The sequence below is a fragment of the Juglans microcarpa x Juglans regia genome, chromosome 1D (assembly GCF_004785595.1).
Source record: "Juglans microcarpa x Juglans regia isolate MS1-56 chromosome 1D, Jm3101_v1.0, whole genome shotgun sequence".
In the NCBI taxonomy this organism is placed as follows: Eukaryota; Viridiplantae; Streptophyta; class Magnoliopsida; order Fagales; family Juglandaceae; genus Juglans; species Juglans microcarpa x Juglans regia.
The window spans coordinates 46023392-46165219 of NC_054594.1; the positions used below are offsets into that span (position 1 = coordinate 46023392).

Consider the following 141828-nt stretch of genomic DNA (forward strand, 5'->3'; position numbering starts at 1 on the left):
TTTTTTTATTCACTTTTTATGAAGACCTGCACAATACTTGTATATTTAAAATTTGTAAAAATTATTAATCTTTACCAAACTATGCACCGCATGAGCAGCTTACGAGTCATCCATCAAATTCATGGTTCTTACAAATTAAACTTAACGTTGGCAGAAATTAAAAACACGAATGCAGAACATGCATACAACACACGGCCGGGAGCTGGTAACGAAACTAGCTAATTGATATTTGAATTTTTGATCATGTAGCATGTATGTATCAGCTGAAATCTGAATTATCTAAATTTAAAACAGAATTGTATATCAAAAATGAGGCAATATAGAAAGTACTTCATTTAGATTAATTAGCTACAACTTAAAATTTTTTAAGTTTAAAAGAATATTGTCCATAAAAAAATAAAATAAAAGCAGATTGTACAGAGTGATAATGATTATTCTGAATTTTATAACAGTATCCAAGTACAGTGGAAGCGCAACAAATTTTAAAAGATTTAGACACAAAAATCATCTCATCTCATCTCATTTTATTATTATAATTTTTTTAAATTTTTATATAAAATATAATAAACAATTCAATTTTTTTAAATCTCAAAATAATAATAATATTTTAAAAATATTTTATTTAATTTATCTAAAATCATTTCATTTTAATATCCTTACCAGCCGATATCAACAGACATTTATGTCGTTTTGTTTTGCATCTCATGGGTTACATTGAATAATGTGGCCGGGCCATTTAGCAATGACAACAGTACGTCTCATGATCAGGACGTTATCGGGCTTTGATTACCTAATCATAGGGTTACACTACGGGGATCCAAATCGATCTCTTGCAGTTTTTCCCCCATAACCTTTCCGTTCTCTATGGCAATGATGACAAAAACATGGCAGCAAGTTCTTGGCCTTTGGAATCAACAGCCAACAGGTATTCCATTTGTGTAAAAACCGATATATGCATATCGTTGTAAGTCAAGAACTAGAATATATATTTCGGCTGACATATAAAATATGAGTAATGTTAGCTAAAAATTTTAAATAGATAAACTTCATATAAATTTTTTATAAAAAAGTGAGTCGACACACTAATAAAAAATACTTTTTTGCACTTTTTTTATGATAGTCTAGTTTTTTACAAGAATTTATTTATTTAAAACTTGTATAAATAATTGAAATATTTGATAAGAACGTTATTTTTTTTTATAAGCAACCATCATGCATCATCATTAATCGTAAAATCGAGTACTATCAGACAGAACCCTGAAATCTTCTTATAAACGTATAAAACAAGTACACAAGATCTAATTTTACAGGATAAAAGGGCATAAAAAAAAAGAAAAAAAGAAAAAAAAAAAGAGAGAGAGACTAAATTACAACATCGCAAGAAGTATAAATAAAGTGATCCAAATCTGTCGCTTATGGACATAAATTAGATCGATGGGTCATAAATGGCTCCCAAATTGGTTCCTTGTCCCTATCCGGACTTCATTATTGTTAGTTACGCTGTGCCAATTCTGTCTGTCGAACATGACCATTTGCAGCCATCGTGGTTTCAGTCTCGACAACATGATTCGCGTCCTCTCGGAACTTCTTGTAAATGTCGCTCTTGTAGAACTTCATGGTCCTAATCACCAAGATGAGCGAAACAAGTGTGCCAAAGAAGGTTACGGCGGCTATGATAATGAAAGACAATTTGAAGCAGTCAACCCCAGTGCAGTTCAAGTCCTCCCCGGGCTTCCTTTTGAGCCCCAACGCTGCCATATGCTTCTCTGCCTCCCTATCGTATAGATGCCCAGCAACCCTCACATTGAGCAAGTATGACCCAATTGGGCTAGCCACCGCTGCAAAATTGAACAGCGTAGAGTAGTACTTAAGCCCAAAAAGTTCAGAGATTATTGAGAAGAGCAGTGGCCATTGTGCACCAAAACAAAACCCAATAATCACTGATGCCACATAGATGCCGTTCGGGACGTTAAAGGCGATTAGGAGGTGACCCACGCAGGATAAAAGGAGGACCAGTGTGAGGATGAGAGGGCGAGGAAACTTGTACTTTGTTATGAACATTTCCGAGGCAATACCTGCGACCACACGTCCGAGATAGTTCCAAATGCTTACCAGAGACACAAAAGTACTTATGCTTCTCTTCTGGTATCCTAAGGAACTTCCTATCTGATTCAAGTTGTCTATCACCGTTAACGAGCCCCCAAGACCACAAATTGTTGCAATGAATATCACTAACATGTCGATGCTGAAAAGTGCTTGGAGTATGGTATAGTCCTCCCTCTATTCGGTGGCTGAAACATGGTCTTCCAACAAGAAACTTGTTCTTTTTCAGCTCCTGGTTCCGCAAGCGAAATTGTGGAAGTGCCAGTTTGTGGTGGATGGACAGGGCTCTTCGTCGGGGTTGCCTCTTCGGTAGTTATTTTCAATGATCCGGGATCGTTCAGAGCTTCTTTCTTGCTCTTCCAAACCTTATACTCGTCCATAATAACGACGGCAAGTGGGAGGAACAGCAAGAAAAGCACCACGGCTGCGCTTCCTCCATACTCGCTTTGTGTGAAGTCGACTCTTTTCTCTACTATAATCACGACCATCAAAAACCCCGCAAGACAAAGCGAGATATAGAGGAAATTATAGAAAAGTCTGATCTCGTTTGGCTGCCGAGTAGCCTTGATGACCCGAATGGTTCGAAGGAAAACCAGACATATAGCAGAAGGAAGCCACGCTATGAGCAAAATCAAAGACTTGGCGTCATCGACGTAGAGAGCATGGTAAACCTGAGTGATAACTGCGCCACTAAGACCCGTGTAACCCTTCAAAACACCAATGACGATTCCACGGCTTTCAGGGATGCTCTTTATGGCGGTGACAAGCGCTCCAGTGTTGACGAAAGGTTGTGAATTGGAGCCAATGCATATATACAAACACATTTGCCAGACATGGGGCTTGGCGATTCTTCCGGTGACGCTGAGCCAGATCATGAAGTAGCCAAAAAAGCTGAAAGACGCGCCCATAGCTAAGACCACCCACGGGGGTGTGATCTCATTGATAAGGCCGGAGATGACGCCGATGTTTGCGCCCAAGTCCTTGTAGAAGCTGATCAAATTGAGAGTGGTTTGGTCATAACCGAGCTTGGACTTGATCTCGCCGGAGTAGAGGCCGAAGATGTAGCTCAAGCCAGCAGTGTTCATGATTAGAAGAGACGCGAACATCATGAATCTCCGCCCCAGGAGCACTTGGAGGGTGAGGCCCTTCATCTCCGCAAACCGGCCTCCACCACCACCCCCACTACCACAGCATCCGGGAATCACCATATTTATTTCCCTTTCTCTTTCTTTCTTTCTCACTCACTACTTGATTATTGCCAAGTCTTTTGCTCACTTCTCTGGAGATTATACTGCCATTTTAACTACAAAGTCACGAGTCACTTCGAGCAGCGTTTTTGCCTCTTGCGGAGAAATACGGGTAAATAATCAATTAAAAAGACATTATCCAGTTGATACATTGATATTGATGCATCGAACGCAATATTAATATAACGAAACTCTGGCATTAGCATGCAGTACTAAAAGTACTGATATTTTATAATATAACGTCACGCAGTACGTAATATGTAGCAGTACTAGTGCTGATTTTACACATGGTGATGAAACAAAATTTATCAAACAAATTATACCCGTCTAGTCAACGTTCGGATTATATATTTGTTGTGTGTGAAAGGAAGAAAATTAAACATATCCTTTCAAGTTGGACTTTGGACGGGCAGGCAGTACCACTTGAAACTTTGTAATCTTGGAAAAATCCAGTTTCGTGTATTCTCTAATTGTTCTTATTTAATAGTGAATGATTTTCGTGGATGCCCATCAATTTTGACCGACAACAACTAGAGCCATCTGAATTATATGGATACTACTCGGTACCTCTTCGGTACCGAATTTTCGGTGGGCGTAGCAGCTGATCTCTTCATCACGAATATATATACACACTAGCAGAAGTGTAACGTGCAAGACACGTTTTCCTAGTTAGAAGAAAAAAAATATTATGGAAATAAATTGTCATTGGATGTTAGCCGTGAGCTTTCCTTGAGAGAAACATAGAAACAATATTTAAACACTATTTTCTATGTTTGGTTGGGAAAATAGCGCGATTCATCAAATGTATAAACCCAAACACTGATCGATCGAAGTACTAATTGATTATCTAGCAAAGTCAATGGAACTGCAATGTTTTTCTTTAATCATATCTACCAGTACGCAAGATTGTTATTTTCATTTGAAGCCTTCGATCATTGTTTAAAGTCATCATGAGTTGTCACAAAATAGTCATGCATGAAATTGGTTGAAAGCTCTTTAAGGACTCATGTAAGAATTCAGGAACGGTGTAAACAAACGACTTTAAAAAAAAAAAAACAGAGATTTTCAAAACTTCATTGTTTAAGCCTTGCGTTCCTTCTGATTCTCTTCTAAATCTGCCCAATTATTTCTTCAGCAACTGATTATATATTCAATATATTCACCTTTAATAATAAACATAAGCATAGCATAGAAAAGTACCATTTTCTATGTTTGGTTGGGAAAATAGCGTGATTCAAGTATTCAAGTACCAAACGCGCGTTATCAAGTGACAGAATTGACAGTTTCTCACATTGCTTAATCAACCAATAGCTTCCATTGGGAAGCCATTTAACAGTAAAAGAAGTTACACAAATAGAATAGAAATGATGCTCTTTTTTCCATGCCTAGAAATTTATTTTAAGAGACTATGAAACTAAAGTCCTATTTGGTTACGCAATTATGAGATGAGATATTTTGAATAATAGTAAAATTTTTGAGTTAAGATGAGATGAAATAATTTATTTTTAGGTGTGTTTGGATAATGAAATAAGATGAGATAGTTTTTAATTTTTTAGATTTGAAAAAGGTGTGGGTCTCACTGTTGATTAGAAAGCCGTAAAGTGTACTGTTCATTGTCAATATTCACTATTTATTACTGTTCATTTAAGTGGATGTTTTTAAAATTTAGAGATGAATATAGTGTGTGTAGATAGGAAAAATTACTTACAGGACAGATGAGATGAATCTGAATTGTGTAACCAAACCGGAGCTAAATGTTGATTTCTCTTCTCTACACTTTAGAGATAGTCATATTTTTCATGCCATAAATTTTCTTTTAGTAAAGTAACAAACTCATTAGGCACCATTATGAAAGACACAAGTAATATTATATGGAGCAAAACTCATTAACAACCAATAGCAATAAATAAACTCATACTTATTCCTCTCGCTTGTGTTTTGTTGAGATCATAATGTGTGTACATTGACTTTAGATTGATAGGTATCTTGCACCTTTGACTTTTTAATTTGGCATAAGAAGTGGAATATATTTACATAAGGATGAAGTTGTTTTTTTGGATGTTATGAAATATAATTTGATCATGACATGAGGTCGGTATGTTGGGGTTCTGAAAATAAAATTAAAAATGTTTGCTTAGGATACACTAAACATTACAAATTAATGTACACTAGATTTTTTGGACTGAAGCACACAACTGAAACTGAATTGTATATCATGAGTTTGGTTAGCTAAAAGGGCTTATATATACCTTCATCAAGCTAATAGAGACCCCAAACAAACTCCTCCATCTTTGTAAAGACGACCTTATTTTCTTGTGACTCTCCAGTAGTGGGGTTTTGATCTTCAGCAATTTCGCTGCTGGTCATGTTAGTGGTGACAAGAAGTGCAATTGCTTGAGGACCAAATGCCACCTCCTCCTCTTGCTTTTTAAGCATCACTTTCCTTGCTCTTTCTAAAGATTTATAAAGATCCTCATCGTCATCTGTAAAAACTAGATTTTCATCTTCCTCTACTTTAATAGGAAGAGTTTGTTCCAACCGCAGCGATTCTAATGCCTAGAGGTTCCCTATATTCCCTAAATCTCTAAATTCTAGGGAGTCAACTTAACTTTTTGACAAAATAAGCACTTCATCCGATTCCCTATTTTAAGGTATATGTTTAAGATTTGAACATTGACTCCCTATATTTGGGGAGTCACTATTCATTCCCTAAATAAATTTTTATATATATTTTATAGGGAATAGTTAAAGATGTAGAAATAAAATAGTAGAAAGAATAATAAAGAAATAATAAAAAATATTATTTTAATAGAATAGAGAAAAGATAGGAAATGAGATGTAGAGTTTTTTTAAAGATGAGTAAAATTTAAGAGAAAATTATAAGAAGTTTGATTTCTAACTAAAATTTAAGAAAAATTATAAGAAATCGAATGTGAATACTCTAATCCTTTTGTATATATAGGTTGACTGGAATGCATTGTTTCTCAATTCAGCCTCAGCTCTTTCTTCCTCCTCACTTGTGGCTTGCCTCAAGCTTTCATCCTTCTGGCAACAAGGAAATATATTCTTTATAAGAAAGGAAAATTTTGATTAAGATATAAATGATTCAAGCATGAAAAAAAGCTTAAAATAATCTTTTAGCGAATTACCTTTATGTTCAAATCAATCAATATATTGCTTGATTTGATATCTCAATGGACAACTTTAGGCTCAATAGCCTCATGTAAATAAGCCAGCTTGCAAATGTAATCATAAGTTTCAAGGAGTTGAAACTCGAGAAAAGGTTAAGTTATCAAATTAAGGTATGTATTTTTACGCCTTTAGCAGTACAGAGGAGAATTTTTATACGAGCTTCCAGAGTTAGATATCTATGTTGACGCATGGCTCCATGGTGCCACTGCTCTAAGTTGCCAATAACCCGACAAGGAAATAAACTCAATATATGTAAACTTAGCGCCAAAAGCTATCTTGCTTTCACTTGTGCGCACACACTCATAACCAAAGATTAAAATAAACAACATTCTGGATGTTCATTCACAATAAATGCACACGATCCGTTTCTTCTTGCCCTAAATAGGTGTTATCTCTTGTATATCATCTTATGTAATTTGGTTATGCCTATTATTATTAATACAATTGTTTACTTAAAAAAAATTGCACACAATACATATATGAATATAAAATATGTGATTTTCCTTTGTTTTCCTGTCAGCGATTAGTGGCAGAACTTGAAATTTGTTTGGGAGAAGCAAAGTTAAAACTATAATAAAATATTTTTTATTCTATTTCTAGGTCAAAATAATCTATAAGATCAAAATAATTTTGTAGAGGGGGCAAGATGATTTTTTAGAGAGGGGACCAACACAAGATGAGATTAATATAATCCTATTAAATTATAAAAAAATAATATATATATTTTTTTTTTCAAACTTTGGGGTGGCTATGACCCCCTGCCCCTTCATAGGTCCATCGCTGTCAACCATATTCTTGAGGAAAATATCCTTCATGCAATTTTATTTTTAAATGAAGAGAACATTGATAAATAGTTAGCTATACTAAATGAACATTGAGAGAAGACATAAAATTCACTATGACAATTCATTCATGAAGATTTGTTACAAAACAAAGTTGTGAACCTATAAGATTATTATTTGTGCCTAGAAACCAAGATGGAGTATAATGATCAGATATCACACACACACACATATATATATACATACACATACACATATGTATTTCTTTCCCATGGGAAACAAAACAAAAGTTAAAAAGAAATGCTAAATATATCACATGTTGTGCAAGTGATATGTATTTCTTTTGAAAAAAAGTGAGATCTATTATTAAAAAATTAAAATGATTCATGTGTTTTATATTTATTTATTTTTTAAAAATAAGTGAGCGTTGCTTACACATATTATAACTATAAATAATATCACTTCTTGAAATCAAAACGGGTCAATCGGTGATCATGTAGTTTGAAGGGGTAATTTATTTAATTGAAGATTAAATTCCTCCAGCTTTAGATGGCAAAAGTAGGTAGAAGAGGTTATACAAGTTGTGAAATTAGCTAGGCAATTAGCTAGAATATTATTAATTTTATTTCCCTCGAGGAGCTAGCTAGCTATAGATATATAAATATATAATTGCCCCCGGCCTTGCTGTATCGATATATGACCATACTTCATGCCGATTTCAGTGGATCCAAATCCAGCGATTCCACATGGTCGAGAGCGTTGAGCAATTGACAATTAACTACGTACCCTTGATCTCTACCGACCACTCATATTTTATATCTCAGAACTCGGAATATATGCATGTATGCTGCAATAATTTGCGTGTGATCTCTAGCTAGCTCGTCCACACCAAATCAATACTAAAATAAGTATACTTACTATATATTTAAAATGATCTAGCTAGCTAGATATACATATATACATATACATATATATATATATATATAGTTTTTATGGACACATAATCGATGTGTCTAATTGTCAAGTTCGCCCGTAAACTTTGTAGAACTTTCGCAATCTCATCATGCATATATATATATATATATATTGAACTTAATTTATATGAATTTCAATGCGTGATCAAAACCATTATTTCAAAGGAATGAAATTAAATTATATATATATATATAGAGAGAGAGAGAGAGAGAGAGAGAGAGAGAGAGAGAGAGAGAGATATAGATGAACAAGCTGATCGAGACAGCGAAAGTCCCACCATTCACCCCAGAGACAATCAACAATATTATTGTCCCGCTTTCCTAGCTAATACCTTTAAGTTGAGAAGACTCTGACTTCAGATTAATTGCTTTGAATTTATGTTTCTCGTTTGGTCCGACCGACAATAATAGATATGTGGTATTAAAAATAAAAAAATAAAAAAATAATTCTAATCCAAATCCTTCTGCATTATCAAAGCAGACTCGTGAATCAACAAAAATGGCCAGCCCAAGTTGTTACCGATCGAATGGCCTAGTAGCCTAGCTCATTACGTATTAAAAAGTAATTTTATATATAATTGTGAAGTATATAAATATCGCGTAATCGTTTTAAAAAAGAATAAAATTTATTATTAAAAAATTAATTTTTTTATGTGAATCTTATAGTTTATTATTTTTTACAAAATTATTATATAATAGTTATACAATTTATAATTATAAATATCTTTTCTCAAAGATCAACTTCTATAGAGTGCCTGCGTGCCGTGGCCTATTGAAAACTTCATTTTCACGTGTGGGCTCAGCTTTGTTGGATCGACAGGTACGTTTTTGTAGTCAAACCGTCCAATGTTCCCGCTGCCATTTTCTTTATTGAACATTAATGCTATTTATAATTAAATTGATGTAAACATACCCTCTGTTATTAGTTATATGATCTATTATAATCCTAAAAATAATCAAAATTATAAAATTAATGCTAATAGATGTGAAAAAAACTTTCGCATCAATAATATATTTGGAGTATCAAAATTTATAAATAAATTTTCTTTCTTAATATGAAGAAATAAAATAAAGAGCATATCAACTCTATAAAATATTGACAGACAATCTTTTCAACTCTTATATGAATTAAATTATCGTATAGAATATAATTTTATACCTGAAAGCGAGTTGATTCAATTTCTTTTATTTTTTTCCTTAAAAAAAAGGGAAACTACAAATGATCAAACAATAAAAATCACAAAAAGTATAAAGTCTCGTTTGGTTCAGATGAAATATTTTATTAAAAGTTAAATTAAATATTATTATAATATTATTTTTTATTTTAAAATTTGAAAATTTTAAATTTTAAATTATTTATTATATTTTATATTAAAATTTTAAAAAAATTATAATAATTAAATTAGATAAAATGAAATAAGATAAGATTATTTAATTTTATATACGAAAATGATCTAAATTAACCAAACCGGCCGAAGAATGGATGACTGGCCAGCTCACCATCAGTGGGTTCTGTCTCCTCGTAATTGCCTCTGGATTAATTGAATAATTCAAATGTAAGTTGACCGGTGTCTAGTCATCCTTCTGGATTAATTATTCTTTTATTGTCGATAATAGTTCTGAATATTCAAAAGCATCTTCATCCGTCTAAAAAAACAAACCTCTCTCTCTCTTATTTGTTTTCTTTACAGTAAAAAAATAAAATAAAATACTTGTTCGGCCAACAGTGTATGATCATTGATCATCATCCACCAGCCGCTATATATTTTATTCCGACTAAACTTATAAAATAGTATGAGACAGCTTTTATTCCATATGGAAGGAAATTTATGAAATAAAGGCTGAATCATATAACAAATTAAGAGATAACATGTCTCTCGTTTTCCAAATTAAATTCTCATCCGAAGAAATATATATATATATATATATATGAAGAGAAAAACCTAGAAAAAAAAAAGAATTTATAAGACAATTAAGAGATAATTCTTGATATGTCACTGATCCTTTTTTTTTCTTTTAATTTGCGGGGGATATTTGGAGTAATTCGTATGGGAAAAGTAAAGAACTAAAAGAAAAACAATATTAAACCCATTTTGTATTAAAAATAAGAGTGCTGCTACTATATCGTCTGAGCAGCATTCTATTTGACCGTTTGGTCAAATTAACATTTTTATTCTTATTTAATTTTTTGATTTATATTTTTTTATTCTTTTAAAATATTTTTAAAAATATAAAAATATATCAATACATTAATAATTAATTTTTAACTATTAAATAAAAAAAATAAAAATATAGAAATCATCAAAATAAAGGAATAAATTAAGTCGGCAAAGTAGTAGCATTTTTCTAAAAATAAACCCGAGTTTTTGTTCCGATCCTTATCAAATAAACATGATATGCGTGCCCATGATCTGTCTCTTCCTTCTAAGATCTTTTTACTTTTGTACGTTGTCATAAAGTCAACGGCTCTGGCCAGCACCATTGGTATCCAAGGATTTTCCAGCCATCGCGACCTCCTCGGTTGCTCGCGCCTCCTCCCTGAACTTCTTGTAAATGTCACTCTTGTAAAACTTCCTAGTCCTGAGCACCAATACGAGGGAAACAAGCGAGCCAAACAACGTCACTGCCGTAATTATAACGAAAGACAGCTTGAAGCAATCGACCCCAGTACAGTTTAAAGCCTCCCCTGGCTTCCTCTCGAGTCCCAAAACGGCCAGCTGCTTCTCAGCCTCCCTGTCGTATAAATGTCCAGTTACCCTAACGTTGAGTATATATAATCCAATTGGGCTTGCCACTGACCCAAAATTGTACAGAGTCGAGTAGTATTTAAGGCCAAAAATTTCAGAAATTATTGCGAAAATTAACGGCCATTGTGCCCCGAAAGTAAACCCGATGATTATGGATGCCACATAGAGACCGCCAGGAGGATTAAAAGCAATCAGAAGGTGACCAACACAAGCGAATAGGAGGACTAGAGTGAGCAGGAGAGGGCGTGGGAATTTGTATTTTTTCAAAAGAATTTCGGAGACCAAACCCGCCACCACCCGCCCAAGATAATTCCATATGCTTACAAGAGAGACAAAGGTGCTTATGCTGCGAGCTGGGTATCCGAGCGACGTTCCCATCTGTCCCAGATTATCTATGGCCGTTAAGGTGCCTCCAACGCCACAAATTGCCGAAAAGAATAGTATCAACATGTCGATGCTGAAGAGTGTTTGGAGTATGGTATAGTCCTCCCCTCTATCCGGCGGCGTAAATATGGTTCCCCAACATGAAACTTGCTTTCTTGCATCTCGTTCAGGGGCCAAATTGATTGTCTCTGAAGTACTACTGCAGGCTTGGGGAACGGAGAGTTCAGTACTAGTTTCCGTGCTCGGCTTCTCGGTGATTATTTTCAGCGCCTTGGAAGAGTTATTGACCGATAATTTCTTGCTCTTCCAAAGATTACGCTCCTCCATGATAACGACAGCAAGCGGAAGAAAGAGCAAGAAAAGTGCCATAGCTGCACTGCCACTGTACTCGCTCTTCGTCAATGTAGCCTTTTGCTGTACTACAATCATGATCGTCAGAAACCCGGCGAGGCCAAGTGATATATATAAGAAATTATAGAAAACTTGGATCTCGTTCTGTAGCCGATTGAACTTCATGGTTCTTATAGTTCGTAGAAAAGCGAAAGATATCGCGGCCGGAAGCCATCCTATTAGCAAAATCAATGATTTTGAGTCGTTACCATAGATAGCATGGTAGAGTTGGGTGAGTATAGCACCACTAAGGCCGACGTATCCCTTTAGAAGCCCTAACACGATCCCGCGGCTTTCTGGGAAGTTCTTCACGCAGGTGACGAGTGCTCCAGTGTTGGCAAAAGCGGTTGAATTTGCCCCAAGACAGATGTACAAGCACATCATCCATACGTGGGGCTTTGCCATTCTCTCGGTCACTGCCAGCCATATCATTAAGTACCCAAAGAAGTTCATGACTGCACCCAGTGATAAAACAAACCACGTTGGTGTGACCTCGGCGATGAGGCCGGCTGGGACGCCGACGTTGGTACCAACGTCCTTGAAGAAGCTGACCAAGTTGAGGGTGCTCTGGTCATATCCGAGGACGGATTTGAGGACGTTGGAGTACAGTCCAAATGCGTAGGGTGTTCCGGCGGTGGACATGATTAGCAATGATGCGAAAACCGAGAACCATGGCCCTGTGAGCACTTGGGTAATGAACCGCTTCTTGCTAGCCAGGCCCCCTCCACCTCCACTTGGTCTGGCAGCCTCCATTTCTTTCAGTACTCTGTTAGTTGCACCAAACAGTACTACTTGCGACTTTTTTCTTGAAGAAAAAACTATAGTTATAGACACAAAATACGTACGTGTGCATATGCGTGAGAGACTCTGAGACATATATAGACAGAGATTGCAGCTTTATCGCTTTAAAAAGAATAAAACAAGTAGATCAGTTTGGATTGATCGAACAATACTTCAACTTGATTGCTTCCCAGCTTGCTTCGTCATATATAGTAATTTTTAACGATCAATAATTTACTTGTAAACTTATTTATTAGGTGTGTTTTTGGACATGAATTTCATCTTTTCTTCTTTCATCATATATAGCTTAACGAGGCCTCGGAATATAAAAATGTTAAGAGCCAACTTTCAAATATTGTGGTTTCACGAGAAGTAGCTGGAGTTTGTGGCATTGTGCACTCGTGAATTTCCATGGTACTGTATTATATTAATGAATGGATGAACCAAGGAATGATCATATGACCCAAAAGTAACAATAAAAGTACAGACCAGACCATATGCATGCAGGTCACAGATCAAGATCGACAAGTTATATATATAAGGAAAACCCGCTCCCGAAGGAAATATTAAAGGAGTAGAACATGTTGGAACTTCATGCAATATGGTTCTAATTAGGCTGCTTAATTGAGTCTTGGTCGTCAAATACTGCTGACCTTGTACATAATCTAAAAGTCAGCAAAGAATTAGATCAATGCAAATTTCTTTAATTAGTCCTATATATATATATAACGTGTAGGAAGCGGCCATGCATTCGGCTAGGTCTTTAGCGCCGGAAAAATAAAACAAAACTACATATACTTTATATTTGTAACTGTGCATGATTTTCCTCCTATATAAGCTAGATAGGTCCAACACAATCCGTCACCTTGACTGTAAATTAATATATATGAGGGCTGACGGCCTCCGTTTAACTCTTGCACCCAGTTATCCACTTCATCACAATTTTCTTGACTGGGTAATGGTCTAAGATTAAAAGAAGAAGTTATATACAAGTTTGAGTGAAGGTCAGAGAATCCATTCATTGGACAAACATGGATAAATACGAACTTCGTAGATCACATTAATAGATCAAGACTTTACGTTAATTTAACGAGTAATGCTACTCATCATCCTAACTTTCATCATCTTTTCATCATCTTATGATGTGGTTTTAGGTAGTTGAAAATTATCTATTACATTTCACTTGTAAACTTATCATTTAATACAATATCATGAAATGATGGAAGGATGATAAGAATTGAGACGATGAATAGATTTTTTCTAATTTAATATTAGATATAGTTTTAGACTAAATAAATTATGTGAACTCGTTTTAAAAAATAATAGATCTATTATTGAAAAGTATATTTTTTCACGATCCTAATTATAAATTTATCTAATTAAAAAAAACATATACGCCAAACTTACACGTACATGATCTACGACTTTATATTATTAATAGATCATATTCAAATTAACCCGTGCCACAAGAAATGGGTTCTTTTTTCTCTCTCTCACCATAAACTGAGCTGTACGTGCTAGAGCTAGCTTTCTGGAATTTAATGGGGGGTAGGGAATGTGACGTGCAAACTTGACTAGCTGCTAGCCTAGCTCCGGTCCAACTAACCTAATTAATCGCGCCCTATCATCATTTATAAAACAATAATAATAATTAAAATCATGAAGGGGCATAATAATTTTCATCATTAAATTCCAAACACAATAAAAAAAAAATGCCTCGCGTACCTGATCTAGAGATAACATGTATTGCCTCGCATAGATAATGAAAAAAAAAATTAAAAACATGAAATAACAAGAAATTAAACTAGAGAAAAAGATCCCACGTCTATCACACCGATTAATACATTATACATGTGTGTTACATTACATACAAACCAATGGGAGTTCCCCATTTCACATCTTCGTTACTTTTATATATACCTATAAATAAATGCATATGATTATCCTTTTGCAATTTTTTTCCCTAAAATACATATGATTATCCTATAAATGCACCATAATTTGGCCTACGATGGTCCAGCACCATTTGTGGTCATCGACATCTCCGTCTCGGCCTCCTTAGCGGCCTGTTCCCGGAACTTCTTATAAATGTCACTCTTATAGAACTTCCTTGTCCGGAGCACCAAAAGGAACGATACAATTGCACCGAATACAGTCACCGCCGTAATTATAATGAAAGACAACTTGAAGCATTCGACCCCAGTACAATCTAACTCCTTCCCAGCTTCCCTTTTCAGCCCCAATGCTGCCATTTGCTTCTCAGCCTCCTTGTCGTATAAATTCCCGGTGACTCTCACATTGAGCAAATATAGTCCGATAGGGCTGGCCACCGACCCAAAATTGTACAAAGTAGAGTAATACTTGAGGCCAAAAAGTTCAGAAATTATTGCGAAAAGTAATGGCCATTGTGCACCAAAACAAAACCCAATGATAACCGATGCTACGTAAAGTCCTTTCGGGACGTTGAACGCGATTATAAGATGACCAGCACATGATAATACGAGGGTCATAGTGAGCAGGAGGGGCCGAGGGAAGTTGTACTTTTTGAGAACAATTTCTGAGCCAAATCCTGAGGCTACGCGTCCAAGATAATTCCAGATGCTCACGAGCGACACGAAAGTGCTTATGCTTTGCTTTGGGTACTTGTATGATTTCCCAATCTGTCCCAAGTTGTCTATGGCCGTTAACGTTCCCCCAACGCCACAAATTGCTGTCATGAAAAGAATTAGCATGTCAGCGCTGAAAAGAGCTTGGAGTATGGTGTAATCCTCCCCTCTGTCTGGAGGCCTGAATACATTTTTCCAACAAGAAACTTGCTTTTCGGAGCTCGGTTGATCGGGGAGTGAATTTGTTGTGGCACCGGAAGACGCTGCTGGTGCAGACGGGGCGGCCTGATCTGGGTTCAGCTTCTCAGTGATTATTTTCAAGGGTGCCGCATTATTCATCTCTAGTTTCTTGGTGTTCCAAACTTTATACTCTTCCAAAATAACAACAGCGAGTGGGAGAAAGAGTAAGATAACCACTGCCGTGGTGCTGCCACCATACGCACCCTGCGTGAACGTCACTTGGTTCTGTAGTATGATCATAATCATCAAAAAACCTGCAAGACCGAGTGAAATATATAGGAAATTGTAGAAAACTTTGAGTTCGTTCTGCTGCCGAATGACCTTCATGTACCGAATAGTTCGAAGAAAAGCTAAAGATATAGCAGAAGGAAGCCACCCTATAAGCAAAATCAAAGACCTCGCGTCATCCCCATAGATAGCATGATATATTTGTGTGATTATAGCGCCACTGAGACCCACGTATCCCTTTAAAATCCCCAACACAACGCCTCGACTTTCCGGGAAGTTCTTTACGCAGGGGACAAGGGAGCCAGTGTTGGCAAAAGACTGCGAGTTTGCCCCAATGCAAATGTAGAAGCACATGTGCCAAACATGGGGTGTTGAGATTCTTTTGGTCACAGCAAGCCATATCATGAAGTACCCGAAAAAGTTGAGGACTGCACCAATGGACAGAACCACCCACGGGGGCGTGACCTCGTTGATCAGGCCAGAGAGGACGCCAACATTAGCGCCCACATCCTTGAAGAAGCTGAGCAAATTGAGGGTGGTTTGGTCATAGCCGAGAACGGATTTGATGTCGTTGGAGTAGGCACCGAACATGTAGGTGGCACCTGCGGCGGACATGATTAGAAATGAGGCAAACACCATGAACCACCGACCGGTGATAACTTGGAGGCTCAGGCCCTTCATGTCGGTCCACCGAAGAGCAGAGCCGCCACCACCGATACCTGGTCCGGCAACTACCATGTTCTGATCTTTCTCTGTGTTTTAGCAACAGGTACAAGTTTGTTATGGAGATGCAATCATGCAAGAGGTGTGAAAGCCTGATAGTGAATATATAGACAAAAGAGGAGAGTACTGATATCGCGCTTGCGTGAGAGAGAGAGAGAGAGAGAGAGAGAGAGTGTGGGGGCAATTAAAATATTCTTCTTTAGACTTCATAGTTGACTTGAAGTACTCTGTTTATTAGAATAGAAACTGATATAAAAATATGTCAAAAAAATAAAAAGTTTCTATATTCTAGAGATCTTTTCTAGGAACTGATATTTTTTCACATAAATCCTATCCATATATATCTTTCAATTCTTAATTGTTATATATATATATATATATATTATATGGATGTGTTTTATGATCTTATCCAAAAGAAAATATGCTTTTTACTTGTGGAATATTGTGTGGCAGGGTGGGTGGACTCATTAGCCGCAAGTTTCCTTTCTGGAACGGCGATCAATATTATCAACACGACTTCATATATGAAAAATCAAGCCACCGATTTGGACATGCCGTCGAAGGACTAGTACTACTAGTCTTACATATGTGAAATACCAACAAATAATTAACTGATATATATACGTGTAAAAAATAAAAAGAAGAGAAATAAAGTACGTACAGATCCAAAGATCCATTGCCTTTCTGTACAGATCGAAAGACCCATTGCCTTTCTTAATTGCGTGTATGTTCGTGTGTTGACTCCTTAACTTAACGTGCTATTTCATTTCCAAACTTATTTAGAAATGAAAAATTCTACTTACACCTCAACGGAGATGGTATATGCGAGTCTTTTATTAAACAAAAAAAAGTATCATTTTGATAAGAATATTATTATAATTTTAAAAAAAATTAATTAAACTTATAATACAGTATCTAAATGAAGATTGTACGTAATATTACTCTTTAGAAAAGCACAACCATTTGAAATACAGATCGAGAAGTAGTACTACTACTATTTAATTGATTCTTATAATTTATGACCGATCGAGTTGGAGAAAAAAATTAATGAATAATGCTGATCATTACTTCCAAAATGATTTGGCTAAAGAAAAGGCGATCATAAATATTAAATATTCGGATTTGAAAGTGATATATGAATATTGGGAATATTGTAAAAAGATTTTATTATTAAATTGAAAACAATGATCATGTATAACTAAAGAAATTCATCTGATAAAATACCATATATTATAAAAATTCTAAAGGATCTTAATTAATTACTAATTAAAAAAATGCTAGTTCTAGTTCTGAGTAAATGTTACTTCCCCACGTGTTCTTTTCATGTTATCAAAATAAAAGGCAATAAATCAAACTAATTAGAACCAATTACGGAATAATAATTAGCAAACCTGAGATGAAACTGGTAAGGTACGCTGCTCTTTACAGCTAGCAAACCCGAGCATGATATGATCATTCATCCAATGGAAGTAGAACTTTTAGCTTTGCTAAGGTATCTTCAATTATGTTTGCAATTGAGAATTGATGATTTTCAAGTGGAAAGTGATGTTTCGTTGGTTATTCAAAGGCTTACAAAAGACGAGGAGTCTGTGTCTATTTAGAAAAGTCTAATTCTTGAGATCAATGATTTCCTAAATCTAGTTCTATTAAAAAGATTTCCTAAAGTTGTAATATAACATAGAAGCCGTATGGCCAATGCTGCAGCCGATTGTTTGGCAAAGTATTCAGGACATCTATATGACTTAATGGTTTGGTGGAACTCTTTTCTAGATGGTTTCATAGTAATTTATAAATTTTTTTAAAATAAAAAGACATTAAACAATATTTCTTTGAGTAATTAAGTCACGTTATAAATAGAATTGTAAATGAATCAATATATTCGATATCCCGCTCGATACTCGCTCGGTTAAAGTCGAATCAAACTCAACTCGTGAAAAAAAAATAACTCGTTCGTGAAAGTAAATATCCACTCGATTTTAAATGACACATATCCGACAAAACTCGACTCGACTTGGTTAAGGCTTGTTAAGACCCACTTGTTTATGCTTGAGTCGACTCATTAGCTCGACTCAATTAAAACTCATTCTTATATTGATAAATATATACATACACCTATATATATACATATATATATGTATGTATTAGCTAATAATATAAAGATATCACTTTTATAATTAAATATATAATATGTAATCTAATTACTTATGTTTATATAGTGAATATACTTTATAGGTATATTTTATAATTTGGATAATAATTAGTCGATAAAATTTAATAATTTCATATACTAGTATGTGATAACTATATATGAAATAGATATATGCTATTATATTAAGTGTATGTATTAATAATATATGTAGGCATATTATATGTTGTAATTTTGGATAAATATCAACTAGTTAGATATTTTAATTATTTATAAGTTTTTTAAAATTTTATAATTCAATTAAGATTCTACTTGTTAGTTGTATAAATTCAATATTAGATCTTTTATTTTTTTTATTTATTTAATTTATTAATTATTAAATCTTATTCAAAAAATAATAAATAATAAATAATTCGAGCTCGAACTCAACTTAAACTCTTTTGTGAGACAAGCTTGAATTGAGAGTTTAACTTATCAAGTCGTACTTGAATAAAAGATAAAAAAAAAATCTCAAGCTTAAACTCGAACTTAAATATTTTGAATCGATTCGAGTTCGATAAGTAAAAAACCGGCTCAATTACGGCACTTGTTATAAAGTAATTAGCTAGCGTTTAATGGGTTGTTTTGTTTGAAATGTTAGACGTTATCTGGTAGATCAGGAGATCACAGACAGTACAAGTTGAGCGTCCAGACAGTATATAAGGCCAGTGAGTCAGTTTTCTTAAACATTGACTATTATTCACCGACCGTCAGACCCAAAGATCGATCGACATGATACGAAAATTAAAAACAAAATATAACTAGTACAAGGAACCATTTCATCACGAGTACAGCTAGTCTCGTTCTTTGGAGTACTCATGTCCCATGTATGTGCGTGTATTCCAACGTTTTGTGAATCCTGCCGATGAAGTTGGAAAAATCTTATTTAGGGGATAGTGTTTATAATCGTATAGAATTACAATTTCTCATGGGAATCAAGTACGAAAGTTTGGTCACGACTTTTTAAAAAGCAAAGTGCGTCACAAATTTCAATACTATAATTAAATGCTGCACGGCATGCATATAGCTAATAAAAGTAGTACTGCCGATGGATATGCGAAATGTCAGAACAAGCATGCAGCTAATATTATATATATCAATATTAAATTAAGTAATTAATTGATATGAACTCGTGTGACTCGAGATTTCACTCTCATGTATTCACATTTGAAATGAAGAATATTTGTCATGCAAGGCAAGAAGGGTTTGATCTATACGGAATAGTCGGCGGCCTACATGAGTCGAATAAAATGATCCAGCAAGTTAATATTCTCTCGAATTGTTGTCATTTTAATCATGTGAAATTAGACGTCAAACGAACAAATATATATAATTATATGTGTGTGTGTGTAAAAGATATGAATGAGACAATGATATTCATGTACAAAGATGAATTGAAAAGTTGATGATCCTCGATCTTGAGAGTATCGTATAAGCTTACGACTTTATATATGCTCTCTCTCTCTCTCGCTATCAAATTGTATAGATGAGAATGCAAATTAAGCAGCACGCGGCCAACCAGCTTTCCGTCATATTTGAGATGGACCCATTGAAAATATCTGTTGTAGTATCCCCGCCACTAGTGTCCCGTTCGTTATAAGGAAAATAGATATTTGTGATCAATTATTTGTAACGAAAATATATTTATTTTAACAGAAAATAATCATTTCATTAGAATTTATTGATTACAAATAAATAATTTTCTTGTAATAGTTGGTCAACATCGATCTACGCTAGCTAGCCTCTCGTACGTACGTGTCCACAAACATGCATCTAATTAATTATATTACGATATGAGAAATGATATTTATAATTGTGAATACGCAAGTACCGTATAATCATTTTTAAAAAAAAATGTGAATAAATACTGGATCCATATGAAAAATTAATAATTTTTAATACTAAACCTTATTTTTTTCAAAACGACTGTACGGTACTTGCACACTTTATAAATGTATGTAACATTACTCATATATTATATATCTGTAAAAATTAATAATTAATGGAATAATATTCATGATAATAAGTCTCACCAAAATAATGATCATATGCAATTAATATATATAAATGTCAGTCATAAGAAATGATTCTCTATATACCTTCCACCTTCTCTTTTTCTTTATATAATCCCTTATATATAACGATCATCCTTCTTTTTTCCCCTTTTTTTTTTTTTTTTTTTTTGGGGGTGGTGTTTCTCTTTATCGGCGGAATTACGTACTTCCTAGCTAGCTATCTAGCAGGTCGTATATAAATGGATTCTAAACTATCATTAATGGAATGCATATAGATGAGTAGTACGTACATGGTCCATGGCATGAGGCCCTTTTGTTTTCGATCCATTTCATTAACCTATCAGTTAGATCATAAAATGTACGTGAAAATAGTAAGTTAACTACTTATCACTCAAAAAATTAGACACCACTCTAATTTGCGGTCATGTTTCTTGTAGAAGTACTAACCATCAACATGATCAGTATCAGATACGACCAACATGTAATATGTCTGTACTTTCTTAATTTCTTAATTATCAGTAACTTACGTTAATCATGTTGCAGTGATCTTGCCGATGGACAAAGTCAAAAGCCCGCAGCTATATATATGGCGAATGGACCAGCCTTTTTGTTGAAGAAGAAATATTATACATTCGATCAGTTGCAGTTTCTGAAGAATCAAACCGGTTACCGTTAAGCAAGAAATTAGTAGAGATTTAGATAATCTATACATTTATATATCATAGGGAACAGTTCTGGGTGCGTTAGTCTCGGGGTGCACTTGACGTAATGATTTAAAAAAAAATGAAAAAAATCAGTAGATTATTTGTCTGAAAAAAGAAAATATAAGGTTAAAAAAAGACAAAAAATAAAGATTAAAAAAAATTTAAATTTCAACAAAGTATCTAACCGCGGAGCTATTAAGGGCCTTTTGGTAAAATATGATTATTCATTAAAATCTACAAATGAGTTACACGTCAAACGATCAATGGTCTTAAGGACCTTTTGGTAAAATATGATCATTCATTAAATTCTACAAGAGAGCTACACGTCAAATGATTAAGAATTTTAAGAACATTTTGATAAATTAAACAGGACTTAACAGACTTAACATGAAAAAGGGAAAAAAAAAAAAAAAAAAAAGGTTAACGAAAAATAATAAAAGTTATTATTCACAATTAGATAACTGCTTATTATAATAGAATATGTACGTTTGTCTTTGTGTGTGACTAATTCCAACATTATAGTTGCCCAGTTGGACTTGGAAATCAAAGACTAATTGGACAGCGACACCCATATAAAGAGGGTTTAAGTGGTTAGTTAATTATGTCATCTAGCTCGTTCTATCTCCTCCCACCTTTTTAAAATTCCTCTTTCATTGGAGAGTTATAAATTCTTGATAGACTAGTATAGCATGATATATAGACTTTTGAAAGAAATGTATTTTTGAGTTCTCATTGATAATAATTAAACAGATGAATACAAGCTGGTGATATATATATAGAGATACAAAATGAATCTTTTCCTAAACATTTTACAAATAGAAATTGTGCACTGCCAAATACATTGCATTGCAAATTACAATAGAGTTTGTTGAATTCCTCTGTCAAGACCATTACAGTAGTGTCGAGAGGACATGCATGCACCAACCTAGCTATGTGATTCCTGAAGATTCTGGAGCTATGACTAATGTGTTGGAGCCTTGTGATTTGTAGGCCAACGTGGATGGCTCAATAATTCATGTCTCCTTTATTTTATTTTTTTATTTTTTAGTATTTTCTTGCCAGTATCCTCTTTTATTGCTAATATCTTTTCTTTATAAGACAAGTTATATATATATATATATATATATATTAACCTGTATAATATCAAACTAATTAATGTAACTAATTTTATTATATCAAGAAGATGATCATCAGATAATCAACCACCCTAGATTCATGTTCATGATCACTTCCAAGTACTACTACTACTACGTTGTCAATAAGATGATATTATGAAATGTGTAGTCGGTCATTATTAATCATGTTGTAAGAAACCGATCATGATCAATAAACCAAAAAAAATCATGAAATCGAGAAAATGTCAAACTCATTGGTAATAAGTCAATGACTATATTTTCTAATAACGACTCCACGTGCATGCTTTGCGGTTCAAGTGTCACTGTTCCCTTGCCATTAGAACACCCATAAATCATATATATATATATATATAGGTCAATGCCTGTCATCACGATCCCTGCTAGTATCGACGAAAATCTCTCTAATAATCGCAGATGGAATCTTATAATTTTGTTGAATGCATGTATAGTCATATAATGATCTCTAATTCAGGGGGACCACAGTAACTTGAGTCTTAAGCCATACATTAATGCCCACTTGCACAAGACTCCCAGTGCTAGTGTTCTGATCTTTCAAACTGCGAGTACGTCTTTTGAATATTCTACTGATGTAGAGAGCAATAATATTTAAAGCTTATAAGGGTCCTGATTTCGTAGCAATCAGCTTAATTTAATTTAGAAGAAATGAATTAACCTGAAAAATCCTTTAATTTCATGGTTCCCAATCCCAAATGTCAATCTCGAGATCATCTTCATGTTCCCTTTCTTTCTCCCGCTAGCCAATTTATTTTTAGTTTCATGTTATTCTCAGTACTGCATGTCCAAGCTTTTCTCTCCACGCTAATTTCTCGTTTTGCCTGCATAACTCTAACGAGTCAAAACCCCAACATCTACGGCATCCACCTTCAATTAATTCTGGAGTTTGCTTTAGAAAAGAAAGAAGTGTTGGGCGAAGAAAATGGAAACGAAAGTGTCACTGTCATTGTTTTTATTCTTTTTGGCGATAATGAACTGTGACGAAGAAAATTCAAAGAGTGAGAAGGCAATTACCAAATCAAGCACAAATGATTTCGATATGCCCGGTTTCCCACGAAACAGATCATCCCCAGCCAGTACTCATCATTGTGTTCACACAGGAAGAAAAAGTAGTATGGAAAAAAAAAAAAAAGTAATGATATACAGAAAATTTAATATATTATACAATAATATTATAAAATAAATATATTTTTATAAAATTATGTTATTTTTATAAGATATTTTATAAAAATATTTTTTATTTAAAATATAGTTGTATAGTGTTATAAAAAATGTTGTGTAAATTATTTTTGGAAAAAAAAAAAACACCCCACGTGCATCTTCCAATTTAAATAAAATAAAAGTTTATATTTTGAATCGAATAATATTCAGAGAGCTGGTCACTACGAATGATTTTCACCTTTCCAGTCAACGACTTGGATATATAATATGCGCAAATAATGTGTACTTTAATCAAATGAAACTGAGGCCCGATCGGAAGAAGTCTCCCTTGCATTCTGCACACATGTTTTGAATTTTCTCTTGGCTCATTTGAGTGCTCCAAATTGTAGGAACACAGCTTTGAGGTTCAACATGAGTGACGTCTTCGGCGTAGAAAAACTAGTCCTATTGCTGCTTATAATGACATTATAATTAGGAGTATTCTATTTATACGTAGTTTACGGCTCGTTTGGCAGTGAAATGAGATAAAATAATTTTAAATAAATTAAATAAAATATTATTAAAATATTATTTTTTAATATTATTATTATTTAAAATTTAAAAAAATTATAATAATAAAATAAATTGAAAATATTTCTATATCCAACCGATTTAATATTCTATATATCTATCATGGGCTGCATGATGAAAGCATGGCGTAGTGTAACAACAGCTTTTCATATTAATAATTACTTTTGTTAAGATAGATCGCTGACACATGATTCTCCAATAAATAGTCACTTAATCCTGAAATTGTTGCCCGGCCCTTTAAAGAGTGCAACAAATACATCCTAAATTCTTTATAATTATCTGCTTTTATCTTCTTCTAGCTTGTTTTCTGATATGGAGATTAAGATTTTTCTCATTTGTAGTTTATGCTATATATGGCGGAGATTATTATTAAAAAAAAAAAAAAAAGGATTTTCTTTGGATTATATGGTATTTGACAATTACTTTGAGACATCAATTTCAGGGCTGGCGTCCTAGTCCAACGATTGGGTTGGTGAAATATGTGAACATATTGTCAAATTTAATGTCGATTCCTTGAAATAAAAGATGGGACTTTTTCCTTCTCTTTTGGTCCCCATTTATCGGTGCACGACGACCTTCTTTCCTCGACGAGAGGGCTGGTGTGAGAAGCTCCCCAGAAGTTTACTTTGCCCAGTAATTGCGTACCTTTTGTTTTTTGGACATAAATAATTGAATGATCATTATACAATCGTTTGGTTTTGTACGGAGAACAAGGGTGTAATTACCAGACAAAGTAAATTCACCCAACCTACCGCTCATTCCAATTGTAACATCCTGACATTAGAACTAACCAAAACGTAACAAAGCGTCTACACCCAAAAGCTCCGAAATAACGCAACAGCGAAACATTTAGTATCGGTCAAAGGAAGATGGGCGCCCTGCCCTATCGGGGCGTTCATAAGGTCCTGGTCTGTTCCTGTAACTTCTTCCCTCGGTCCTTGCTGATCCTCCTCCACTTCCATACTTGTCATTGGCCCCGCGTGAGTTACCATCCCTCTCGTAGCCTCTGTCTTTGCCATAACCATTTTGAGCATAACGATCTGAACCACCATACCTATCACTTGCAAAACGATCTCCACCAGGAGGGTACCTGCATTGTTTACAAATAAGTCAGACCACAGATAACAGGATCCATGACACCATGAGGGTACCTCTGCCCTTGTAACATATCTTCATTACTATCCCAACCATATTTCACAAAACAGTACGGATAGCCACAATCATCACAACAAGGAGTCAGACCCCAACAAAATGCAGAAAGCATTACTTCTGTTAACTGTTTTGAAAATAATACCAGACGTTGGATACCTGTCACCAGCAGAGCGATGATCACGGCTCCCATATTTGTTGTCTCTGCTGTCAAACCGGTCCCTACCTCCATCATATCGATCATCCAAATAGCGATCCCCACGGCCACCAGACCCTCCAAATCTAGACCGTGAAGAAAATGAACCACCACCCCGACCTCGATCACCACCTGCTAAAGGGCAGTCCCTTGCCCAATGCCCTGGGCGCCCACACTTGAAACACTCATCTTGCCCAACAGACCTGTCTCCTCCTCCATAGCTTCCTCTGCCACCAGATGAGTAGCCTCCTCCCCTATAACCATGGTCTATATCTTCTCCCATTTTGGGTTCGGCCTTGTTCACTGAGATTACCCGATCACCAAACTCCTGTCCATGCATCTCCCGGATAGCATCTTCCATTCCCCGACGATCAGAATAAGTAATGAACCCAAATCCACGTGGTCGGCCTGTATCTCTTTCCATCATGATCTACATAAACACCAGAGTAAAGGCATCATGCCAAGCAATAATATAGAATATAAATGCAACTAATATATAGATAGCATAACATGACTTATGCATGCTCTGGCTACAGCTAAAAGTTGATGTGTTTAAGAAATACAATTGAAGTACTACCCACTCCAAAAGAGAACAGGAAGTTCATAGCAACCAACACAAACAGATCCTTGAACAAATAATTGAAAAAGAATTGGCACTTCATGTAAGTATCAAAATTAAAAGGGATAAAAACATTTCTATGAAAGGGACGTAAATAAGAGGTATTAACGTATCTCTATCCAAACATGGTGTGCATGCGCATGACTTCTTAATTTGTAAATGCTAACCAACTAAAACCGATGTACAATACCCAGGAAAAATCAAACAAATAACAGAATTTCACGATGATCAATAACAAGCAGACAATCTATGATGTATAAACAAGCTCCAAAAATCCGCGTTAACTAGCATTTCAGGCAACCATCTTTCAGTACTCCAGCAATTAACTTCTAAAGCTTGAGCCAATTCTTAAAATTAAGGAAAATGATATTGTCCATAAAATGGTGATTCTATAAAGGAAATTGACTTGAGAGTAGTAACTTCTAATACAACTGCAACTTCTAAACTTATTAGCTTGGAAAAGGTTAATTTAGATGAAAACTGATGTAGAGCTCAATACTGAAGCAGATTACTTACGTTTCTTTGCCACTATGGATATGGGAATGCAATGTGTTTCACATTGCAAAGAGTTCTTAAACAAACCAGAAGAGTCGGCAAGATGGTACATGTTCGGAGTATAAAAGGCCTTAATCCACCACACAATCGGGCCTAAAATGATTACAAAATCTCACTTACTCTGGTCAACAGCGACAAACAATCAGATTCGGTATCTTCCAATCAAGAGGCCATCTATTCAATGACAAGCATCTAAAAACGAAAATATTGGAGGTACCCATCTATCTGTCAAAATCAAACTCCCCCAGAAATAAGCATATGGTAGACATCGGGCAGCAATATTCACAAGAAACAAACATTTCTTTCAATCATTAACCTTTTCTGGATCCAGTATAATCAATATATACCATCAATATAACCAATCGGATACTGTCTTCATTTTGGAAAATACATCCAAACTTTTCCCACTGTGCTGCTGCCTTCTTCAGCAGTTCACATCAACCAGAACAAGCAAAATGATTGCAAGAATCAGTCAGATACACTGTTGAAAGATGACAGAAACTAAGAACATGTTTCAGCTGAAGAAGATAACCGACACGGCGCAAAAATAACCATAGAAAATAGAGCTAGGCATTACAATTAATACGGATAACTTTCGATTGGCATGACAATGCGTGATATGTACTAGATCTTTGTAACCTTGGATACTATAAGAGAAGTGCTACAGACACAGAGATCACACAAAAATTAACCCACAAACTAACATTACTTGATATGATACGTTAGATCTACTTTAGAATAAAAGTAGCTTTACAATCTAACATACCGCATCAAGCCACATTAGTTTGTGGGTTTACTTTTGTAAGATCTCTTTGTAACTAAAGCATTTATCTATAATAATATTGCCAAAGAGTAGAGTGGAGTAAGTAGACAACACAAAGCAGATAGCAGATGCGAGCACCAAGACTCCAAATTTGAAAAGATTCAGCATCTCAGGCAGCCAAACAAAGATGCAATACGCTCCAAACAATTGTTTTTAGACAAAGAAGTCAGTAATCCATCCATTACTACCATGTCATGAAGCATCAATATTTATTGTAGATGTGAGTACAGTTTCAGGCACCACAGCAATCCAGTCGAGACGAGTATATGCAATTTTAAGGCCAACTGTATGGATAGTCTATAGTTTCCCAAGTACAAAAACATGACATGGCATGGCAAAACTGAAACTGATACTCTAGGAAAGAACTGTATAGCTTACATACAGAGTAAAGACAAAGGTAAGGCCCATCCGCACAACCCAAGCCATGCTCAAAGAGGAATCTTGGACACCATGAGCCCACTGCACTAGCAAATGAGAGTATCTCATTGCCATCTAAACGGGCTTATTGACTAAATCTTAAGACCGTCATAGATGCGACCTCAATCAAATTATGATTAAAATCATATCTATCTCTTTGATCCTCCGATACGGAAACCAAACTGACATGAAGCACCATTGCTTCGAATCCATAAGACAAAGGTATGGACAACCTATCCAGTTGCAAAACCTTTCCTTTCCTCACATACGCTTGGATATTCACAATTCAGTCTTACTAGTGTAAAACTTGGGAGAGCCAATTAATAAGCAAGACCCATATCCTTTCATTTGGCTAAACCAAATAAAAATCTTCAAGCAAATGAGTGAACATATCACTTTCCCAAACAACAATCATTTTATTATTCTTCAGTTCCTGAGCCACAAAAGTCAGGTAGAACATCAGTAGGCTCTGCCATGGTACTTCTCAAAGTCAGCCACATCATGTGAATTGTTTTGTCTGCCAGCTCTCACGTCATTATATATCCATTCAAAATTTATGAGATTCTCTTATGGATCCCAACCACATACAAAAACCATCTTTCATTTGAGTAGATCCTGGCTTGAAAACTTTATAAGTAACAATCTGCTTAATCTAATCACAAGAATAACATTCAGTTTCAGCAACTTGAATGCAAGCACTGTGACCAAAGCTTCTATAAAAAGATCCATCTACAAAATATCAAAAGAGGGTGACCACCGTTTCCGTAAAAGAAAGACAGGGAAATTGATATTATAAAGTTATAGAAGAACGAATATAATTTATTTACTAAAGAAAACAAAAACAATATTAAAAGCCAGAAAAATGCTAATAACTTGGTGGAAATTGGAGGCAGACACATCTGAGTTTTGTTTAAATTTAGCATGGGAAGGAATAAGCAACCCAACATCTTAAATTTCAAACAATAAATACATTACTTCCTTACAAAACTTCTCTCGACTCATTCTTTGAAGGGGAAGAGGATAAATGGATTTGCAAAAGATTTGCATAAGAGGATAAGGAAACTATTCACCGATCACAAGATTTGCACAAAGAGAATCATTTGAGACATCCGTATACAATTCAACAGATCAACCATGGTAAGCTGGATAAATGGATGGCCAAGAAAAGAGAGAACAAGAAGAGGGTGGATGATGAGCCACATATATGTAATGCATTCATAACAAGTTTATTTTCAAAACCGAAAAGCTTTGCAAAACATTTAAGAAAAAATATTTTGCAGTTTCATCTACAACACAAAAACAGACAAAAATAATAATAATAATAATAGTGCCAGAGGAATTTGAGTTCTGGCACTCAGGAATCTGTCCAATGGACTGTTTGACTTCAACTTCGAACAAAAACGTTACTTGTAAATCCAAAAAAAGGCTATTAAAGACATGAAGGCTTCAAAACTGAAATGCAATTTTAATCAAACCCTAATCAACCAACAGAGAAAATCAGAGATTGCCATGTTTAATAGGCGACTTCTGTCTTTTTATTTTTTATGTTTCATGTTTAAGTATGTGAGGAAGCGAAAATAAATAAACTACATTTTACATTAAAAAGAGAGCAATAATGCGAATAAATTGTCGAAGTTTCGACTTCCCCTCTATCTTGCTTTTCCAAGTTCCAACACAATAACTCGAATGAAGTCAAGGTAAGTTCTCCGCATCGATGATGTAAGAGCACACCAAATAGAAATTCAAAAACGAATCATGTCGTTTCCTTCATTTTCTCAGAAACCAACCAGAGGACAAGAACGAAACGGGAAAAAAAAAACGAAATAAGAGAAAATCGTACCTGACATTCTAGAACTTTGCCGAAGCGGCCGAAAGCATGGTGTAGCTGTCGCTCCGTGACGTTCCACGACAACCCCCGACAAATATTCGGTTCTCTTCCTTACCAGCCATCAATCTCTCTCTCCCTCTCTCCCCCTCTCTCACCAAAAAGAATTACTGAAAGTCTGAAAGAATAATAAAATTCGACGAGCATTCAACAAAAACCAACAAACAGAAACCCTAAATATTGTCGGTTTCCCGGAAAAAATTAGAATTGAAAGGAAATAGTGCTGACCTCAGTCCTCGAGACTCCACTGCAGAGAGATCGAAGTGTTGCTCTGTACGTAACGGACCAACGGTGGTTAAATAGAGCAATTTTGTTAGCTACGATCAATCGGTCTATTCAATAGTCTACTTGGCAGTCATTTGATAAAATTCGAATCACTCGACTCTTAAAAAAAAATTTATTCGTAAAAATAGATACTCACTTAATATGTAAATGATATATACGTGGTAAAACTTGATTCGATTAGGTTAACGTTCGTTAAAACTTACTCGTTTATATTCAAGTCGATTAATTAACTCAATTCGATTAAAACTCATTTAGTGATAAATATATATATACACCTATATATACATATATATGTATTAGCTAATAATATAAGTATATCACTTTTATAATTAAATATATAATATATAATTTAATTACTTATGTCTATATAGTGAATATACTTCTTAGTTATATTTTATAATTTGTATAATAATTAGTCGATAAAATTTAATAATTTCATATACTAATACGTGAGAACCATATATGAAATAGATATATGCTATCATATTAAGTATATGTATTAATAATATATGTAGGCATATGATTTATTATAATTTTGAATAAATATCAATTCGTTAGATATTAATTATTTATAAATTTTTTAAAATTTTATAATTCAATAAAAATACTTATTAGTTGTATAAATTTAATATTAAATTTTTATTTTATTTATTTATTAATTATTAAATTTTATTAAAAATTAATAATTCGAACTCGAGATCGAGCTGGAGAATTTAATTCATCGAATTGAGTTCTAACAAAGAATAAAACAAAATCTAAAAGTCAAATTCAAATATTTTGAATCGAGCTTGGCTCGAGAGTCGAGAAACGGCTCAGCTGGATTACAGCCTAGCTAGCTTTCAGTTTTCAGTTTTCCAAACCCAACTCAACTGGATCGGGTTCTGCTCTTCGGGTTGTACATTTGGAACTTCAACGTTATCTACAGGTACTTAGGTACAATAGGTCGTAAGAGAGCCGCCGGAATTGCAGAAAGTGGAATTGGAGAAACAAATGGGAGTTAACAACTTAACAAGGCCTGCAGAGTTGTATGGGTCTAATCGCTCGATGGCCCTAAGTTTAGGCCTCGATTAACAGGGCCTATGAATCAGGGCTTTCTAGGATGAGATTTTTTTTTTTTTGATATAATTTTTAAATCTTGAGATGAATTAAGATAAATTAAAATTAAATAAAATATTATATAAATAATTTGTTTAATATTATTTTTATTTTAATATTTAAGAAAATTAAATTATTTATTTTATTTTATATGAAAATTTAAAAAAGTTATAATGATTAGATGAGTTAAGAAGAGTTGTGAAAATAAACAAAGCCATAGACGAGATTTGGGAAATAAAAGTTGCCTAGTCTTTTTTATTTATAAATCCACAGTTAATATCGTAGAAATTGGTTTTTTAAACAAAATTAAAAATCACATCTTTAATTATACAGTTTTTTTATATTAAAAATCCATATTAACTTGTAAATAGAATTTTTCAAAAATCACTCTCACAAAAACAAACAATCAATTCACAAACTTTTTTGGGGCCTGACATAAATACCCGGGAATTTCATATTTAAGCTTATAGACTACATTTTGCAACCTGATTTTTGAATAACGATGGAAAGGAAGATGAACAATAGGTAAATTAAGAAAAATCTCGTTTTTGGGTGCTGAATTGAAGCAACACTTGTACATCTTTGAGAAATGAATTCAAAATGCATCACATACTTGGCACAGTTAAATAATTACATCATATGAGAAATAGAATGTACATGGGATGTACATGAAATGGCGTACTTGTCAACCAAAGATTGAATCGTGTTACAATTGCAGACTTTGCTTATCTTATTCGGGCAGAAGGGGCAGCCTAGTAACACTTGTACCCCCACCACTGCCAGTTAGGGATGCAGAGTCTGTTTCCTTTCGAGAGCTTGAACTAGATTTAGCAGACTTAGAAATGTTTTTCCTGCTCAACCTTTGCGGGAGAATCTGCAGCCTGGGATTCTGCTCTGTACCCGAGTTCTCAGCAGCCAGCTGATAGCTTTCCACCAGTTCAAGCTGCCGGGCTATTATTTCGGAGCATCTAGGGAGAAGCTCCACAGGCTCTCCACCGGGAATCACAATATACTCAATTGCAAGTCGAACCTCCTATGAGAAAAGAAAGATTCAATATAATAAAACAGTCATATATGATCACATTTTTCATATAATAAGGTTACTAACTTGCTACAAAAGTGAAAAACGGGAATTGTTGCTTGAAGTGATCATGTAAGTATCTAGACCAGTAATCATCAAAAGATATCTTATGGTTGAGCTGAACCAAATGATGGAATGAATTTATAATGCAAAATAGTTAAATGGGAAATGAGTCGCACCTCCAAGGCATCAATCTCTTCTAGCGATGGTTTTCTTTTTGGGGCATCATCTTCAATTTCAATGTTAAAAGAATTCCTCGGCAGTGGCTTTGATACTGAGCCTACTGGTTCCATTTCAAGAATCATGCGAACTGCCTTGACCAGCTGTGCCATGGTATTTGACTGCTGTAGAGAAGTTAAATGTGTGATTGGTGGAGCTTTGAAGTATATTTAATAAAAATAAAAAATAAAAAACAATGAAGCAATAGAAGTCACTTTGATAACAAATATCGGCAACTGATGGAATTTTGCTACACCGCGGATCCATGAGTTCTGCTTCATCTCTGAACTGGATGCTAGAATTGCATCTGCTGTTCCAATGTCGTCAGTTACGTCTATTTCATCTTCAAGCCCCATTACTTTTGCTACTTGTAGTAGATCAGCTTCAAGGATCTGAAGACATCCATCACAAACAAAAATATAAGGAAAAGTTCCAACTTTTCCCTCTGACTTAAGTATAAAATTTTAACGGCTTCTGAAATAAGGTGTAATCCTATGATTTCTAAAGAATGAATTATTTGTAAAATTTACGTTTTCATCAAAAGTAAATTACTCTCGACAATTATTTAAAGTAACAGAATACTTTTTTTATTGATAAGCAAAATTTTATTGAGCCTAAAGTAGACAAGGGCCTGAGTATACAGGGACACATACAAGAACGTTTAAAGTAAGAGAATACTGAAGATGAATGAATAAAAACGTAAACTTGAGGAAACTACCTTGTAAGTATAGACTGACACTGGTGAGCTACTCTTCTTCACAAATCTACCAGTGCTTTGTTTCTTAGACTGAATAGAAGAATGGCCTGAATCATCCTCATCAGAATCAATCTCAGCGCTTATACTTTTATAATCAGTCGTTGCAGATTTTTCTAGAGGGCTACTTTCAAGGATCAGAGTAGACTTCAAAGAATCAATAGCATCAACATCCATTTGACGAACTTCAAACAGAGAAGATTTTCCTATTCCCAATAAAAATTCATCGTTGTTAGTTTAACTATCGACCAAAAAGTTCAATCTTCAGCCAAAAATGTGAGTATAACATTACATAAGAATCAATTCAAATATTCCATGGAACAAAGAGCACAATACCTGCTAATATGGCATCTACTGTAGCATCTAAACTGTGATGAACACGACACTCAGTTTTAGATATCATCTCAACAGCACATGTAAATGTAGGAGGCCCTTTCCTTTCAAGTATTGTCTTCTGCACTTTCCTTCTTCTTGCCTCCTCATCTCCAAGAGTTACACTCTGTTTAGATAAATAACTCATTTTGATCAATAAAATTTCCTTTCTTGGCCAAGGACTACGGTTAGTGAGATCCCCACTCAATGGAATCTTCTACGTTTAGTATGGATCCCAGTGGAATATGATACCAGTCATCAACTTCAACTTTGCAAGATCAACAGACGATTAACCTTAAATAAAAAAAGAAAATATAAATCCATATGAGTGAATGAAGACTGAAATAGAAGGAATCACTTTGCACCTCTATGCCACCAACAAGGATCTGCAGAGAGGGATTCTTTATTATGTTGTCTATTGTCATTCCATGCGCTGTTCCAACAAGTTGAACTCCTCTTTGAGCAATAGTACTGGCTGCCAGTGCTTCAAGCTCAGTTCCAATTTCATCGATTATAATGGTTTCAGGCATATGATTTTCAACTGCTTCAATCATAACCTGAAAGGAAGCCGAACGGGAAATATAGGATCACTAAAATTAATGATTGTCAAAGCTTTACAATTTTGGAAACAGCACAAACCATATGACAGGACACGATGCTTACATTATGCTGCATATGAACGTTTGGAACTTGCATCCTTCTTGCACGACCTATTCCTGTGTGCGGGACATCTCCATCACCTCCAATCTCGTTAGATGTGTCCACGATGACAACACGCTTCCTTAATTCATCTGCCAACATTCTAGCAATTTCTCTGCATAAGCAAACCCTCCTCAGATATAAAACGGATGCATTTTTTATGAGGATGAAGAAAGGATCATCCCATACGAGAAGCTCAGGTCAAGGCAATTATTTAAGCAGATACCAAAATGACCATCAATTCAGTAGCTTGATTTCGTGAGGACCTGATTAACGTAGTCTTGCCGACCCCAGGAGGTCCTATGACTAAGATGGAACCTCCCCCTCAACCAAGTCTCGTACAATCTCTGCACTTCCAGATACAGCTCGACCAACCCGGCAAGTGAGGCCAATGATTTGCAGTTTGCGGTTCCGAATTGCGCTTATACGATGTAAAGAGTTATTGATGCCCGAACGATTGTCGTCCGAAAAATCACCAACCTAAAAGAATCAAATAACTCCACATTAAAATCTCTAATAACCAACTAGTATACCATAATAATGTGATCTGAATATTTTTTCAATCATTGTTATCATGCAAACTTATTCCAGCATTCTTCAATAATCAGCACACGCAACGTTGACCATTCAATTAAATATAGCTTATAAAAGTGCCTCAGTAATATTAAAATAGTTGAGTCGCTATCTTTCTAAACTACTCGATTCAAACTACTTAAAGCCTAGTGCAGAAGCACCCAACGAAAAGTATTAAAAATGATGCATTTTCATGCGAGAACACCAATCGCGCTCAATCTCCAGAGAAATGTTCCAAGTAAACAGACGACTTTGATCACCTTGGATATCGCGTGCCGTAAATCTTCATGCTTCACGGGCTGATCCGAGATCACCCAATCACCCGAAGGAAACCTCGCGAGAGGCTTCCTTCCCAAATCCATCACAACCTCAATCAACTGCGCGAGCTCCTCGTGTCGATACAGCTCCCTACTCATCCTCAGGGGCAGCAGTTCAAGGAACAGCTCGAGCTCCGAAGCGGCCTCCGGCCGCGAAGTCGAAGCCGAATTCGGAGAAATCGACGGCGAAAACGCGTTTCCAGGAACGAAACGATCGGACGGCCTCCGGATTTCCGGGGCCGCCGATTTGGACGACGACGAGATTCCTGTACGGGGGCGACGCGTTCGACGAAATGACGAAGAGATTGTGGAAATGAAGTTGGAGTTCTTGAGGTACGTGAGGGTGGAGGTAGGGATTTGGTGTGCCGAGTGCCATGAGGAGTGCAGATCAATCAGCACGAAATGCGAATTCAAAGCTCTCATGCTTTGTGTCGTTCCCTTTTTTTTTTTTTTTTCCCTTGACTCTCGTTTTTCTTTCTAGTTTTTTGGTCGGCAATAAAGAGAAGAGAGAGGATTGAGATTATGAAGAAGAAGAAGAAGAAGAAGGGAGAAGATTCGAAGGGATCTCCTCTGGGGTAGGAGGATAGGCGGGGGCCACGAAGAGGCCAAACAAGCAACTGCTGAAGAGTGAAGACCGTTGAAGGTAAGGACGTTGTACCACGTGGGTGCTGCGGACCACTCATGTTTCGAGAGGAAGAGTTGTGTCCGCAACTTCTCTGTCTTGGCATTTGCTGATATATGTTTTCTATCTATTTTCCCTTTTCCCTTTTTTTCCTTTTTTAACTTTTATTATTTTGCTTGAATATCAAGTTGCACGATTTTATTTTTGTATATATTTTCTTTTTTTCTTTAATGACTTGGGGATACCGCTTGATTTTCATTATTTCTGAGTTACTTTCGGTTATATTTAAAAAAAAAAAAAAAATTCCCTACGTTTTAGATTTTCATTTTGACAGGTCCTCGTTTGGATGTTGCAATAAGACACAAAAATCTGAGGTAATTTAGTTCGATCAAATATACTTGGTATCTAAACTTGTTAAGATTTATAAACAATATATACTCATCCTAATCATTCGCTTCTTTTCTTAATATTATTCATTAATGAGATCAAACATATTTATTACATGGACAATCCTACAATAAAAAGTAATGTTATATACAATCTTAAAGTACGTAAATAATGTATAATTATTTATTTATTTTTTTATTTTTAAAAATTGTGCGACACTTATTATAAATATAATTTATTTACAATAAAAGCTACCTGAGCGAAGAGAGTATGAGGGGCACAAACCTTGAGGTCAACGGAAGAGACCTCTAGGCCTTTTCATTTTTACATTAGATTTTTTTAATTTTTCTTTTTCAATTTTATAAGGTGATGTAACAATAATGTATATACACGAATTTCAATCAGCATTGTTGATGGCATTATATTGTGAATCTCATTTAGTATACAAATGACTGTTGTTATTGTAACGTGCTCGACTCAATCCAACATTAAAAGCAACTAACTTTAGCCTTTTCTTATAAAAAAATATAGGCTTTATGGGCATATTTCTCACCCACTTTATAGCTCATAACTCCGATAAGAAATTTTAAATGATCTAAATCCGAAGAATGGTATCCATTGCTAACACTTCTTAGCGGCTAGAAAGGATATTTTGTGAACAGTGACTCACAACATAGTGGAAAGGCATGTCAACTACTTGATAGCATCGTTAAGGAAATTATGCAACTAGAGCAGATCTGCCAAGTCTGTACAAAACAGCTCGCCCTATGCATAATGCATTTGATCATTTACAATCAGGAGCTGGTCGGCACCTAACTCCAACAGACTTGAAAGGCTGTAAAAATATGCTTAACTGTGATAGAAAACATTAGTTAGATTTCTTATATAACTCCTATTCCCACCCCATCAATCTATTTCTGACACCCTCCTCGAGCTTTTTCCTTGACAAGGAACAACCATCCCCTTCATCAAGAAGAATTCTATAAACTTCCCACTCCCGACCGCTAATCATGTGTCTCCCTATCTCCACCTGTGAGAAGAACAAGGCAAAAAATGGAATTCAGCATCACATTTTATATTTTTTAGGATATCGTACCCTATGAAACAGTATATGAATGGGTTAGAGCTAGTACCGAAAAGATGCTTGTGTTGAGCATCTTGAGAGCAAGAGTGACATCATAAAATACAAGTGGACGACCCCTGCCAGACAATTCTACAGGGTTAGCTACCACCAGCTCGGTGTCAGGGCCCCGGCTCACCACAGACACTCTAAGAGGACGCAAGAGCTCCATTCTTAGGCGAGAGCACAATGAATTTTGCTTGTTGGGATCAATAATCTTTTTCTCGTCTGCTTGCCTTACGAATAATTCTACTTCACAACTTCGTTTTGAGTTCACAAAGAATCGTCCATAAGAAACCTGGCACAAATTTTACATTAAATCCTCATTCAAATTATATGAGAATTGAGAAATAACATAACTTCCTAAGTTGTTCCTTCCGGGTTGTCCCACCAATAAAAAAAAAATGCTTCACAAAGCCACAAAGAACATAAATGATATAAAGTTCTTCATAATATTTGCTTATAATTTACCTGAATGTTGTAATCCTTTAGGGTTCTCATGATATCATAAACAAGACCTTTGTGATCCTGACAGTGGATTTGAACAAGTGTGTGGGAGGGACTGAGGGTGTTATCCATTGTCACAGATATAGGGTTGGAGGCAATAGATCCACTTGGGCGTCCGTTGGGAAGCTCTAAACTGAACATATCCCCAGTGATTGCAGAGGGAAGAAATGGAGAACCCTGTGAGCATGCAGTAACTTCTGGGCCAACTAATTCAATCTCGCAACTCATAATGGTATCCCTTAATGCAACTCTCAAATGATGGATTGTTTCCTCCTGCCTCTTTTTGGTATGAAGAAGTTCCCTGATGAAAAAGAACAATCGGATAAACTACTTTCAAGGAAAAAAAAGCCATAAATGTTTTTGAATAAAAACCTCCTACTCTCACAGACAATAATCAATGCCTCACAGAGAGACACACACATCAGTTGCTGCCACATACAGAGACTTATACCTAGATTCTGCATATCACTTGAAACCAGCACAGGCACCTTCTCTCTAAAAGTAAAAATGTTTGTGGAATTTTCAAGAACATGGAAGAACTGAAAAGAAACTAAAGGATTCGTACATCCAGTTAAAAAAGGCTACCGACCATAGAGCTCCATCAGTATGAACCATAATTAGCCAAAAATCAATTTTTGACCTATTTATAAAAGAAAATTTTACTAAATATAAATAGAAATGTCATTAGTACAGAAAAACATGGATTCTTTTTTATTTTCAAATAGCATGAGTCAATACCTATGAATTCATACCAGTCAAATCAATAGGGTTTTAAGTAATGAAAGATGAGAGAATGAATTAAACTTCTTCTATACAAATTTCTGCTATCCAAAGGAAAGATTATTGGCAGAAATTGCAGGACGGTATCAAGTGTGTCAGATATGACGGTGCTATAGAAGCAAGCACAAGAAATATGGAATCTCCGAACATGGTTGTCAAAAGTTTAAAAAAATATATATAAAAAAAAAAAGTAAAAAGAAAATATCGCAAGATGTAAAATGGAGAAGCAATGCAGATGGAAGCAGAAATACAAATGGAGGTAATGGGAAAAATTGAAGGAGAGATGCAGCATCATCATTAAGGCAAAAGCAAGGATGACAAACCTGGTATCTGTCACAAAAAAGAGGTCCATAACTCTCCCATCCGGAGTAGTGGATACCTTCACTCTCTTTATAGTTAGTTCCAGCTCGCAGAGAACCTCAGTTACATCTATAGAGGAAAGGTATAAAAAGTTAAAAGTCAAATAGGGGAAGGAAAGGATCTATTTTTTTCTTCTTCAGAATGAAAACAAAAAGCAGACATTTTTCCCTTTATGCTAATTTTAATGTTAAAGTAACAAGTGATGCACTACATACTAATAATTTTATTTACCTTCAAATCCTACCACTTTTGTTTCCATAACGTAATTTTTATTAATCCAGTAAATTTAACAACGATTTTTCTCCATTTCCTCCTGCAGGGTTCCAAACCCAAACCAAACCAATTCCGGCAATTTCATTCAATTAATGCCTATGTAGCGCTATGCACATCAACAAGTGTAGACAATGATGAAGCCATCACTTTTGTTTATCATTGCAAAAAAAATGATGATCAACATCCCTCTTAAGCAATTATCATCACCATTAATTTTTTCAATTAATTCAATATGTGCTACATATCCTTTTTCCAATGGGGAGTTTCAAAGCAGGCACGAAAGTTTCCACAACAACAAACATACCATGCAATAGACCCTTCCTATCATAGCAACACCAGAATTTCAAGAGGAACACGTCTGGTTGCTTGGGTTGCTGGTTTTCCGGCCGGAAATAGGATATCCCTGATGTCGACAAATATGAAGGACACACCTCCAACAGTCTCTTCTTCAACAAGGCCCACCTTGTTGTTGGTCTCCCCATCACCCAGAACACAATGTAGCACCATTTTCCATCCGTCGAAGCATCTTCTCCGCAACAACAGCAAGCAAAAATAGATGCACAATCACCAATATATTCGTCAACAAAATTAAAGAAGACATTTAGAAATCTAAACGACTATCAGATTCTTTAGAATCTAATATCCAAAGAGAACGCGCGGAAAATTACACTTTTTGTTCCGCCTCGAATCTTAGATTTCAACCCGGGATCTCAATGAAAAAAACAAAAAATAAATAAAGAAGAAGAATCACAATCGCCCATCGACGCTTGTCGAGAAAATCAGAACCCAGAGCAGAATTTCCAGGAAGACGGTAGGGAAAAAACGATTAAATCACAATGATCCGTCATTTATTTGGCTACAGATCCCACACACACACACAGCCTATAACCCTTACCTCCTCGAGAAATGCTAAGGCCGAAGAGCAATATAATCCTGCACAAATCACACCCCAATCCAGTCTTGTCCGGACAATTCACAGTAATGACAGTGGGATCTCCCGCCTTCTCCGCCAGCCTAATCTCCACCACGTCTTCGTACAGAACGCCCATTCCAACTCCTCCTCCTCCGATTTCGCTTTATTCCTTTCTCTTCCGGCCCTCGATTCCTTTAGTCTTGTTTCGATTCAGACCCGGGTGGGACTGTTGTTAATCCTCTCTCTCACTTTCGGGTATTGTTGTAGATTCCGCCAAGAGAAGCCCGAGGAAACAAGGAAATAAACAGACAAACATGGAAACGCCAGAACAGATTGAAGGGTTTTGCCCCACCCGTTTTATTGGTGCTTTTTTCCTCTTTCTTTTTCGTTCTCTTTTCCTTTTTCCGGTATTTCGAGAATTTCTCGGGTTTCCTTTTTCGCTAAAGGAGGAGATTATGGGAATTGAAAGTCCTGAACGCTGTGATCTGGTGGATTCGGTATTAACTGAGATCGATGAGCTTTTTGTTTTCATTGGATTCGGGTCATTGGCCCAAAAAGTAAGTTTCTTTTTATCTTCAAATCGAGTTAAAAGTTAAATAAATTATTATTAAAATATATTTTTTTAGTATTATTTTTTTAAAAATTAAATTATTTATTTTATTTTATATAAAAATTTAATAAAATTATAATGATTTTATGAGATGAGAATAATTATGAAAACAAACGAGAATTTAATTAAAAATATATATTAGTTATAAATATATTTATTGTCACACTAAATACATCATTTATAAGATTATTAGTTAAATTTTTTATAACTATAATAAATAAATATTATGCTTGCAAATGGATTTATAAATAATAAAAGGAATTGTTCAAATGCTTATATTGGAAAAGGATCTTTTGCCATAATGATTCTTCCATAATTATTTGATGATCCTTTATATATATATATACACATATACACATTAAGGAACGGTTCCGAGTGCATTAGTCTCGGAGTGTACATAATATAATGATTTAAATAGAAATAAATAAAAAATTTAGTGACTTATTTGTCTGGAAAAAAAAATACAAAGTTAAAGAAAGATAAAAAATTAATATTAAAAAATAAATATAAACTTCAACAAAGTATAAACATTGGTCTGCATCCATATTGGATTATCTATTTACTCTCTATATGATAATAAAATATTATTAATTTTATAATTTTAATCTTTATCACATTTTATAGTTATACTAATTAAAATATTAATAATAATTATATTATAATCAAATTAATAATATTCAATATTAATATTAATAATAATTATATTCTATTAAGGATCTTTTGGTAAAATATAATTCTTCATTAAATTCTACAAGAGAGCTACACGTCAAATGGTCAATGGTCAATGGTCTTAAGGACTTTTTGGTAAAATAAGATCTTTCATTAAATTCTATAAGGGATCTATACATCAATGGTTAAAAATTTTAAGGGTCTTTTAGTAAAACATGACTTAACGGACTTAACGGAAAAATAATAAAAGTTAATGGAAAAAAAAATACTATTCATAATTAGACAGTCACTTATTATAATAGAGTAGATATATTATAATGTTGGAAACTCTTGCTGATCTGTTTCCTAAAGTGTATACTAATTTCGGCCCAAATTGATGTCTTTCTTTTTTCCAAGTTTGCAGAAAGGGAACGAAATATCGAAAATCATGGCATGTTGTCTTTTGTGCAACATTGGTCACAACATTTTAACCCCTCTTCCTAAAAGAGATCATGTCCCATTGTAGGCAATTGTTTCTGTTTGAGATGTGAAACAAGCCAAATCAATTATAATTAAATATTCAAGCTTCCATTATGGGATTGAGAATTTTAATCCAACTATTTTGGCAACAATATCATCAACAAGTACAAGGACTCGTTTGAATAATGAGACAAAATAATTTTAGATGAATTGAAATAATTTTAGATGAGTTGAATAAAATATTGTTATACTATTATTATTATTTTAAGATTTAAAAAAATTAAATTATTTATTATATTTAATGTAAAAATTTAAGATATTTATAATGATGAGATGAGATAGTTTTTATATCCAAACCAGCCAATAGGATTTGCTCTTTTTAATTGGTAACCATTTTGAAAAATTAAAGATAATTTGCTCTTTTCTGATTTTTTGGACAAGTTTTAAAAGGCCGTAATTTTATATTTTTTAAGAGTAAAGGGATAGATTATAATATTTCAATAAATTGTGAGATATTGACAGAATTGGAAGTTTGGAAAGACATTGAAGACAACAAAATAGGATTGGTACGTGCATTAAAAAATATATATATATATATAATTATAAGCGATTCGGTATATTAATATATACATTCATTTAATATAATTGGTCAGAAAGTAGATTTTATTAAAAATAATATTAATTTAAATTTAAAAGATAAAAATAATAATATTAATATACAGATTGATATGTAAATTTACTAGTAAATAATAAAATTAAAAAAAAAATTCAAAATACGACTAAGTAATTATACCGCCTTGGAGTAGATAATGACATTATTTACTGTGGAAGTGGGGCCCAAGTGCTGGAGATATTTTTGTAGCTGAATGGTAGTTTTCGTTCGCGTGTTTATTCAAATCGATAGTGACATTGATGTTACAAAAATCAACATTGATAAGTCATACAAATTTTCTTATAAAAATGTGCACTGTCAATGATGCTACAACTCCTTATAGGTACCAAATTTATGATCTCTATGGATTGCATTTGACCTATGGAGGTAAAATTTACAGATAAATATTTTTGTCACAAATTAATTATACAAAAATAAATTTATAAATTAATATGAATTGATATGTATGTCAAATTATAAAATTATTTTTATTATAAAATAAATTTCATAAATTTCATAAAACTACGTCAAGTTATAAATTTATTTTTATTTCTGTTTACGTAATATGTTTCAAATCTATAAAGTCCATATACGTAACTGTGCAAGTTCATATTCATACCAACGTCCTTCTCCTCCTGCATGACCCAAAGAATAAGAGTAATGATATGGGAAATGCTTCTCCCACAGAAGGTCACCGATTGCAATTTTTTTTTTTTTACTTAATTGTTAAGTAATTATTTTAAAATAAATTTTTATTTTTTAAAAATATTTAATGAATTTAAAAAAATGTTTAAAAAAAAAAGAAAAAATATTTTTTTTTTTTTTGCTTATTTCGGTAGACTCCCTGCGTGGAAACACCGGCCGTCTGCAGAAATAGCACCGTCCTAATCATATATATACAATATTTTTTATAATACATATAAAATAAAGATATATTTATAAAATGATATTATTTTTATATAATTGTCTGTTCATCATTTTTATTTGAACAAAGCCCACCATCAACTGCCACGGTCGGTCGATCAATTTGAAGTGAGTTTCAGCCAGAGGCACCGAAAAAGTGACTAATTTAAGTTATTAAATAGTCTATTTTATTTATTTATTTATTTATTTATTTTTTTAATCATTATAAATATTTTAAAAAAAATAAAAAAATTCATAATATCGTTAAAAATATTTTTTTAATTATTAAATAAAAAAAAATCATTCGGGAACCCCTTTTTTTTTCCGGAATTCGGTACCCATTTGGAGTAGCCTCTGAGCATCCGTACAGTCGCCACCCAGAAAGCCCAGAAACGAGCACAATCCCACGTAATTGATTGCCTATGACTCCTATGACAGGTTGATGCCGCGCTATATGTATAAACTAGAGCTCCACGTGTTCTTCTCTTGCTAAGCTGAGTTCCACGTGTTAAATAGCTAAGACTTGGTCTGCATGGAACCGCCGCCGTCTTGTCGGCAAAAACTGTTCATACCCTCTCGAAGATCTTAGAGAAGTCTACGAGCAAGAGCGCTAATCAACTAGCTAGCTAGGTAGCCGAGGAAGATGAACGGGCAAGGTTCAACTCTAACGTGCACGGTGTGTGTCGCAGTTCTAACCTGCGCTCTGACACTCTCTGTAGCTCTCCACGATACCCCGCAAAACTCAAACATATTCCAAGTCACGGCCAGAAAATTCTTGGATAACGATTTGCTGGGCACCGAGAGGAACTTCGAGGTTTTCATGGAGACGTACGGGAAGAGGTATGCTACGAGGGAGGAGTATCTGCACCGCCTTGGGATATTCGGCAAGAACATGATCAGGGCCGCCCAGCACCAGGCGCTCGATCCCACTGCTGTCCACGGGGTCACGCCGTTCTCCGACCTATCCGAGGAGGAGTTCGAGCGGTTGTACACCGGAGTTAGAGGCGGGCCCCAGATTACCGTGGTTAGGGAGAGTGTATCTTTGCCGGAGGAGGCCGAGGTTCGCGGTTTGCCGGAGAGCTTTGATTGGAGGGAGAAGGGAGCTGTTACTGAGGTCAAGTTGCAGGTAAATTAAATTATTAGTTGTAGTGTGACTATTACAATATCAACGTCGTCGTTGTTATTGTTATCATGATTATTATTATTATTATTATGTTTGCTTGTTACTTGCATGGTGATCAACTCGAAGTCAACCTCCAACTGATGGATGAGCTTTATTTTTCGTATTCGAACAAAATTGAAGCTTGATTGTATACTTCTCCCCTTACTGCAGGGTTTGTGTGGATCATGCTGGGCTTTCAGCACAACAGGAGCTGTGGAAGGAGCCAATTTCATAGCAACCGGGAAGCTTCTCAATCTCAGTGAACAACAGCTTGTTGATTGCGACCACACGGTTAGCTACTACATCTCTCACCCATAATTCTTCTTAGAATAAAACTACTAATTGACCGTTCTATTTAACCGTTGGTTAAATTATTTCTAAAAAAATAACTTTTAAGTGTATTGATATATTTTTTTATTTTTTAAAATTATTTAAATGTATTAAAAAAATATTAGAAAAAAACTATTGGCATGCCGCCCAGTAAAACCGAGACGGCATAATAGTTCCACTCTTCTTCTTATTTAGCTTGGAATATGAACCACATGGAGTTCATGTTTCTCCTTGTTTTTTTATTGACCAATACTTCTAAATAATATTGCATGGATTCAGAAGCATTATATATATATATATATGTTGCATACAAAAGCTCAAACTTATATATATTTTTTATTCCAAATGAATGTTTTTGAAGTGCGATGCAACGGAGAAGACTGCATGTGACAATGGATGCAGAGGAGGCCTGATGACGAATGCATACAAATATTTGATGGAGGCAGGAGGGTTAGAGGAGGAGACTTCATACCCCTATACCGGGAAACGGGGTGAATGCATGTTTAAGTCAGAGAAAATAGCCGTCAAAGTTGTCAATTTCACCACCATCCCCGTTGATGAGAATCAAATTGCAGCATACCTAGTCAACGACGGTCCTCTTGCAGGTAATCTTTCATGAGCTAGCTCAGACAAATTAAAGTTTAATAATCTCTCATGGAAGATAGGCGTATTTTAATCCTAAAAATACTGATCAAAACTTGATCCCTGAATTAATTATGCAGTTGGGTTGAATGCGGTGTTCATGCAAACGTACATTGGCGGTGTCTCTTGCCCACTTATTTGTGGCAAGAAATGGGTGAATCACGGTGTATTACTCGTGGGGTATGGTGCAAAGGGATTCTCCATTCTCAGATTCGGTAACAGACCGTATTGGATCATCAAGAATTCTTGGGGCAAGAAATGGGGCGAAAATGGCTATTATCGCCTTTGCCGGGGCCATGGTATGTGTGGAATGAACACAATGGTCTCAGCAGTGGCCACTCAAGTTTCCTAAAACAAGCTTTCTATATATACACTAGTACGCGCGCGTACTCCTCCTTGCTCCTTATTGGAAGGTTAAGAATAAGTATAAATAATTATATGTACTGCATAGAAGTCATGTTCTGCAAATGCATGAATTTGTTAATATTACTTTTTGAGTAATGATATATGTACAATATATTGTACAACATATTATATAATAATATTATAAAATGAGAGTATTTTTATAAAATGATATTACTTTTTTAGACTTTTTATAAAAATATCCCTCGTTTCAAACATAGTTATATAAAATATTATAAAAAATATTGTGTAAATCATTTTCACTTCTGAACAAATGGGGAAAGAACCAACAGCTTGATTTGTATTATGTAGGGGACATATTTTTAGATGAAACAAAACGAATTTTAGGATTGAATAAACTAAATACTCATAAGAGACGATCACCTATTCGTTCAGTTTACGCATGATCTGCATCACATGAGATGACGTAGCAACGCTGCAACATGTTCCATGCATGGCAGTCCATAGATTTAAAGGAAAAAAACAAAAAAAAAAAAAAAACAAAAAAGAGTCCGACCTGCCGGATTCGAACCAGCGACCTAAGGATGTCTTTCAGGTTTAGACCCACTACAGTCCTCCGCTCTACCAACTGAGCTAAGGTCGGTTTGCAAACAAATGCAATTATTTTTATAATATCATTTTTCAGTCTATGCCCATCATAGATAACTATCTATTTTTTCGGGACCCACTGGTCTCCCCTTTGATTAGTAAAAACAATTCTCTTATCTATAAAAGGAAAATGGAATTATGAAAAAAATATATTAAAAATTTGAATTGTGATGATAAATTTGTTGACCTTTTTCTAATTGGACACATAAAAAAAACACCACATGCATTATATAGTTTATGGCCCGAGTTTGACGATGTTGTTGCAGTTTCTGTGTTCTTACAGATGTTTCAGATCAAATAGCTCGTTTGGTTTTGTTCTTACACAAGAAAAAGACTATCTCTATTTCATTTTATTTCATATAATTATTATAATTTTTTTAAATTTATACATAAAATATAATAAATAATTTAATTTTTTTACATATCAAAATAAAAATAATATTAAAAATTTATATTATAATAATATTTTATTTAATTTTTAATAAAACATTTCACCTTGTCTAATCTAAACTTACGTAATCAAACGAGTCAATATCAGGAAACGGAAACGAAGAGTTAAAATTTTCCTTCTTTTTGGAACCGTAAAAATTTACCCATTTTAATGAAATCTTCAAGTTATGCATTAAAGGACGTCTCTTGTCGGCGGGTAACTCTCAAGTGACCAAATTACCCTCGTACATTTTTTCAATTTGCATTTGGTGGTGGTAGGTTGAGGTATTTCTGTCATTCCGCTCTTACAAAGCCTACGGGCCTATCTATCCAAATGCACATCCACGTCAGGAGCGTAGACATTAACTGTGGGGAACACAGAAATGTAAAGAAACGGGACGCGAAGAAAACAATAAACTTGCAGAGAAAAAACCAGTTGTTCTAAATCCTCTGTTGCCTATTATTACCCACATACGTTTATTAAATATCTGTTAGTTGCTTCCTCTTCTCTCCCTTCCTCTCCTCTCCCTCTGTATATCAATCTCTGGAATTATCAAGTGGCTCTGTACCATGTGTACAACGAGGTATGACCTTACTGTTTCATTCTTTTTTCTTATTTATTTATTTATTTTTCATTTGTTGCTTCACCAGTAAAAGGCTTCTGTATAAATCGGATATGGGTTCGTTTTACTTTTGCTATTAAGGTCTAATGCATTGCGAAATTTGGGAGCTTACCTTTTCTTTTGGGGGATGGGGGGTTGAATCTGTAGTGGGGAACCGTTGTACTTTTCTTTCGACGGGCTTCGACTCATAATATTCTTCAATCCGTTGTGCAATAAATTTCCTGACATTTTGAATGGAATCTCGTAGGAGCGTGAGTGGTTTCTGCAGAATCTTTAGCTCAGAGATTTGTGCTGTATAACTGCCTTTTCATTTTCTTCTTCTTTTTTTTTTTTTTTTTTTTGGGGGGGGGGGGGGGTGTGGGGGGGAGTATGTTGTATGGATAGCTCATAGCATGCAGTTCTTCATCTATTTATTTGGTTTCACCTGATCTATGCATGTATGCATTTAATGTGGAAATTGTAGGCGTGTGGGGGTGAAATTTTCACCGTTTATTGAGCGGTCTGTGTTGAACAAGAGATGATTTTCAAGCTTTGATGCTTGTCAAAGTTGGGTGTTTTATGTTCCTTTTGATCTGTCTGTGGCAGCGGATCGTGTTAAAATACATGGGCTATTCCATATAGAGACAGCCTTTTCTTGGGTATTCTTGGGGTTAACGAATGTCTTTCTAGCCACCTGTGAACCCGGTGGGCTGCCTGTGTTTTTTTTTCTGATTTTCTAAAGGGTTTATTGGGGGAGTTGTGAAAGGTATCTTCAGAATAAATTTTATGTATGCAAAACAAGGAAATTGGTTCTTGCAGTTGAATGTGGTGACAGTTGATAGTAGTTTACGCATTTAAATTAATGCTCACATACTTCGAAGTGAAGAGAATGGAGGACATGGTACCTTTGGAATTAACTGGAATATGTTTCTTAAAAAAACTGAAGTCATATCTAGATTGCCTCGTAAAGTTGCATTGGTATGCAATATCAGAAATATTGTTTAAAGATTTAAGCCTTGCACATGGCCTTGTGGTGAGGGAACAGATCATGTAGCTTATTGTATTGAGAAGAAGCTCTAGTACCTTATAACTTTGGCTTTATCTCAAGAAATTTGTTACCTATCTAAACATTCAAGACATGCTTCGAAATTTGGGATATAGTCTGGCCTTTGGAGTCATTTCATCTCATTAAATTTATATGAAGATCTGGTTATGAGTTACAGTTAAAACTGATACTAGTTTCAGCAGGAGTTCTTATCAAAAGGACAAACTAATTTCAATGGAAGTGAATAAAGGGGAATAATTGAGACGGGGAGAACAACAAAGCCTTTTGAAAGAATATATCTCCAAAGGAGTAGGGTACCAGTGATGTTTCCCATGGCCAATGAAATTGTAACAATTGTTTGCATTAGCATTTTCTTTTCTCCTGTTTTTTGGGAGAACTAGTCATGTTATCATGTTTACTTAAAAGAAAAAACTAGTTGTGTTATCATGTTTCTTTTGAGGCTTATAAATCATTAAAGCTTCATTACAAGTTTGGATAGGGTCCATCCGAAAAGTTTTTTTTGGCTCTTTCCCTTAAAATTACATGCACTCTTGCACTGTATTGTCTATCTACAAATAACCTTGAAAAGAAAATAAGCAATGAATGTGGAGTGTTTTTCGTTGCAGATAATGCAGTTCATAAATTGGAGCTCTTGTTATATGTCTTTTCTAGGGTGTAGTGGGTTGAAATTCTTTGGAGTTTGCAATTAAGTTCCACATTCTGTGAAAAAATTAAATTTTAGATGGGTGAAATTATTAAGCAAATTATGCCAAATCTGTAAAGTAATTGCACGGTTCCTTAATTTCTCAAGTACATGAAATAGTTTAAAAAATTGCAGCGGGGAGTTGTGAACTATAAAAAAATGTAATGCTTTTGTGTTATTATTCTTGATTTTGTTTTCCTTCATTACATATTTCCTTTACCCTTGCACTGAAGGGCTACTTTATGCCAAGCAATAGCTGTTTTGGTCACCTTGCTGTATTCCATGGGACCATGTCTGTTAATAGAATTTTAGGAGGACTTCTGGAAAGAAACTCTTGCCAACAGTCAATTGTGTCATTGCAGAATGGAATGGTCATTCAATCCAGAAACAATGGAGCTCAATACAGGAGGCTTCTGTTGCAACGGGAAGCAGCCTTTAGAGCATTCTACATCTACTGATAAAGAAAAACAGCCCATGGAAAAAGATTTGAGCACTTCTATATTTGTCAATCATGGTAAGTCTCTTGATTTAGGTGATCTTGTGCCAAATAATTGTTTTATAATACTAGTAAAACAGAACAAAAGGTGGTATCTTATTTCCCTAATTCTTTTCCTTTCTTCTTTTCGGCAATTATTGTAATTCCTGAACAATGACTGGGATGAAGGTATTATGCAGCTGTAATTGCTTGGCATGAGAGTAGAAAAAGGTGGGTGGGGGATCAATCTCGGCGAACAAAGAGAAAGGCAAAGGAACCAATTATAAGGTATCTACTTCTCCCAAAGATTCTTAGATCCAATGGGGTCAGTTGTTCTTGTCAATGCCAAAGATTTTATGGCATCTATGTGCTCGGAAACAGTTTACTTTTGAAGGTAATGGTTATTGAGACAATCATGAGAGATCCTACTTGGATTTGACCCATGTCAGTTAACTTAAGTGGTGGCATGTGGGTTCTGGGAGCTGCATTTATCAAGACTAACTGCATAATTCTGACTAAAATCTTCAAGGACTTGCAAACCCAAAAGAACTTAGTTGGTCTTATGTTGATAAGTTACAAAAAAAAAGTTGTGATACAGCTTCATCATCTGACCTATTGTCATGAACTTAGGATATTGTTGCAGATTAGAAATAAAAATAATAGATTGCTGAAATACCTTCAAGAAAACATATATATGTACGTATATACTGATGTAAATATATAATGGGTTTGTGACTGTGTCATAGTATTCTTGGCTATCACAGGTTTTGTTCAATGTGGTTTGTTGTAACTAGTTAGATGATGGTTGGAAGATAACTGCAAAATTTCTTGTTGCAGCTGGTCCATGGGGTATGAAGATCTGCTCTCGACTAATGAGCCCTTTTCTGAACCAATTCCTCTACCTGTAAGCTTCTTAACTAACAAACATTTAGTTATCTGCTCTTAATGCCTGCATGTTATGTTCTTGTACCAAACATTTAATTACTTATGGAAGTAGCAAACGGTTTTTGCACGCACTTCTGCATGTGTGTCTCTGAGAGAGAGAATGGGGGATATGAAGCTTGAGGATAAGAGTAGAAGAACAGAACTGTTCACATCATTTTTATGTAACTTGTTCTGCATGGAGTATAGACCCTCACTTTCCGTATCTTCAAAATGATTTTGTGTTGCTCGTCTAGTCATGTGCATGTGCATGAGGAAAAGAGGGAGAGGGAGATAGCTTTTCTGTGTTGCCAGTGTAAGTTCTCTGCTCAGTAATTCCAATATCCTAAATGTTTTACAACTTCGTTGAAAAAGTTCTCTGTTTGTGGTGATGGCTCTATACTAGAGTATGATTTTATCAGTTATTTGTCATTGTAATGCTATAAACTGAAGAGAAAAAGAAAGAAGGAAAGAAAGAAAGAAAAGGAATGGCATCTATGCTATTCAGAATTTTCATTTTTAATTCTGTGGAAAACGAGTTAGTGTCAGCCTGCTTTCTTGAAGCATCTAAAAACGCCCAAAGTAGTTTAATTAAATTTCGGGAATCATAAATTACAGTTGAGTTTGAGAAAGGGTATGCTTAGATTGTTCCATAACTACCACTTTTAAATTCTGAACCTATGATTTTGGAGGTGCTGAATGCTGATGAGGATCTGGTTGATTGCTGGCTTGTGCAGGAGATGGTAGATTTTTTAGTTGATATTTGGCATGATGAAGGCCTTTACGATTAGATGGCTAATGATAATGTTGGAGTAGTTGGATGAAGACTGATGGAAAGTGGACAGTACAGTTTACTTGGTCTAATTTCTTACTTCTAATTCTTCCTTTTGTTGAAGGATGAAAAGCCTTTAATGACTGAAATAGTCAGATTGTCACCAATTCACCATTGCCCCATTTTTTTGGGCTCTCATTTGTAGTAAGATATTGATGTATCTCATTCAGCAGCTTTAATTTATGAAAACCCTTGAAGGTGTTGTGGTCTTATTTGTTGCTATGACTGCCTGCTCACTCTCACTCTCACTCTCACTCTCACAGAGGATGTGACAAAGAGACTAATGGTCCTAATTCTTTCACGATCTTATACTCGAAAGCATACGTGTATTGGTTATAGAGTCCCCTTGGGCAAAATTTCCTTTTTCAAAATTTTTTCATTTTTCATATTCATATTTTTTAAATATTTTTAAACATTTTTAAAAAATAAAAAAAAAATACTAATTCACTAATAGTTACTTTTTTAATCAGTAAGTAAAAGAAAAAAATGTAAAAAATAAAAAAATAAATACATGAACAGTCAAAATGATAGGGCAAAATGGAGTGACATAATAGCAGTATTCTTAAATATATAATGGACTCGATCGATTAAAATTGTAAGCCTGTGATGCAGTTATTAAGTTTCAAAATATATTTATAGGCTAATATAAAAATACTCTAGTGAAGTAGTCTCATATTTTTTTAATACTATTCATTGATTTTTTATTATTATTCACAGATCATCTCTAACATCTAAATATAACCTAAATCTTGCAATCATCTAAACAATAAGTGTAATTTTCTGATTGAATTGAATGCTTATTGTAAAGCAAGCATACGCTCCTCCTGTTATTATTTATTGGTGTGGATTGCTACCGTTGAACTGATTGGTACTGACCGTAAGATTCTGGTGTGTTCTCTCTCTCCCTATCGGCCGCTTTTGGTTGGCACCACCCTTTTAAAAAACTATTGGTGCGGTTTTGCTTTTAGCCCTAATTGAAATATACAATTCAATTAGTAATCGTTGGGTTACATAGATGAGATGTGATGAAAAGTTTGTAAATAGTAATGAAATAGTTTAAGTTAAGATGTTTATGGGATTTTGGAAAGAAGAGAGAAAAAATTGAATACAAATATTATAAAGTTAAAATATTGTCAGAATATAATTTTTTAATATAATTTATGTTTTGAGATGTAAAAAAGTTAAATTATTTTTTGTGTTTTGCTTAGAAGTTTGAAAAAGTTGTAATGATTAGATGAAAAAGTTGAAAAATTAAAATTAAAAAATATTTGTATTTGAATGATATTTAAATGTTAAGATAATATAAGATAAAATAAGATAAGATGAATTGTGGCCGTTATGAAACCACAAAGTAGCCTAAGTTTTCAGTTTCCCAAATAAAATGAATTTGTCAAGGGAACCAGAGGTGATGACAAAAGCAACAAAAGATGCCGTTGTAATTTTTGCGTAGTTTTTTTCGTAGTTTGAGTCAAACTACTAACGGCATCGTATTAGCGCAGCCACCCCAAAACTTCTAAACTCATATTTTTTTTTTCTTTGTTTTTTTAATAAACCCCCACAAAAAAGAGAGCTACTTTTCCTGGAGAGCAAACTTGGAAGTAAGAAAAAGGTGTTTTGATCCTAGGCAAACAATCGTCAACTTGAGTTTTTCCTTAGTCTTCTCAGAATTTTATTCCCTTCTTTTCTGGGTTTGAGAGACAGAAGAAATGGACAAAATTAAGAGCATGTTGAAGGCCAAACAGAACCCACAAGAGCAATTGAGAGATTGGCAGCGACGGCTCCGCCAAGAATGCCGCAACATCGAGCGCCAAATCAGGGGTAAGTTCTCCTTTTATCTTTATTTTTTTCTATTTTACTGGGCATGATTTTTATTAGGTAATATATATTGTGATTTTTTGTCACGGGCTTTCAAGGAAATTATAGATCGATGGAGTAATCTGATTGTGTTTTTATTTATGAATTGTCTCTGAAAAATAGTTCGTTTAATGGGTTCAGGATTTAAGGTTTGAAGTGGTGGGGTTTTCTATTTTTTTCTTCTTCTGATGGATTTATCTTAAAAAAATCATGGGTTTGCTTATTAGATGTACAGAGGGAGGAAAAGAGCGTGCAAAAAGCAATTAGAGAGGCTGCCAAGAGAAATGATATGGGATCAGCAAAGGTATTGCCAATCGTATTTTCACTTTTGTTAAGTTGGTTCAATAATTCGTGTATGGTTAAAAATTGAGTTTTTATATTAGTATTTTTTATATTTTTATTTCATACGTAAGATCATTCATGGAAAGAGGGGACTTGGGAAATTATGGGTGTTAAAATGATCAAGGATTTGTCGGAAGAGAAATGCTTTTTAGCCACAAAAAAATTCCATAAAAGTAAACTCACAAACTAACGTAGCTTGATGTGGTACATTAGATTGTAAAGCTACTTTTATTGTAACGTAGATCTAACGTATCATATAAAACTATGTTAGTTTGTGAGTTTATTTTTTGGGATCTCTTTGTGGCTATAACACTTCCCTTATCATAATACTCATGGATTTCATGTGCGTAATGTGCTTTCAAACATTGGTGATTTTGTGGCATTTTAGGTTGATCCTTAGTTTATAAAGTTCCTAGAGTCACATTACTTGAACTGTATTAAGTCATGAACAAGTTATGATATTAAAGGAAAGGCAGTTAATTAATCAGCCTAAGGGGTATCTTATTTATGTGTATTGTGTGGCTTAGGACACCTGCGCGGTTCAGAAAGTTACCAAGTATTTTCGTTTTTGGAATCATTTTGTTCCCTTTTGAGTTTGGAAATGAGTAACCTGTGCTATTATGGCCTGGTGGGTATTTAAGTCTCAGTTGGGAAACTTGGCCTCATTCCAAGAGTAATCGCAAATAACATCTTCAATATAAAATACTGATTTGCTTCCAAGAGTGATTTGACCGACCAAGAGAGTATCACAGTCCTCCTGTCTAAGGTAAACCATCATATGCGCATCTGTATTTGAGCATAGGTTTAGACATATAGGATACTTGGATCTGGTTCTTACATTGAATGTCTCCAACTGTTACCTTCTTGTTATTAAGCTACGATAGCTTCCATGTATTCTATGGTCTAATCCTTTTGTGAATTTAATTTCAGGCACTTGCGAAGGAAATTGTTTTGTCAAGAAAGACTGTGAATCGTCTTCACGAGAATAAAGCCCAACTGAACTCAATATCAATGCACCTTGGAGAAAGTGTCGGTATGATGCTTCACATATCTAAACATTTCTTTTAACTCTCAAGCAAAGACATATGTTATATCTCGAGAAAAGTAACATGACCCTATTTTCACTATCAACTTAATGATCCTTGTTTTTGACTATCAACTCAATGAAATTGTTTCTATATTGGTCCCCTTTTTTTCGTAAATAATGTGATTTAACATACAAATTCATGTGTTGTGCTTCAGTTAATTGTAGGCCTCAATGTTTAGAATGGGAAGGATTTTTTTTTGTTTGTATCCGTTGGTAATATAATTTTTTAATCAGTCCAAAAGAAATGGCTAACTATGTCCATTAAAAATATTTGTTAGATTGTTTAAGCACAAGTACCAAACTTGAATATGAGTGTAGGAAAGTAAAACTTTTAATGGCATCAAATTTTGATAGTCAAGTGTGGTTTGGGATAAAGTTCACTTCTAGCATATTGCAAGCTGATAGCGCTAATTTAATTATTTGGTGTTTATCGGCAAAGGAGATTTTCAAGAGCAAATAAGAAAGATAGAAGAAAGAAAAAAATAAATACAGAGATAATTTTACAAGTATAATTGTTTTGTGGTTGACAGACCGACATATCAAATATGGCAGGAAAGTGTGCCGTTGAGTCCATCTAATAGCTGCAACAAATTGTGTTTGCTACTGCCTTATCGTTAAAGTTTGATAAGGCTTTTTTTTAAGTTGATGTGACTTTAGAACCGACAATATGGTCTTACTAGTGTGAAGCAATATTTTCACCATAATGTTTTTTTCTCAAGGCGTTCTATGAACTTAATTTATAAGGAAAATTTGTTATTCAAGACCTCACCATCTTCTATCAAAATTTTATTTGGGTCTATAGGTGTAATGCTAGCAGTGAAAGACTTGTACTGTTGGTCTGATAATTTCTACTGGATGAAAATTATTATGTTCTGAAACTTGCAGCAATTGCCCGAACTGTGGGTCATTTGTCCAAGAGTGCGGAGGTCATGAAGCTTGTCAATAACCTCATGAAAGCACCAGAAATGGCAACCACAATGCAAGAATTCAGCAAAGAAATGACCAAGGTGATTTTTTCACTTCACCTATGAACAAGTACTCTTAATTTTCTTAACCGATTAGAAAATGACTCGAGTTTTTGTATTTTGTTAAATTCTTTTTGTGTGAAAACTTCTGCATGCCACCATTTTCCTTCCGCATGTGAGTGGTTTGGATATGTCATGTTAGCAACTTAGCATATCTTTTTGCGTCTCATCTGTTTACTGTTTAGTCCCCAATGGGGTTCAACAAATGTTGCTTGGAGTTACCATTCTTGTGGATATGATTTCACATCATGTGATCGAACTCTTCTATGTTTTGTCCATTACAAATGCTGGCTGAGAAACTGGAAGTTCTTTTTGTCAATAGTGTGGCAGTTATTTATACCGCAAAAATTAAATATTTTCAATTTTCCTTGTAAAAAATTGATTGTTAATCTGGAAACCTGTAAGAGTAACCTGTTTGGATTCAGAGATTGTTTCATCTCATCTCATTTCATTTCATCATTACAATTTTTCCAGATTCTCATACAAAATATAATAAACAATTTAATTTTTTCAAATCCCAAAACAATAATAATATTAAAAAGTAATATTATAACAATATTTTATTCAACTCATTTAAAACCATCTCATCACATCTCACTATATATCCAAACCAGCCCAAGTGAACTATTGCCTGGTTTTTCTCAAATATTACAGAAAAGAGGAGTCATGCCACCCTTTAATTTGGTTCCCGTTGTTAAGAGCCATGCCCGATATTCTGTGTCAGAAAGAGACCCATTTTGCGTACTAAGGTTCAGGAATATTCATTTTAGACGTTAATTTAGGTGTTGTTCTAAGCAATAGCTTTTTTTATAGGTTATTTGCCTTCTTGGGCTCTCTAGTTGTAACACTATTTTTAATTCAGGCAGGGGTTATTGAAGAATTCGTTACCGATGCCGTTGACTCCGCATTGGATTCGGAAGATATAGAGGAAGAAACTGAAGAAGAAGTTGATAAAGTTCTGACTGAAATAGCTGGTGAGACAGCTGCACAGCTTCCCGAAGCTGTCAGGAAGGAAAGGATAAAGTTACCTGCCGAGAGAGCTAGCACTTCTCAAGAAGTATGTAGAACTCCACTCCCTTTATACCCTTACATCATGTGTTTCTTCAAGAAATGAAGGGGACTGATTCTTTCTTCTGCATAATTTTTACAGGAAGAAGCTATAGCAGAAGGTGCAGACGATGAGGAAGAGCTGGAAGAGTTAAGGGCTCGACTTGCGAAAGTGAGATCATAGTTTTTCACAATGTTAACATTCCTTATTCACTCAGTACTGTCAGTGATATTAAAAAAAGAAAAGAAAAAAAAGAAGAAGTGTGTGCAAGTAAATTAGTGTTGGAGTCAATTGTCCTATTTGAGAATTGAGATTGTAGGGCTTAAAGTTAAAACCCAGCTTACCTAATTATGACTCAAACGATAGCTTCTTAGCAAACCTCATTATGTATGTAATTTGTCGCATCCTTAAATAAATATTATTAACTTTCATTTTTGTTCTAATCAAAACGAGTTTCTGAAATAACATTTCTCTTCTACTATACATCTAAGGAAAACTTTTGCCTGATGGAGAAATAAGAGCACTATCATTAGTTTCTCTATATGCATATGCAATATCACATTTTTTGGAGATTGATTTTGCACATCAAGAAAGACTCTCACATTGAATTATGCATATTTGAATCAAATAATAATAAAATATTTTTTTTTCTAAAATTTTTTTTTCTTGATATGTTTCAAATAAGCAATTATCAATTCCGTTCGGTCCTCTTTGGTTTCTTTGTTTGAGTTGTTGTTGAGAGAGAGAAAGGGTAGGAGAGAAAAAACAGTAAAATAATATTTGGAGAGTGATCAGTATTTCTTCAAATTTGAAACACTGTTTATACCTATGTAAAATTTTAAAGATGTATAATCTAATGCAGATCAATTGGAAGAGATATTATATGAAAATATGAAAATAAATATGAAGATGTATAAGCCATTATTAATACTCTAGGCCAATGTTTCAGGACTCGTAATCAATGACATTTAAAACATTCCTTCCCGGCTCCAGCTCCAGCTCTCATGGTTGGTTTGCACCTGTTAACAAATTGATCAAAGAGTAAAACTACACTTTTCTTATCTTTTAAGAAATTAATGTTTTTTAATGATTTATATATGAAAAAATCTATTCATTATTCTAACTCTTATTATCTTCACATCATCTCATAATGTGATATTAAATGATAAATTTACAAGTAAAATATAATAAGAGGCGGCTACTATGCCGCCCCATTTTGACCGCTGGGCATACCGCCCAGCGTAAAATTTTTTTTTTCTTTTTTTTTTTTCACATTTTTTAACATATTTAAATATATTTAAAAAAAAAATACACCAATACACTTAAAATCACTTCCTTAACCACTAAGTAAAAAAAAAAAATTTTTTTGACTAGCTGTCAAATATAGGTGTCAAGTTGGGGAGGTAAAATAGACTTTCTCATATAATAAATAATTTCTAATCACCTAATGCTACATCATAGGATGATGGAAGGATGATAGAAATTAGAATGATGAGTAACATTACTTTTTATATATCCGAGCACTCTTTATAAATAGAATAAAAAATGAGTTTTACTATGTACAAGCAAGTTTGCATACCAATCTGCGTATTAATGTTGTTGCTTTCATATTCTAAATTTAAATTAGTACTTTTTTCAATAAAATTTATTTTTTAACCAATCATATTAAATAAATATACATATTAATGCACAAAATCATTTATAATTAAATTTTTCCATAAAAAATTACCCTCGCCCACTTTGTTAAAAGGAGCTTCACACTTTATGTCGAGCATCAGCAGAGAGTTGTATCACCATAATGGAGAGAACATGGATGACGATGATGCGTTTGGGGGTGTGTGATTAGTGTGACCCCAACGCAAATGCAACTTTTAACACTGCTGCTACTGCTACTGCTACTGCTACTGGCAATTGAAAGCAAACACTACACGTAATACTCGCGCTCTGCTCTTTGATCTCTCTCTACCTTTTCATTCTCTCTTTTCTTCTTGCGCAAGCACCCTCTAATTGACACCAAAGCCCATTTCTCAACCGCCTCCGTCAACCTCCGTTTTGTATTACTTCTAGACTTCTATCTAGTTTATTCTCTAATAATGCTAGAGCTCCCGCGCTGGAGCTTTACCATGTGTTTTCATATGTTTATTTCTATATAATTTTTTTAAATATTTTGAAAAAATAAAAAAATTTATAATATTATTAAAAAATACTTTCTTAATTATGAAATAAAATAAAAAATTATAAAAACATGTGTTTTCATATGTTTTTTTTCTATATAAGTTTTTTTAATAATTTTAAATATTTTGAAAAAATAAAAAATATTTACAATATTATTAAAAAATATTTTTTTAATTATAAATAAATTACTTCATGATTAAAGAAGTATTTTTTAATAATTTTTTCTTTTAATTTTTAATTAAAAAAATATTTTTAATAATGTTCTAAATTTATTTTATTTTTTAAAAATATATAAAAATATTTAAAAAAATTTATATAAAAAATAACTTAAAAAAACACATAAAAATATACTCAAACGGTAGCGGGAGCTCTAACATTATCCTTTTCTATAAATGCCAGCTCATCTCTCCACTCCAACTAACGGCCGCTTTAATCCCCTAGACCGTTAGTTGTCCCCACCTGTAACCCCTCCCTTCTACCTCCTGTATATATATTTCATATATGTAATGCATTCTTCCTTACCAACCAAAAATGGAGCACCCCTTCTCTGTGTTTATTCTATTCGCTTTCCTTTCTCTCCTCTCTTTCTCTTCCGCAGAATTCGCGGACGATGTCGGGCTCGCGCGATCGAATCTCCCCTCTGTTCAGGCCGAGAAGCTTATCAGAGAACTGAATTTGTTTCCCAAACATGACCTCAACGTCATCGACGGTCGAGATTATGCTCCCCAACCCAAGAAGCTCGTCGAGAAGCCGCTCAGGTTTCCGAACCTCCTGGGCTCGGGAGTCCCCGTGGAGGATTTGGGCCACCACGCTGGGTACTACAACATCGAGCATTCACACGCTGCTAGGTCAACTCTCTCAAATCCTCTAGTATTCCTTCTTTATTTTCTCCCAATTTTTGGTGTAATCTAGGAATCTCAATCTTCCCCAATTGGTACCTTCATGCGGTTGGCTAAATCTAAGCCCTAGATTTTATTTTGATTATCATTTTTTTTTTCATGTAGTTCTCTAATTGAAACTGTTTAAGTTTGTCCCCCTGTATCTCATCGTATTGAAAACACTTTTAGTAATTAATTGTTTTTTTTTTTTATAATTTGTGTTCTTTCCTAAAATATGACCGACTCATACGGATATTTGGGGTTTTTTCCCTCCAAAAAATGAGTTTCTTGTTCCGTGCAAGTGGACCCGATTTGCAAATTCCAAATCATCGTGCCTGATATATTGTAGGTTGGTCTTATTTTTAATTCTGGAATGCCGTGTTTATCTGGCGTTTGCTTGTTTCCTATTGTAGGCGACAACTAGCTTTACGTTTTAGCCGATGGGTGTAAGCGTGCTGCTCATTTTTTATTAAAACAAAATTAGCGGCAAGTCCCAGGTGTATGATTTGAAAAATGCTCCTATAACTAGATAGCGAAGTCGCTGGTCTTGGTTGATAATCAACCATCACTAGCTTTTGTAGTTTGTCTGTAAGTAGCGTGTTGGTACTGACGTTTTGTTCGTGTGCATGTCAGTTTCTTGCTCCCTCGTTACTGTTCTTAGTACTCCGTTTGTTGTTTTGCAGGATGTTCTACTTTTTCTTTGAATCACGCTACAGCAAGAAAGACCCCATTGTTATCTGGTTGACCGGAGGGCCTGGGTGTAGTAGTGAATTGGCCATGTTCTACGAAAATGGCCCTTTCACCATTGCAGACAATTTGACCCTTGCGTGGAACGAGTACGGTTGGGACCAAGTATGTTTGATCTTTCAATTCCCCTATATGGTTGGATTGTATTAGTTCAAGCTAGTATTATATGCTCAGTATGGCATAGTTGGGTGTTTCTTTCTTCTGTTTTGATATTTACAAGTGAAGTAACATTTTTTTTTTGTGTGATTTTGTAGGCATCAAACCTTCTCTATGTTGACCAACCTACTGGGACCGGCTTTAGTTATACTTCTGATAGGCGTGACATTCGGCACAATGAAGAGGGTGTTAGTAATGACCTTTATGACTTTTTGCAGGTGATAGTTATATTTCTGTTCTAAATTTTATTAAAACAGAATTTCAATTCAGCAAGATTTTCCTCTGTTGAATGATTTGTTGATTATAATATTGTGTGGCCAGAATTTGTAAAATAAAGAGCATACCAATTTTTTGGGAAAGAAAAAATTTTATGTTTGTATTGATACGTGGGAGGAGGACAGCTGTGTTACTAAATGATTAAGATTTTTAACTCCGCCAAATATTATTTTGACTGGTTGGCTTTTTCTATGGTATCAGGCCTTCTTTGCAGAGCATCCTGAGTTTGCAGAGAACGACTTTTACATAACTGGGGAATCATATGCTGGGCATTATATCCCTGCTTTTGCTGCTCGTGTCCACCGAGGAAACAAAGCTAATGAAGGAATCCATGTAAACCTTAAGGTACATCGCTGGTATAACATAATGTAAAGTTATATTTGGTCACTTTACCTTGTTCTGAGCTGAGATTAAATGTTCAACAGGGATTTGCCATCGGCAATGGACTTACTGATCCTGCAATCCAATACAAAGCATACACTGATTATGCGCTGGACATGGGCATAATTACAAAATCTGCATACAATCGAATTAAAAAGGTGGTTCCAGTCTGTGAAACAGCAATCAAGCTTTGTGGTAAGTTTGTGGGTGAGATTGGCTGCTTGTCCCCTTCTAGAGGTTTCTCCCCACCCCCCCCCCCAAAAAGAAAAAAAAACTCTTGTGTGTGTGAATGCGCCTATAGCTTACAGTTGTTTCCCATGGGATATCCATGGTTGATTATCTAATCCAATCCTTTTGCATTTGGGCCAATATTGTTGCTTATCTAAGGGCGCTTCTCTCGTTAAAAATTTTTTTGTACTTTTTCTCCAGGCACTGATGGTACAATCTCTTGTGTTGCTTCATATTTTGTTTGCAATACCATATTCAGCAGCATCATGGCCCTTGCTGGTGATACCAATGTAAGAAACTACATGTTCTTTTTTCTACTCTTCATTTAGTGTTTAAGTGGGACACTGGTGCTGCAGTTTATCATTTCTTAATAGAACATGTTTTCTGCACAAAAAGCATGTGAAAAATTCCTTATAATGGGAAACAAAAAAAAAAAATTTCAAACAGCAGAATTCGTAGAAGCAGTGAAAAAAATAGATCTTTGAACAGTGACTGAAAATATGGACAACCTGTGAAATATGCGTCTTTCCTTGAATTTCACAACTATGTTCATCCCGACACCTTGATAGATCTTAAATTTGACATGCATCGATTTTTCTATCTTGCAGTATTATGACATTAGAAAGAAGTGTGAGGGGAGCCTCTGTTATGACTTCTCAAACATGGAGAAATTCCTAAACGAGAAATCTGTTAGGAATGCCCTAGGAGTTGGGGACATGGACTTTGTGTCATGTAGCCCCACAGTGTATCAGGCCATGCTGGTGGATTGGATGAGGAATCTGGAAGTTGGCATTCCTGCACTTCTGGAGGATGGAGTCAACTTGCTAGTGTATGCTGGAGAATATGATCTCATATGCAACTGGCTTGGTAAGCTTCTTGGCCTAATAGACAATCGGCATCTTCTTAGTTAGAAATCTGATATCTTAAGGAAGACTTGTTTGTAACAATCGTACCATATATGATCCCAATCTGGGGTATAATTTCCTTTGACTAGGTAATTCAAGATGGGTTCATGCTATGGAATGGTCTGGTCAGCAACAGTTTGTAGCATCACCCGAAGTTCCTTTTGAAGTTGATGGTTCAGAAGCTGGAGTACTGAAAAGCCACGGGGCTCTCAGTTTCCTCAAGGTCTCAGTCTTTATCTCTTATTCACATCTACACCCATTCCCACCCACAGATACATCTGCATTTCTAACGCCCATTGCCTAATGGCTGGTTGCCAGTACTGACATAGTTGCACGACGTATGTAACAAACAGGTCCACGATGCGGGTCACATGGTTCCCATGGACCAGCCCAAGGCTTCATTAGAGATGCTGAGGAGGTGGACTCAGGGAAAACTTTCTGAAGTGCCATCTGATTCTGGAAAATCAATTGCTGAGATGTGATTACCTCCTTTTCTGCCCATCTTTTTTTATCGTAGGTTGCAGAATTTGGCATCAAAATAGCAACCACTCTTCTGGTTTCCTTGGTTCCTCACTAAGCTTGTGAATGTATATGTAGACCAGCACTTGAGTTTAAAAGAACTCCATATAATGTGGTAACTTGACTGATTTTGGATATATATCAACAATAAGAATATGCCAGATGTTTGTATAGTTGATATGCTGCTCCTGTAGGTTGTCTCTTCTGCAGTTTGTCTATTGTTTCTGCGTTGTGATTTCACCTATTACATAATGGGGTAACCTCGAGGGGACTGGATGGTGGATATAAATAAGATTGTAAAATTACCACGTCCAATGCTTTTGTTAATCTAGCTTTTCTTCATTCATGGTCAATTGTGGATTGCCCCTAAACGGTCTTTCATCACCTCCTGTTCGTCGACCATTTTGCCTTGGATGGCACTCCGTGCGGTAGGCAATATCCACGATCACGAGCATCTTCTTCTTCCGAAGGCCGGCAGAACCTTCTGTAGTATTTTTGTCCGTCTGTTTTGTCCTAAAATAGGCATTTTAGAAAATGGGTTTGTGTTAAGCATGATGTCAAAGATCTTAGGCGTGTTAATTTGTGCATTTTTGGGTTGGAGATTTACTGGCTTGCAGCTGCTTTTGTCTTTTTACACGGGACTAGAACCGGCTATATATGCAGCTGTTGTTCCCTACGGTGCCGATAAACCACTGGAGGAGTTGATAGAAGAGATTATGGGTAACCATGAAATGCTGGTAATGACAACGTAAGCATATGAAAATTAGATGCTTGCACGAGTACCGCTTCTCTTCATGACACTGATTGTTTATTATTGCATCATTCTTCCGTTCAAACCTCCATTACCAACCAATAAGAAAGGCAAAAGAGAAAAAGATGATTACTTATTAAATAAAGAAAGCAAGCAAGAAAGAAAGAATTATGGTCGAAAATAAAATAGAACCTACCAGTACTACCAACTTAGTTAAAAGCAAATGCTTTGGATATAATACCTTAGCTACTCAATAGAACCCAGAAATTTCATTTGTTTTTAGTAAGTAGAACCCAGAAAATTCATATCACATTCATACATGCATACATGATCCAATAGCAGGAGCTCAGACCCAGTGTTTCAATCATCCTCATGATCGCTCTCGTCGCTAAAATAGCTGGCTTTCTTGGCCTTCTTCTTCTTATCCCTAGCCAACCCCTCGCGCTCTTCCCCGTCAATAACCTCTGGCCAGCGCCATCGTCCACTACCGACGCCCAATTATCATCGTCAAATCGCTCCTCATCGTCCCCACCATTGTCAAAACCCGTTTCTTCTTCCTCCTCCTCCCTCTGTGCCCCGCCGCCACGAGATCTTTTGGGAATGGGGCGCTCCCTGGGGCCCAGCTGGTTCTTAGGGCACTCGTAGGAGAGGTGGCCCAGATCGCCACACTCGTAGCAGCGGGACTTATCCTTGTATACCCGCTTCCTGATGAATTCCGGGGCTCGGCCGTTGTCGGCCGCGATGGAAGCCGAGATGGTCCTCCCATTGAGGATCTTCCCTTGCATCTGACGCTCCGCGGAGACCGCGTCTCCCGGGGAGACGAATTGGATAAAGGCAACGCCGCGGCTGAGGCGGGTTGCGCGGTCCTTGAGAACAGTCACTCGCGCGACTTTGCCAAAGTTGGAGAAAAGCTGGTGGAGGTCGGAGTTGGTGAGGGAGTAGTCGAGGTTCGATACGTAGACAGTCGACTTGGAGGGGGCGAGACCACCGGAGCCACCGCCTTTGGGTTTGTTATTGTGACGTTTCGAGGGGGCGGTGGCCGTGGGGTTTGTATAAGTAGAAGAGGAAGAAGGGTAGCGGTGGTAGAAGGTGTCGTCGTCGTCATCGCTGCTGTTACTCTTCCGCACCATAGCCTCTCTCTCTCCGTTGCTCTCTCTCTCTCTCTCTCTCTCAACAACAATTTTTTCTTTGGCAATTGGCACCTGCTGCACAATATTAGATCAGTTTTAAACGTATTTTAGGCTGGTTTTCGACACACAAAATATTTTATCTAATTTTATTTTTTTATTATAATTTTTTTAAATTATAAAATAAAAATAATACTAAAAAATTATATTCTAATAACATTTTATTTAATTTTCAATAAAACATCATATTTCATCTCATTTTTACTATCTATCCAAACCCTCCTTATCCCTAAGATTTGATGGCAAAAATTTCAAATTTATTTTTTAATTAAATTATATCACAAGTAGTATAGTGTAAAAATTTTAAAATAATAATACTCCTTGATTGATTGAGTAATATTCTTTATGGATGGAGTAATGCTCTTGTACCCTTTGAAATTGTTGATTTGGAATAAAATACTTTATTTGCAGAAAATAAATTAAAGTAGTGTAATTATTTATCTTTGATTTTATTATGATTCAGGTTGGGTTTGGATAAATAAAATATTTTGAATAATAGTAAAATAAAATATTATTAGATATAATTTTTTAATATAATTTTTATTTTAAAATTTAAAAAAAATTGAATTATTTATTATATTTGTATATAAAAATTTAAAAAAATTATAATAATAAGATGATCTGAGATAAATAGATTTGCCTATCCAAATCCAGCCTGGTCACACTTTATTTACATGGAAAATCATTGGAGTTGCTTAATTATTTATTCCCAATAAAGACTTTGATTTGTCATTTGTGAAATATTAACAAAGAGGTATGTGGTACAATTTATCGGAACTTTAGGAAGTTTTGAGTCCCATGTAGACACCTGTTTTGTAGGTACCCGTTGGAAAGGGAGTAGAAGTCATTCTCCGCCTATGGTAACGATTTGTTTGGAGTTCTTGTTCGTGGTTCAGAGTAACTACAATATTCGTACCTGCATCCATTTCAATAAATATAAAATAAATACAGTAAATATAAATAGATAAAGAGACATAAATTTATATAATTTGACATAAAAATTACGTTGACGAGTTATTTAGTGTATAAGTTATATTGTACAATATATTATATAATAATATTATAAAATAATATTATTTTTATAAGCTTTCATTTAAAAATAATTATATAAGATGACGTAAAAAATATTACATATAAATCATTTTCCTATTCTAAACTGCGCAATCAAACGAATGATTAATAAATTGAACAGGTACCTATGCGGTGCAAGTGTTCGCTGAGCTGATGTAACTTGTACAACAGACAGGGAAAGAGACGCCGATATAGATGAGAAAGAACGAAGAAGCTTCCTCCAGTTGCAATCCTGATTCCTGCATCCGTCTGCTTGGCCTTCAGGAAAGCTTAAAAAGAAAGTGCCATACGTGAAAAAGAAAAAGAGAGCAAAAGAAAAGAACTCGATGATGCTTGCGCGGAAACAACTGGCCTTCTAGGGTTTCCTGTGAGTCATTATTGCCCTCTCTTTCGCATTATAAATTTATTGGATTCGCTCTCTAATTTCTCCGCTTCTACACTCCAATATTCTATTGGATAAGAAACACAAATTTGAGACCTGATTTGTTAGTATTGTGTATAATTTACAGGTGGGTATTGATTTAAATGCATCATCTTCATGCTCAGGCCCTTTTTTTCCCTACGGGAGAAGTCTAGAACTAAAGTTTTTTTGTTATATTGAAGTTTACATCATAAAGATAAGATATTTTCCTTGAATTATTGCAAAATACCTGTTGAGATGAGTCGAGTCTTTGTGGGAAAGAGAAATCGAGGTGTTTGATGTTGGAACTTAAGAAGATTTCTTAAGTTCCAACATCAAACCCACCTGTAATACTTGAAAATTTCTAGCCGTGAATTTGTTTTGATAGTTTTCTTGAACGCATACAAACTACTAATTCAAACGAAACAAAAAGTTGCAAAAAGGTGAGATTTTGGGTAAATGGATTAGTATGATATACTTACAAAAAAGAGTATGATATACTAATATTTTATTATCCTTTCAGGGAAAGTAAAAAATACGGAGGACAGATAAATATAAACGATAGGATCTAAACGGAGAGGGGAATTGTTCTGTTGAAAGAAAAAAGGAAAAGAGATTTTCATAGTTCACACACACACACACACACACACACACATTATATAACTAAACAAAAGAAAATCAAGATTTCACTAAATTTGCATTTCCAGCCTCAAATTTCTCGATGGTGCCAAACCTGCTATAAAGGGTTAAAACATATTATTTTCCGAGAACGGCTTGCTTAATGTCCCTACAATGCTTAATACCCCTACAAATAAGACATTTGACCACCGAATTTGAATGTAAGAAGTGATCTTTATGAATTCTCATAGGTGCTAGATTTTTTATCTGAAAGTGAGAATAATTTTCTACAGGATATGTATACAATGATTACATACTGCATAGTGAAAAAGCTCCATGTATGAAGTAATGCTACACTAGACAGGTGTGTGGTGAGTCCCATCCAAAATGGAGTCTGTCATATTGTAACGCTACTTCCATTTTTTTCCTAGATACATGAGAAAACCTCTATCTGATACAAGCTGATACATTCACATTCATAGATTTCTCCATAGTAAAGTTCAATGTTAAAGTGAAACCACTTATCATTTCCATATGACTTTAATTTTTGGATCAAGTCGTCGAATCCTTCATTTGGCAAAACATGTGAGGCACCTGAATGGGGGCCACTATTGGATATGATTACAAGTTTTTTTCATTTTAATTCTACAGGGGCCAATAGCTAATTATTTCAATCATTAGTCAAGATGGAAGATACTTAAATAATATATATGCCCCTATTACTTTCATTTTTTTTTTTTTGGCTAAGAGGACGGCACCCCGTAATTTACTACTAAACCCTCGCTTATGGCGGAGGAATGCCGTGATTACAACTAAGGACTCCCTATCACTTTCAGTTCACTCTCCTGTTTGTCCCTCTTCGAAATACATTTGCTTTGTGTAACTTTTTTTTTTTTTTTTGGTAAAACCAGTGATGAACTGCCATTACCTTGGAAAAGATGCATGAGTTCTCTACTGTTGATGGCTTTGTGGAGATAACTGAATGCTTGGCAGAGATGATTAAATACATTGCAAATGAACCATCAGTAGGGCTTTTCTACATTCAGCAGCATACTCAAAATGCGGTGCCCAACGTCATTAATCTCAAGAATAATGTTGTGGAGAAGTCTCGAGAAATGACTTTGCACACCGAAGATTCAGAGGATTCTATCACCACAGTGAGGTCGATGAAAGAATGCGGATTCCCCATTGCCGATGAGATGATTAGAGACATCAAAAAATCTCTAGTGATCATATCAACAAAACAACCTAGAAGAGGGTTAATCCATAATCCGGTTTCAGGTTTTCAGATGGGAAGAACCATCTCTTGGGAACCAACCACTTGGGGTAGTAGTGCAGTTTATTCCCAAGAAGATAACGAAAGAAAGGGTAGTTATTTTTCATCCGTATTTAAGTCGGCAAAAAAAAAGGCTAGCAATTTCAAGTGGCCACAGCTTGATCCCAAAGAGTCAATACAGAATGAGGGTGAGAAGCTGCTGCCATATCCTACTCCAACACTGTCAGCGGCATCTGCTAGTACTAGCTCATCTTTGCCAGATGTGGAAGTAGATGAGCTACCCTTGTCAAGTCGGATTGAAGATGAGCCACTACAAGAAGAAGAAGAGAGTGATGTCAGCTTAATAAATCATAATTTATTGTCTGGTGCAGAAAATTTTGACGACTTCAAAGCCGATAAAGAAGCCAAATTGAAGGAGTGGTTGCAAGGGGCTGATAATCTGGACAATCGTAGAGACGTATACAATGCAGAAGTGCTTTAGTTAGGCCACACTCGGCTACTGAACAGCTTTACTTGTGTATACTGCTGTTTATTACTCTATAATTATCTCTGGATGAAGATTACATACAAAAGGTTTATGGTGCTATGAGAAACTCATTTTGGGTGATATTAAGGGTGAAAATAAAAATCCCTTCTCATAAGCTTGTTATAGAACAAGAATGTGGTGGGATGGTGATTTTACCAGTGTACCATTGGAAGATAATGTGGATTTTCAGTACTATCGGGGATGTGCCATCCCTAACTTTAGAATTATGCCTTTTGTGTAAGGAGGCTTCGGAAGGTAAACAACCATTTGTGCAAAAGTGCTGCAATGTATTTGATGCTGCTGCCCTTAACCATAAGATTCTATTACTCGAATTTGTTTTTGGCACAATGTTGAATGATGAGATAATAGGTGGCACATGCTGTCTGCAGTGCACCACCAATTGTACAGATATAGAGTGCATTTCCTTGTTCAGAGATCGAGTTTTGTCAAGAAAGATGGCGACTATATATGACATATTGGAGTTGGCTCGCGAAAGTTGATGCTTAGCTTTGACGTGCATTTGGTTCTTTTGGTGTCCTAACATTTTTGAAGTTGTAAGCAGCGATTGCTATGTCTTTGGTGGCTTCTTCTCATTCCTTCTACCCTTTCCCCCAAATCCTCCTTGAAATCTTTATCACAGCAATAGTCTTAGGTGTCGTTTGGATTCGAAGATGAGTTGAGATGGATTGTGAATAGTAATAAGATTTATGTGTTAAAGTTGATAAATAGTAATGAATAATAGTGAGATGAGTTGAAATGAGTTGTGAATTATTTTTGTGATATATGGATGATAAATAGAAGAATTCAATTGTTTTAAGAATAACATAACCAAAAAAAATTAAAAAAAAAAATTGTGTGTGAAACTTATGAATAGCAGTACTCATAAAATATAGTCGATATTAAAATCTAGGGTGGATATTAAAATCTAGGGTGGAAAAGAAATCGGTGAAAATAACACGTCAAGTGTTTAATTCTTCTAGGCAACTTTTCTTTTTTTTTTTTTTTTTATTCCCTGAAATTATGGAAGTAAGGTTTGATTGACAACTCATTAACCTGACAATAGCTTGAAACAAGACTTGAAAGTAAGAGCATTCAAAATATTAAATATATAAATAATAATTATAATAAGGCACGAGACCGAAATTCAATAATTTTTGTACAAACATAATGCTTCTCGACACGAAGGCAACTGTCCCCATTGTAAAGCCAATCATGGCCCCTCTCTCATTCCACCTGTAAATAACTCTGGGTCTTATGGTAAAGGCTCATCCATCGGCATCGTTTATCCGCTGCACAATCATCTTGGCAACAAACTTCTTGGCCGGTTGGTATTACTGGAGCAGCAATGCATTGCTTTCATCGGCTTCACCATTGGCCTAGCCAAACACTCTGATCTGATCACAAGCTCCCATCACTTTACATGCATCTTGAGAAGGTGGCTTGAAATCCTGTCCAACGTATACTCTTGCTCAATTTTCACTTTCATTTTGCATTTGTCACTTCTCGGCAGAGAAGCCAACCAGCAGCAGTGCGGTCCTCCTCAATTGGCAGTGACATATTCATCCAGCTCACAAAAACACTGGCTATACAGCTTAAAGATTATGAGTAAACTATTTCGAGGCTGGCAAAATACTTGATCACGGATCCACAGGGGAAGAGGAGTAAAACCTTTGATAAATTTTTGGCTAAGCATTCACAGACAAAAAGATTAGTTCTCCATAAGAAAAGAACAGAAAGCTTACTTATCAAAAAGAAGAAGAGCAGAACAGATCTAACATAACCAACCAAGTCAATAATAGTTTATCACATCTCACCTCTCAAGGCACCCTACTCACTGCTTATACATGTCACCTTGATTTTGCCCTAACAAAAAATTAAAATTGATGTAAGATTATCTACCAAAAAAAAAAAAAATTGCAACTAAACAGTCACATTTGATTCTATAAAAGACATCATTCTGTTTTGTCTTCCAGAAAAGCCAAAATAAACATAGTAAAACTCTTATAACATTGTTTTCTGCAGTTTATGGCTACCACCAGTATTTCAAAAATGGAAGGACGTGAAGCCACTGCTGCGGTGAAAAATATAACCTTGTACCCGCACTACATTCTGAAAAACTAATCACAGAAGATAGATCAGGGAGAAAGACTAAATGCTTTAGGAAAGCGAAAAGAAAGAACGGAGACTCAGATCAACCAGGGTCCCCTCTAAAACAACATGAAAATAAAGTCACTACCACAGTCGATGACATAAGCATGTAACCATATTATATTAGGAAATGGTAGAACGAACATACAAAAAGAGAGAAAAATGTTGAGACTTTCTTTTCTTTAAAAAGAAAAGAAATGCACCCTCTACATTTTACCTGAACCAAGAGTGTCAATAAGCATTTTATCAGTGCTCCTAGTTCCCTCTGACATGCTAGTCTCCCCAGAAAATTTTCCATTTGCAACATTTGAATTAGCAGGGCTTGCCATTCCATTGCTGCCGCGCACTATTTTAGCCTTTCTGGGCAAAATTACCAGAGACAATATATTATTTTAAAATCATTTATGTTAAAAACACATTTGATATTTTTAAGCAATTGGCATGCCATGATTGTAACTTAAACTTGCCAAAAACAATAGGCAATTGGAAGTTTTCAAGATGATCAACTCATACCTCACCATTTTTTGCTTCAAACTGCCTGTTTTCAGCTTCGATGTCCCTTTTCCATGATCACGAAATAAATATTTTAAGATCCAAAACAACTAAATACAGTAGTAGTACGGTTTACAAAAGCAAAGTTCCAACCACACACCTGATTTGAGAGCCAAAGCAGTTGAAGCAGGTTTTCGATTACCCCTCTCCACTTTAATTAAAGCAATCACAGAATCAGCAGTAGGTCCCAGACCCTTTCTTCCCACCAGCTTCACTCCCAACTTGTCACAGAGGTAATTCAACCTCATTTCATCACCACCTCTCACCTCTCTCAGTTCAAGCACCTGTTGCCTTGATAACAAAGTGTAGACATGAAGCTGCTGTTGGTGATTAAAATGTGACTGAAGCTGCTGAAAAAGTAACTTATTTGAATGCTGTTGATCTGGTTTTGAGCCATCATGACTCCTCTTACGAGGCTCAGTAAATGTCACCCTCAAAATTGCTGCTGACTTGGGATCAGAATTCTTCCGATCAAAAATAATAGAAAAGCTACCAAATTCTAAATCAGGTTCCCTAAATAAATCTGCAAGAAGGGAAGCATAAGAATGGGCATTTTTTGATCGGCTCCTATCAACCTTTTTTCTCACAATCCGAGCATTAGCATAGTGAGCCATATTTGCAGCTTCTCTTAACCCACTGAGAAAAGCTCCGTGCATAGTTGCAGGGTATCGCCTAGTGGTGGCTTCCCCTGCAAAGAAAAGCCTTCCATCTCCCACACTTTCTGCTAAAATATCATAATCATCTCCTGATGCGCCAACTGCAACATTAGAGTAAGAACCCAGACTGAAAGGATCACCACCCCACCTGGTACAAACTGTTTGGATAGGCTCCGGGACATTGATTCCTTGTGGTTCATAGATACCTGCATGCATTTACACCCAATTTGGAAAATATATCTCACAATTAATATTTTTTATAAGTATATATATATATATTTTTTTTACAAGTAATATTCAGATATTTTAGCTGAAACTTTTGTGATTAGGATGAAAAAACCTCCTCATCCAAGAAAGTATTGTTGTTGTAATACTCTATTTCTGCAGTACAAAAAAATCTTGCCATGTACGGAAAAGTAAATAGCATCACCAAGAATTTGTTTAGAATAACTTGAAAACATAAGAAGGTTTACAATTAACTCTGAAAGACTTAAATAGTAGGCATAATGGACACAGACAATAACTGGAAAATGCATAGTGGCCTGTTCTTTGCTGCTTAAGTTTGTAATTTGATATTTCAGAAACTGGATAATTTGAAATGTAAAAAGTATAGCGCAAATAAAATAAACTGAAAAACAAGAATAGGTTACCCTTGAGAATTTGAAGAACGCGAATCACAGCATCCGTGGGGGGCATGCTCTCAAACTTGTGAGCCGCTTCTCCTGCTACCAAAGCAATCAAGAGAGGACCGCCAGCAACATTTGCATAGCTGTAAAAGAGAAAGAACTCCCTCGACGGCTTGGATCACCAGTAAGATGCCCAAAGGTATCAAGATCCGTACCCCAAAATACATGAGGAAATAGCATTGCAACCTTATTCAACAATCCAAATCCCAGCCTCTTTATCCCATCGAGCTTCCTCTGAGGCAGCTCTGGAATAAACTTTATGGATCCACTCTTTAGAACCCCAAGCGGAACGGTGCACAGAGCCATGTCACCTTCAAAGACCTGACTCCCTGCAACGATCTGCACACCATTACTACCATATCTAATGGTGTGTACAGTTTTCTCATATAAAATTGGCACATTCTCAGCCAAAGCCTGAACCAGCCTTCCATTCCCTCCGGGCAAGAAGCAATGGTCCCCGCCCATATCATATGGATCATCTTGGTCCCAAAATGCAAGGGAGAGCTTTGAAAGCAGACCGGCATTTGCATATTCCAAATTTGCAAGATGCCAATTGAACAAGTTCATCTCTTCAGCATTCACTGCGTCCCCATAAACCTGCCGGAACGTTTCCAATGCTGCACCAAGAGATACATCTACTGAGACCTCCCCCATTAACTGCCTAAGCCTACTTGCCTTGTCCAAAAGACGGTTAAAAGCAGTTTCCACCTTCATATCCATATCAGGGTCAACAGGCTTTCCATCCAAACTATATAGTGGGCACTTATCTCTCACCTTATGAAGCGGAGAACCCCATTGTCGAGCCAAAATCCCAAGTGGGTTCCCTAAAATACCAGTCAAAACACTACCCCCTAAATCTGCTGCCGCGCACAGCCTATTCCCTCCTTCCATTTTCTCTGTGTAAACCCGCCCGCCCGCCCGCTTCCTACCCTCCAAAACAGTCACCTTGAACCCAAATCTCAGCAATTGCCGAGCGGCAGCAAGGCCTGCAAGCCCGGCACCAATCACAACCACACTTGTCCTACTGGGTTCAGCCGGGACCTTCTCCTTGATTGCAGTGGCAACGCCAAAATTAATATAACCATGTGATACTAGATAATTATAAGTAGAATCCAACAGTGCATGGCAATGTTTGGGTATATCGTCACCAACCATCTCTTTAGTGACCCAATTTGACACATTCTCCCGCCATTTCGCGATTATGTGGTTCCGAATAAGAATGTAATTGACCTGTTCAATCCCTCCGATAACAGGGACAACCCCAGCGTCAATTTCCTCCTCGGTGAGTGAATCTGCGGGAAACCCAGCTGACAGCGCAATCAAGGCCTCGCCCGTGGATTCTTTATTTATCACAATTATCTCGTCAGAGGTATCGGGTGCCCTTTGTGGTAACGAACTAGGTGTTTCTACATTGGGTCTGAAAGAAGAAGCTAAAATTGAAGTAGTAGAAGAAATAGGACCATTATTGCCGTTGAGAGTAAGGTTGGGGATGGGAGGTGGGGATGGGAGGAATAAGAAACGACGTCGCTTTGCGTTGAGGCCGGCCTCGCCTTCGCTTCTTGGGAACTGTGAACGATAGAAGGTTGTTCGTTGATGCAGGGAAAGGGTTTGGGATTCGAGTGTTGGTTGGATTATGGAGACTCGAATTAGGATTAGGATTAGGACTGAAGTTAGGGTTTACTGGGGGTGGACATGGAATGAACTGGAGAGTAGGGAATGCAGAGAACGGGTCTGCGGCTTGATCTAGTGGATTATTCATCTTTGGCCTTCCTTTGAAGGGAGGTCTGATGGCGATGAATAAGAAGGGAATTGACTGTCTGGTTCCGGAGAAGATTTGGACGGCGATGGCTTAACCGCTTAAGTACTTGGCTACGTCAGAGTTAATTCGGACTCAGTGCGTTAGTTCTGCTGGACAGCTCTGATAGCGCCGATTCGCCGTTTGTCGGTATGCACGAAGAGACGCCCGACTTTTTCGCACTAACAGAGGAAGCGGTCAATACTCGGACCCGGTTTCTATTTATAACTTATCTCAATTCATCTTATTATTATTTATTATTATTTATTAATTTTAATTTATAAATTTTATTATTATTTATAATCCATTTTATTACTATTCATATCTCATTTTTTAGACAAATTTTTTTTTTTTTTTTTTATAAAAATGAATAAGCAATCATCAACAATCTTTTGGGTTGAATAATCTTTACAGTTGCCGAGAAAAAAAGAATAATCTTTACAGTTTAATGAGGTTTTTTTTTAATTATTATTATTTTTTACAAGGGATTGGATTTCGAAACTTGGTTGTCCAGTTCGAAGACCCGATTTTATACTTTTATAATTTTATCTATATAATTTTATAGATAATGATAAGTTTACTATTTTTCTACTACTATTTTATTATTTTATAGTATATTTGAAATATTTATTTTTTTATTATTTTCTTAAGTATTTTTTTAGCATCTTTAATCATTAAGAAAAAATTAAAAAAATATACAACTTCACTAATAATCACTTCCTTAACTATTAAATAAAAATAAATTAAAAAATTAAAAAACAATAAAAGGAGTAATAAATATGGGCATTAAAGGTGACTTATATGTAATTATAACTAATATTATTAAGGACAATGTAACCCAACAAACATTTTGTATATGAGGTGGAGTGTTCTAGTTCTATTACCTTCTGTGAGGAAATTGACCTTTATCAGCAACAAATAATCGTAAATAATAGTATTTTCAATGAATATTCTCGTTGTTAAATCACGACATTGATGATATATCTCAACTACAAATTCGATTTCATGAGAATGTCCTAAAAATTACTTTCAACGAAACTTTTTGTCAATATATATTTTTTTTAATGATGTCTAGTTGCAGTAATTGTGTTTCGTCAGCAATAGCAGCTCGTTAATACTACCAATTTACCATGAAATAAGTCTTCGTTAGCCTCTTGTTTTGACGTTGTCCATTTGTTTGAGATTGAGTTTTTGTGGCGACATAAGCTGCCACTATAATCTATTGCAGCAATTAGCCATTGTAGTATAAAGGAAATAGCCAGAAAAATTCTTGATGCATAACATCTTTTGTCGCAACATATCAGCGCGGGTATTTAGTTTCTGGTGTGATGTTGAATGGCTTGATGGAGGTATTTCTGTCAGATTTTCTTGTTATTAGCAACGACTGGCATTGCTGTAATAACTATACATTTGCGACAAATAGAACTTTTGCCGAATTTCATACTGAAGTTGGGGTTTTTTTTTTTTTATCTACAGACATGCGGCCGTGGTGTTTTACCAATATTGCTCTTTCACAACAATTTTTCATAATGATTGCGGCAAAGGTCGTCGCGCCAATAAGCCAATTTTGCTGTGGTGATGATTTCTACACTCAAACCACATCATTCAATTGTGGGGTGTGAACGCAAGAAATTTGACTGATAATATCATTTTCAAACAAGTATGCAGTAAAATGGGTAGATTCATACTTTGAAATTGTGAGAGAACAAAGTGTGAATTCAAAATTTGGTTTGGGGCACGAGACAAAGCATAAAATTCTCATCTCATCTTATCATTACACTTTTTTCAAATCTCCATATAAAATATAATAAACAATTCAACTTTTTCAAATCTCAATACACATTTTCAAATCTCGAAACAATAATAATATTAAAACATAATATTTTAAACTTCAAAACAAAAAGTAAAATTCTCATCTCACCTTCCAAACCTATAATATGGAAAACTTGTAATATCATGTTTCATAAAAGCACTATATCATACGAAGAATGTTTTTGCAATTGATTTGAATTTTAGATATCAAATTCCTATGGATTCGTATTTTTGGAAGATGTTACATTTTGGTCATTGAATGTTTGGGTTCATTTTTTTTCCTTATTGAGGTGCCAAAGGTTTAATCTATTCGTGATTTTCCAGCGTTCTGGTTGTTGATTAGAGTTTATTGGTTTCCATGTTTATCAAATAAAACTTCATCTCGTCAATCACTATTCACCATCCAAAATAAAGCTTTGAGCCAATGCATTTCATATTTGTTGTGATAAATCTTGTGGATTTTCTTTAATTTACTTAATAATTTTCAGGTTCATTGAGCACTTTCTTCGTAAATATATGGTAATAGATATTAGTTGACTGCAACTATTAGTTTCTTGGTTAAACATCATTTTAACTAAGAAAAATGCATGGTGGGAATATTGATAAATGCGAGGTTCTGATGCAATTTTATATTGTTCCTGAATTATATTCATTTTTCCTATTTTATAATTTGGGTCTCTTGCATTTTTTTTTTTCTAATCATTTTACTTTTTTTTTAATCTTAGAAACTTGTTCAAATATCAAATTAAAATATTGCACAATTAGAAGGTCTTCTCTTTTCAAATTAGAACAACAATTATTTTCAATACTGCAACTATGCATTATTATCTAAAATTTGATTTCAATATTCAAATAAATATTTTCTGGAAAAATAGGAAGTTTCAAGATTTAAAATATTGGATTTTTGATAATTTGTAGAAACTTCACAAAAAATTCCAATAAAAATATTGTTTTTTTATTTAATGCAATTATACATTATTATCTAAAATTTAATTTCAATATTCAAAAAAAACCATTTCTACTATAAATCATTATCTAAAATTTAATTTCAATGTTCGGATGAATCATTTATAAAAAAAAAAAAATGATTTGAAGTGTTTATTAATATGAGATATATTATCCAAAGATATTTGCTAACATTTGTCTATTTTTTTCTATGCATTAATTATTCATTAATCAATTTTTACTAAGAAAAAGTAAATTATTTTTAACAAAAATTTCTAAACCCCACATACTGACGTATGAAGACTTTGGCTCTTTGCTCATATGGCCAAGGAATAAAGAGGATGAAGAAAAGTTTTGAGATGTAAAATAGGGATGAATTTGGCACCTAAATGAGAAGGATTTCCGAAATCGAATTTTTGTTTTTTTTTTTAAATTAAAATAATAATATAAATGTGACATGTCACACAATTCTGCAACAGCTACCCAATAACGGATACCTATAGCAGAATTGCTATATATATTATATATTGAAAGTGGATATTTGTCAATTTAAAAGACACAGGAAGCTTGGTAAGGGATATGCTATCAAGTTGGGTTGTTTGTAATTGCCCACTAAATTTTGAAATTGATTGATTTTCTTGCTTGTTTAGGCTTTACAAAATCAGAAAATATTTGTCATGTCAGCAATGATTGGGTTGATTCTCCAAATTCATATATATTTAGATTTTTAACTGCTGTGGTAACAACGTGAGATGATTGTGTAAGGCTGGTGTATAAGAGGATAATAATCGTGCACAGTGTGTACGTAAAAATGATATTTGCAGTGTAAGAGAGTCCGATATTATCCTGTCTGTGCTGCAAATGTTGGGCCAACCAGTGGAACTGCTTGCAGATAAATTTTTTAACAATTATATTTTATGAAAAATGTTAAATATATTTAAAAAAAATTTATAAATAATTTAATTTTACATACGTCAGTTATTAATATATTAAAAATTATAAAATTTAAAATCTAAAACCTGAATTAAAGAAAAAAATTAACAAAATAAATATTATAAATAAAATTGTAAATACATATAGCACTATTCATCTCTTATTGCTATTGTCTTCTAATTATCACTTTAATTATTACTATTTTTATCACTTCATTGAATGGTTTGAAAAAATTGAAAAACTAATTGATATTTTTCTTTATCTATCAATCACTTGATCACAAGAGAAAAATTAAGAAAACATAATAATAATAAGAGTAATGTTACATATACTTGTAAAGTATGCAAGTATCGTGCAATCGTTTTAAAAAATAATAGGTTTACTATTAAAAAATTAATTAATTTTTTATTGTGAGTTCTATATTTATTTATTTATTTCTAAAAAATTGCACAACGCTCATACACTTATAACTGTAACTATAATTTCTCTTATAAAAAATTCAATTAGAAATTACTCGATCCGATGCCAATGCTTGAAATTATTTTATACAATAAATAGCCATGGCTAGCTCAAAATATTGTTATTCATAAATCTTAATATTTTAAATTTAATAATAGCTGGTATATATCAATTAATATTATTGATGCGGTAGATATTAATATATCCGCTGTCCTATTAATTATATGAAAAAAAAAAAAAATTAAAGCAGCTAGAAATTTCGTCGGAATTACTATGAGACTGCAGTTGATATTGTATATTTTAAATAATTTATATCACAACCATTTGAATGAAAAATACACGTCAAAACCGAGTAGCATGTTTCTGCGAAAAAAAAAGAAAAGAAAAGATAAAATAGTAAACAAGAAAGGTACATCGCCCAGAAAATAAAAAAAATAAAAAAGTGCATCAGCCACTTTTGCCGAGAGCTCCAGCCACGGCCCACGGGTTTTCCACTTTCTTCTTCTCCGTTCGATCAGCAAAAGCGATCCATCCCCCCGAGCTCAGCCTTCGCTACACCTCCCTCTCCGGAATCCCCCCACCCATAGGTAATCCGAAACCCCACCAGGCTCATGGTCCCAGCTATCTCTCTTCCTTTATTTATTTAATTCATTTTATACTTGTCCGTTCCCTAAATCATGATTCAATTCAATCTATCTACGAACCGAAAAAATCTGAAACCCAGTCAATTAGTCTCGCAATTGAAACATAAATTTCAGTAGCTTTGAGATTTTCTTTCTAAATTTTTCTCTTGCTACTGGCCCTATTAATCTTTTGAAGTTCTAGGCGTCAAGATTGCGCGGAATTGATCCGTTTTCGGTCCTATCCCCACTAGATCTACAGGTACTTCTCTCTATTTGTACACTCGGTTCGGTTACATTTGAGAAAAGACAGGACAGGGAAATGTATTATTCTCCCTGTAGCATTTGATCTCTACATTGAAAAAAATTCAACTCAAATTTTCCCTACAGCCGTGTTGAGCTTATTTGACCGGAACTTCTCCACTTCAAACATACACTTGCATACGCACACGAACATACACAGCCGCAATCGTGGCTTTATCGGTTGTTTCAGGTTTGTGCTTCTATGTGCAATACTCTAGTTTTCAGTTGTCTCTCTTGAGCGCTTCAGGTGTACCAGGGCAACAAACTTCGCGTATTGATGTTATATTCATCTCTCTTAAAAAGTGTCTGAAAGTCTCATCCTCCCGGGATTAAAGCTCTGCCGGGATGAATTGAGTTGTGCTTCATTTATACGGCGTCTGTGAGGCACAAGACTTAAGATGGGGATCTTTGATGGTTTGCCCGTGTCTCCTGCAAAATCAGTAAGTTGGCTTACTTTGTTTAACGTTTTTATCAGGAACATACAGCACACTTCTATATTAAATTACTTGAGTGAAATTTGTTCTTACATAGTAAATAATTAAAATGATTATTGCTGTAACCTTTTTTATGGGGAACACTGATGTTGGGAACACTAATGTCAAGTGGAGAACGTTTCACTGACATAATTTTAGTTTTGATTTAACTTAATACTATCCCTATGATTATGGTGCATAGTAGTTGCGTTTAACAGTTGTAGTAACTGGCATGACAGTCCTCTTTTGAAATTCAGGGATCATGTGCTAGATACTGTCTGACCAAGTGTGATGTTGAACCTTATTTATATAAGCTGTGTCTGCATATTTGCTTGTTTCTTCTTCTCATTGTCCCTGTTTTCTGTTACGGTAAAATGCAGTATCTGAGGGAAGAGCTTGCAAGAATAGATGAGAGTTGGGCTGCAGCACGCTTTGATTCATTACCTCATGTTGTCCATATTTTGACATCGAAAGATCGTGAAGGTGAGATTGAGTTTTTGAAGGAGCAAAGTGACGTGATTGAGGAGGTCGTGGATGAAGTAGTGCATGCTTATCATGGTGGCTTCAATAAAGCGATTCAAAATTATTCACAGGTTTCCAAACAGCTTTTATCTTGGACTGTTATTTATGCCCGCTTTTCTTGATGTTCTTCTTCATTTTGCCTATGTGTTTGCACATGTTTTTTGGGATGTTGTTTCTGTTCATATTGTGGATTTCATGTGATGAACAAATAGATAATTCAGGAGTATTATCTAATTTTATTTAGGCTTCTAGTGGTCTCTGAATATTCTGTTAACCTAATTTAATTGGCACGGTAAATTATTATTTCGATTTATTATTGAAGTATTATTGTGATGGAGCCCTTCAATTGATTATTTTTAATCCCACATTCCCTCTGGCACCTTGGGGAAGGATAAAATTTAGATTTTCATCCGCATCCTGAATAGTTATTTATCTATTTGTTTATCTTTTGGCAGATCCTGAGGTTGTTCAGCGAATCCACAGAAAGTATAGGTGTCTTAAAGGCTGATTTAGCTGAGGCAAAGAAGCGTCTTAGTGCCCGCAATAAGCAATTGCATCAGTTATGGTATCGGTCAGTAACGTTGCGTCACATAATTTCCCTCTTAGATCAAATTGAGAGCATAGCCAAGGTTTGTCTATACCTATTTTCAGCTTTCAGATAATACCACATTCTTATAAATTTTAAATCACCTAATTTCCATCCCACGCTTTAAAATGCTATGCCTACACCTTTGTGCTTGGATCTTTTTGCACGTGAGTTATAGTTGCCTTTCTTATTCATATCTAGATTTAGACATGTATATATAAGTAGACGTATTGGTTTGCACACATTTTTGCATGCTATGATGTGCCCTTACTCAGTTGTTCCAACCTTTTCTTAGAAAATGGAAAAAAAGTACTTGTACTATGACTTTGTCATTTATAAACTAGCACTACAATTATTCTCTTTTAATTTTTCTGGATTTCACAGTTTTGGTGATTCTGAAAAATTTCCATGTTCTGTACTTGAAACTTTGGCTCAGGTTCCAGCTCGTATTGAAAAGCTAATTGCCGACAAGCAGTTTTATGCTGCAGTTCAGTTGCATGTTCAGTCAACTCTGATGCTCGAGCGAGAGGGGCTTCAAACTGTATGTTTTCTAGCCTTTTTTCCTGTAATCCCACTTCTGAAAGGTCATTATATCTTTTATTTGTTTTTTTTTTTTTTTTTGGGGGGGGGGGGGGGGGTTGGGTTTGTGGAACTTTATTTTTCTTAAGTTACATCTAAATACCTGATCTGATGTCTGGTGATCTAAATAAGTATAGTCATTGTGTCTTTCAAGTTTCAATAAAGCCTCAAGTCATCGGCTCACTACTTAAGGGGTTAAGGTCAATCCTATATTTGTAATCCAGTATTTTATTCATCTTGTCGTATCTCATTCTACCTTTAGGATATTTTTTAATGATTTTACTGCCGGCTGCTTTGATGTTTACAAGATCTGGCAACACTATCTTGACCACAAAGATTGCATTCTCTCCCATTGTTCACACAGCTACTTAAACCTCTCATCTTATTCCCGTCTTTAAAGCCAATCACCCAGAGAATTATCTAGGGGCTCTGAAAATTTTAATGCTTCCAAATACTTAGTTTTGTTTGTTCATGTTGATGCTACTCTATTGCTTTTTTTTTTTTTTATGAAAAAGTAAAACCTTATTAATAGAAAAAGGCATAGCCCAATTACACAAGAAATATACACATAATACACCGAACACCTAATAATCACTAAGCATTAGTGATGGATACAAGCAGATTATGAAAGCTATCCTCATTACAAATAATGACCGAAGCCCAAGAAAATAGTGTCAAAAAAGAATGTCTTCAACTCTTCCAAGGAACATTCTTGGTCTTCAAAGCACCTATCGTTTCTCTCCATCCACAAACACTATATAATACAGTGAGGGATCAAATTCCACACATCGGTGATGTAAACATTACCCTTAAGACTAGTCCAACACTTGAAAATATCCACTACACTTCCAAGCATAACCCATGCCACACCAATCCAGTTAAAGATCTCATCCCACAAAAACCTAGCCACGTCACAATGTAACACTAGATGATCCACAAATTCTCCATTTTTCTTACACAAGAAACACCGATCCATAATGATGAGACCTCATTTCCTCAAAATGTCAGTGGTGAGGATTCTCCCAAGGGACGCAATCCAAGCAAAGAAAGCAATCTTGGGAGGAACTTTACATTTCCAAATACTCTTCCAAGGAAAGTAATGATCATTAGAAAGTCCCGAAAGGGCCTTATAATAGGATCACACTGAGAATCTCTTACTCCCACTAGGAGTCCAAATCATCCTGTACTCCACAACATTACCAAAAGTCATAACATACAATGAACCGAAGAAATCAGAAAAAGTTCCTAGCTCCCAATCTTGAGCCACTCTCGAAAACTAACATTCCAGTGGATAGAGCCGTTGGAGCAAACCAACAAGTCAGCCACCAAACCCTCTTTGTTACTTGCAATCCGGTAGAGAGTGGGAAAGATACATGTAATAGCCCTTGCACCACAGGAAACAGCATGCAAAAATACACACCATGGCCCCTCCCAACCTCAAATCTGAAAAAGTTGGAAAGCCTCTCCCATCTTGAACGAATATTTTTCCAGAACCCCACACCATATGCCCCCTAACTTGGAACACCAGCCCTCTCTAATACTCCCGAATTTAGAATCGATAACTACTCTCCACAAAGCCTCCCCATCCCAGTGATAGCTCCCCTAATACTCCAAGTGCCTTATTGAGTGGAAAATGTAAGGATTGGACTTTTGAAGTGTTATGTATGCATTTTAATTATTTAGTTTTATGTGGCTCAGGTTGGTGCTCTTCAAGATGTCCGGTCAGAGCTGACGAAGTTGCGAGGAGTTCTTTTTTATAAAGTTTTGGAGGATTTGCATGCACACCTGTACAACAAAGGTGAATACAGGTATTGACCTCTCTTCTTAGCTCCAACTTCATATCATCATGTACCTTATGAGTGGTGTTTTAGCATTTGGGCATGAAGCTGGTTTGATGAATGTGCATATATATTTGATCATTTTATTTTTTCATTTTCCCCCCTTTTTTTTTTGTTGGTGATTGGGATGGGAGGCTTTTTCTATGGAAGAAGTTTTCAGGTTTTGTAGTCTGATTCTTTATCATTAGGACCACACTTATCACCAAAAAAAAAATATTTATCATTAGGACCACAATTTTCCTGAATTACAATGTCAGCTATTTTGTAAAAGCTTCTTTTTTTTTTCAATGAATATATTTCCTGGTATCTATTTATTCCTCTTTTAATTGGGTGTTTCCTCTTGTATACTTCCTGCGTACTTGGCCATGCCTACGTTTCCATTATGAATAAAATCTTTAACCTTCTAAACAAAATTATATTCTTCAGCTCAGCTGCCTCAAGCATGTATGAAAAGGATGACGAAGTGCCAACGACCACGGCAGTCGCATTATCTGTGTATAATTCACAACCTCTATCTCGAAGAACTAGGTTACTGAAAGGTGACAACCAAATTGGTTTTCATGTGGATGGATCATATAGGTCGGGTTCTGTTGATGGAGGGTAAGATTGGATGTTACTATTTAAACTGTTTAACTATCTGTGCTGCTGCTTTTTTCACCTAATTCCTTAACATCCTTTTTCTTAATCCATATGAAGTACTCCTTTTTCTTAATCTATACTTTTAGTTTTGCAATGTTTGATATGATAATCGTGTGCAAATTTTACCCCAGTAAGTATACATCTGAATGTGCTTTCAGTTCATCTTTTGATGGCCATGATGAGGAGGGTGCTTTGGAACCACGCGATGATGCCACCTCAGATGGGCATATGGCATCAGCTCGGGTTAATGGTGGTGATGGTAATCTAAAGGATGCCAAAACCCTTCCTCGTGAAATGCCACCGTGGCTTTCAAATTCCACTCCAGATGAATTTCTTGTAAGAATATCTCATAGTTGCATCTCAATTTATTGTGTTGCCATTCTCATATTCTAGACTGAAGTTTGGGGTGTTATATTGTCTGCAGGAAACAATAAAGAAGAGTGATGCTCCACTTCATGTGAAATATTTGCAAACTATGGTTGAGTGCCTCTACATGCTTGGCAAAGTTGCTGCTGCTGGTGCTATAATATGGTTTGTTATCCTTGATTCTGTTGAAGCGTGGTTTTGAAAGAATTTAGTTTCCTCCAGAGATGTTTTGGACAGAATCCCCATAAATATTTTTGTTTATTTCATTTATCACTCTAGAACATAGGATTTTCTTGGATCTTTCTTTCTCCCTCTTTACTTTGGTGAATGGATCTGGTTCTGACCTTGGTATTTCTCGTTCTTGGTATTCTTACAAACTTTTCTATTTATGTTTATGTTTTATTGGTATCTAATGTTCCATCTTATAAAGCATTAACATGGTATATGCAACTAAATAACATCACCCACCATATGAGTTATATTATAAATAGAGTGCTTGAGACTTACTAATGCCAATACCCTTGTTTTTATGGAATCCTTTGTATTAAATGTGCATGGAATGTAGGGACAAACTCATTTCCTGATTAAATTTCTTGGATTTTTAATTGTCCTGGATACATAGAAAACTAGTTCTGAATACCTTGACCATGTGTATTTGTCTTTTCAAATTCTTGGACGTTATGTTAATTTTTTTTCCCAATATGTTCATTATGATGACATATTTTATTATTTTGTTTTGAAACAGCCAAAGATTGCGACCAACAATTCATGAGATTATCACATTCAAGATTAAAGCTCACGCAGAACTTGTTAATTCTTCAAGGTATGGCATTGTACAGGGTGACCGCACTGCTACTGCAGGTCTTCATTTTATGAAAGGGCAATTAAAAAGCTTCCAGTTTCCCAAACATAAGCGTCAGAACGGGATATCTCTGTCTGGGACTCTTTTGGCTGTGAGCCCTGTGTCACCTGTGATGGCTCCCACGGGAAAAGCACAGGCTGCTGCAAGGGAGCTTCTGGATTCAATATTGGACACTGTTGTTCGGATATTTGGTGAGATGCCTACTTTCTTATCTTTTTGATAGGTAGGTACTTTCTTATCTTTTACTTTCCCTTTTAACGTTGAAACAAAGTTTCTCAATTTTACTTGTTCAGAGAATCATGTCATTGTTGGAGAGATTCTAGAATCAAAATCCACTCATCAAATTGAAGCAAACACATCAAGGTCAACACCAACAGATTGGAACTCTGATTCTGAAGTATCTCAAGTTACTGGGGGCTACAACATTATCTTTTCCTTGACAGTTTTGCAGGTAACCTATCTGCTCAAAGTTTTTGAAAATTTTAATGGCTGGTTGTAAGTCTGAAGATTATTTAACCACAAAAAAAAAGGTAAGAAACAGGCATGATCCCTTCACAACTTATTTTTTTAACTTTTAATTCCTTAATGTGCCAAAGAGTGAATGTCAACAACTCATTTGTGAGATTCTGCGAGCAACTCCTGAAGCTGCATCTGCAGATGCTGCAGTACAAACAGCTAGACTTGCAAGCAAGGCCCCTTCCAAGGAAAAGAGGCAAGTACCCTTAAATTTATATTCAAATATCTACCATGTACCATTCCTTGCATCACTTTTCAACTTTTATCAAACTCAGTTTATTTGTTTTAGTTTATGCTACTTCCCCCCCCCCCCCCCCCCCCCCCCCCCCCCCCCCCCCCCCCCCCCCCCCCCCCAAAAAAAAAAAAAAAAAAAAAAAACATTTCTCCTTCCTTGAGTACTTGCTAAGTATGATAAAGCTAGCCTTAGAAGTACACTAGGAGAGGCCAAATCCTAACGTTCAAGGTGCATCTGATGTGCTCCAAGAAGTTTTAGATATTTTGTTTTTAGTTCTTGAAACTATCTATGAAGTATCAAAGATATGCCAGAAAGTATTTAAAAAGTGCCTTATATAAAAATGGATAACATACAAAGGAACTAACTGTTTCAAGTGAGACATGATATATCTTAGTACCTAAGACTGAGGCCTGAAATGTCATTGGCATGATGTTGAAGCCTTGGTGGTGAGGATGGAGCTGTAGTTGGTGATGGTGAACATCCTTTTTTTTTTAATAAGTAAAAATATTATATATGTTAATATCAATAAGAGTAAACAAGTACACTGGGCGTATACAAGAAACACCTAGCCCATACTAGAGAGCCCCCAATGACCAATAAGCGTGTGAAAATTAGAAATCTATCCAAAATACACCAAGGCCGAATGGGAACAAAACACACCTCCCCAACCCCAACCCTAAACTCCCTCTATGAGGACAGCTTCATAATGCCCTCCCTTTAGTCTTCCGTCGACTCGAACTACCTCCCTTAGCGTAGTAGTTGATTGCCCAAGAAAGACGCTTTAACTCCCTGTTTTTCTTAAATCTTGATTTGGTATTCGGGAACAAAACACACCTCCCCAACCCCAACCCTAAACTCCCTCTATGAGGACAGCTTCATAATGCCCTCCCTTTAGTCTTCCGTCGGCTCGAACTACCTCCCTTAGCGTAGTAGTTGATTGCCCAAGAAAGACGCTTTAACTCCCTGTTTTTCTTAAATCTTGATTTGGTTTCAAGCAAGTGGCCCACCTCAATCGCAGTGAGTAGTGCGACATCTATTTGAAAGAGTTGACGCGATGGTTGTTGTGATGGCTACGACAGTGATCTGATGGTTGAGATGGTGGTTGTCTGGTTCCTGCAATGAGATGCTCTAAATGGTGCTTGTGATCTGCTATGAAATTTGTGGAATAGTAGTGATGTGGTAGTCATGCTTTCCTAGTTGAAATAGTGCTGGTGGAAGAGAGGTCAGAGGTGATGGTAATTGTGGTCAGAGCTCGTGGTAGTGTAAAGTTTTGAGAAGAGGCCAGAGTCAGGGGAGGGGTTATTCTTGCATGGGAGTAGCACAATGTCAAAGGTGGAGGAGCAGGTCATGGTGTTGGAGGCTGCATTTTGGTGATGTCCAGATAATGACAGGTGTTGGGTTTGTTTGGGTTGTGGTTGTGGTAACAGCCATTCACCACCCAACCCTTTTTTTGAGGAGTAAGGAATCAGTTTATTAATAAGAAGATGATTTCAACTATACTTGTTGTCTACAAGAACAACTTCATCAAAGTTACAATCTAAATATAAGAATTCAAGGAAACCTGATTATAATTTTGGAGTTTATTGACAGTAAGGCACTCGTCCAATCATTCAAAGATCTAAGGAAAAAAGGACTTGGTCAAAACAAAATTAAGCTCCATCTATTCCTTTCCCTCCAAATCATCCACATTAGACACGGTGGAGTAGCTTTCCAAATTTTGATACTTCTTGGCAGCAAAATTTTCCTCAAGGAAAATATGAATTGTCTGTGGTATTTGGAAGCATTGATACTGACCACAGGACACTGGTGTGAGACAATACAAATATGATGATACAGTCATACTTGGAAAAACTAGAGTACAACAGTGGTTATAGGACAATCAATTGGTTATATTATATATATATCTAAATATACTTTAGTTTATTTCTATGTTTAGGAAATATATTATTTTTGGGATGTGTAAGATGAGTTGTATTAATGAGCAAAAAAAGTTGGGGAAGGCATAATCGAGGTACACTGGGTATACAACAAATACACCTAATGTGCAAAAGAGAAGAGAAAGAAAGTCCTGTAAATTAAAGCTAGAGAGACATGGGGTGGTTGCCATCCGCTGGTAGATTATATTGAACAAGTACGCCCTATATATGAGTTTTTTCCCCGTTTCCAATTTAACCCATTTGCTGTGTCCCTTCCCTATGTCCCCCAACATCTGAAATTAAAAATTTTGATTCTTCTGTCATCTAGGAAAGTTTTTGTATGTTCGCATGTTATTATTTTTCATATAGACTTCGTAGTAGCTTCCTACATTCTGGGTTCCTTTTGTTCAACATAATTATATCAGTTTCATTGAGTTCTCGCTTTCTTTTAAGACATTCAGTTCTCACTTTTTGTCACACAATCATGTATATTTCGTGTTAATGGGTTGCAGGGACCGACCTGGGGAGGGTCTTACCTTTGCTTTTCGTTTCACTGATGCTACAATATCTATTCCTAACCAGGGTATGCTGAAGATACATTGCTCGCATTTTGTTGATTGTCTCTCATTGCATATATGGCTTTAGTTTCTATTTTTAGTTGATTGATTGATTTGTGTGGGTCCTTAATTACCATAAACTTATCTCCTTTATCTTATCCTTGATTCCTAATCAGGAGTTGACCTCATTCGCCAAGGATGGAGTAGGAGGGGTCCGAATGTATTGCAAGAAGGTTATGGATCTGCAACAGTCTTACCTGAGCAAGGCATATATCTAGCTGCATCTATATATCGACCTGTGCTTCAGGTTTTTGGCTGCACATATGTGCTATCACTGTGAAATATGTATTTGCATAGTGGGTTCTCTGGTTGGCCTTTTCTGATCACTTGTTCTCTGCAGTTTACAGATAAGATTGCTTCAATGCTGCCGACAAAGTATGCCCAGCTTGGGTAAAGCTCAAAACTCTTGTAATCTTTCCATGTTTAGTTCTATATCTTATACGAAGAATCACCATGTTGTATGAGCTGTCAAGTAGTTATGAAGCCTATAAGTTTTTTTGTACTCTTTCCATGTTACATGCTGTTTTCTCATTTCTTGCCTAACTGAAATTGGATAGAGTAATGCTAGGGACAAGCCCCAAATGCACAAGCCTTGCATAAGCCTTTTGTAAAAAAGTGGGCTCCATCATAAAAAAAGTGAATTTTTCACTCTTTTGGTGGGGTCCACTTTTTAAAAAAATTTTATAAAAGGCCTGCACGAGGCATTTTGGGCTTGTATATATCATTATTCTTTCTCGTACTGCTAAATTATCAACCTATTTCATTTGAGTCTGCTAGCATGTTTTGATAATTAGCCAATGCTGGGTAAAAACTAGGGTTGACAATATGTGACACGACTCATGAACCCAATACGAAATTAGTAGCTTTGTGTTTGATATAAACGGATTCGGGTCAAAATGGGTTGACCCGTTAGGACACGATTAATAAACGGGTCAATAACAGATCAATCTGCTTAACTCGAAATTAACCCGCAATAATCCGTTTAAATCTTAATTCAAAATTACAATTTTTTTTTTGATAAGTAAACGATATTATTGATAAGAATAGGCAAAGCCCAAGTATACAAGATGTTATACAAGAGACAGACCTATCTAGGTCGCAGAAGTGAAAACAAGAAAATCATGTAAATTAAGGCCATTAAAATCTATAGCTATGACCCAAAGAAATAAAGTACGAAAAAAGAAAGATCGAAGCTCCTCTAGAGTCCGCTCCTTATCTTCAAATGTTCGATTGTTACGCTCTTGCCATAGGCACCACATAATGCAGATAGGGACCATCTTTGACACGACTTTGCTTTGTATAGCACCTCCCAAAAATGTCCAGTTGGCTAATAACTCAACCATTGTGGCAGACATTACCCAATTTAACTTTACTATGCTGAACACTTCAATCAACAAGGCTCTAGCTGTCTCACAATGTAGCAAGAGATGATCCACTGACTCGCCGGCTTTCTTGCACATACAACACCAATATAAGATAACGACCCGACGCTTCCTCAGATTATCGATTGTCAGAATCTTGCTTAGAGCAGCTGTCCAAGTGAAGAAAAGTACTTTTTTTTTGGGGGGGGGAGGGGGGGGGGGCTTATTCCTCCAAAGATTCCTCCATGGGAAGAGTATTCGTTAAATGAGTTAAGGGATTTATAATAGGATCAAACCGAGAAAGCTCTCTTACCTACAGATGTCCAACCACAGCTTATCGTGTCTCGTATTCCATTCAGTTTCACGGAATACACTAGGCTGAAGAAAGCCTCAAAGCTGTCTACTTCCCAGTCTTGGGCTGCTCTACTGAAGGTGACGTTCCATTGGACTTGGTCCCCTGATTGATCCATGAGGTCCGCCACTGAAACTTCCTGGTCACGTGCCAACTAGAAGACGAGTGGAAATGAGTCCTTTAGAGCCTCCTCCCCACACCATAGGTCCCTCCAAAATTTTATCTGAGTGCCTGCACCCAGCACAAATTTGGCATGGCGAGTAAACACCCCCCACCCACGTCTAATGTGCTTCCAAATCCCCACTCCATAGGCCCCGTTCATCTCTCTAATACACCATCCCCGCACATACTTCCATGTTTGCAATCAACTACCAATTTTCATAGGGCTTCTGGTTCCATACTATATCTTCATAGCCACTTTCCAAGTAGGGTCCTATTGAAAGTTCTCATATTTTTTTTTATCCCCAATCCACCAGAAGAAATTGGCTTGCACACCTTGTCCCAACTGACTTGGCTACGTTTGGATCACAAACTCATCTTAACTCATCTCAACTCATCATTACAACTTTTTTAAATTCCAACACAAAATATAATAAACAATTCAACTTTTTGAAATCTCAAAATAATAATAATATTAAAAAATAATATTCTAACAATATTTTATCATCTTAACTCAACTAAACTTAACTCAGTTCAACATCTAAATGCATTCTAAATGGAACTTGACTTTGTCCCCCATCCCGCTCCATAAGAAATCACGATGGAGTTTTTCAATCCTTTTCGCCTCAAGCTGGAATTGGAAATATAGACAGAAAATAAGTTGGTAAGTTAGAAAGAGTACTCTTGATTAGAGTCACCCGGCCTCCTTTCGACAAGTAACATCTCTTCCACCCTATCAATCTTCGTTCTATCTTCTCGATAACTGAATTCCAAATAGAAAGAGCCCGTGAGGCTGCCCCCAGTGGCAATCCCAAGTGTACTGGCCAAATGTCGAGTGTTGCTGACATTCCCAACCGGCACTAACTCTGATTTATCAAAGTTCACTCTCAAGCCTAACACTGCTTCAAGGCATAATAAGAGTGCCTTCAGTGCCCTGAGTTGGTTTTGATTTGCCTCGCAGAAAATTAACTTGTCATTTGCAAATAAAAGATGAGAAATATCACCTACTGAAAATCCAACCACAAAACCATTTCTAACCATGGCCAATAGCATCCAACGCAGAAGAAACCAACTGAGCTGCCATTAATCAAAACTGAGAACTTTGCTGTTGAGATGCACCATCTAATCCACGTACATCATCTTTCCTCAAATCCACATCTTTCCAACAAAAAGAGAAGGAAGTCTCAGTTTACATGATCGTATAAACCCCAAGGGGTTGACCTAAGTGGTGAAGGCCTTGGTCTGGGGGGTATCACTTCTTCAAGGTCCAAGGTTCAACACCTCATGGGTGCAAACAATCATTTGGGGCCGCACCCCTTGGTGAAAAGCCAACGATTTAACCAGTTCCATGTAAGGAAACTTTTGAGAGTGCAGTGCACGGGACCGGGGTTTATTCTGCAGGAGTGGGTCCTAAGGGCCCTTTCCATGTCTAGCTTACAAATACTCCTTGCAAGCCCAGACTTTAATCTTCCATCTAGACATTCATTGGCTATAAGGACTGAATCCATAATTTGAAGATCCCTTACAAATGCATTTTGTGGCTTCGTGATTATCTTGCCTAAAGCCTCTCCTAACCTGTTTGCAAGCACCTTTGAAATAATTTTGTATACCCCATTTATGAGGCTAATGGGCCTATAATCTTTCACATCCGAAGCTCCGCTTTTCTTTGGGATCAAAGCAATTAAAGTAGTATTTAGGCTTTTTTCAAACTTCCCAGCTGAAAACAATTCCTGAAACACGTTCATTATATCCTCCTTTATTACTTCCCAACATATTTGGAAGAAACCCATCGAGAAACCGTCTGGACCTGGTGCTTTGTCATAAGCCATTCCTCTTACTATATCAAAGATCTCCCCTCCTCAAAAGATCTCTCCAACCAAGACGCTGTCTGTGGTTCAATAGAGTCGAAAGCAACTCCATCAGGTTTTGGTCCCCACCCCTCTCGTTCTGTAAACAACTGCTCATAGAAATCCACCACGTGGTCCCGGATCACAGGAGCCTCCGTGCAATCTATACCATTAATATCCAACATCTTAATGATATTATATCTCCTATGAGAATTGGCCACCTTGTGGAAAAATTTTGTAAATCGGTCCCCTTCAATCATAATGCTCTTGACTTCTGACGCCAAGAGATCTCCTCTAGAGAAAGAACTTTCTCCAACTCTGATGCCAACTTTGTCTTTTACACTATTTCTTTAGGGGTGAGAGATCTATCCTCAAGTATCCTCTCAAAACCTTGTAATTCCTCCACTAATGATTTCTTGCGCTCCCTTATGTCACCAAATGATTGGAAGTTCCAAAGCTTTAAATCATTCTTTAAAACTTTTAGTTTACTTGTAAGTATATAGGAGGGAGTACCATGAAACTAATAAGATGACCACCAATTTCTTACCTTATCTACAAAGCCTTCACTCTTAAGCCACATATTTTCAAACTTAAAATATTGACGTCCGCCTTAGATACCACCACCATCCAACATGATGGGAAAGTGATCCGAGCAAAGGCGAGACAATCACTTCTGACACACATCTGGGTAATAGATTTCTCAATCCGGCGAGATTAGGAATCTGTCTAGCCGAGACCACGTCTAATAACTGGACCAAGTGAATGAGCCCTCTATGTGGGGAAGATCCACCAGGTTCAAGTAAAAAATACATGCTGACAAATCTATCATCGTTGGGTGCAACCGATTGTCTCCGGATCTTTCATTAGGGAACCTTATGACATTAAAATCTTCTCTTATGCACCAGGGGAGGTCCCACCAATTATGTAATGCGACAAGTTCTTCCCATAATAATCTTCTGATACTGTCAACATTCGGCCCGTATACACCTGCAAAAGCCCATAAAAAATTATCTTCCACAGCTTTAAAAGAACATGCCACTGTGTACTCCCCTACAAAATCCTCCATTTTCTCCACCACTCTTCTATCCCGCATCACTAAGATTCCACCCAAAGCCCCATTCGAAGGCAAATAAACCCAATTTGCATAAGGATAACTCCAAACACTTGGCACTACTTTTCTAGACACCAATTTCAGCTTTGTTTCTTGTAAATAAACTATGTCCGCCCTCCATACCCGAAGCAAGTTTTTTATGTGAAGACGCTTATTTGCCTCATTCAACCCATGAACGTTTCAAGACACGATTTTTGGCTTCATAAAGGATATATAATTCCCTTCCCTTTGGATCTATCGCGGCTTGAGTTGCCCTCATAGTTCAAGGACCATTTGAGTCTCTTAAGCTCCCATTGTTTCTTGGTCTCATATTTTTTAGATTGAGAGTGACCCACCTCAATGGCGGTGAGAAGATCCATAAACTGTTCCACAAACCCCGAACACCCCATTCCTACACAATGTTGAATTTCCTTTACCTTTCGAAGCATCCAGTCAGACACATTGAACTTGTATGGTAACTCACAATTCAGAGGAAAAGGCTCCCCATCTCCCGAAGCCCACTGTGCATTCGAAGACATCCCCTTCTCCTCCCCCCCAAACAGATTTTTTCCCTCCCATTCGACCACAATACCCTTATTGATCTCCACATCATTGCCAGAGAATGGAGTTGTTAATAGTGTATCAAGAACCATCACCACCTCACTTCCACCATGGTAAAGCATCTAAGATAGCCCCACGTCACTTTCCTCATTGAGCTCCATGCTCATCTCGCCTTCTCCTTCTGACAACATCTCAAGACGTCCTCAAGATGAAATAAGGCCTCCGCTGGAGGAGGTAGAGGTTCAAGTGTGCCTATCGGCAGTTTCTAGCCACACTGGATCGGGGATGGGGCTTTCGAAGGCAAGATCTCCTCTGTTTCCTCGTTTTGCAGCGACACCAGCATATCCACCACCATCGACGGCGTTTTCTGGGCCACTGTCGATGGTCCCACCTCAAGTCACCGTGCATCTGCGAGTTTCTCTGGCAAGGATGTGAGATTGCCTTTGTTGGTGGGCTTGCGGGGGCCTTCGTTACATATCCTCCAAACAGGCTTAGATTTTGGGTTAGGGGGCTTGGGCTTGGGCCCAATTGTGTGAGGCCTAGCCCCACAGTTGTTACTAAAGCCCGCGTGATACTGGGTAACTCAATCGGGCTCAAGCCCAGTTGGTTGGGGCCTTGCGTTGCCCAAATGGCTGGAGCCCTGAGGCAACGGGCCAAGACCCTTGTTAAGTGGGTCAGCTCCCACAAACAGACCCATGCTAGGCCCATTTCTTGCCGAGCCCATCTCCACTCTTATAAGCCAATCCACTTTGGATTGTAGTGAATTCAGTTGAGACTTTACGTCCAGAAGAGAGGTGAGTACCTCTCCTCCTACCACAACGCCTAAGGGTCTGCCACCGCCACCCTGCCATTGTACTAGGTGAGGCTCTCTGTCAGAGTCGTGTCTCATACCCTACTTTGCAATAGTACCACTTTGCCCTACCATGTTGTCTTCCCCTATACGCAGATCACGGGGTTGCTCCACCATCAGTGCCTCCCTATAGAAGCGGTGATGCGGTTGAGCCTTCAACTCCTTTGATCTCTTCAGATTTCCTTCCTTGTGAGTGGACTTCCCATCGTGAATAAATTCCCCCAGAGCCTCCCCCATCCTCTTCCACCCTTTGCCCTCCTCCTCAAGAACGAACATAAAGTTCCTCCCACCACCACCATCGTATTCCACCACTGCGATGTAACGACCTTGAACATTCGAACAACTTTGCTCAATAAAGCTGAGGCTGCCTTCCCTGACTGTGGTGAAATAGTTTCTTTTTTCATCCTTCATGCAAGCTTCCATGGCCTTAGCCAACCATTGCACTGTTGGAGGGCCCTGAGCCACCCTTGACACCACCCTCCAGCTTCTTTTTGTAATAACCAGCCGACCCCCCCTCCTTCACAAATGAAAAAGCTTTTGATTCTATTACAATTTCTTTTGAAAACACCATTCTGAAAACACACCAGCACCCAGAAAACTCAAGACACGCCGTCACAGACCACCCAAATACAGTGGAGAAAATAAGTGGTTTTCCATCGTCACCTCAAAATTACAATTTTATTATGGTTGGGTGGTAATATTAATATTTCTCAATATGCTTATGTTTTTATTGTTGAGATTGTAATTCTGGATCTGTGCTCCATATTTGTTATCACTTGGTTTGTAATATTGATTTTATTATAGGTTAAAATCTGAAAAGTATTGATATTTTTTGTTAGTAGGTAGTCTTATTTTTTTTATAGATACTGTGGCTACTAATAAATATAGATTTTAAATTTTATGTGAAATTATGTTAATCATATCAAATGGGTTATGCGAGTTAGTTCAATCCATTTACGTGAAACATGTTGAATGAGTCGTATTGTGTTGACCAATTTTTAATTAATTATTAAATGAGTCAAAACGGGTAACACGACCCGACCCGTTATTTAAATGGGTTGTGTTAGGGTTTGAATGGGTTAGCTTAACGGGTCATGTTCGGTTGACCCATATAGTCGAATGTCCATGACTTGACACGAGCTACGAACAAGAATTGCCACTCCTAGTAAACACTGTAAATTCAGTGTTGTGATTCCTCTTTATTCACCTGGTATCAATATGCATTGAATTCCAATCTTTCTAAAAACTGCAGGAATGATGGATTGCTTTCATTTGTGGAAAACTTCGTGAAGGACCACTTTTTACCAACTATGTTTGTAGACTACCGAAAAAGCGTACAGCAAGCTATATCAAGCAAGTTCTCTGAACTATCTTAACTGTCTTTTTTAACCCTATGGTTGAGAGCTGATAAAATGCATTGGCTCTTTTATTTTTTGGTGGGTTGAGTTCCTGAAACTACGCACCAAATTTTTAACTCATTGTATCTTAAGGCTCTAACTTCATCTATTCAAAATGCTTTATGAGGTCATGATATCAATTTCCAAGGCCCATCTAAGTGCTACTAATTCTTCTCATACTTGCACTCGTGTTTGAGTGCCACATACAGAAATAAGTAGCCACTTTGACCTTGAAAGCATTTTCTTTTTATAAGCAAATTATTTATTTTTAAAAAGGGAAAAGTAACGCATGTTTTACGCGAAGGAAAATGCTATCTATACTTGCAACTTTACGCACATAACCATGCATGCCGATGTGTCAGCTATTGAAATGGTGAAGATTTTGAAAGTTGAAATTTGAAATTAGAACTAAAAAAGAAAAAACTGATAAAATGGGGCCATTACTCAATACATATAATGTTGTCTGTATGTGTAGAACTACTCTTTGCTGCCATGCCACTTCTCTCTTGATTAAACAAAAGCACAGATGTAGACATAAACCAATTTCTGAAGACTACAATCTGTTGGCTGTATAACATTGAAGAAGTAGGTGACCTATAGACTCCTCACCTATTGAGATTCCGCTGTCAGTAAAAAGTCTATTTTATAAGTCTCCTGTGTTAGGATGCTATTTTTTATCATTAATAAATTTCCTTTGTTATGACAGTGGCCGGACCTTAAAGATCTCTTTTTCAAAACCCTTTACCATTGGATAATTGCTCATTTTAGCTTTTCTATTTTCTAGTTTTCAGGGTTTCTTTGCTCTTTTTTCTTATTCTTGGTAGGAGTTTCTCGTGTATATGCCACGTGTACTCATCACTACCTCTATCGACCATCAATAAAGTCTAACTTATTAAAAAAACTAATAAAAAATGCTTTCTGGAGATAGTCTACAGCTGGAAAAGGCTATAATGCAACACAGCATGTTCACGTTGTTTTTAATATTTGAAGGCACAGAACTTGGGGAAGGAATGAAACAACTTCACATTATTTGATCATACAAAGAAGATTTTTTTGCCTTTCACTTACATCCGTGCCGCATGCAAAGTACACAGGATAGTTGGATGACTCATTGAGATATTGTTTGATGATGCCTATGTACCTGGGACCGTGCATATTAGTCTCTTGGTTGTCTTTGTTCTGCACCAAAAAGTATCCTTATTTCTGTGAGTAATCTTATAGGTCCAGCTGCATTTCGGCCGAGGGCACATACTGCTGCTACTTATACTCCATTGGTTGAGAAGGGTAGACCGGTCTTACAAGGGCTTTTGGCTATCGATTTCTTGGCAAAAGAGGCAAGTTAACTTTGTTTTTCCCACATTACAAGAACACCCCCGCCCCCCCCCCAAAAAAAAACAAAAACTTTGTTTGCAAACAATCCCACTGGATTCACAGGGTTTGGACGCTGTAGAGCCTCTAGTCTGAATATATGTCTTAACGGTTTCTATAAATCACGTATAAAATAAACAGTTTCTGTCAATTATTTTGAGGGTATTTATTGTGGTATTTTAACTGCCTAATTGACACTCATATAACTTACTCCAGGTGCTTGGATGGGCTCAAGCAATGCCTAAATTTGCCGGTGACCTTGTGAAGTATGTGCAGACTTTCCTTGAGCGTGCATATGAAAGATGTCGTACTTCATACATGGAGGCATGGATCTTCACTTCTTTTGACTTAGCACATAATTGCTATCATCAATTTTCTGTTATATTTTTCTTTCTCCGCTATTTTTTTCCTTGTGCATCCTTCATTTTTTTTGCCAGCTCATAATTAGTTAAATTCTCGGTGCTTTATGCCTCATGATTTTAACTGTAGTAGATAGTAATATTTGAAAATATTTAGCATTAACCATCGTTTGTATCCTTTCTTTTTTCTTTTTTACAAATCTCCTGCAAAACCTTTTTTACATCTTTGAAATTTTGCCTCATGATATGAGATTCCAAAGCAATTTTATAATTTCCTTTAATAAAGCTTATTATTCCACCACCAGATCTTCTAATCACTAAACCAATCAGATTTCTATTTAGTATTTGTGATTAGCTGATTGGTTCCTTTGGATGAATTTGATTTAACTTTAGATAATTTTTCATTGTAAGTTCCCATTGCTTCAATATTCACATTTTACCCTTTTTCTATCCCCTATATTTTTTTTTTGCTTGCCAGTAATGCAAGTACACTACCACATAAGGAAACAAATACACATTTAGGTAACCATACACCTGCCCAAATTCATTACTTCTGCTATATTACGTTGGAAAATTAACATAAGTTATTGATCTTTAATTAGTTTCTGTAATAAAACCTTTTGAAGAGATGGCTTGTATCTGCTGCACAGCAAATGTTGCCATGATTACTTGTCCTGGAATCACATTTCCAGTCATTATAATTTTAACTTCTAGGACCCTGATTACACCCACTGAGCACTCCATTTGGGAATGTTAAAAAATAACTTTATTTCTTATCAAAAGCTTTTTTCATAATATTTCAGGCAGTGCTTGAGAAGCAGAGTTATATGCTCATTGGGAGGTATGATATTGAGAAATTGATGCGACTTGATCCAGCAAGTTCTTGTTTACCAAATCAACTTGGGTTGTCAAAGATTGACAACAATGCCTCTGATGCTGAAAGTGTTGAGGTTGAACTAGAACTGAGCGATTCATTGTTGGCTTTGCGGCCCATTAAGCAGGTCCCTTCGTTACAACTACTAATGTTCTTCCTTTTGGGGCTATTAATTTCCCGCCAATAAAGTGCTGTTAGATTATTTCTGTGAAAATATTATAGTGAAATCTTGCTGATTATGGGTCCTCACTGCATTGAAGAGATGATCATAGATATGAGGATAATGTGTTGATGTTTGTTCTTTCATTTTCTATTGTGCAGGAGAATCTAATTCGTGATGATAGCAAACTCATTTTGCTAGCATCCCTTAGCGATTCATTGGAGTATGTTGCAGACTCAATTGAAAGGCAAGTTTTCTCATATTGTTGCGGTCCTAAATTATGATGCCTCACTGGCATGAAAATGATTACATATAGGCAAATAGGGAATTTTCTTCTCTATTTTTGCTTTCTGGAAGTTCTTAATGAAACGCAATTTTCATGCTATATGTAGGCTTGGACAATTAAACTCAAGAGTATCCAATAAAGTAGAGGATAATCCCAAGCACCGTCATACTCGAACAAGCAGTGCACCTACTAGGGATCTGGCATCATTTGCTGATGAATACAGGAAATTAGCAATAGATTGCCTTAAGGTATTACGTGTGGAGATGCAGTTGGAGACGATTTTCCATATGCAGGTTTGTAAAAATCTTGCAATTTATATATCCTTTATCTCAAGTGGAATACAGACAAAGTAAAGGTGTTGAAAGTGAAACGTAGAGCAATGAAAAATACTTCAGCTCACTGAACATTATGATTTAAACAGGAAATGACAAATAGGGAATATTTGGAGGACCTAGATGCTGAAGAGCCAGATGACTTTATTATTTCACTCACTGCTCAGGTCAGTATTTTTAGCTTTTATCGATGTGTACAATAGAAATCTTAGCCTCCATTTGAAATCGCTGTGTATATCATATCCTCTTGGAGATAAATCTTAGGTGTCTTTTCTCTTTTGTACCCATAGATAACACGTAGGGACGAGGCGATGGCACCTTTTATTGCGAGTCCAAAGCGGAATTACATATTTGGTGGAATTTGTAGTGTTGCGACGAATTCATCTATCAAGGTTCACCTCTCTGTGGTTTTGGGTTATATTTTAGTGTTCTCTCTGAATTCAATATGTTAATATTTCAAGTTGCAGTCCCAAGCAATTTTTAGGTCACTCATTCACTGCTAACGAGAAACTGCAATGTCTGATTAGGCTTTGGCTGATATGAAATCCATCAACCTTTTTGGGGTTCAACAGATATGCCGGAATTCAATAGCACTAGAACAGGTATGATCTTGGTTCACACTAATTGTCTCCATTCCTTCAAATTGATTTGAGTGATGGAAGCAAGCATTTATCAGATTTTATTTGTTCCAGTAAAATAAGAATAAATGCTCTTATACAATGAGTAATTTTAGTTCAGCCGTTATCTTAAGCTAGCTCTTCCTCAATCCTTCAGTTGAGCCTTCAATCTGTCAATCCCTCATTAAAACGTCCTTGTCCTTGCAGATGCAAATTCACTTAAGGGAATGTGATTTGCATTCCTAGCAAATTCAAAGGTTTACCCTCAGGCTTCATATTTCCTTTTTTTTTTCAGGTGGAAATGAAGCTTTTTTGAGTGACTATAGTTGTCCCTAAATGATTGAATTACCTGTAAAGTTATATCATCCTCCATGTGCTTGATGTAAAAAAAAAAAAAAAAATGGAATATGTGTCTTGATGTCCAACATGTGACATGTGAAGTTGTCAACTATTCTCCTTTCTTGTTTATGCTAGTTTTTATTCATGTTTAGATTTTAGCAGTATGATGAATAAGATTTGATCCTCTCCAGTGGACTAATACATGGGCAATGCAATTCCCTATGTCAAAATGGTTGTATGAGTTGAACTGCATAACAAATGGGACAGGTTTCTTACCTCCCAATTGCAGAGGGCAAAGGCTCTTATGGGTTGGCCTTCCTACATTTGGGTGTCATTATATAAAAGGTCGACATTAAGCTGAGAGCAAATGGCAAATATCTTTAGAACTAGGGTCATATACTTGGATCCATTAAGACCAACCCCCAATCGTGGAAATGGGGCTTGCTGGTTTTTATTTTGATTTTATGATACAATACTGCCTTCTACATTGTGTTTATTGGCACTACAGGCCCTGGCAGCTATCCCATTGATTAACAGCGAAGCTGTACAACAGAGATTGGACCGTGTCCGTACTTACTACGAACTTCTAAACATGCCATTTGAGGCAAGTCATGAACTTAAGAGTTTGTTGTTTAAACTTGTGTTGGAACCAGTGATCAGTGTTGCTATTCTTGTTTACAGGCCTTGTTAGCCTTCATTGTGGAGCATGAGAACATTTTTACAGATGCAGAGTGAGTTAATATGACTGTCTTAGTGATTTCTCTTAGTTTGAATACATTGTGTAGTTGGCGAATAACGTAACACGTAACTTTGACAGGTACATGAATCTTCTAAAGGTCCAGGTCCCAGGAAGAGATATTCCTGCTGATGCACAGGATCGTGTGTCAGAGATTTTATCCCATTAGCTTTACCAGTTCTGGATTTAGATTGAATTGTCGCATATCAAGTTGTAAGGTTCTTTGTTCTAGACATGGCGTGTTGCTCGAATGCGTGTGAGATTGTTTTTTCTTAGGAAAGGCTGATGCTGCAATCGGATGTAGATGCCACTTCCATGGAAGTCACCACTCAGCATGTGCCATACCGTGGTTTAGTTTGTGACATATTATTCTGGTAGAGACTGTTACCGTTGCTTTTGTCATTGTAATTTGTTTATGGGTAGTATCAATTTTGGGCGTTTTATGTTTTTCTTTTGGGCTTTACGAAGTTTCAATTCAGCAATTCCTGAGAACAAACAGAAAACTCGATGTATATTTGCGATGCTGAGTATTATTATTTGTAAATCATTCAAAATAATTTTCACAAAAGACTTCCAGATCCCTGTTTATCAGTACTTACAAACTAAACAGACCCTGTTCCCCGTAGATAATTATAATCTCATCATTTCAGCTTAGAAATACAGAGATGCATAAACGAACTTGTTTTCACGAGTTCAAAATCAGCACGTTTCAAATTTGTAACGTTCTTGGCATGTGGGATTCCAGACGGGCTCCTCTGCCATATATTACTTGTACTGGGTATCGACCTTGCGCTTTCGTAGTTCGACCTGGTGTGAGATGGGCAGTGGCATGCTTTGGTGACTATGGATCATGAGCCATGATCATATCAAATCGTGCCCCGATGACTAGGTATTCTTAGAGTACGGCTATGTGGTACTCATCAAGTTATAGGTTGTCATTTCTGTTACAATTTATGTTTACATAAACAATTTTAATTGCAGGAAATTTTATAATAAGATGGGAGCACCAAATCATCTTCATTCTAAGAGTATTTAATATTTTTTGCTATAGAAAAATTTTCTATATTGGCCAATCGATTAGCTCTAGCGAGTAGCAAGCGCAAACAAATTATGGGATACCATACGATCGAGCTGCAGTTTTTTACACTGCGTTCTGTATATACATAGTTAGGATAAAAGGAAAGAGAGATTATAATACTGGATTTTCTATACATTGTACTACCATTGCATATGCATCTCAGCTTGAAGCGACGAATTCAGCCTGAGTGACTTCTTTGCAAGGTTGCGGATATCTTCTCTACTGGACTCCTCCGATATTCCAAAAAGCACTTTCACCCCTCCACTGGATATAAAGTCCTTGGAATTGTCCTCTGCAAACACCAGTTGATTACAGTGTTAACCATGAAGGAATTAAAGATGTCCACAGAAGTACTTCAAGAGACGATTCAAAATTGCTTTGCAGGTGAGGTCAATTCTTAATAATTCTTACTATTCTATGAAGGGTAATTATCATAGTATTGATCTCAGCTAAACAGGGTCCTCGGAGAGGTGGCTGCAATGTAATACCATCCTTCAACACATTATAATTAGATGAGATGAGATGCGATGAGGTGAGTCATCTCACCTCTATATCCAAACAGGCCTTTATAGAGGAAACCAGCATGTCAAGGGTTTTGACCCAACAAGTGTACAGGGATTTGAGGATAGTCGTATATTCTCACTTGTACAGATTATAATTAACTTTCAGAATAGATAAAAGTTTCTGGTTTTGTTATCGATGTGCCAGACTCGTTGTAAAAGTAGCTGTCCTGTTCTTTGTATCTTCTCTAAATGAGGAAGCACAGTCGGCAACTTACCATTTTGGGCTAAATGGCAAAGAGCAAGCTCGATATGGCGTCGGGTTGAAGCTGAAGCTGTATTGGAGTTGGCAATCAACCATGCAAGTGCGCCATCATCCATTAGAAGCGAACGGCCTGTTCTATGTCCTGCTAAAGAAAACTTATTCACGTTCATTTTAAGTAGAGACTACCACTGCTTAATTTGGTATGCTATTAAAGAATGTTTTTTATCAGGTATGCTATTAAAGAATAACACCCACAAACCTTGAATAATTCCTCGGGATTCACATTTTGCAAAGTTAGCAAGTCCTCTAGCAACCTGTGCAATGACATCACTGCTCCCAGATCTAACCATTCCCAGAAGTGCCTTGACGCCTCCATCTTCTTTCAGCAACAAGAGTAGCTTTTCTGTAAGAAAAGAACTACTGCATCAAAACACTAGTAGATCTTCCATCCCTTGTATGATCTCTGGTGCTCGCTAAACCCTCAGCAAGAAGTGATTTAATTGAATTGAAGGAAGATATGTCAGGAAAATTAGTGGATCGACAAGATATTGATGCTTACCAGTATTGAAACTGAAGACGGCATAAGATAAATTTAGTAAAAACTTTTTCATTATACACCATCCATAGAGAAAATTACTACTCTATAAATTTGTGGCTGAGTGATGTGAAATCACCATCAGCTTACCATTTCCACATAAATTGGCAAGTGCACCAGCTACCATTCGTAAAGTTTGTGGATCATCTGTTTTAGATGCTGTCTTTGCAAGTAGCTGAGCACCTCCCTTGTCAATTATCAAGCCTTGATTCTGTTCTGAGAAGATTCGAAGGAACAAAAACAAAGAGAGATGAAAGTTTTTCTACAAATGATATGCTGTGTTCTCAATGCTAAAACATTAGATTATTTTGTGTTATTAACAAGCAACCTATCTTATCAAGATGTTCATAAGCAAATTTTATCATCTATTACAATATTTAATTTAAACATGGAGTATGAAGCCACTTCATCCTCTCCCAAGTCACAAATCAACTTACAATATGATGTCTTTTAGAGGAAGTTAAAAAGCTTAAAAACTATGACTCTTCATGGGTAGAGTTACTCTCCTTGTGTTTCTCAAACAAACACAAGGAGAGTAATGGGAAAAAAAACCAATGTGCTCAACCAAAATTTGGAGATCAAGGTGTTAACATTAGTGGTCTCTTGTTGCATGGCAACTCAAGGTATGCTAACTTATGGGGATGCTTGGGGAATGAGATGAGATGAGAATTTTGTGAATAATAGTAAGATGGTTTGTGAATAGTAGTTAGATAATTTGAATTAAATATTTATTGGGTTTTGGAAAAAGAGAGAAAAAGTTGAATAAAAAATATTATAAAGTTAAAATATTGTTAGCAAATAATTTTTTAATATTATTTTTGTTTTGAGATTTGAAAAAGTTGAATTATTTTTTGTTTTTTATTTGAAAGTTGAAAGTTGGAATGATTAGTTTGAAAGTATTTGTGTTTGAATGATGTTTGGAAAGAAAATGAGATGGGATAGGATGAGATGGGATGGGATGGGATGGGATGGGATGGATGGGATGGAAAACTAATATCATTCCATCTCATCCCATATTTGTCTTTCAAGGAAATGAAATGGGATGAGATGAGATAAGATGAGATACTTTTTCATTTAAGAACCTTAACTATTCATGTGCATCTGCACAATGATAAAACCGGAGAAAGCTACTCACCATTCATTGCCAAATTGGCTATGGCCCCAGAAGCCACCCTAAGAATAGTTGTATTTTCTGATGAGCGCAACAGCATAAGCAAAGCATCTAAACCTCCTTCGTCTACAATCCTCTTCTGATTAATGTCTGAACAGAACACATACAGATACATTAGTTATTATGCACGACAGAAATCCTCATATTATTGACTCTCAACTGAGAGAAAAGAAACATACTAATGACCAATGCATATTCAGCCTTCAATTTAAACGCAGAAACATACTAGGAGACAGAAGGAATAAAGTGCTTTGCTATTAAAAGAGAGGCCCCCTAAAAGATGAAAAATGACCAAGTCTAACAAGTAACAACAAAATACAAAGAGATTATAGCCTCGTTTGTTTTCACAACTCATCTCAAATCATCTCATCTCATCTAATCATTACAACTTTCCCAAATTCCTATACAAAATAAAATAAACAATTCAACTTTTTCAAATCCCAAAACAAAAATAATATTAAAAAATATATTCTAACAATATTTTATTCAACTTTTATCTCAACTCATCCCATCTCATCTTTGAAAACAAACGAGGCAAGTTGTAGTTGAAAAAGAAACAGACTTGCAAATGTGTACAAAATGGCTTCAACTTTCTTTATGCCAAAGAAGATATGCAAAAGTTTATTCTATTGAGTTCTTTATGTGCAAAAATTTATTTATCTATGTACATTGGTATTTGGAATCTTATTGAAGAAGTTTTCCAAATTTTTTTAAGATTTCATGTCAAATTGAGATAGCATTGAAATCCTACAAATTGTCAGAATCTAATCCATTGATATGAGTGTTCTTGTGGATGCTCATATTTTCAAAACTTCATTCCAAATTCAAACTGGAGCCAACTAAAATCTGGCCCCTAAGTTGAGGCAGCATAACCAAGTTTAATTCCTGACTAGTATCTGTGAGGTTAATATAGAATTCCCGAATTCAATGTTGGCATATGAATAATTCCGTCTTTAATTAAAATACTATAGAAGGTTGCTAACCATTATGCACAGTCCAAAGCGACATGTAAGGGTCATAGTAAGCTGAAAACCCCTAATGCCCGGACTGGAACCCAACAGAAGAATAGATCCTAGATTGAAACAAGTTAACCAGTTCTTAACCTTGAATGAATATTTGAGATACAAATTAAATGTGAACATATATATTAATGACTGTAAGGCAAATTCTTGACTCGGTTCTAATTGCAAACGAATGCTTGGATAGCAGAATAAGAATGGGTAAATCTGGAGTTTTAGTTAAATTGGACATGGAAAAGGCTTTTGATCATGTCAATTGGGAATTTCTTCTTTACATTCTTGGGAGATTTGGTTTTGGCAAGAAGTGGTGTTCATGGATTAAACATCGTATTTCAACAGCCACATTTTAGATATTAGTGAATGGCAATCCGGTTGGCTTTTTTAACAGCTTTTGGGGTTTGAGGCAAGGAGACCCCTTATCTCCTTTTCTTTTTGTAATAGTGATGGATGCACTGAGTCGTATGCTTGAAGCGGCTGTTGAAGGAAGATAGTAATGTGAAATTTTGGAATAAGGTTTGTCTTCCGGTTTCCTGTGGAGGGTTGGGAATGTGAAATTTAAGACTTTCCAATAAAGCTCTCCTTGGGAAATGGCTTTGGAGGTATCATAATGAGAGTAATGCATTTTGGAGAAATATTGTGGATGTTAAACATGGGAGGATGTGGGGGAGTTGGTGTACGAATGAAGTAAGAGGGATGCTTGGGGTGGGTTTGTGGAAGTCTATTCGGCTGGGATGGGGGGACTTTGCCAAGAATACTAAATTCAAGGTGGGGGGATGGGGCAAAGATCCATTTTTGGCATGACACTTGGTGTGGGGATTCACCTCTTAAGGTTGTTTTCCCTAATCTCTTCAGGATTGCTAGAGATAAAGGGGCTGCAGTGGCTGAGTCCTATCACTTTTCTAACAATATGATTTGCTGGATTGTGGAATTTACTAGAGATGTGCAGGATTGGGAAGTATGTGAAGTTTCAGAATTATTAGGAAGATTATATGAGATGAAGCTTGATCAGAACAGGGAGGACAGTTTTGTGTGTGTGCATACAGTTAATTCCAGATTTTCTGTGAGTTCTTTTTACAAGGCATTAACCAGACATGGGGAGATTATCCATGGAAATGTATTTGGAGAGCCAAGGTGCCTAGTAAGGTTGCTTTCTTCTGCTGGCTGGTGTCTCTTGGGAAAATACTACCATTGACAGCTTGAGGAAGAGAGGTTTTCAGGTGGCTGAATGGTGTTTTGTGTGTAAGAAGGATGGTGAATCTATTGATCATCTTTTCCTTCGTTGTGAGGTGGCGACATCGTTGTGGAATGAGATTTTTGCAAAGGTTGGCATTTTCTGGGTGATGCCTATGCATGTGGTGGATTTCTTTGTATGCTGGCCAGGTATTGAGGGGAGAAGTAACAACACTGCTGTGATGAAGATGATTCCCTGTGCTTACTTTGGTATTTATGGTTAGAAAGGAATGGGAAGTGCTTTGATTATTGTGAATGTTCTATAGGGGAACTTAGGGAGTTTTTCCTTAGTACTTTAAGCTTTTGGGTGAAGAATCTTGTAAGGAATGGGAATGATTGTAATGTTTTGCTTTTGTTGTATTCTGCTTTAGCTTGTAAGTAGGTGTTCTCATTTGTATACATCCTGTGTACTTGTGCCTATTTACTTGGAGTAAAATTTATCTTCTTAACTATAAAAAAAAAAAAAAAAAAAATGACTGTAAGGCTTTCCTTGTTGTGTTCCTTATTGCACAACTTAAGAGATATTAACCCTTGTGTGTGAGGAAAGAATATTCTCGGTACGCATTTCAACGCTGTTAGTACATAGAAACTAATCTCTTAAAAATTTCCTCTATATTATCATTTTTTATCAAGTGAAAGAAATATTCAATATCTATACAATGGAAAGCTAAAATTTAAGGAAAATGCCACTAAGAAGAAATATTTCATACCCAAATGAAGCAGGGATGATAAGAGAAAAAGTTGCACAAGGACTCAATAAATGTAACATCAGATTCTTTGAAAGACAAATATGTCAACATAATTTCATCCACAGAGAAATTATAGGCAAATTGAACTGCACCTTCAGCAGCCAGATTGGCAACCACCTTCACACCATGAATTTGTACGTCTGAGTCTTCAGATGCCAATAATTGTAAAATCTTTTGAAGCCCAACTGAATTTATGAAGTCAAACACTTGTAAAGCATAATATCATAGAAGTCAAAACGAAGAAAAAATAAGAACTTGTCAAAGTTTATCTGGCCCTACTACTGATAAAATCTTACCTTCTTCACATATCTTGGCAATTGTGGCCCTCTGACGAGAGAGAGTCCCTCTTAATTGATTTGATCTGTATGAACCTGATCGGTTCCCAAATTCCGAAGATTGTTTATTTATATCTTCCTTTGCATAAGATGTCTTGTCCTATAAATATTTTTCAGATGTGAGAACCTAAAATACTAATAAAAGATTTTGATATATAGAAAGCATGAAACAACTGACCTCAAAATCATTATCATTTTCAGGTACAGCCCTCTTTAGTTTAACCAGCTCATTTTCAATAGCCTTTCTCTGCTTCTCTTCCTCTGAAAGTCTTTGACTTACAGAATCAAGTTTTTCATTTAGAGTTGCCTTTTCACAAAACAAAACAAAAATATTATTAATGCTTAAGTCTCAAGTAAATACAAACAATAAATGTTACATTACCAAAGTCAAGATAAGCATACTAAGTGAATCTACACTTTGGAAAGAGAGAACTTAAAACCAAACCCATCTGGCTTGGCATGTCAGCGATACCTTCTCTTCCAATAGGTCTTTATTCTCTGATTTCAGTAACTGTAGCTCATGTAAAGTATTTTCTTGTAGCTGATACATTTCTTGAAACTTCAACTCGAGTTCATCACTCTCTTTCTGCCCCTGGATTTTGAAACAAATAAGAATAATAAGAAGGATGAAGAATGGATTATCAGCACTAGGAAGAGCTGAAGAGTTAGTTGCATTGTGAAAGAGTTTTCCACTCCCAAGATAACTGTAGTAACACTGAGATTCAAGAGGAACACTGCCATGGGTTTGTGATGTTTGGAACTTGTAAGAGGTGCCCAATAGGGTTATCTCAAAGTAAAATCAATACATGACTGAGGTGCCAACGTCTTCAGCATGGACATATTGATCTTTACAGAAATAGAGAAGAATTGCTAATTTAAGAGCATGCTAATTAATTAGCATTTTTTTATAAGTAATCAAGAAATTTTATTCATAGCAAAAGAAGGCATAGCCCAAGTATACAAGATGTATACATAAGAAGTACCTAACTAGAGTTTAAATTAATGAAAAGAACTAAAGAAATAACATCGATGGATAAGGAGTAAAAACTAACATCTGTCAATAAGAAGTCAAAAGAAGTAACAATTACAGAGCTGAAATTTGCATGTTGCTCCAAAACCTTTAACAAAGAAAACTGTTAATTCACTATCATGAGTAGACATATTTAGCCAACCATGCTCTGTTATGTGCACGCATATGTATCCAAGTTCTTTATTGATCAAATCTCCTGTCATATCCTTTCACCTTAAATTAAGGATGGCACGGTTTAACAAAAGTAATTTATCCAAGTTCTTAATTGCTCAAATCTCCTGCCAAACCTTAAGTTTGATCTTTATGGTGACAGACTTTACTGAGTGATTATGAGAAAATGAGACATGCAGATGGAAGATGTAAAAAAAGGAGCACAACTGAAGTTCTAAGAATCCCTGTGCACTTTTTAATAAGGGTAATTCGGACATTCAATGCAGGGTGATAAGTTCCTGAGAGTTTTAATGTATGGAGAAATTGCCGTGACCAAAGGAAATCCTTAAAGAGATAAAACTTTTTAAAATCATCAATACCCTCCTTTCAGCTTTTTTAAGAAAGACATTTAAATGCATGAAAAAAATCTGTGTTGCCAACAACGCATTTAAATGGTGTGTATCATTATCAATATGACCCAAAAAAACCTTTCCTTAAGAGGGGTGGGGGAAAGGATTTTCTTTTTATAAAAAAATCACGACTTGTTATAACAAAAACAATATGGGAGAAAAGCTGAACCTAAAACTCAGGATATAAAACTCAATATGAACTAATTTGTAATAGAGATAAAATAACCTGTATTGTCTTTTGATGATCACTTAGGAGCCTCTTTGCCAAGTCTAATTGTTCCTCTGCAACTTCAAAATGGGCATGCTCATCCTGTAACTGCTTAACTAGCTCTGCTATTTTCTTTTCATAAATCTGAGTGGTGCCTGCAAGGGCCTTCTGATGTCTAGAATTTTCCATGTGATGATTCTGCTAGTGGCAAAAAGAAGCATAAGAATTTGTGATCCTGTTGCAAAATTGGTGGTAAGATTTCAATGTTTTACTATACAATGCAGTTTGGCATGAACAGAAGTGTCAAAGAAAATCAGAAAACAATAACTTTAGTCCATTGCAAGTAGAACAAGTAACACATGCATAAGCCACATTTGAAGCATTCCAAAAATTAAAAATCCCACCTACGACAAACCAGAAATAGTTAAGCCTAAAAGCAAAGTTAGGGCAAAAACATAAGAACCATCCTTTTTCATGGTCAATCTAAAAATTACAAACCTGAATTGACTTTTGATTCTCACTCAGGAGTTTCTTCATCAAGTCTAATTGTTCCTCCACACTTTCAGACTGTGCACGTTCATCTTCTATCTGTTTAATCAACTCAGATATCTTCTTCTCATACATCTGTGTGGTATCAGCCAGTACTTTCTGATACGTAGCCTTTTCAAGTTGCTGTTGCTACTAACAATCAAACAGCAGTGTAAATGCTCGTGCCCATATGAAAAGATTTTTGCATAGATAACATTAATAAATGATACGAAAAGAAGCTTATGGTGAACAAAACAGCAAATTATGCTATATATTAGCATCTTAAAAGTAATGATAAGAGAAACCATACATACAATTATCTCATAAGAGGAGCACAAGAATATACAACCAAGTTCATTTTCAGTTGATCAATAGAAAAATTAAATTGCATGGCATCAATTAATTGAAAATAAAACCTAGTACATCGATTGTCAGGGGAAGAGAGAACCCAATAGGCAAACAAACACTAACTCAAAAAAAAAAAAAGGAAAATACCTTGCTATTTCTTAAATTCATTTCTAGGTGGGCAACTTTTTCTTGCATCAAATTGTTAAGATCTTTCTGATAGTTCAATTCATTTATGTTGCGTTTCATCTCCGATTCCAAATGAATATTTTCCTTTTCCAAAAACTGCAAAGCATGTACAAGATATTAGTAAGAAAATAATAATTATGAGATTTTACTGCAAAAGCATTTCAGTGCAGCATTTATAACTATATATACGACAGACAAGTTAGATGATTAAAATGTGAGAGAAAGTAAGCATATTGCTAGACATCAAAGACCGGTATTTGACTAACCAATAGTGCAAAAGATTCCAGCCAAAAAGATTGCAACTATATATGAGCAGGAAAGACAACCTACCTCAGACCTTGTGACTAGAATTTTATTTGCTTCAGCAAAATTTTCCCGACACTCTCTGAGCTGTTTTTCCAATTCATACTTGTCATCGTCTCTCAACTTTTGTTGCCTTTCGATGTCAGCAGTTAGATTGTCTACTTGGTTCTCAAGCTTCCGGCATAAACTTTCATAATCAAATTCTTCTTTGACCTTTACAGTGTTTACTATTCTCATTGCCTACAAAAGAAATAAGTTATTAGCTGGCATGATATGCAATTACTGTTGAGTGAGCTTGATAATCCACATTTAGAGTAAAACCATCCAAAAAGGAAACCAAACTGAGCCCTAGAAATGACATATCAAGTCAAAATGAGGGTTTGAACAAGAAAACCATCATTTCCCTCGTCTTCCAATTGCCATGATGTATGAGCAGGGGTCCACGGCCCCCCTGGTCCTCCACTGGCCATGGCCCCCTGGGGGCCAAATTAGGTGCACCCCCATTGTTGTCAGACAACCAGGAGGTGCCCCCAGGTTTTACATCTGTGTATGAGAACCTGGTTTCAACAGGAAGAGAAACTAATAGCAGCAATGATTAATCTGAAATGGGAAAGTTAAGCATTGCACTGGAGTTTAGTGCTAACAAACCCATGCTAATCCTTTAGGCCGATGTTTACTGTGCATGAAGTTTGTAGGTTCCAAGAATTAGCAAATTGAAGCATACTCTAGGGAAAAAAGTAAACTTTGATTGCTTTTGTTTTCATATGTTACAACAGTTCTAGGAGGATTTTTCAACTGCCTTCCGAGCATCACTGTCACAGATACTACAGCAACGACTAAATTCTTCCCTAATTTAAGCACAACTTACTTGCTCTTCAATGGAAGCTAGGCCATCAAGGACACAGCAGAATGCATACTTCACTAAAATCAGATGCCAATATCAATATAGTCTTTCCAATTATTAGTTTATACGAGCCACATAAAGCTTACATGGAAAATAAATGCTGCATTTGATTAGGTAAAAAAAAGAAAAAAAAGAAATCAACACAAACTTTAGTCTTTATTTTATTTTTTTATCCATTATAACGCTGATCAAGTCCAAGAAAAGATGCACAGGAGAAATATTATTGGAGCATTGACTTTTTTGTAATCAGATCAATACATCCATAACAATAATGTTATGTATCGGAGAATTTTGGATTCACGGCAATAATAGAGAGTGGGAGAGAGATAGAGGTCAGTAGAGATCAATCACATGAAACAGCTATAGATTTACAGGATTTATCCAACACACCCGCTGTCCAAACATTATTGTGCTAGCTGTCTCTGCATGGTGTCGTGCAGATGGCCCAATTGTTATTATAAGTGAAGTCCTTGCTGTGCCTATTTCAAGAAAAGGCTTAGGGTAACTAGAAATTCTCGGTGTCATCAGATACTAAATATTAAGAGCAGCACCAAACAAATATATAAAAAGAGGCTACCTCCAAATGAGTCACGAAGCAATCTTGTCAGTTTTGAATCCCTAGTAGGTATATGTGGGCTGTTTTCAGCCAATGCATTTATACATTTTCCAAGAGAACTAAGGGAAAGATTAATAAACTTAGCCTCTTCAAGTAGGACGCCTTCACTTCCTGCAACATGAGAAAATAATATGTAAATTCTTGGAGGATTACAAGTATCATGAAAAGGATGCAATTTTCACGTTTACTACTTACAAAAACCACATCATTTAAAAAAGTATGATTACAGAAGACTCGTATCACACACATAACATTCACCCATATCCCAGTAACAACATCAATAATAAAACAATACATAAATTATAGGAACCAACAAGGCAAAATACGTGGAAACATCTCAGAAATATGTTAAGGTTGAGAGCTGTTCCTAAAAACAGGTTGAAATGAAATTCAGAGGTAATATGAAACCAAAACGGTAACATTTAAATGAAATCAAAGACCAACCAGATTTGTCAATCCTTTCAGATCCAGCGAGATCCACAATCAGCAACTTGCTTTTCCGGACAATAGGTATGTCTTTACCATCAAATAAATCACTTATACTCCCCTTCTCTTGAGAATTTATCCCAAAATTTACTTTTTCATTGACAGCTCTTCGAATATGAACCTACAAAAAGAAAGGTTTGAGATGTTCATTATACAATAGTAATTGAGAAGGTCTGAAATCCTGGAAAATACCCACCATTAAAATTGCATGACTACGAGAAGATTCCGTATTCATCTTTGTATTAGCTGCATGACGGTTTCCCTCACCAACTTGCAGTAGCTGTAGAAAATTATCAAGATCTTGAATTTTAACAACTGTGGCACCAGGCAATGACACTTCACCAGTCTTCGGGTCCTCATTAATAGGAATATTAGTCTTTTCTGGTGCAAGCAAATCTTGTATAGATTCCTTATACAGCTGGAGGGACAATAAAAAATAGCGAGTCATTGAAAATCACAACAATAAACATGCACAATTGTTTATGCAGTCTGATAATAAGGACCAGAGTCAGCAAGGAAATGGTGAAAAGTGCCTATGAAAATGGCTACATCTGATGCGCATGAAATCCATCTTCACTATACCACATTGGAAATTCAACAGTAGAGGTGAAAGTATCAGGCCCCTATTTTCTCAATTCAACACATTTTTTCTGCACAATAAAAATCTTTCAAGAGGAAAGGGTGTAGACTAGCACCCAGGAAGAAGTCCACAATAGATACAAAACAGTACAAACTAAACGAAGACCTAGAATCTAAGAATGTAAAGATCCAAAATCACTGAGAAAGGGTGTGAAGTGATTCAGTGAAACCCCTCTAAAGCCCTCATCCAATTGAAAATTCATCACATTACATATCTAAAGTTCTGTTTAATGTGTTCCAGGTTTGTCTATGACCTTCGAAAATTGAAGCGAGCCTATTGAAGAATATAGAAGTACTTGAAAACGTAGGTGCCTGGTACAGAATATGAAAGCACCTTCTTGAAAACATCATCTCAAAAATCCTGTACAATACACAGACACAAGTCTCAGCGCAGCACTTCATACCTGAAAATAGGAGACCTCGATAGTATCAGAAGAAGTGGATATATTGCCAATAATGTCTTCAAGGGCTCTAAGCATAATACCTCGCCCAGCTGCATCACCCTTGCCCAGTTTTCCAAGTGTGTAAGTTTTACCGGTACCTGTTTGACCGTAAGCCATAATTGTCCCATTATATCCATTCAAGACACTCTGCAAAAGTATATCAAAATTGACTTCAAATATTAACCTACCATTCCATTCAAGCTATTTCAAAACTTATTACTTGTGTTACAATGAAAAAGGGAAGAGAAAGTTGGGTTAAATTGACCAATTAAAATGACTACTCCATCCCCAACTGTGTCTTATGTTGGAGATTCACAGAGCCTAGTCTCGCTCAATTGATGCATATAATTACAAATGGTCTCCAAATCCCCCTTTCTAATTTAAACTGCTTTGTTTTAGGGAATTTAAGTTTATATAAAGTAAGGGCGACCAACTTTAGGATTTTAATGCTCCGACTTTTTACAAATTGACACTAACTCTTAGATGGACAAAATTACTGACACTCAATCAGGATGGGGAGGGTATAATTAGACTAAATATACTCATACACATTAAACATCCATGAAGTCACGCACAAAGAACATTTCAAATTTTTCACAAAGTCAACTTCAAATTCTAAATTGCTAGTCTAATTTGGAATTTAAGTTTCAGCGCAAGAACTCCCCTGTGAAGCTGCATGATCAGTAAATAGTTCTAAAAACTGCAACTTGAAATATCCTTTTCAATTTTCATTTACCTCAACTACTGGTTTTGCAACCACTTCATAAACACGCTTTTGAGAGGCAGTTTCTGTAAAAACTTCATCAAATCTGTAAGACTCAGAACTCCAGTTATTCTTCCTCAACTTTAACCGCTTCAGCTACAACGAAGCAACCAAAAAGAAACACGAGGAACAGTTTCGATGAGTCCAAACGTTCTGGTAGCTAAGTTGGTTAAACAGATGAAACATTGGGGGGGGGGGGGGGGGGGGGAATATAGGAATATTCAACATTAGGTGGAACATATATATCACCTCTGGTTGTAACTCAACACAATCAGAAAAATCATCATCTGAAAGTACATCTTCGTCATTTTTTGGTCGAAGTCTGACAGCAACTCTGACCCTTCCAGGATCTGTGGTAAAGATTAAACTCAAGAAGTTCATAAATACAACTATCAACCTATCTTTGAACCAGTAATCACATAAATGTAGCAGGGAAATAGTTTTTGCTTTGTTCAGGGAAGCAAAAGTATGCACAAAGAGGCAACTATCACTGTTTTGGCCTTATAATCAATCTAACAAACTTGCTTATAAGCTCATTTTTGAACATTCAATAGCTTAAGAACCATGATGACAAGCTAGTTCTTCTTGATGTCTATGTATATTCCACCGATTGGTTTATAACATATAACCGAGTTACGTTTAATATTAGAAAACAGTTTGCACAGCAATCAAATATTCTGCCCACATGGTTAAAAACGATTTAAACCAGGACGGTTATACTTGCTATTAACTCACGAACAACTTGCTACTGACTCAAACTTTTTCCCTTTTCTCAAGAATAGCTTTATATCTTTGACCATGGTCCAGGGTAAAAACGAAGGAACTCGGTGGTTCTTCACAACAGGCTTCATTTATTTCTATTGAGCCAAATATTCTAAGATGTTCATAGAACTATGTGGGAAGTAACGTTTTGTGTGCTTTAATTCAATATGAGACTGACAAGTTTAATTCAAAACTTTTTTCTGTCTCTTGCACATCGAATATTTAGATGTATCTCTGATGCTCGAAATTTAGCAAAGGGCAATTGTTCCCACTCGCTTTTCAGCATTATATCCATTCAAATGATACACGTCTCCCAAATCTTCGAGCAGCCGCATAGGTACAGGGAAAAAGAAAAGGCCTAAACGAATATCTGTAAACTCGCATCCCAAAAGGCAAAAAACCAAAAGCCAGCTTAACCCAGTCGTGCAATGTAAACAACACAATATAAATAGTGAAAAAATGAAAGGACTTGAAATTCAAAATTCATATTAAGTACATTCAGAGCGAGGCGGGGGTAGGGGGAGAGGGACTGGGGAGGGAGAGAGAGAGAGAGAGAGAGACCTTCGTCGGCTTGAAAAGAGTGAGCTCGGGAAGTTGGCGTGACAGAGCGTCTGGAAGCGGAGGTGGGCTTGGTCCGACCGGAAAGAGGTTGTCTGTCGGACCTATTAGAGGAAGACCTGGAAGCCATTTCCTATGTTATCTAAAAAGAAGAGTGATCACAGCATTCATCCAGTCTAGTTTTTTCAACACAGAGACAAATAAAATAGGAAACCCAGCAAAGATTTCCAAAGAGAGAGTAGTCTAAGAGCGATTGGGGAGCAACTATTGACTGATTTTTTAAACAAATAATCCAAAAGAAACAATCAGAGGGAGTTGAGTTGAGGCCGGCACGATGGATTCATGGACGCTGAGAGAGAGAGACGATTGGAATAATAATTGAATAGAAACCGTGAAACCGGCTCCGTTCCCGCGTTGTTACTTGAGTTTCATAGTTTTTCTCCTTTGCGTCGGTAACGTTTGCGAGTACTGGCGAGTAGTGCTGAGCCGGCAATTATTATTATTATTATTATTAGAAGTCAGTAACGTTTATATATTTCATTTTGAATGTCCAGAAATACATTAGGAAAGTTATTTGCAAATGAATGAGATGTGCTTCTCTCCTAATGACCTCATTGATCTCGTTTAAATTCTTGGGATGATTATTAGTTAACATGGAAGAAGAGAAATGATCTCGAATTTAAACATGATTCCACGCATTTAATTAAAATAATAAACCTGAAAACAAATTAGGCCGACCATCTCTATGTTTGAAAACGTAAAAGAGGAAATAATATTTATAGTTATAAGGTGAATAAACTCTACTCTTTTTAAAATATGCGTGATTTACATATCCTAAAATGAACCCAACACATGTAAAAGTCGACAAACATTGCTTGTATTCAATGAGCCTCATTGCAACTCACATGCATAAGTTTCCCAATTAAACAGGATGGCTGGCTACTTCAACAATCCAAAACCAATTAAATATTAGTATTAGAGAATGCTACGAATAGTTACGGAGTTTGGAAGTGTCGCGTAATTGTTTTAAAAAAGAGTAGAGTCTATTATTAAAAAATTAATTTTTTTATGTAGATCTTATATTTACTTATTTTTTTTAAAAAAATTACACGGTATTTATACACTTTACAATTGTAAATATAATTTCTTTTACTTCGTTTAGTTTTCAAACTCAGCTAAACTTAACTGAATTCAATCTAATTTTAAACTAAATTTAACATTCAAATACTCAATTCTCAAATTATTAAACTCATTTTAACTCAAAACTTTATTACACGTTAAACTTACAACATTTTTCAATTTAAAATATCTTTATACGCAGGATCCACAACCTTTTTCAAATTTTTTAAAAAAAATATTAAACTCATCTTAACATTCAAATATATTTTAAATTCAGTTTATATGGATCCTACATAACTTTTTATACTACTCAACTTATTTATATTTATAAAAAATTCAACTCAGTTGAGAATAACTCAACATTTAAAAGCAATCTTATTGTTGATATCTAAGTCGAGGTTACCCTGTTTACTTCATTATGTTTAGAATCGGATCTACTTGAAAAGGAAGCTCTTTGGTAATTACAAGAACCTCCATTAATGTTCATTCATTAAAATAACAGCACGAACGAACCTCCCAACTGTTCATGATCTTCCTTTATTGTATATATTTCATCCGAAACATGCATGACGTCAATTGGTTGGTTTGGTGCCCGTGACAACACATGTTTGCTTGTAGGCCCTCTTCTGATAACATCCTTTCAACCGCAACCGTTCGGGTGTACTGCAATCTGATCACCAGAATGTGTTTTCGTACAACTTTTGTCTTTTTTAACCAATCGAAGCTGTCAAACACCAGCAAGTAGCAACTCAATAAAGGTACGGAGCTCCTGCAGTCTTTTTAGAGAAATAAATTTATTTTAAAACTATTAGAAAATTTTATAATTTAAGGCATGACAGTAAATAAATCAATATATAACTTTATTTTTATAAGATTTATTTATAAACTAAATATTTATCTTTTGGCTATATAATTCACATCAAGATGGTAGTAAATAGTGGTTAACTAATTCGATTGTTTGCATCAATTGATTCCCAACAAACATAAATAAATATACAAAGCTGACGATGGGTGGAAGTGGAACTCTACTTATAAGTTTATACGTGCATACAAATAACGGGAAGAGGAAGCTGGAGAAGGTGTAAATATAGGCTATAGCTTAATTTTTGTTGTTTGTCATTTGTGCCGTCCAACACGCGTTTGTGAAACATCGGCACGACCACTTTAATGCACGCACGAGAATCTCTCTCTTTTGAAATAGTCACCCACTAAGAGAGAAAAACAAAAAAGAAGAAAGGGGAACCTTAATAGATATACAATTTAGGAATTAAGACACATAGGAAAAGGGGAAAAAATAGTCAAAAGATGTTAGGATTACTCTAGCGGTTATATAAAAGTAAGGAAAAAGCTTCTATGCCCCTACGTTTGACCGTCCTAGTTGGTTGTTGGTCAATTTTTATTTTTTATTTATTTTTATTTAATGATTAAAGAAGTGATTTAAAATATTAGTGTATTTTTTAATTTTTTTTAAATATTTAAATATATTAGAAAAATGTGAAAAGAAAATAAGAAAAAAACAAAATACTTGGGCGGCATAGTGGCTTTACTCTAAAAATAATTTCACAAACTAATGTGGCTTAATATATTTTGTTAAATTGTCAATTTGTGAGATTACTTTTACATAATCTTTTTGTAGTTGTAGCTGTAACACAGAGATTACTCTTTATCATTTAAAGGAAGGAAACATTATATTGAAACAAGGATAAGAGTGTCTTTCTCTCCATTTCGTCCTTGTTTATGTGCAAAGATAGGAGGGAGACGGGATGTTTGGAAGTAATTTTCATCTCATCTTATCTCATTTATTTCTCAAACATCAATCAAGTATAAACACTTTTAAACTAATTATTACAACTTTTTCAAACTAATTATTATAATTTTTTCAAATTTTCAAATAAAAAATTATTTAACTTTTTCAAATCATAATAATAAAAATTATATTATAATAATATTGTAACTTGATAATATTTTTTTTTTAACTTTTTTCTTTCTTCTCAAAACCCGAACATGCGTTAACTTGATAAGTATCAAAGGTTTCCTGGATCTGGTTTCCGGGGATCCAAATAGTGAAAGTGACTGAAAGCAAAGGAGTTGGACTATGTCAGACTGTCAGTCTTGAGGTCAAGTGATATAATATTATTTGTGCAATTTTTTCAAACTATTAAATGTGGTGCTTCCATGTAGTTGGTTGTTTGGTTGTGTTTATTAGGCCGGCACTTTTGTACGTTCGTTTTATAATAGATGCAAGCAGGTGGAAAAGTGCACATTCTGATTCCGTAATTTGTACAATGAAACATAACAAATACCGAACAGCTTGGTAGGCCATGGATGCCTGGGTAAACCAATATCTGTTAAGCCCATATTTCCTTCATCTTTTGCAATTTCTTTCTTGTTTTTCCTCTTCGTTGAGTGCTAGCCCGATGACCAGACCATCCGCCCGTCTAATCTACTGGTCAAAACAAAGCCTGCCATGTGCAATAATTGTTTGAACGCATCAAGTCGGGAACAGCACGGAATGTCAGGTTTCCTTAGTTGTCACTATCGTTTCATCCAAACAGTGGGAATCCTCCGTCACAAAGCCCCATTAAGCAAGATCCCCTACCTGTAAGGTAGTAGAGATACATAGAGGAGAACATGCCTCGCATTATGCTCGGTCTCCTAAACAAACCCTTTGGTAATTACGTTATTTCCAGAGTGCAGGCCAAAACTGAAGATGGAGTGAATTCACTAACATGTTAATTAAAAAAAAGTGCAACAAAATACCTGATAACAAAACATTTCAGACAGTTGATAACTACGTAAAATCATTTCAAATTAATTTTTGGTTTAAAGGGCAGAACACAACATAATTCCTTACATGGAGGCGACAACATATTGCTTTTTGTATATGCTTCGACTTCTGAGGTAAAATCTTTACAGCTTCGGATCTTTAATTAAAAGCCAACACACTTTTAGTATAACCATCCTTTATCATCTGCACTGTCCACGTAAAGATAGCAGTAGTAACCTGCATTTTCCACATCTATATGGATGATCTAACCACACCTCTCTTTCGCAGTACGATTGATCTTTAAATTCTGCAATAAAGATCACTTGCATTGCTAGCAATGGTGGCATACACAAGATGCCTGTTATCCAAATTATGTCCTCCCATGGGATTGGAATCACAACCCAATGGTTCCCCCACCCATAACAACAAGGTATTGGTGAATTTCCTGGCAACACTTTGAAGCTGACGCTTTCTTAATCAGCTGGTTCTTTAACTTATCCCACCCAGTAACTTCAGATCGCTTTGTTTTAGTTCAATGTGCTTCCCTAACCTGAAAACACCAAGACAATGTTTAGCTTGGTAACCACCGGAAGTTAAAGTGTGTTATATATGAGAATTTTAAGTCATATCTAATTTAGTGGAAGTTATCATTTTGAGAAATTACCCGAGATCTGATGGAAGTCTGAAGCCACCTATTCTTACCCGCTTTAATGAATGGATCTGTAACAAGAAATATAAGCAGAGAAGGTAAAATAACAGAAACACAAACCACCAAAAATGCCCCATCATCTTGAAGAAAGAAAAAAAAAAAAATCTTTTCCCCTATTTTATGCATATGAGGAAAGAACAACTCTACTTTACCATACTATAAAGATGTATATAATCTCAAAAACCCAACAGAATTATGCTCTTAGGCTAAACAATTGAAAGAACAAAAAGAGGCGACCTTAAATATATCATTTAGATTGATATTATCATTAAAATTACGACCAAAGACAATTTTGGAAAAGGAAAATGTTCTCATAAATAAACCAAAGTTGACCTCAAGTCCGGCACTTTTCACGAGCTCTCGAACTTCATGTTTCCTCCCATCATGAACCTGTAGGGTTCCAAGATGAACAAATGAAAGTTCGCTACTACAAGAAATACAGCCGCAAACCTAACTGACCAAGAGTAACACAAAGAAAGCAGCAACTTGTCTTGGATTATGGATATTAGAAAGTTCTAAAAAAATTGGAATAGATAATGGGTACCACAATGCGAAGACGAGGCCTTGATATATCTGTTTGTCGCGGTAGTAACTCAACTGAATCTGGAGTGCAATGGATACCCTCAATCACTGTCCCCTCACTGATCGCAAATAAGTGCCTCCTAGTGACAATGCCATCTATTGCTGCAATATATCTGCAAGATGTCATGTTATATGTCATCAGAATATGCATGAAAGAAAGTTACATTATTCACATCCAACAGTAAAGTGTTGAGACGGCAGAAAATGAATAAAGGACATTAGCATGTCCGAGCACTTACTCCTTCGTTAAGTTAGATGAAGGATGTGAAAGTCTCTGAGCACAATCTCCTGAAAACAAGCAACATTGGATATGGCTTTAGATGAATCCATTCTCAATATCTCAATATGTAGTGATAGGGTTACTACCCTTTTACTATCCATTTACTACTTATAGTGTATTTATTTTTTTATCATTTTCTTTTAAGTATTTTTTTCACATCCTTAATCATTAAGAAAAAAATTAAAAAATATATAAGTTTACTAATATTCACTTCCTTGACCATTAAGTAAAATAAAAAATTAAAAAAAATCAAATACAAAAAAAGTAGTAAATAAGTAGTAGGAGGGTAGTAAGCCTATCATTTTCCTTCCGGTATATATTTTGAGAAACCCAAGAAAACATCTTTTTAAGGCAGTTGCAGGCATAGAAATTTACGTACCATCATTGGTCACAATAATCAACCCAGTAGTGGCAACATCAAGGCGACCTACAGTGAATAATCGTGGTTTGGGTAGTCCTGGATACTTTTTACCCTGCAAATGAGGACTATTTTTTCATTAATTTTGTAAATTATATTATTGCAAACTATGAAGCCTTCCGTTAGCTTGCCCACATTAGTTCTGTTTTCTCTTTAATTTCATACTTCTGAAAACAAAATCAACAACCAGAAAACATTATGTATAAAGTGGCCACCAGCCCATACCCAACTCTTCAAATATTCGTCAAATAGACACAACACGGATTTAGACTCTACATCACCAGATGAGCAGATGTACCTGTCATTATGTTACTAAAATTAGTTTTACATATACGCATCACAGAAAGAGCTCAGGCTATAAAATGATCTCAAACATTCAAGTAGTGCATCAGAACAGTTACAAACCCTTTTGGTTTGTTCAGGGCAAAATACACCTTTGGAGGCTGCTTCTTAGGGAGGCGGTTCCCATTGACATAAATTACATCCCTTGCAGGATCAACTCGCGTCTGCAAATGAACAGGAGCAACAAAATATAATAAAAATACAAAGGAATGACTAATTTTGAAACGAACAACACCAACAACCACAAATGTTGTCTTTTATGTTTTCGTACGAGCCAGTTTTAGTCCCAAAGGGAGGAGGAAGGAGAGATTAGAACTAGTGATCCTGCTTTGCATTGCTGAACCGTGGTCCCAGCTGATTCAGATTATTAAACACCCTCGGTGCAGTAATTTCAACAACATTTAGAAACACGAAGTTGTATGAAACAGGAAGTTATTCTAACCTGAGGAGCCTTGCACACAGAACCATTAACAGTAACCTTTCCTTCAAATATAAGCTCTTCGCTATTCCGCCTCGACGCCACTGATGAAATTATCACGTACAAAAAAAGAACAACAAATAAGCTGTTGACAATTTTTTAACTTGTGCAACAAAAGTATATATTTGAGATGACAAGCAAATGAACAAATTACCTCCCGTAGCGGCGAGAACCTTGCTGAGGCGCTGCTCAGGCTTTTTGAAATTCTCGTTAAAGAACCTTCTGGCGGCCTTGGAATACTTCGGCTCCAGGCTAACTTTATCAGGGCTCTTATCCTTCTTCTTATTCTTCTTCTTTTCGGTCTCGGCATTGGCCATGGCGTGGAGAAGACGGGCGGGAGGGTGCATCTGGAGCTTGAGGTTTCCATCCTCGCCGCGGACAATCCACGGAATGATCAGCTGATCGCTGGAGAGGTCGTCGGGGTCCAAAAGCTGGTCAGACACGGGGGGCTTGGGCTTGGGTTTAGGGGGCGCGAAGGAGATGTTGAATTGTAGGGAAGATGTGGAAGGGGAAGAAGAAGAAGAAGAGGAAGAGGAGAGCGAGGAGCGTGAACAGTTTATGATGCGAGGAAATGAACGGAAGGGTCTGAGGGAGAGAGAGGGATTGGAGAAGAGCGAGAACGAGAGATGGTGTAGGGTGGAGAATGAGGCCATTACTGTTGCCATTTGCTGAAAGATAGGGGTTTTGGACTTCATCGGATTCGAGGGGTTTCTTTTTCTACTCTCTGTGTCGCAAGAATCAAATGAGAGGCTTCCACGACATGTTCTTTGGTTGACATAAACTACAAGTCGTTTGTTTTAACGACGAGAACTACAAGCCAATGAGTTGAAATGGTAAATATGGTTCATCACAGGAGTAGGGTGATACACGCATGGTGCGAGATAGGGGTTTTGCAACCTTGCCCCGGTGCCAGGCGGTAGGATCAAAACCACCTCCAGCTTAAGCCACAATCTATTGAATTCAAAAATTATTTTTTGTCTAAAAAAAATTTTTAGACTCGAATTATAATATAATTTAAATTATATTAAAATTTTTAAATATAAAAAAAATTTAAACTTATTAGAGTTGTATTTTGTATTGTCTTAACCTCCTATGTCAACCTTTATATAGGAGGCCAATGTAATATAATAGTGTAACGTGACTTGGATGATTTTATGTTCTTTTACACTTGACTGGTTTTAATCATATTTTTTAACATTGTTTTGCGGCATGGCCCTTCCTGAACTGCTCTGCTATTAAAATAGTTAGATAGATTAGAGCAGAGCATACTTCTGGTACATGATCTTGAATCCGAGTTCAATGTTTGTCACGTTTTCGAGGAGCACTACAACACTTGGAGAGAAACATAGTATCATCCACCAATCTATCCACTTCAAGAGGCCAAGGAGATCCTATAACACGTTTGACAAAATAACCTCAACGAATTTAGGGTTGCTCTCACAAGATTTTGACTAATGCACAGACATGAATAGAAGAGTACAATAATTGTTCACGAGGCTTCTTGAGTCAAAAGTCAACAAACCACTAAGTGCAACAAAAATAATGTGACCAACGTAGATGACAACGAAAACAGAATGGTACAATAAGTGCAACAAATGACGTGACCAATATACAATAAAATAGTACAATAAGTGCAACAGCAAAACAATTTAAATTTGCCACGAGCCTCTCAATACTAAATTGTGTGGTTATAACTACAATAGGTCCCATCGCTACCTCAACCAATATTTGTTGCTTTGATTTGTGTTAAAATCCTAGACAACTTGGGGGCACAATAGATGCTTATAACGCGGTTAATTTTAACTAAACAACATTCCCCATTCCAAGGGGTGTGCACCGACTTTGTCAGAATTGGAATCTCAAAATCCGACTTTAACTCCTACTTAATTGGAGGTTGAATCTATCTTCCAACTCTGCCTCTGATATGTAGTGAATTTGCTTCGTTCCAACTCTGTGAAAACGAAGTAGATGTCGGATTTGAGTGGGAACGAAAAAACCAAGCAAATCTTCAATTTGAAATTTCGAAGATTGTAAGGTTTTAAAATCAATATCCAAATAAGCAAAATAATAATAAAATGTTATGAATAAATATAGATAGAAGTCACTATTGGGAGCATCCATTTTGCACACATGATGTGGCATCATCTACACCACACATCTCCTCAAGTGAGTATTGTGAACAATCAACTAGAAGCAGCCATGCAGTGAGTGCAAAGTGTGCACTGCTACAATGACTTCTCTCTAGCATTACTCTATAATATTTACATTGAACTCAAGCTTGAAACTCCTTTGAAATTGGCCATTGCTCCTCCGATACATTTGAGAATGAAGTGCTAAGAAAAACTCAAGGAAGTGTCGAGAATAATAACCTAAAGAAATTGAAAGGTAGGGACCAAATCAAGAGACCCGTTGTCTTCAACAAATGAGGAAACGATAGCAAGTGGATGCTTTAGATAATTTTTAGGGCTTTAGATGGTAGGTAGGGCAGCAGGCTAGCTAGCAGCAAGAGATGAGGGGAAATGAATGACGGCTTGAAAAAGTTGAATAAAAATATTATAAAATTAAAATATTATTAAAATATAATTTTTTTACTTCAAACTGTTTGTATTTGAGTATTTGTATTATTGTATAGTTATCCTATTATAAGTAGATCATGTTATAATATAACTATTAACAATTACCCTAATATTATAATATATATACAATAATAGTCTAGCTAGTACATATCAAGTAGTGTGTATATGTATTATCTTTTATATTAGGACATGATAATTGAGAATTGACATAACTATTAACAATTTCTTTTTGATAGGTAACATCACTATTAAAAAATAACGACTAGTTGTCAACTACCCTAAGACATGTATTAGTACACTATATATATACATGTGTTATAACATAAATATAATCATTATAATCATCAAATATAAGTTATTGGTGTTGCTACATTGCCTGAATCCCGTGCCCCAAGTGTACCGATAAGTACATTTATTTATTATTTTTTAAAGCATTTGTATGTATTTTTTTAAATATTTTTTCTTTAAAAAAAACACACACACAAATGCTAAAAAAATAATAGAATAAATGCACTTATCAATACAATTTGGCCTTGGGAGGCATAGGATTTGGGCAACATAGCATTACTCATAAGTTATAGTCATTAACAATACATGTGCTACATGCTATAGATATGTACTAGTAGATACTACATTCTCCATGACAATTATAAGTGCGCAAATAGTATTGTATATAAGTTATAGACTAATAATAAGACCATACTATATATTTATATGAGCAAAATATAAAATAATTGCAAGAAAATATATATTTTATTTTTGTAAATTAATAATTCGGAATCGGAGGTTGTAGTTGGTAAGAAAAAAAACCTCTACCTCCAATTTCAACAGTGCAGAGTCAGAAAGTCGGATTTTTGCACAATCCTACCCACTCATGTAATCATTTTATTGTATTAAAAACAATATTAAAATGAACAAAAATTCCAACTACAAACAACTTGTGGATCTCGAATATTGAACATGAAAATCGAAACAAACATGAGTCGTACTGACTGACATCTACACAAGAATTTCCAACACTATCAAATTACAAAAACTTCGGAATTACCATACGAGAACCGATAGAACCATAGTTAACATCAATGCTGAAGAATGCATGGTAAAGGACATTGATAGATTTCTCATGGTAAAAGTACCATTTCGAATATAATTGTCGGATTGTTCAAATAAAATGGCTATGAAGATTAACTCAAAGCTAACAAATATTAAGAAAAACAAGTGAGCTAGAAAAAAAGTGTTGCTAAACTCAAAATAGCAACGATATATTAAAGATGATAAATCAAAAGAAAACAAATTGTGCAATAAATACTGAAATACTAGTCAAAAGACTTTTATTTTATTTTCTTTTATGTTGTCCGTAACAAAGTCTTGACCATCCCAAGAGTAAATATATATAGTTCCTTGGCAAGAAGTTTATCTCAAGTACACTTCGAGTAATTTAAGAAAACATTGTCTAAATCCGATGGCCCGAAAAGTTGTTTGTACCCAATGGTTCAAACATCAAACCTATAAGGAGTGTACTACCAAAACTAAGACTCTTGCCACTTGAAGCAACTCTAGGGGTTTATTTTTATTATATGGTTTTCTCATACATACTTTTGATTTTATCCTGTCACTACAGAAAAAAACCAAATAAAACATCAAGTGATGTTTAAGTCCAACCAAAACTAGGAATTATGCCACAAAAGCACCCGTAGAACTCAACTGCTCTACTCCAATGCCGAAATAAGACTTTACACTTCCCATTTGGATCTTAAAGTTTATGCAATAGGATATTATAGAAGAGAGCCTATATTATAATAATTTCTTGATGACTTTAGAGTTGTGACACAAGATTTTGACTCAAAACCAGGAAACAGATATGTGCATTGTTTGAACAAAAATAGTCATGAAGACGGACTACATATCAACTGTAAGTAACAAAAAGAAACAGTAAGTAACAAACATTAAAATAGTGAAGAAAAACAAGTGAACTTTGAAGCAACCATTAGATTCGTAAATGGGTTTCAGCCCGAAATAAATCCAGGCCGGTACCTGATTAAGTGGAAAAATTGTAGTAAGTGAGTATTTAAATTAAGACTTTTGATTTGAAAATCACTACAAATACTCACCTACACATCACTTTTTACTAAAAGGACAGTCCAAAGTCAATAAGAAAGGATAAAGGGGGTAATATGGTCATTTCACACTTTGATTTCCCATTACACATTCGCACTACACTTAGGATATTTTCAGATGCTCTATTACTCGAAACCTAACTCTCTCTGCATTATGCTTACAGATTCTACACTCTAGCAGGAACCGGATGGAATTGGAGATAATTCAATTGAGGGCACGGCAAAGGATGAAAAGAGTGAGGATAAAAGGCAAAGGAAGGAGAATCAGAAGGTCGTGGTGGTTTTTAGGGTACAAGAGAAAAAGATAAAAAAAAAAAAAAAAATTAGGGTTTAGTTTTCTTTCTTGAGTTTTCTTTAAAAATGTTGTTCATTTTTAGTTTGGTTGAACTTGAGAATCCCGAGATGAAGGGGGAGTAATTTTTGAACCCTAAGTCAAAGCAAACCATCAAACAATGTTTACTTTTAAGGGTTTCGATTCCTAGATTGTGGTGATTTGTTTTCTTTCATTAAGTTTGTTTATCATTCCCAAATCAAGTCAAGGATTGGGGTTCTTTTTCACCATTTTTTTGATCTTTCATTGATTGAGAACACATTGGATGCTTGAAAGGTGAAGTTCTCATTTCTCTAAATGTGTAAACCAAAACTGGGATGATAGAAATTAATTGAGAATATCTTTTATTATTTCTCTTGTTGTGCGAACATTATATCCATTTTCCAAATGTTTTTACCCTAGAGTGGATCAACATTTGCAGAAGACAATGAGATTATGAAATTCTTTAGATTATTCACTGTGAAAGGGTTCCCCGAGACTTAGGTTTATTTTTTTAAAAATAATCAAAATTTCTTGTTTGTTCATTTAATCTGCTTGAGTCTGTTTGATGCAAGTTTTATTTTAATTTCTTTAGTGATTTTATTTAATAGGAGAGTAGGCCAATCTTCCTTCACTTCTATTGAATTTTTAGGCAGCTGGGAAGAGAGCAATTCTATTAAAAAGCTGCCCCTTGGTCAACGCAGTGACTAAGAGGGTGTTCTTAGAGAGTCGGGTGTTCTTAGAGAGTCGGGTTGAGAATGAGATTCAGAACCAAGACATCAATCTCAAAATTATTAGATAAGGTTCCAATAGGAGAGACCTCGCCAAGCAAGTGAAGCTTGATGGGTTTCAGAGCCGAAGAAACTTCTTCGCATGAGGTTGCCATGGATAAAGCTATATCTCATATATATCTATATATGCGACTTCCAAAAGCACAAGAAGATGTGTGTTGAGATAGATAAAAAAAAAAGAGCTTTTCAAAGAGAGACAAAGAGAACGGGATCAAAGAAGGGTTTGAATTATGTTCTTTGAGGAAGGTTGAGAGTGGAGGAGGCAGTGGCAACTGGAAAGGGAAAAAAATAAAAAATAAAATCTACATCAGGTGTTGGGGGGGGGGGGGGGGGGGGGGGGGGGGGGGGTGGAACAGGAGCAAAACTCACATCTAAAATTGCTTTCCCCAACCCCATCAACCAGAAGATCAGAAATTGAGAAACTGTTAAACAAATTAATTTGGTTCTATTAGAATATACATAAACAATTAAATCTCATATCAGATGATTGTCACAAGAATGACACATTTTTATTTCTGCTTAAATGTTTGCTTCCAAAGAACTTTAGATGGACTTTGATTGACTTATTGCAGTCTTTTTATTCTTGTCTCAAATAGCACAAAACAGTTGACAGCATTGTAGAACATTTTTTCAGTCATCTGCATTATCTTCTTCTTCACTACTGAACAAAAATTATTGATGAAATTATTGATGGCGAGTAAGCAATATTTGCTTTTATGTTTATATCTTTCCACTTTCTTTTGCTTTGCAAACTTCTATTTGTTAAGTTTCTTGGCTTTATTTTTACTGATCCCGGCATATAAAACTGAAAGTCTTGATTTTAATTGTGTTGCTTTTAGACTTGTTCTTCATATACTCATTGTTTTTTCTGATTTCCTCAGTTGCTTCCATTTTCAATGATTCAAGTTCAAGATTGGTGTAGAAAAGCTTCAGCTTCAGCTCATCCATGCCCTGACAAGTGTTCAAAACACAGCTGTTAGTTTCAGATTTAGAGTTTGATTGTTTTAGCCGTCGTTTTTTTATTCTACATTCTATTTCTACTTACTGAGTCATCTGTTTTATTTTAGCTATGATTAGATATTACAATTGATTTTTTTTTTCAGATTGTAATTTTGCAAGAATTGGGATTTGTAGGCGGATGTATTGGTAGATGCCTCTATTTTTAGATTTTATTTTATTTTATTACATTCCCTCTTTTGAATTTAGCAAATATTATGCTGTGTGGTGATATATTTTTAAGTAATCTGCAAGTTTTGAGATGAAATATTTATGGAAAATCGGTCAGTTTTGTGGCCTTTCAAGACGAGTGTTTTTGTGTGTGGCAACGTCCTAAGATATGGTGGAAGCAAACAATGTATTATTTTTAAGTAATCTGCAGCTTTTGATGTTGTGCTTTTCTACATTTTTTCTTGAAAAAATTGTAATAAATTAAAGGCTTTTAGATAAAAAAAAAATATTTTCAACACTTTTTTGTCTCTTGAAAAAAAAAATAATAAGCTTTTGTAAAAAAAAAAAAGGTACAGCAATTTTCGAATTTCAAAAAATCCTGATTTACCCAAGTTCTGGGCCGGGTACACCTGGTTACCTGATTCAGAATCAGGGTGAACAATCCTAATCATTATAGTTAGACAACAGTACTAATACCAACAACGAATTACCCACCACTTAAATTCTCATACGTAAGAGTAATTCTACAAACCAGTCACTGTAGACATCCCACACCTCGTACAAAACAACCCATCATTTCATTCTCTCCTCAATCTCATTGAACCCCTCTCATCAAGCTCTCTCTCTCTCTCTCTCTCTCTCTCTCATCTCATCTGACCCCTCACTCTCTCTTCAAATTCTTTCCGATTTTTTCTTTTCCTCATCAGACCTCCTCTCTCTCATCATTTCCCTCTCTCTCTCATTATTTTCACCCATCATTTCACTCTCATCTCATTGGACCCCCTCTCTCTCATCAAGCTCTCTCTCCTCAAATTCTCTCTCATCTCATCAGACCCCTCTCTCTAATTTTTGTCAAGTTCTCTCTTATTTTTGTTAATAGGAAGAAGAGAGAGAAAAAAACAAGTCTACGTAAGGTGTGAGATGTAGGAAGAGAATAGTGACTGATGAGAATAATATTTCTTTTTCATATTAATGGACAGATTTGGTAAAGGTTACTGTAACACCCGTCACGGGAGAGGATTTGTGAAATTTGTGACCACACAAACAGGGAAAAAGAAAGGAAATGTCTGTAACTAGAGTCATGCTTATCTTACCAAAACTCTTAGTAAAACTCTGTAAAACATGTGTACTTTGAAGAAACCACTACATATGTAAATGTTTGATAAGAGGGTATATCAGAGATAATAAGTTGTATGAAAATTAATTGCAAAGTAAATAAATAAATATATACTCAAATAATACCCAAAACACAATTTCCATTTTTGGGTTTTTTGGGGCATGCTTTTTATTTAATTATCATCACTACAGAAAACACGTAATAAAACCTCATGCGTCTCTTAACTTCACAAACAGGGCCAAAAAGAATAAATATACTGCAGAATTTGATGCGAAATAAAACAAAGCAATGAAGTCGGTGAACAGTAACTCAATGTTTTCTAAAACAAACTATGATTTTTTTTTTAATAGGAAAAAGATTATAGCATACTAATAAGAAAAGGCTTAGCCCAAGTACACGGGTATTAAATTTTAATAAACATATATATATATATGTATGCATATAATATGTTTACAAAAAATTGAATCCTCTTTAACAAAAGTAAAGGCAATATGGGAACCAGGCAAATTACAAGAAGAAACCTTTATAACAAGAGCTCAAGTCGCAACACACAAAAAATCCGAACACAAAGTCCTCGGCATAGTATCGTTATGCATCAACTGGTCAAATACTGAACTTTCTAATGCGATGTGGGTCCCGCTTACTACAAGCAAAAGTACAAGAGCTTCAAAAATGAACTCATGGTTGAAAGACATCTATGATAAATAAACAACTAAAAAGAGAAAACGCGAAATAAAATTAAAACAACACAAAATAATCATGTAGTGAACTTTTTATTTTTATTTTTATAAGTAATCAAAGTATATTAATAAAACAATAGGCAAAGCCACGTGTAGTACAAAAGAAAGCCCTAACTACGTAGGGACATTAGAAACATGGAAATCTTGTCCATTAAAATTAACGGAAGAGGCCTAAGTACAAAGGGTTCTAAAAAAGAAAGCAATGAGTTCCTCCATCGATCTCTCTTTGTCCTCGAACGTCCGTTCATTATGCTCCTGCCATAGACTCCTCATGATGCAAATATGAATCATCTTCTAGACAGCCTTGATTTGCCGATTTCCTCTTAGATCTGTCCAGCTAGCCAAAACCGCCATTACTAACTCGAGCATTACTCAACCCAAGTCTAGTCTACTAAATACCACGTTCCATAACCCTCGAGCTACTTCACAATGTAGTAGAAGATGGTCTACGGATTCACCCCCATTCCTACACATGCAACACCAATCTGCAATGATCACCGCTCGTTTCCTCAAATTATCCGTTGTGAGGATCTTACCCAAGGAAGCTATCCACACAAAAAAAGCTGCTTTGAGAGGTACCTTATGTCTCCAAATTCTTTTCTAAGGAAACTGAATAGGGAGCTCATGTGAAAGGTATTTATAGAACGAGTGAACCGAGAACGCACCACCCGAAGATATCCACCACAATGAGTCAGCATGTTGGTTATTCGGTTTGAGAGAATACAAAAGTCTGAAAAAGGCTGCAAAGCTGTCCACTTCCCAATCATTTGCCGCCCGACTAAAATTGATGTTCCACTGGATTTGTTCCCCTACTAACACCATGACATCCGCCACTGAAACCTTTGTATCATTAGCAACCTGAAGAGATTAGGAAATAGATCCTTTAGAACACCATTATCACACCAAGCATCATACCAGAATTTGATCCTGGCCCCATCTCCTAAGCATAATCGTGAGTGACGAGAGAAGACCATCCTATTCTTACATGTTTCCACAACCCCACAGCATATGCCCCTCTCACTTCACTGGTACACCATCCCCCCATAAACCACCATATTTGCTCTCAATCACCAACTTCCATATAACTTCTTGTTCCTTATGATATCTCCACAACTATTTACCAAGCAATGCCCGATTAATTCTCAGATTTCGAATGCCTAAACCACCATTAGGGAAAGGACAACAAACATTCTCCCACCTGACTCAGTGGAATTTAAATTCCTCACCAATTCTGCCCCACAAGAAATCCCGCTGTAATTTCTCAATACAAAGCGCCACACTTGTTGGAATGGGAAACAAGGACAAGAAATAGGTCGGTAGATTAGATAATGTACTCTTTATCAAGGTAATCCTACCACCTTTTGACAGGTACATTCTCTTCCATCCTGCTAGATGACGCTCTACTTTCTCAATGACTGTATCTCATATAGAAACCACTCTCGAGGCAGCCCCCAACGGAAGGCCAAGATATGTCATAGGGAGAGAGGCAATCTTACACCCCAGAGTGTTTGCCAACTATCTGATATGATGGACCCCTCCAATAGACACCATCTCTGTGTCTAAGTTCACTTTCAACCCCGAGGCCGCTTCAAAACACAGTAAGAGAGCCTTCAATACTCGCACCTGATTATTGTCTGCCTCACAAAATATAAGAGTATCGTCTATAAACAATAAATGAGAAATATTTATGAATCCCCCTCCCGAGGATCCGATCGAGTAACCAGTCACACACCCATTGGTGACCAAGGTTGTGGTCATCCGACTCAAAGCCTCCATCACAATAACAAATAGTAAAGGGGACAACGGATCTCATTGTCTTAGACCTCGTGAGCTATTGAAATAACCTGTTGGACTACCATTTATCAAGACTGAAAATTTCACCGTAGATATACACCAACGGATCCAAGCTTGCCATTTCTCCCCAAAACCACACCTCCCAAGAAGGTCAAGAAGAAAAATCTCAGTTAACATGATCATATGCTTTCTCCATATCCAACTTACAAATGATCCCTGCATTACCATCTTTCAGTCTACTATCTAGACATTTATTTGCAATGAGAACCGCATCTAAGATCTATCTTTTACAAAAGCATTTTGGGGCTTAGAGATTATCTGTCCCATTACCTCACTAAGGCGATTTGCCAGTATCTTAGAAAGGATCTTGTATACCCCATTTACTAAACTAATGGGATGGAACTCTCTAATCTTCGTAGCCCCAACCTTCTTTGGTATCAAAGCAAGAAAAGTGGCATTTAGACTTTCTCGAATTTACCGACGGAATGGAATTCCTGGAACACCTTCATGAGATCTTCCTTCAAAACATCCCAACATGTTTGAAAGAAACCCATAGAAAACCCATCAGGACCCGGAGTCTTGTCTTTAGCCATTTTCCTTACCACATCGAACACCTTTGCTTCCTCGAAAGGCCTTTCCAAACGGCTACCATCCATGGGCCCAATAGAGTCAAAGATCAAACCATTAGGCTTAGGTCACCAAGCCTCCTGCTCAGTTAGTAGCTGTTCATAAAAACCAACTACATGATCATTAATCACCTGCTCATCCTTACTGATAGCCCCATCAATTTTCAGCATCTCAATATTATTGGATCTCCTATGAGAGTTGGCGACCTTGTGAAAAAACTTAGTGCTTTAGTCTCCTTCCTTCAACCATAATGCTCTAGACTTTTGCCACCACAAAATCTCTTCTAGTAGAATGATCCTCTCTAGATCTTCAGCCAGCACTAGTTTTTGGGCTAGTTCCTCCTGTGTTAAGGTCTTAGACTCTTGTAACCTTTCTAACTCATGGATTTCCTTTATCTTACTTTCCTTGTGCTCCCCAATGTTGCCAAAAGACTGTAAATTCCCAAGTTTCAAGTTTTAAAGCTTTCAATTTACACGCAAACATGAAGCTATGAGTACCCTGTATCTGATAAGATGACCACCACAATCTGACCCTATCCACAAAACCTTATGATTTCAGCCACATGTTTTCGAACTTGAAATAACGTCTTCTTTGAATCCCCCCACAATCCAACATAATAGGCCAATGGTCTGAACACAAACGAGGCAATCTCTTTTGCCAAACCTCCTGATAATGGATTTCCCACTCTGGGGAAATTAGGAATCGATCTAATTGAGACCACGTCTGATTATTCGCCCACGTGCATGTACCCCCCACCATTGGTAGATCCACTAAATTCAACTCAAAAATGCATTCCGAGAAATCTGATATTGCTGGACGCATTCTTCTATTACCATAGCTCTCCTTGGGAAATCTGATTACGTTGAAATCTCCTCCAATGCACCATTGAAGATCCCACACGCTGTGAACTCTAACTAGTTCATCCCACAATAATCTACGATCAGTGTCTGCATTAGGACCATACACGCCTGCAAAGGCCCACAAAAAACCATTTGACACTCCCCTAAAAGAGCATGCTACCGTGAATAACCCTATGAACTCCTCCCTTTTCTCCTCCACCCTTTGGTCCCACATCACCAACACACCTCCTGAGGCCCCATCAGCTGCCAGATATACCCAATCCACATGAATGCAGCTCCATATACTTCTTTCTTACCATTTTAGTATTAATTACTTTCAGCTTCATCTCCTGTAAACAAACAATGTCCGCCCTCCACTCTCTCAGTAAGTTTCTTATTTGAAGACGCTTACTGGCCTCATTTAGATTGCGGACATTCCACAAGACAATTTTTGGTTTCATTTGGAATAGGACATTCCCTTTCCCTTAGACCTATCCCTACTAGAACTACCTTCAGAGCTCATGGACCAGGTTAACCTCTTAAGTTCACGTTGTCTCTTAGAGCCAGATTTTTTTTGTTGTTGGTGCCCAACTTCAATGGCAGTGAGTAGCGCCATGAATTGCTCCTCATATCCCTCACATTTCAAACCCACCAAGTCCTGTATATCCTTCACTGTGTTAAAAACCCAATCTGAGACACTAGACTGGTCTGGAAACAAACAATTCAAAGGGATAGGATTCTAAGTTCTAAACTCAAACTGTTCCTCTAAAACCTCATCCCCGAGTACAAAACCCACTTCCCCTCCCAGGTTCTCTTCGTCTGAGAGAGAGATCTTCACTGGCTGAGTCCTCTAGTCCCATTTTTCGCTAACTCCCACCACAACAGTGTGAGTATGCAAACCAGGGGGACTCCTCGTCGGACCGTTGTCTCCACCCTCACACCCCAACACCCCACTCCCCAGAGGAAGAATATTCTGCCCACCAGTGGAGTCACACGGCAGCTCCAGAGGCCTCATTGGCACTATATCTCCACCCTCACCCCTCGCCGACTGAATCTGCCCATTCCCTGACTCGGAAGGCCTCACCGGACCCTCAACTTCACCCCCATGCTTCGTCGATGTTTTCTGTCCATTCCCCGACCCGTCATCTCCACCCTTGCATCTCGATTGTGGTGGAAGAGACTCCACCAGCTCTGTCGGCTTCGCCTGGGGTACCAGCGCAATCTCCGACGAGGCCACCACCTCTGTCGACGTCTTCTGAAGCCGACGCGACGAAGTTTCCGGCATGTCCACCACCCTCTGGTGGCATTGTGACAACGTCTATGGTGGTGAGGGCCTCGACACTTCTCTTGCTCGAGCCCTCCACTGTTTGGGCTTATTGGGCTAAAACCCATGCTTCTCAGGACGGCCCATATGGCTATTCTTAAACCCATCAGAAGTGTTACGGGCCTGGTGGCCTAGCCCAAAACCATCAAGGTTACGGGCCTGGAAGCCCTTTCCTTTAGGCATGACTAGAGACCCCCAAAACTCACCGTTTTCCCCCCCTGCATGCACCATTTCATCATTTTCCTTAAACACCCCGACATTCCTCACTACTTTATCCATCTCCCTCTGCAGGTACCTCAACTGCTCCTTCACCTCCCTCACCATGCAGTACACTTCTCTACCATAATCACGCTCCTGAGAGAAAATGTGAGGGGCTCGATGCACGTCTCCCTCCAAGTGCCCCCTACCATACCTTCCCACCCAATACCTCCCCCACCAGCCCCAGTTCTCGGGCCGCCGTGACTACCTGCCTGAAATAAAGCATATTTGTAAGACTTCAAAACCACATAAGTTTCTTTCCATGGCTTCCGTTGCAAACCACCCTCGAACCCTATGTTTCTGTCCACCGGGGTAGCCTCCAATAATACCTCCTTCATTCTTCTCCAACCCTTTGCCCCTTCACCTTCAGGAAACCCTAACTCCTCGTCTCTTCTCTCTTCTCCCATTGAATCCGAATCTCAAACATTCTCTCATCCTACACAAATAATTCCCCCTCGATCCCCCATCATCGCCAGGTCAAAAACTAACTCTTCCAAATCTCGTGTTTCTACTAATGGCACAGTTCCATACCCAACTCGCCAATGTTTCTTAACCACTGTCATGGTACCGAACGAACCCTCTTTCTCTGTTGCATCCAAATTTCCCGAATGGCAGGTTGCCATGTCCAAAGAATTTGAAGCCTTAGTCAAAACAAAAACCTGGAACCTTGTTCCTTCTTTCTCTGTTTCTAATGTTGTTGGTTGCAGGTGGGTATTTCGGACTAAGCTGAGACTAGATGGATCCATTGAATGGCGGAAAGCCAGACTCGTGGCTAAGGGTTTTCATCAACAACACGGTATTGACTATACCGAAACCTTCAGCCCTGTGGTAAAACCTTCAACTATTAGACTAGTTTTGTCTATTGTCGTTGCTAGAGGTTGGTGTCTTAAGCAAATTGATATACAAAATGTTTTTCTTCATGGAAATCTCACTGAGACAGTTTTTATGCAACCACAAGGATTCATTGATCCTATGCGACCTGATTTTGTGTGTAAATTACACAAGGCCATTTACGGCCTTAAACAAGCTCCAAGAGCTTAGTTCTCCGAGTTAAGTTCTTGGTCCATTGACTATGGTTTTTCAACTTCCAAAGGGATCCCTCTCTATTTGTGTTACACAAAAATGATCTCTGCATTTTTATTCTAGTATATGTTGATGACATGATCATCACATCATCTTCCTCAAGTGTTGTTGAACATTTAATTGTTTCTCTAGGACAGGCTTTTCCTATGACTGATTTGGGACCCTTATCATATTTTCTTGGATTAGAGCTTGATTATCTCTCAGATGGTCTTTTTATATCACAAAGAAAATACATCTCTGACATATTGAAGCATAGTTGGCAGTTTACAGTATCTTTCCTTAACTCGACCTAATGTGTCATTTGCTGTTAATAAGATCTGTCAATTCATGCATGATCCTAAAAATACCCACTGGACAATAGTCAAAAGAATACTTCGATATCTAAAATCTACTATTAATCATGGGTTATTTTTAGTAAAAAAATCTAGCTTCACTCTTCATGCATACTCAGATGTTGACTGGGCAGGGTGCCATGATGATAGAAGATCTGCAGTAGGAATTTGTATTTGTTTGGGCAATCACCTAATTTCTTGGAGTTCTAGGAAGCAACACACTGTTGCTCGTTCTAGTATAGAGGCTGAGTATAAGTCTCTAGCCAATACCACTGCTGAACTCATATGGCTGCAAACATTGATCAAAGACCTTGGTTTCTCACTCTCACAACCATTTGTTCTATGGTGTGACAACTTGGGAGCTACATACTTGAGCTCAAATCCTGTCTATCACTCCCGCACCAAACATATGGATGTGGACTTTCACTTTGTTAGAGATAGAGTAGCTGCCAAAACTCTACAAGTTCAATTTTGCAGCAGCAAAGACCAGCTCGCTGATGTCTTCACAAAACCTTTAGTTGTTGATCGATTCTTCTCTCTCAGATCGAGCCTAAATGTGATTGACACCCCATTTGACTCAAAGGGGCGTATCAACCTAATAACAGAAGCTGCACAATCCACAACAGCAGCTCTAGAAGATTCCAGAATTCTCTCTTTCTTGTATTTTACTGAATCTGTTGTAATAGACTAATATTCTCTATTCTTCTTTTTGCTCATCAAGCACTCACGGCACCTGTGCCTATATAAGCAGTGCATGGCTCCTATGAATTAAGCTTAATATACAGTTCATGAATATTCAGGAAAATGCTCTCTGTTTATTTTAACAAAAACATAGTAGTCTTTCCCATAAAAATTAAAGTGATATTTAAGCATAGAGTCAAAATTAGAGAATATTAAAATTACGATCACACGCTTGCAAGAACGGACAAGTAAAACCTCACAAATCATCTCATCTAACCAAATATCTAATGCCCTCTCACATCTGTCTATGTCAACACATTATTATGACCCCCACAGACACTCCAAGAAACTTGTTGGATCAAGAATATAGAACTTGAGAAAGCCATTTCACACGTAAAAGTTTAATAAGATGTTATAATAAGATGTAAAAATTATATTAGAGAGAATAAGTTACAAAGATAAATCTCACAAAAAATACTAAATGCATCTTAAGATACAACATAGAAGAAATCCTATACCAGAAGTAGACATAATTACCTCTTAACTTTTGCATTGCTCTCACACGATTTTGCCTCACAAACAGAGAATAGAGCGGGACAATAATTGTTAAAGGCATTTTTCAAGTAAAAACTCCACCAACAAATACAGCGAACATAACTAATGTGGACCCATGGATGATGACAACACGAAAATTAAAAAATTAGCTGACAAGCTAGATGAAGCCACTTTCCACAATTCTCACAATTTTGTGATCAAAACCTCTAGCATCCCACATGATAACAAACTAATTGCATTTCAACTGCCTCGCAACTCGTACATGAAAGTTCCATGTAGTTTTAAAAAATGGATTTCATAAATTTCCACTGTCATTTCAGCAAGACAACCATTGTAATAGTAATAGAAATGTGAGTATCACCTTATTGGCAGGCTCTAATTGGGACCATTGGGCGGGAACAATCCTAGAGCCATTGCGTCATATGAGTAACATCAAGCATAATAATTTTTTACGCTATCTAATTACACAAGCTTCGTTAGCTTTCTTTTTCTGATCGGTGAAAATACGAGACAAGCTTCATCAAAATTACCACTAGAGAAAAAATAATAAGCATTTTTGTTTAAACCAAAATGGGCATGAAGAAAGACTGCATATTAACTTCAAGCAGCAAATACTAATAAAACATAGATTTAAAAAAACACGTGAACTTTGAAGAAACCACAACATATGTAAATGTTTGATAAGAGGGTATATCAGAGATAATAAGTTGTATGAAAATTAAATGCAAAATAAATAAATAAATATATACTCAAATAATACCCACAACAAAATTTCCATTTTTGGGTTTTTTGTGGCAAGCTTTCTGTTTAATTATCATCACTACAGAAAACAAGTAATAAAACCTCATGCGTCTCTTAAGTTCACAAACAGGACCAAAAAGAATTAATATATTGCAGAACTTTGATGCAAAATAAAACGATGCAATGAAGTTGGTGAATGGTAGCTAAATGTTTTCTAAAACAAACTATGATATATTTTTTTTTTTTGTAGGAAAACGATTATGGTATATTAATAAGAAAAGGCTTAGCCCAAGTACACGGGTATGAAATTTTCATAAACATATATGTGTATGCATATAATATGTATACAAAAAATTGAATCCTCTTTAAAAAAAAGTAAAGGCAATATGGGAACCAGGCCAATTATAAGAAGAAACCTTTACAACAAGAGCCCAAGTCGCAGCACATAAAAAATCCGACCCCAAAGTCCTCAGCTTAGTATCCTTATGCATTAACTAATCAAATACCTAACTTTCTAATAAGATGCGGGTCCAGCTTACTACAAGCAAAAGTACAGGAGCTTCAAAAATGAACTTACGGATGAAAGACATCTATAATAAATAAACAACTAACAAGAAGAAACGCGAAATACAATTAAAACAACAAAATAATCATGGAGTGAACTTTCTAATGGGATGAGGAATCGGTTCCAGCCTTACTAAAATAAAAATAAAAAATAAAAACGAGTGACACCAGAACTTCTAGCAGACAACCAAGGTAAAAGATAACGAAATAACATGACAATAAAATGAACTAACTAGTTGAAACGTGCGAAACAATTGTAAAAAAAATCACAGCATAGCAGCGCACACATGCTACAGAAGCTAAATGTATGTAAAAGTTATAATATAATTAATCACAATTAGTACCTGATAATGAGCTTCAGCTAACATTGGATTTTTCAACTCTATCTAACAAAATAAGATCAAATATAAAGATCCT

The 141828-nt window shown here is 36.0% G+C and overlaps 16 protein-coding genes and 1 non-coding gene across 33 annotated transcripts; 6 read left to right on the plus strand and 11 right to left on the minus strand.

The window, feature by feature from the left end:
- Window positions 1-1321: 1321 nt before the first annotated feature.
- LOC121263552 lies at window positions 1322-3606 on the minus strand. Its single transcript, XM_041166507.1, is given in 3 exon segments — window positions 1322-2276; window positions 2279-3382; window positions 3431-3606. Coding segments are annotated over 2 exon segments (1818 nt in total). The 5' UTR covers window positions 3312-3382; window positions 3431-3606; the 3' UTR covers window positions 1322-1491.
- Window positions 3607-10676: 7070 nt separating this feature from the next.
- LOC121263558 (protein NUCLEAR FUSION DEFECTIVE 4-like) lies at window positions 10677-12673 on the minus strand. Its single transcript, XM_041166520.1, has one exon. It carries the CDS (start codon window positions 12570-12572, stop codon window positions 10758-10760), a length of 1815 nt encoding a protein of 604 aa, XP_041022454.1. The 5' UTR covers window positions 12573-12673; the 3' UTR covers window positions 10677-10757.
- Window positions 12674-14582: 1909 nt separating this feature from the next.
- On the minus strand, window positions 14583-16527 carry LOC121263565 (protein NUCLEAR FUSION DEFECTIVE 4-like). The gene has a single exon (XM_041166531.1). The coding sequence runs from the start codon at window positions 16409-16411 to the stop codon at window positions 14606-14608; it is 1806 nt and encodes a 601-aa protein (XP_041022465.1). The 5' UTR covers window positions 16412-16527; the 3' UTR covers window positions 14583-14605.
- An 8393-nt stretch (window positions 16528-24920) lies between these two features.
- LOC121263575 (glycine-rich RNA-binding protein RZ1C) lies at window positions 24921-29906 on the minus strand. Its single transcript, XM_041166541.1, is given in 4 exon segments — window positions 24921-25272; window positions 25491-25957; window positions 29782-29852; window positions 29855-29906. Coding segments are annotated over 4 exon segments (816 nt in total). The 5' UTR covers window positions 29892-29906; the 3' UTR covers window positions 24921-25031.
- Window positions 29907-31736: 1830 nt separating this feature from the next.
- On the minus strand, window positions 31737-35830 carry LOC121263584 (protein SEEDLING PLASTID DEVELOPMENT 1). The gene is given in 10 exon segments (XM_041166554.1): window positions 31737-32239; window positions 32467-32631; window positions 32722-32898; window positions 33225-33466; window positions 33597-33759; window positions 33998-34189; window positions 34296-34446; window positions 34598-34658; window positions 34661-34811; window positions 35165-35830. Coding segments are annotated over 10 exon segments (2085 nt in total). The 5' UTR covers window positions 35645-35830; the 3' UTR covers window positions 31737-31936.
- Window positions 35831-36904: 1074 nt separating this feature from the next.
- Window positions 36905-40648, minus strand: LOC121263591 (ACT domain-containing protein ACR10-like). Its single transcript, XM_041166566.1, has 6 exons — window positions 40166-40648; window positions 39575-39796; window positions 38961-39066; window positions 37822-38158; window positions 37364-37648; window positions 36905-37260 (listed from the first exon to the last, which is right to left on the minus strand). The coding sequence occupies exons 1-6, from the start codon at window positions 40317-40319 to the stop codon at window positions 37123-37125; spliced, it is 1242 nt and encodes a 413-aa protein (XP_041022500.1). The 5' UTR covers window positions 40320-40648; the 3' UTR covers window positions 36905-37122.
- A 3371-nt stretch (window positions 40649-44019) lies between these two features.
- Window positions 44020-46175, plus strand: LOC121263679 (probable cysteine protease RD19D). Its single transcript, XM_041166714.1, has 4 exons — window positions 44020-44602; window positions 44810-44929; window positions 45330-45573; window positions 45691-46175. The coding sequence occupies exons 1-4, from the start codon at window positions 44120-44122 to the stop codon at window positions 45960-45962; spliced, it is 1119 nt and encodes a 372-aa protein (XP_041022648.1). The 5' UTR covers window positions 44020-44119; the 3' UTR covers window positions 45963-46175.
- A 348-nt stretch (window positions 46176-46523) lies between these two features.
- TRNAY-GUA lies at window positions 46524-46616 on the minus strand. Its single transcript has 2 exons — window positions 46580-46616; window positions 46524-46559 (listed from the first exon to the last, which is right to left on the minus strand). It is a non-coding gene; the product is annotated as a tRNA-Tyr (tRNA).
- Window positions 46617-47388: 772 nt separating this feature from the next.
- LOC121263740 lies at window positions 47389-51838 on the plus strand. Its single transcript, XM_041166809.1, has 5 exons — window positions 47389-47634; window positions 49763-49914; window positions 50076-50163; window positions 50713-50779; window positions 51534-51838. Exons 1-5 carry the CDS (start codon window positions 47621-47623, stop codon window positions 51585-51587), a joined length of 375 nt encoding a protein of 124 aa, XP_041022743.1. The 5' UTR covers window positions 47389-47620; the 3' UTR covers window positions 51588-51838.
- A 1310-nt stretch (window positions 51839-53148) lies between these two features.
- On the plus strand, window positions 53149-57415 carry LOC121263727 (vacuolar protein sorting-associated protein 24 homolog 1). 2 transcript variants are annotated; one of them, XM_041166790.1, is made up of 6 exons: window positions 53149-53446; window positions 53710-53786; window positions 54755-54857; window positions 55797-55918; window positions 56799-56993; window positions 57087-57415. In XM_041166790.1, exons 1-6 carry the CDS (start codon window positions 53335-53337, stop codon window positions 57165-57167), a joined length of 690 nt encoding a protein of 229 aa, XP_041022724.1. In that variant the 5' UTR covers window positions 53149-53334; the 3' UTR covers window positions 57168-57415. The 2 variants fall into 2 exon arrangements, with proteins under 2 accessions (XP_041022724.1, XP_041022732.1); XM_041166798.1 differs by lacking the exons at window positions 53149-53446; window positions 53710-53786 and adding an exon at window positions 54170-54590.
- Window positions 57416-59663: 2248 nt separating this feature from the next.
- Window positions 59664-63427, plus strand: LOC121263656 (serine carboxypeptidase-like). Its single transcript, XM_041166686.1, has 9 exons — window positions 59664-60007; window positions 60721-60889; window positions 61039-61158; window positions 61418-61561; window positions 61642-61792; window positions 62027-62115; window positions 62434-62692; window positions 62820-62953; window positions 63084-63427. Exons 1-9 carry the CDS (start codon window positions 59691-59693, stop codon window positions 63210-63212), a joined length of 1512 nt encoding a protein of 503 aa, XP_041022620.1. The 5' UTR covers window positions 59664-59690; the 3' UTR covers window positions 63213-63427.
- An 815-nt stretch (window positions 63428-64242) lies between these two features.
- On the minus strand, window positions 64243-65210 carry LOC121263721 (U11/U12 small nuclear ribonucleoprotein 31 kDa protein). Its single transcript, XM_041166777.1, is given in 2 exon segments — window positions 64243-64438; window positions 64441-65210. Coding segments are annotated over 2 exon segments (768 nt in total). The 5' UTR covers window positions 65131-65210; the 3' UTR covers window positions 64243-64360.
- Window positions 65211-66000: 790 nt separating this feature from the next.
- On the plus strand, window positions 66001-102392 carry LOC121263599 (exocyst complex component SEC8-like). 6 transcript variants are annotated; one of them, XM_041166600.1, is made up of 29 exons: window positions 79428-79651; window positions 79890-79946; window positions 80075-80177; window positions 80291-80427; window positions 80841-81053; window positions 81438-81611; window positions 82005-82109; window positions 83846-83955; window positions 84412-84585; window positions 84783-84960; window positions 85049-85155; window positions 85736-86043; window positions 86146-86303; window positions 86449-86564; window positions 89032-89102; window positions 89253-89383; window positions 89477-89526; window positions 96609-96709; window positions 97975-98087; window positions 98338-98445; window positions 99284-99481; window positions 99676-99761; window positions 99907-100093; window positions 100222-100299; window positions 100423-100524; window positions 100660-100734; window positions 101597-101692; window positions 101770-101819; window positions 101906-102392. In XM_041166600.1, exons 4-29 carry the CDS (start codon window positions 80386-80388, stop codon window positions 101991-101993), a joined length of 3219 nt encoding a protein of 1072 aa, XP_041022534.1. In that variant the 5' UTR covers window positions 79428-79651; window positions 79890-79946; window positions 80075-80177; window positions 80291-80385; the 3' UTR covers window positions 101994-102392. The 6 variants fall into 6 exon arrangements, with proteins under 6 accessions (XP_041022543.1, XP_041022534.1, XP_041022512.1 ...); XM_041166578.1 differs by having other exon boundaries at window positions 80323-80427; XM_041166609.1 differs by lacking the exons at window positions 79428-79651; window positions 79890-79946 and adding an exon at window positions 66001-66012 and having other exon boundaries at window positions 79947-80177; window positions 80323-80427.
- On the plus strand, window positions 66399-69653 carry LOC121263686. Of its 6 annotated transcripts, none has more exons than XM_041166749.1 (3): window positions 66399-66625; window positions 67570-67647; window positions 68184-69653. In XM_041166749.1, the coding sequence occupies exon 3, from the start codon at window positions 68215-68217 to the stop codon at window positions 69031-69033; it is 819 nt and encodes a 272-aa protein (XP_041022683.1). In that variant the 5' UTR covers window positions 66399-66625; window positions 67570-67647; window positions 68184-68214; the 3' UTR covers window positions 69034-69653. The 6 variants fall into 6 exon arrangements, with proteins under 6 accessions (XP_041022683.1, XP_041022661.1, XP_041022691.1 ...); XM_041166727.1 differs by having other exon boundaries at window positions 68188-69653; XM_041166757.1 differs by having other exon boundaries at window positions 67570-67640.
- Window positions 70146-78068, minus strand: LOC121263647 (protein FLOWERING LOCUS D-like). The gene is given in 9 exon segments (XM_041166674.1): window positions 70146-70763; window positions 70893-70941; window positions 71444-71586; window positions 71740-71785; window positions 71879-72640; window positions 73085-73222; window positions 73225-74623; window positions 74625-75119; window positions 78058-78068. Coding segments are annotated over 7 exon segments (2775 nt in total). The 5' UTR covers window positions 74880-75119; window positions 78058-78068; the 3' UTR covers window positions 70146-70763; window positions 70893-70909.
- Window positions 102393-102856: 464 nt separating the features above from the next.
- LOC121263625 (kinesin-like protein KIN-UC) lies at window positions 102857-117583 on the minus strand. 5 transcript variants are annotated; one of them, XM_041166649.1, is made up of 21 exons: window positions 117104-117583; window positions 116030-116130; window positions 115754-115876; window positions 114979-115164; window positions 114132-114353; window positions 113894-114056; window positions 113411-113560; window positions 113224-113312; window positions 111957-112169; window positions 111588-111722; window positions 111063-111236; window positions 110583-110762; window positions 109239-109358; window positions 108945-109073; window positions 108728-108866; window positions 108524-108616; window positions 105398-105523; window positions 104353-104478; window positions 103927-104070; window positions 103681-103812; window positions 102857-103194 (listed from the first exon to the last, which is right to left on the minus strand). In XM_041166649.1, exons 1-21 carry the CDS (start codon window positions 117228-117230, stop codon window positions 103043-103045), a joined length of 3024 nt encoding a protein of 1007 aa, XP_041022583.1. In that variant the 5' UTR covers window positions 117231-117583; the 3' UTR covers window positions 102857-103042. The 5 variants fall into 5 exon arrangements, with proteins under 5 accessions (XP_041022583.1, XP_041022574.1, XP_041022567.1 ...); XM_041166640.1 differs by having other exon boundaries at window positions 103681-103809; window positions 111063-111242; XM_041166633.1 differs by having other exon boundaries at window positions 111063-111242.
- Window positions 117584-121011: 3428 nt separating this feature from the next.
- Window positions 121012-124560, minus strand: LOC121263663 (putative ribosomal large subunit pseudouridine synthase SVR1, chloroplastic). 2 transcript variants are annotated; one of them, XM_041166697.1, is made up of 10 exons: window positions 123950-124556; window positions 123760-123839; window positions 123381-123481; window positions 123201-123273; window positions 122937-123030; window positions 122517-122565; window positions 122240-122390; window positions 122029-122085; window positions 121651-121706; window positions 121012-121536 (listed from the first exon to the last, which is right to left on the minus strand). In XM_041166697.1, the coding sequence occupies exons 1-10, from the start codon at window positions 124488-124490 to the stop codon at window positions 121476-121478; spliced, it is 1263 nt and encodes a 420-aa protein (XP_041022631.1). In that variant the 5' UTR covers window positions 124491-124556; the 3' UTR covers window positions 121012-121475. The 2 variants fall into 2 exon arrangements, with proteins under 2 accessions (XP_041022631.1, XP_041022637.1); XM_041166703.1 differs by lacking the exon at window positions 121012-121536 and having other exon boundaries at window positions 121647-121706; window positions 123950-124560.
- Window positions 124561-141828: the final 17268 nt, after the last annotated feature.

Excerpts from the sequence above, each read along its gene's own strand:
- LOC121263656 (XM_041166686.1), top strand. The coding sequence starts at position 59,691 with ATGGAGCACCCCTTCTCTGTGTTTATTCTATTCGCTTTCCTTTCTCTC. Across the intron at positions 60,890-61,038 it reads ACGAGTACGGTTGGGACCAA|GCATCAAACCTTCTCTATGT; the intron begins GTATGTTTGATC and ends GTGATTTTGTAG. Across the intron at positions 62,116-62,433 it reads CCCTTGCTGGTGATACCAAT|TATTATGACATTAGAAAGAA; the intron begins GTAAGAAACTAC and ends TCTATCTTGCAG.
- LOC121263663 (XM_041166697.1), bottom strand. The coding sequence starts at position 124,490 with ATGAAGTCCAAAACCCCTATCTTTCAGCAAATGGCAACAGTAATGGCC. Across the intron at positions 122,566-122,936 it reads GATTATTGTGACCAATGATG|GAGATTGTGCTCAGAGACTT; the intron begins GTACGTAAATTT and ends GCTTGTTTTCAG. Across the intron at positions 121,537-121,650 it reads AGACTTCCATCAGATCTCGG|GTTAGGGAAGCACATTGAAC; the intron begins GTAATTTCTCAA and ends TGGTGTTTTCAG.
- LOC121263599 (XM_041166609.1), top strand. The coding sequence starts at position 80,386 with ATGGGGATCTTTGATGGTTTGCCCGTGTCTCCTGCAAAATCA. Across the intron at positions 80,428-80,840 it reads CCGTGTCTCCTGCAAAATCA|TATCTGAGGGAAGAGCTTGC; the intron begins GTAAGTTGGCTT and ends GGTAAAATGCAG. Across the intron at positions 99,762-99,906 it reads GTTGCAGACTCAATTGAAAG|GCTTGGACAATTAAACTCAA; the intron begins GCAAGTTTTCTC and ends TGCTATATGTAG.
- LOC121263558 (XM_041166520.1), bottom strand. The coding sequence starts at position 12,572 with ATGGAGGCTGCCAGACCAAGTGGAGGTGGAGGGGGCCTGGCTAGCAAG.
- LOC121263686 (XM_041166749.1), top strand. The coding sequence starts at position 68,215 with ATGCATGAGTTCTCTACTGTTGATGGCTTTGTGGAGATAACTGAATGC.
- LOC121263565 (XM_041166531.1), bottom strand. The coding sequence starts at position 16,411 with ATGGTAGTTGCCGGACCAGGTATCGGTGGTGGCGGCTCTGCTCTTCGG.
- LOC121263679 (XM_041166714.1), top strand. The coding sequence starts at position 44,120 with ATGAACGGGCAAGGTTCAACTCTAACGTGCACGGTGTGTGTCGCAGTT. Across the intron at positions 44,930-45,329 it reads TTGTTGATTGCGACCACACG|TGCGATGCAACGGAGAAGAC; the intron begins GTTAGCTACTAC and ends ATGTTTTTGAAG. Across the intron at positions 45,574-45,690 it reads CAACGACGGTCCTCTTGCAG|TTGGGTTGAATGCGGTGTTC; the intron begins GTAATCTTTCAT and ends TTAATTATGCAG.
- LOC121263740 (XM_041166809.1), top strand. Across the intron at positions 50,164-50,712 it reads GCAAAGGAACCAATTATAAG|CTGGTCCATGGGGTATGAAG; the intron begins GTATCTACTTCT and ends TTCTTGTTGCAG. Across the intron at positions 50,780-51,533 it reads CTGAACCAATTCCTCTACCT|GAGATGGTAGATTTTTTAGT; the intron begins GTAAGCTTCTTA and ends TGGCTTGTGCAG.
- LOC121263625 (XM_041166633.1), bottom strand. The coding sequence starts at position 117,230 with ATGGCTTCCAGGTCTTCCTCTAATAGGTCCGACAGACAACCTCTTTCC. Across the intron at positions 104,479-105,397 it reads AGCCAATTTGGCAATGAATG|AACAGAATCAAGGCTTGATA; the intron begins GTGAGTAGCTTT and ends GAATCTTCTCAG. Across the intron at positions 103,813-103,926 it reads ATCCCGAGGAATTATTCAAG|CAGGACATAGAACAGGCCGT; the intron begins GTTTGTGGGTGT and ends AGTTTTCTTTAG.
- LOC121263591 (XM_041166566.1), bottom strand. The coding sequence starts at position 40,319 with ATGGGCGTTCTGTACGAAGACGTGGTGGAGATTAGGCTGGCGGAGAAG. Across the intron at positions 37,649-37,821 it reads TAAAGGATTACAACATTCAG|GTTTCTTATGGACGATTCTT; the intron begins GTAAATTATAAG and ends AATTTGTGCCAG. Across the intron at positions 37,261-37,363 it reads TCAACACAAGCATCTTTTCG|GTGGAGATAGGGAGACACAT; the intron begins GTACTAGCTCTA and ends TTCTTCTCACAG.
- LOC121263727 (XM_041166790.1), top strand. The coding sequence starts at position 53,335 with ATGGACAAAATTAAGAGCATGTTGAAGGCCAAACAGAACCCACAAGAG. Across the intron at positions 53,447-53,709 it reads CATCGAGCGCCAAATCAGGG|ATGTACAGAGGGAGGAAAAG; the intron begins GTAAGTTCTCCT and ends TTTGCTTATTAG. Across the intron at positions 55,919-56,798 it reads TCAGCAAAGAAATGACCAAG|GCAGGGGTTATTGAAGAATT; the intron begins GTGATTTTTTCA and ends TTTTTAATTCAG.